At 38.8% G+C, this 144179-nt stretch overlaps 1 protein-coding gene across 1 annotated transcript; it reads left to right on the top strand.

Moving 5' to 3' along the window:
- The first annotated feature begins 26256 nt into the window (after positions 1-26256).
- Positions 26257-122426, top strand: c1ql4a (complement component 1, q subcomponent-like 4). Its single transcript, XM_039749924.1, has 2 exons — positions 26257-27727; positions 122220-122426. Exons 1-2 carry the CDS (start codon positions 27179-27181, stop codon positions 122397-122399), a joined length of 729 nt encoding a protein of 242 aa, XP_039605858.1. The 5' UTR covers positions 26257-27178; the 3' UTR covers positions 122400-122426.
- The last annotated feature ends 21753 nt before the right edge of the window (positions 122427-144179 follow it).

The raw sequence follows: 144179 nt of genomic DNA, 5'->3' as shown, positions 1-144179 counted from the left end.
TTATGGAAGCCATAAGACATCTACATCTTCTACAACTCTGTAATGGCCAGTGTGATTTTGTATGCCATGATGTTCTGGGCTGTTAACATTGGCTCAAGAAAGACCAAAAAATCAACAACCTGATTAAAAGGGCAGGCTCAGTTTATAGGATGCACTTTGGACACCCTGGAATTCACAGCAAAAGAGAGAATGAAAACAAAACTGAGTGTCATTATGAACAATGCTATCTATCTATCTATCTATCTATCTATCTATCTATCTATCTATCTATCTATCTATCTATCTATCTATCTATCTATCTATCTATCTATCTCTCTGTTTGTGTTGAGGCTAACTGTAACTTTGCCTTCATGTCAGTTTTCACTGAACCGAACAGGCACAGTTTTTAACCTTCATTCTCATCTGGGTTCTACATGTTAGCATTGGCTTAATTTTTGATTTTAGGCAAAAGCTGAAGGTGTATAGTAATAATAATAATAATATTTTTTTGCATTTATATAGCGTTTTTCTCACTACTCAAAGCGTTCAGTAGACAGAATTTTGTTTATGCATGCGTGGTTTTTGGGTACAGAATTCTAATGATATGTTGAAAATCGAGATTGCTGAGTCTGCCTTTTCGACTCTCCATTCATACAGTAGTCTTGTCTTTCTCTGGCATGTCTGACTATAATTGGTTTCAGCTAAACAACTATGGCATGCTTATAACCAGTGTATGAATACCCCATGATAATCAGAGGTCCTGTAAGTGCATCGCTGTTGACTGAACACTAAAATCTTACTATGGACTATGAAATAAAATAGCTGTGGAGATTTGAAGGTTTTAAACAGATGAATTGCATTATGAACAGATACGCAGCCTACAAACAAAAGCAATTACCTTGCACTTTTGACAAGCGTCATGCAGAACAACCACTTCTCATGACATGAACTCACACACACACTTCAGCAGAATAGCAGAACAACAACATTTATTTCTAATGCACTTTTTCATACAAAGAGTGTAACTCAAATTGTTTTGCAAGATGTCCAAGGAAAAGTTGCAAGAAAAAACAAAACAAGCTTGATAAGAATAAGAAGGAATAAATGACATGCCAAAAATAATAGATGAGAATGAAACAATTTTCCTGCGGTGGGCTGGCGCCCTGCCCGGAGTTTGTTTCCTCCCTTACACCCTGTGTTGGCTAGGATTGGCTCCAGCAGACCCCCGTGACCCTGTAGTTAGGGTATAGCGGGTTGGATAATGGATGGATGGATGGAATCAATTTGCACTTACATAACACAGATATATAAATAATAAAAAATTGAGTTTATGTGTATAAATTAATTTTTCAGTTTCCAAAGATAAGCTGGGTTCAGTGGTCAATTAGCCAAAGAGGGGTGAGATAGTGGAGGAAAAAAATATCTAAATCTGTAGATGCTTCCAAGTTAAAAGACCACCCAGCTCCCAGTGGACTTTCTACGTAACATATATGTACTTAAGTCATTCCTTATTGTTTTGTTTAGATTTTATCTTTAAAGATTTGTTGCAGTGGGTGCCGTCGACGGTTGGAGTATCATGATTTCATTTAAGCATCATAGGCAGCTGTACAGTACTTTCATCAGGTACACCACCACAAAACAAAAATGTAAAAGAAAGTTCAAATGAATTATGATTGCAAATCCCAGAAGTACATGATTTTCTATGCATATAAAATTTTTTAGAAGTAGAACTAAAATGCAGCTACATTTAAGAACATTTTGAATCCTCCATTTGATTTTTTTTATAAGAAGATCAAAAAATTGCAACAAAAGTCCTAGGGTTACAACCAGTGTTTGTTCCCTGTCATGATTATTTTCTGTTTTATTGTTATTTTTGAGTTGTTTTTCGCATGTTGTTTTTATGACATTTTTAAAATATTGTTATGTTTATTATTTTATATTTATGTACCATGTATTGAAGCTTGAATGTATTCCCTGTGGTCTGTGGGTGTACTTTGGTACTTTGAGCCTATATAGTGAGGATAAGAAGGTGGTCCCAGTAGTGTCTCATTGGAGTTCATGGACTTGAGAGTTTTCTTGTAAGAACTGTATAGAGTTCTTTCTTTTTTCTATTTGATACACTTGCTTCTATTTTGTGGATTTAGGTATTGGATTGTGGATTTAGACTTTTTTTTACCTTGAATTGTCTTTTTAGGCAAATCCTTTTAGCTTATTTTTGCATTTTCTGTCTTTCATTTTTAAATATTTCTTGAACAAATTCTTCATTTATACATTTTCACATGGTCATGTCCTTTAAGCCAGAGGTGTTTTTTTTTTTTTTCTCTCCCTTGGTGGGCATTTTTGTATTTCTAGGGTGTTTAAAATTAGTTTTGAACTATTAAAAAAATGTTCTCCATTTTGAAGCCTGTCTGTTGAGTTGGGGTCTGGCTGCCTCAGGTAAGGCTTGTTTCTGATGCTAAGTAGTGAAGGTCTTCACCTGTCTCTTATGGTATTTTTGAGGGCTGAATCCTTTTCGCTAGTTAGTGTTGCTGCTACCTCAATAAAGAGGGTTTTGTTTTCTTAGAAGTGGAATTAGTCATCATGAAATGCCATTAAGTAAAATTTCTTTTCCATAATTAGAAATAAAGTCATTGCATGTCGTGAATGAATTTGTTGCTGCACCACCCTGCCACAAAACACTCAAGGCAGAAGCAAAGTGTTTTCAAGGGTAAAACAGTGGTAAATTAAAACTAAACACCTGAACAATGGCTATCTTCTGAAGTAGCAAGTGAGCAAAACTGCTCACAACTCAGTAATGAGAAGTGAGCGATTTATAACATCATTACCTATTTAAAACAACTATGGCATGCTGATGGCCAGTGTGTGAATATCCCATGATAATCAGTGGTCCTGTTAGTGCACAGCTGTTGACTGAACCATGAAATCTTACTATGTAATATGTAATACATTAGCTATGGAGAATGCTGTCACTTAGGAAATTAATGTTTTAAACACAGGAATTGCATCATGAACAGATATGTAGCCAGGTCAGGTTGTGGAGCAACACAAAGTCAAACCAGCGGTACTTAAGGATTCTTCAAAGAGACACTGAAGGAGTCTAGTCTTTGTGTCAGGTCACTGAATAGCATCCATGTCTATCCAACTATAGAGCAAAGCAGGCAATACCAGGACTCTAAAAAACTTGGACCTTCATCCTCCTGCGAAGATATGAGGAGTGCTGCACACTCCTTTCCAGCGACCTCATGACCCCCAGTGCTCTCCCAATCCATCTACTGACTTCATAGGAAGAGTTACCAGAGACATGAATGTCACTGCCGAGGTAAGTAAACCTCTCGACAAGGTTGACACTCTCTCTGCAGACAGACACACTGCTGATGGTTGTGCCCAAGAGGTCATTAAAGCTCTGGATCTTGTTTTTTATCCAGGATGCTCGCAAGCCCAGACACTCAGACTTTAACTCAGCAAAGATCACAGCATCATCAGCAAAGTCAAGACCAGTGAGTCTCTCTTCACCAACAGATGCCCCACAGTCACTGGACCCCACGACCTTGCCCAACACCCAGTCCATGGACGCATTGAATAAAGTAGGAGCAAAACACACCCCTGACGAACCCCAGAATCAACTGAGAAAAATGCAGAGGTTCTGACTCCACTCTGCACAGCATTCACAGTACCAGTGTATAAGCCATCCATAATATCCAGCAACTTTGAGTGGATCCCGCGAAGTCTCAGGAAGTCCTACAGGGCAACTTCATCAACTGAGTTGAACGCTTTATGAAAATCGACAAAGGCTACAAAGGCACTCTGCTGATATACCCATTTGTGCTTGGTGAGACCATCAGTGCCAGGATGCAGTCAACTGTAGACTTCTTAGGCACAAAACCAGATGGCTCCGGTTGCTAGTAAGTGAGCAAATGATCACGAATGCTATTGAGGATGGCCCTAGCAAGGACCTTGCACAGAGCAGTGCTATCCACCTGTAGTTGCTGCATTCCAGGTGATCACCCTGTAGTTTACAAAATTGTACATTTTAAAAAATGTATTTTTAGTGCCCACCCACAGTTTTGATTTTGCATTTTCCAGGAGGTGGTGGGTTAACATATTAATTAGGTCAGTCCTGGAACCCCATATTTTACACCTTGTGGCTCCAGGAAGCAGTTGGAGTATTGTATACAGAGATAGATAAAAAGAGGTGCTATAAATTGGTACTCCCTTGTACAACTGTTACGATGGACGATTCTCTACCATGACTATTAATAAACTGTGACCCGACTCTTTTTCATGTCCAGCTTTTGCAAAGAACATCAAAATATTATTGCAAACCTAATTAGTATGGGATGTGGTCATCAGAGGAAGGTGTGCTTGAATCAATCTACAGCACAGATCAAAATAATCAAAAGTTAATGACTTATGTGCCATCTTGCCTCAAATATAATGTAATTTTACAATTTCTTTAGTATTGTTATTAGTAATAATATTAAGTGGCGCATAAGCATTTTCTTTATTTACAACACTATTTGTCCATTATCCTTATTCCTCAAAGTTGAATTTTACAAGGCAAAGCACAAAGAAGAGGCCCCTCAGAAGATAAAATCCAATGCAACAAAAGACTTACTACAGAGTAAGTTAAAAAGTGCTTGGAAAATAAAACGAGATTGCGCTACATTATGACTGAGCCTCTGTCACTTTGCAGCCTGAGGCAAATGATCCTCAAATATCCTGCAATGCAAATGTATTTGAATTTAATACACCCCTTGACATAAGATGCTTTAATAAATGTATGTGGCATGGCATATTGAGGAGCAACATTAAATTCAGCCATAGACTTTCCACCTCAAGGTCTATTTTTTAATTGATGCTTGTGAATTTTTAAAAACGACTACGTTTATGGCCCGAGTTTATAGGCAGTATATTGGACAACACTCTGCTTTTGTGATATTGTAACATGAAATGGAGGTTTTGATTGGGTGTGCTACTGATACAAGCAGAGCAATTTGTTAACCAAATGAAAGAATGCTGCCACTTGGTCACTGATATATTCCCAGCTTTAGATGTTTCCCATGAACTGTTCCCCGAGGTTGTCTCCTCCTATGGCTCTGATGCAGTGGCAAAGGTTTTGATCTGGGGGGTGGGGGAGAGCTCATTAGTGGACCCCCATCAAAACAATCCAAGGCCTTTAAGCTTACGATGGTGAAAGTGAAGGTCTCATTTTAGAACCTTTGTAGATCAGTGAAGTTGCTTTCTTGAGTATTATGCTTGAACGACAATGTAAGTTAACATTGTCAGCATTGGTAAATTGTGACTGGCAACTGACTGTCATTTTCCTCACTTGCTGCACATTTATTTCTCTCAAGTTATTATAGTTTTCAACAGCATCCATTGCACTGTCTTTGTGTTTTTGTGCAGTCTTTTTCCTCATCAGATGATTCATCTTGCTCTCCCTTGTTACTTTGTTCTTCTTTGTACACATTGTCACTGCAGCTTTGACCCGGTGTAGTTGTCATTTGGCTTGATAAGTGTATGAGCAGAATCAAAGTTGAAATACAGGGAGCTCTGACACATATACAATACAAATAACAGGAAGGAAAACCTAAAGCATCATGCGGCGCAAAAAACAAAAAAAGTGTCTTTCTAGCAGCACCAATATGTGGATGGCTCTATTAAAAAAAAAACAGAACAACAGGTCTGAAATCAAATGTAGTTGGCCACCTCACCATCTTTCAAGAAGCCTCCCACCCGGGATCTGTTGTGTAGCAGCCATTCCCCTATCTTCAAAAAGCTGATCATTATGCAGCACTTTTCTGAAGCAGATCCTCCATGAGTGAGACGAGATGGACATCTGTGTTTCCTCACAGGCCATTTCACCTTCCATTTTCGATGAGCTAGACTCCATCCTTAATGCTGACCTCAACTGCTGCATTTGTTCCTCACAAGTCAGTCTTCACAGACCGGTTCTGTCTCAATCCACAGAAAATGTTTCATCTAAAAAGGGAAAGTTCTCCATTCCTGTTTTTTCTATTTCTAGATGTATCACCCTTGATTACTAAATCCTACTATGCAAATATCGGCTGAGCAGCATGCACATGTCCACATGTAATGTTACCACATTTAAAGAGAGACTAAAACTGCAAGCAAGGATGGAGGCACAAGACGCAAATCACTTTTACCAAAACCTTTCTGGAGGTGAGATGAGAAAACAGCTTTAGAATGAAAGTGAGGGTGAGCCAATGACTGCTGAGAAGTGCATGTAACTCTACAATGCAGGCTTCTAATTCTTAAATTGGTCTCTAACCTTGGAAACTGTAATCTAGTCTTTGAAAATGCATTTTCTTGCATTACTCAGGCAAGTGAAACATAATTATAAATTCATGGCAGATGAACACTGACCTACAGGAAAAAAGTGCCACTAAGGATTTATAGCTTTTTGTTGACACAAGGTCGTCACTGTCCATGCCAAGGGCGGACACAATTAAAAAGGCAAACAAAATATTAGATTATATTATTAAATGTATTTTATTTAAAACAACAAAACTTATGGTCAGACTCTGTAATAAGCTATTGACAAAGCATCTGGAGCTCTGTGTCCTGCATGTAGTCCAGAGTGGAGAAGAATGTGTAAGACTCTAAGCCGCTACTTCAAAATTCACAAAAATAACTGATGAAGTTGAACCAGCAAAATTCTTTCAGTTAAGTGGTTAACCACACTGGTGGAAATTAAATAAGATTTCAGTAACACTGAAGCGCTGAAACATTTTTTCATGCAAAGGACCATTGAGTAGTGTTGAGTGAAGTTCATAGCAAATGAAATTCGTAGGAAAATTTCTGAAAAAATATTTCCTTTACTGAAACCTTGACAGCCTTTAAAAAGTGTCTGGATGACATATTGGGCCCTTGCAGGTTACCTATTATCTAAACAAATGAGGCTAATGGACTAAATTGGATGAAGTCACTTGATAGTAATTGTCCTCAGATAAGCCCTTAATAATAGGATTTAGACATTACTGCAGTAACGGTGATGTTGACTTAAGAGATTCAATGATGTAAGTATATTCTGTTGATGTGAGTGTTGGTGTATCACACCTTAATTATATTTATCTCTTGAAAGAAAAAATATGAATAAGAACACTTTGTTAGACATCAGTGTCTAATAGAGCCTTGTAGTACAATATGCCTTGTTTTAGGGGTTATCACACAGAGAGGAGAACCTGTCTGCACTGATTATGAGAATTAAGGGATTTCTAGAGAGCAGATGACTTATGAATCTATGTGTCCAAAAGGTGAATGGAGAAATGGGAATTTAAAGGGATGTGGACTTATTTTAGGAGGTGTTCATAAGCTGAATAAAAACAAGAATGTTTGGCCAAGGTATAAAATGAAAAGGGGATTATTGATAAAAAAGGGTTAATTACAGCAAGGTATGACACTCAGAAGGATGACATACCAAAACCTGTGTTTCATGTCCTACCTAAAGAAGTATGGGTCAGAACTAACTGGTTATCCACTACAGGTCACACCTCCTTGCTCACCTTCTTCAATGGATGATTTTCCTTCTGACACATTTGGTTTTCCTTCAACCCACCAGAAGAGCCCTCGCCCAATTACTAGTTCCAAATTTCAAGCCCAAAGTCCATGTGGCACTTGAAGGACCGTTACAAGAGTAGACTCACAGTCACTTCTAAATAATCCGTGACAAGGTGTTCCTACCAGTTCTATTCACTGTAGACTTGCACTGGAGAAAGCCAAATTTGCTGGCCTCCAAAGTACCCTTTCAAGGTGGCAAGATATTGCCCTCTTGCTGCATGGGGAAATGCAAACAACTTTAATAAAACAATCTTTATTCATTTTTGTGTGTTAACTGAACCAAGACTCTGGCCTTTTTATAACTTCAATTTAACTTAATCCTGATACTCTGTATGTTCAATTTCCTCATAATTACTCATGGTGTGTGACGATGCAGGTTCTGGCTCCACACTCCCATTGCTATACAGGAGCACTTGAACCCAAAACCGTCGATAATGAAATCGAGTGAGCTAGTTAGTGAAGGCAAATAATTCGAGCAAGGGGTGGTGCAAAAAGTGCAACAGTGCTTTTATTTACAATCCAACAAAAGTGCTCAAATAAATAAATTGCAGCGCCAAAGTTCTTCATTAAATAAATAATCCAATAAAAATATGTGGAGGTAAAAACAATAAGAAAAAAACACTCCTATAAAATGAGGTAAAATGTTTCTAAGGAAACAGTCTTAAAACAAATGACAAACCCGGTGCCTTCGTTTAAAACTAGCGCCTCTCCTGCTTCACCCATCAGGGCCCCGCAACAAGGGAGACGCTCACTCTGCAGCTGACCCTCTTTACACCTGCTACTACCACTGCCAGTCGCCTTCCCGATCCTTGGCTCCGGTCGACTCCCCCCTGACAGTGACTTGGGAATTCCACTGTGGCCAAGGCTCTCACACAGGGAACACTACTTCCCAAGTCCCGACTCCCTCTACTGTCTGCGGAGAGTCCTGCACCTTCCCGGTCACTCCCACCCTGTAAAACAAACTTCTACGGGCGTGACCACAACCACTTCTCCCAGGTGTTGGCCAAACACCCAGACGGCCTTCAGCTGCCTGCTTCGCGTTTGCTCGCCTCCTTTCTGCTGCACCGATTTGCTTGCCTCTTTCTCCTCTATCTCCTTCCTGCTTCCAACCTCCATTTGCTTCTCTCTCCATCTCTGATCACCCCTCACAACCGTCTCGCGCTGCTTTTAAAATGACGAGGGCCACAGCAGCTGCCGCATTAGCCACGGGACAATCACGAATGTGGGCAGTTCCTCACATGTGCATGCTATGGCCCAACGACTCCTCGCTAAGCCGCAGCGAGAACGGTGATTATTTATTTAAAACAAATGGCCCCTGCTCAGTGAGCTGTGGACCCGCTATACCACATGGTGGCTCCAAAATCCGTACTGACCCCTACTCTCTTTTTCTGTTTCTTTTTCTGGTTTCTTTGTGGTGGTGGCCTGCGCCACCTCCACCTACTTAAAGCTTCATGATGCTCCAACAATGATGGATGGATTAAAAGGCAGAAGTCTACGTGACCATCATCATCAAGTCCTTCTGTGAGAACCCTAAATCCAAAGAGGACTGTTTCATTTACGTTAGGTAGAATGCCCAGAGGGGACTGGGCGGTCTCATGGTCTGGAATCCCTACAGATTTTATTTTTTCTCCAGCCGTCTGGAGTTTTTTTGTTTTTTCTGTCCCCTGGCCATTGGACCTTACTCTTATTCAATGTTAATTAATGTTGATTTATTTTGTTTTCTTATTGTGTCTTTTATTTTTCTATTCTTTATTATGTAAAGCACTTTGAGCTACTGTTTGTATGAAATGTGCTATATAAATAAATGTTGCTGTTGTTGTTGTCTAATGGCAGAGCACCCATGGCTTAAAAAGTGTGACTACCTCCACCTTCTCAGCAGGATCCCTCTACAAATTATTGTTTTGTGGTTTTTTGTGGATATTCCATTAGGTATTATTTGTTTAGAATGGCCCTATTCTTTTTCAAAGTAAACTGCAGCAGAAAGGCTCAGAAAGGGGATACTGATTTCATGCTGGGTAAACAAAGGCCAATCAGCACTCACAAGACACAGTTCTTACAAATGGTGGTCACAACAAAACCTTGTGGTTTAGTGGCTTCATTGAGGAAGTCTCTAAACATTCCAAAAGTGACATCAGAGTAGAGAGATGGCAGTATATTGTATATGTAAGACTACTATAGGAAATAAAGAGTAACCATTGGGAAGCTTTAACAAAGAAGAAACAGCTTTCATTCCAAGGTAAAAAGGACCTTTTGGCATTTTGTTGCTTAACTGATACATTTCCTAGGAGGGAAAATTCATGAAATTCTGCTTAAATCATGCCTGGTTCTGAACAGTCAGATTTATACTTGATGCTCAGAATGCTTACATGCATGCATCATGGTTGCCTTGCATTCCCGGTGCTTTTTGGAAGCATCCTTCGAGTACGTTGTCAGAAATGAAAGTAATGCGCATGCAAATTCCAGTACCCACAAAAATTTGGGTGGTGTGTGTTCAACTTTTGGTATGTAATGTCAGTATCATTTTTTTACTATCAATATGACTGAATGTTTCAAGGAAGAGCTGATAGAGCAGGTTAGGAATTTTTGTAATCTATACAATGTGACGACCCCTCTCCATAGTGACAAACATGCATGTCAGAACAACTGGCATCAAATCGCCAACCCTTTGAATGTGGATGTGGAAACGATGAAATACAAAATGGAATCAAATTTAAAATAGATATGTCCATGCAAAGTGGAAAATGCCAGTTAAAAGAAGTGTTTTGCTGCTGTTGCAGTCTTTCTTTGCACCTTCACAACAGCATCAGAATGCAAAGAAGTTTTATCAACATCTTTCTTCTCTGAACTTGCAACACAGGGAAACTGGATGTTGTTTTCTCACCATGATGATGTCTCGCACTACCCTCTGATGGAATCCTCCAGATTTATGTAATGTACACATACAGGTATAATAAGTACATAATAGGTACATTGCGCCTAGTATATCCGAGTCCTTACAGAACATAACATTTTATATCATACTGCCATACCCCATCTTAGGCATTAGCAGAAACTTGGGGGCATGAAGTATTGGGACTGAGAGTCAGTGGGACAATACAGGAGGCAAATACAGTTGACATAACAAATAAAAAGGTGTACTTATTGAAAATAAACATTCCATAAAGAAAATATCCAAAAAAGGCACACAAACACTGCAATAATGAATTAAAATGAAAAAAAAATAATAATAAAATTACATTAACAACATTGCGCATACTTTAAAATAATATCTTCCAAATGAAAAAAAACATAAATCCCCTTTTTAACAAGCGCCAAAGATTCAGCTCTTCAGTAAAAAGAATGCTTAGCTGCTTTCTCCCCTATTCAACAACTCGGGGGTAAAGCTAGTGTATCCAATAGGGGTCATTAGCTCCCTTGGAATGAGTTCTTTTGTAATTACGGCATGTTACATAACCTGAAACTATATAGATATGATATAAAAAGGTGATACCCCTCACTTAGTGATACGGCGGTAAGAAATCACATACAGTACAGTGCATCCAGAAAGTATTCACAGCGCATCACTTTTTCCACATTTTGTTATGTTACAGCCTTATTCCAAAATGGATTAAATTCATTTTTTTTCCTCAGAATTTTACACAAAACACCCCATAATAACAATGTGAAAAAAAGTTTACTTGAGGTTTTTGAAAATTTATAAAATAAACTGAGAAATCCATTTTGGAACAAGGCTGTAACATAACAAAATGTGGAAAAAGTGATGCGCTGTGAATACTTTCCAGATGCACTGTAGGAGAAATAATAGCTTTGTTTAATGATGGCTTATGCTGCATAACAGACGAAGGAAGCCAATGGCAAGAACCAGTTCTGGAGTGGGGCACCTGATGTATAGAGTCTGTCATTTTCGCCGCTGCAGTAGAAGGATTTTCAGGATCGGATGACATTATCTGCCATCCGTCCGTTGACTTCAAAGATGTGCCGGGCAATGTTCCAAGGCTTTATACTCTTTGTTCACGTGCAGGCCACCACTTAGTTGAATCATGCAATTCCAGACAAGGCAAAATAGGATACAGTTTCATGCTGACTTTGACAGACAAAAATAGTATACAACAGTTCTCAGTCTGACTGCCCGTTTCCCAGTTATGTCTATCTGTCTTGTCTTATAATGCTTGCCTAGCAGTTCTATATGGTGAACCCCTGTGCTAAATCTGGCTCTGTGTCAATTGTGCATGTGAAAAGAAAAAGGCAGATTTATAAGATATATTTGCATAGAATACAGTGACATGTTAAACTTATATTATTATTACAGCTGGCTAGTCCTGGTAAATCAGTAAATAAATAACAGTCTGTTCCCAGCCTATAAAACACTCTGCAGCTGCCTTCTTCTGTTCTGAACTGGTTGGTGAAAAGACCAACTTTTATTCTGGGTCAACCATCACTTGACCTGAGTGTAATATCTCTGCTGATTGCCGACACTCCAGAGCATTCCGCACCACGTCTTCCAGCGACTGTCATCTGCCACATGCCTATCTGCAGCACCACAACTTCCAAACACCATGGCCTCAACAGAAGGACACCAAGATGAAGCACAACGGGAAGCAGACACTCCTCCAGCAGAGGGGCCCCCCGAATAAGAACATGCACCACCCCAAACCCGTTAACACATGGCCACCCCATGCGTGCTCCCCAGAAAAAAAAAATGGGTACATAAAATCTGCCTTTTTTCTTTTATTATAAGGATGGTGCATGCAAAGAAAAAAATTTAAAAAAAAAACAAAGTGCTTTTAAATGACCACAGTGGGAGATGTTTCCTCAAACATACCTCTAACCAAGAAATCTTCTTATCCTTTATATGGGTGCTTGAATCACAGAAGTCTTTTAAACATTTATAAATGATCTTCAATACACCTTTATTCTTGTAACAACCAGATCCAGTATGTCAACTGAAGCTAAGGTAAATCTTTCAGATAGTGGTGTTGGAGACATATTACTACTGTGGTTCCCAGGCTTCTTTGGTTTGTGACTCCATTTTGAAATTGGAGCTTTTTCGCAACCCCTACTGATTGAAATGTTGACAGTCACTTTGTATTCAGTACGTTGTTTAATGGTAAGTTACAGTATTTTGTGATTGTTTTGAAGACTGATGTTCAGGATTTGGCAAGCCAACACTTGATGTGGACGGAGCACCTCGGTCAAGAAATCTCCTCATTCTGCTTACTTATTAAAAAGCTGGGTAACACTAAGAAATTTATGCACGAAAAAATAAGATAGCTCTTTTAATATTTGTGTGACACGTTTTTAACATTTTCAAGTTTATAAAGTATATTAAATTTCAAGTTAATAATGAAGTAATCGTAATTAAATTTCATTAAATATATATTTTAAATGTTTTTTTTTCTATTTTTAAATATTTTCTCATGACCCCATTAACATATCAGGTGACCCCACTTGGGGTTGCGACCCCAAGTTTGGGAAATGCTGTATGATAATAACAGGCACTTGATCTGATGAAGATCTGTCCTCAAGTATGTTTCACTTACATATATTCTCCCATTTTGAGAAAATGTGAGGTTGTCCATTAAATTGGGACCCCTTCATTACACTGACTGAGCATTATAACCTTTCTGTCATAGCACACATTATTTTCATTGTTTTACTGTTTGGCAGTGACTTGAATTTATTTTTATTTTTCCTGATTATTATTTTCATGACATGAGTTACAGGTCACCTTATCTCATCACCCTTTCCTACTTACTGACAGCAAAACAACGTAGTTCTTAGAGAAACAATACCCCATCCTTTTGAGCAGATTCATTTATTCACTTTTGTAATGACTTCCTTCTAAGAATGCTAAAGTGGTTGGCTTTTTCATGTTATCTTGATCATAATACATCTGAGAGGAATTTTGTCAAACAACAGTGGTGCAGTGGTCTTGACCGCTTTCCCACAGCTTCATGGTTCTTTTTCTGAGTGGAATTTTTGAACGGTCATCTTATATCAGTGTGGAATTTCACTAAGTACTCTGTTTTCCTCCCAAACCTAAAGGACAAGTGCATTAGCTGATCTGGTATCTCTACACTGGATAAGTGTGCCACGTGATGAACTGGCATTTGAGAAATACAATTATTGAAGCATATTCTATGAATACTGCTCTGAAACTTTGTTTTTGTTCCCATAGCCATTCATTGCTCTGTTATTCTTTGGGGGTTATGATTCTTTAAAGGCTTGATATTTTACTCTGAAGTTTATATGTGAATTAGTGCAACATTAATTTTCATAGTCTAGCAAAGGGAAAGATAATGTTTGAACATGTGAAACTTGAAACAAATCTAAAGATCCTATTAGTTTAACATTGAGTGTTTTGTAGCTCTTGCCTAGTCCCTCAAGACCGTCCAACAGAATCTTTATAGGTTTCATCACTGATTTGCTGTCATCTAAAGGTTGTATCGTCATTCTTGTTATTGTCGATTGATTTTCAAAGGCTTCACCTTTTGTCTCTTTGAAGAAACTGCCTATCGTTTCCAATACGATTCAAATTTTTATTCTGCATGTATCTCAATGGTCGTCAGATAGTTCTAGAGATACAAGTCACTGGTTTTCAGCTGTAAAATGTTTGTATGAACATCCAAAACTTTATAGGCCATGTTAATTGGCCTGGCATGCATCGGTGTAGGTGTGTAATGTGCCCTGATATGAACTGGCACACCATCCAGGGCTGGTTCATTCTTTGGAGCCAGTATTTGGAAAATAAATTAATGAATAAATGAATTAAGTTGTTATAGCTTTCCTTCCAATATCTTTAAACATTATTTCAGACAGATATGTTGTACATTTTTATTGACACTAGGGGGCTTCGCGCCTGCTCGCTTCGCTCGCCAACCCTTTCGGCCTGCGCTATGCGCCAGCCACTCGCGTATGTGGATTTCACTTTCACCAAACAACAAATCTTTTAATTCTCACAGATACACCTCTTCATTGGGAAGAAACACTACTTTTCCCTGATGGCATCATGAATTAGACAATCTACAAGTCTCTGACTTAAAGTTTAAATCCGAACAATATATTCAATCTCTTTTCGCTGCTGTTATTTTTCCGAGTAATAATTTCCATTTGTTTGCGCTAATGCGATCTTTACTATCATTTTTTTGAGACTTTCGAATTTTAGTAGTTTCATTATCTCTAACCTGCTCTGCATGTTTATTGCGCCCACATTTTTGAACCTCTTTATGACATTCTATTTTGTCATCTACTCTTTGTCTTTTATTTACGGCCTCGGCATGGTTAAATCTTTTGGCACAAAGTCTCATCTCGTGGGACGTGAGAGTATCTCTCTGAAAAAGTCACGTTTTGTCCCAGGCTAAAAAGTCTTGTCTCGTCCCAGAATTTTTTTATAATTATATTATAATAAAGAGATTTCTTTTCACCTTCTAGTATTTCTATTCATTTCTTATTTGAGACTCAGACTGAATGTGGTAGTCATATTTCAGATAAGTATCTTTGTTATCATATTTCATCTTTCAAGACAATTGGTGTACCTTGTTGCGTTGTGAATCAGAGCTCATTTGGAACAAACATGTTACAGAGAAAGAACTCGGCTTAGTCATTTAAACCAAAGGTGATTTGTCTAAACTCAGCTGGCTAAAGAGCTTGCTTTACACACTCTGTAGCGGATGAGGTTGAAAGTCACATTCTGAGAGCCCAATGAGGAATGGCTGTGAAGACAACCCAGTTACATTGGTACCACCATCTGGAATCTTCAGAGACATGCAGTTCAAGATCATCCTTGGTTGAGTTTCTGGAAGGACAGAGTGTAAAAGAGCTGAAGTGGAACCAGTCAGCTATTAAGAAAGGATACCCTCGCCCAGATTGCCCAGAGTTTTCCTTACCTTGACCAGATAAGATGGATGTTTCCTTCACTCTATTTGGAGAGAGGACAAGAATTCATTTCCCTGGACTATTTGAACAGGAGGATCATCTATACAAAGAAAATCCTGTTACACATGAGCAGAAAAAATTCACAATAATTAGGCACATTCTTTACAAAGATGACTTTGTTTTAGCAACATGTTTAGGGATTTAAGCTTCCTGTTTTAAATCTGCAAACTTATTCTTGAATACTAGGTGTACATACTTTACATGTGGTTAAATATTATCCTCCCAACATTTTGCAATTGGTGGATTTCAGGGTGTGTTTTGCCTATCTCCGTGACATACTTACTGCCCAACCTGACACTCAGGACCATCCTCTACCATGAAGAAAACCACCTGTGAGGTCCAAAAGTAAGTCTTTTGGACAATAGGAGACATAGGAGCTAGAAGACATACCAAGGTCATGAGCCAAAGTATGATTTAGACGTGTTTTTTTCATCCCTGGTCACAACCCACTTTTTTGCTGTGGGTTTCCATTGGCAGGTCGTAACTAGCCATTGCGGCCCCCCAACCCCGTTCAATAAAACAACTCACAGCATTCAGTGATATTTTCACTATTCTTCTACTGCACTTGTTTCACGAAGTGGAGAATTCCTCCCTAGTTTTTCTAATTGCACCTGTTTCACCAAGGGTCACACAACACACTCTTCTAATCATTTTACCAATAGGAAAACTCCTCTAAATGCACTTGTTTTATCCCCCTTCCCTCTCTTCAATTGCTGTTTGTGTGTCGCCAGTAAAATTTAAAATGTAGAACTCGGTCGCAATATAATAAAGGCTGAGAAACACAGAGTTGAACTAAAGTATAGTTTAATGTTGTAGTAGACTAGTATAATGTGCTTAATGCACTGCAGTATAGTTTGAGAATTAAGTAACACAATCAGGAACAAAGGTCAAAGTACAGAAAGGCAAAAAGCAGCAATGTCACTAACAAATTGGCAAAGCAAAACTCTTAAAAGTAATTTGCTTAACATGTTTATGAATTTAGTGTAATATCCTGCCAATATAGGTACCAATACAGGATGGGGTGCCGATATCAAAATTCCTGTACGACCATGGGTTTGGAGATTGGAAGCTCTACCCTGCTGGGGCCTGTGGCCACCGTCAGAGGGCACTTGGACTTGTTTGAAGCCCTCACTTGCAACACTTCCGCCACACCCGGAAGTGCTGCCAGAAGCTGGTCAACGAGCATCTGGAGCACTTCTGGGTGCCCTATTAAAAGGGGCCAGTCGCCAGCAGTCATCAACGAGAGACGGGAGGAAGAGGACAAAGTCTGTGTGGAGGACTGAAGATGGCAGCAAAGGGACTGTGATGGTGATTTATATACTGTGTTGTACTGTGTGGAGGAGATAGAAGCACTCCCCAGCTGTAAATAAAAGTGTGTGTTCTGTGCTAAACCTGTGTCCTGTCTGTCTGTGTCAGGGTTAGGGTGGCTGTACCCACCCGGGCATCACAATTGGCCTCCAGATGGGACTCCTGGCCATCTACTGGCAGAAGACTCCAAAATAATTACTGTGGCCCAACCTGACACAGCAGTGTGAGGCACAGAGTGCAGTGAGAGGCACATCCAGCAGCAGCACAGTGGATCGCAAAGCCATGAAGGCCCAAAGAAGCAACACTCCTCCTGATGAAGAACAAGAAGCTCCAAACATGTGGAAGTACAGCAAGCCAGGGTAATTACCCTTTGGTGTCCTTGGGAAGGTAATCCCTAGAACACAGTCTCACCTCCAGTCCTTCGGATAATGGGGCGTTTCAGCCGGGAAAGGGTTGCGGCCATCTGTCACAGGTTTTAAAAAGGACAGGCTAGGTAAGCTAGGAGTGGAGTCTAGAACTGCATTTCGTAGGTATGACTTTGCATGAAATAGTCTTTGAATGTTGTTTTGAAGACATTGGTTTACAGCTAATTTGATCACATGTAATCACACAGCACATTGTTCACTTCAGGTAGCATCTCCTGTTTGGTAGCCTTGGATTCCAATCCAGTGGAAAACACCCACAGATGATGAAAGGTAAAAATGCAAGAATGAGCATGTGGAGTTAATACCTTAGAAGTCACCACAGAAATCCAAGTAAAAAAAATATGCCAGATTGATAAGAAAAATTCTCTTATCCACAGAATATTGTATTTGAAATTACAATGCTCTTCAAATTATTGAATATTTCTGGGTGGAATTCGTCTCTCTATACATTGTGGTAAACATCAAGCTATCCAGGAAAAATCTATCAATTGACAGTTTGCTAGCTTTTCTGTTATAAATTTATCCGTGATAATGTGTTGGAAATATCTACAGTTCTGTACATTACGGGATTTTTCTCATATGCAAGTGGAAGCCATTCTGGACATTTAATCTCCATTATATGTTAGAATAAAATGGATAGTCTATATATGAAACATGCTGACATAATTTGCAGTCTTAGAGATGAGTCTGCCATGTAGAATGAGATCAGTAGACACTCAAAGTGAAGACAGAGGTATTCGGACCTTGTAGACAATAGGGGGCAGTTTTAAGCTATCCCTGAACCTATACTGAAGTCTAAGGAAGGCCAAGTGCTCATGTAGGAAGTAAAAATGTTAGATTTGAAGACAAAAAGAAAGTTATGAACCTTAAAGTAGACCTTATAAGAGGGATCTAGGAGTCATAGGAGTCACAGTGCACTTATCACTGTCTACATTCAGACAGTGAGTAGAAGCAATGAAGAAAGCTAATAGGATGTGAGGATATATTTCATGATGTAGTGGAGTACAAGTGAAGGAAAGCTATACTTAAGTTTTTATAACACTATTGTGGCCTTACCTGGAGTAATGTTCGCAGTTTTGGTCTCCATATCAGAAAAAGAAGCATATCAGTGCTAGAGAAGGCCAAGAAGACAAGGCTGATTCTGGGACTGGGACTCATCATCATCAAGCCCTTCCGTGAGAACCCTAAATCCAAAGAGGACTGTTTCATTTATGTTAGGTAGAATGCCCTGAGGGGACTGGGCGGTCTCATGGTCTGGAATCCCTACAGATTTTATTTTTTCTCCAGCCGTCTGGAGTTTTTTTTGTTTTTTCTGTCCCCCCTGGCCATTGAACCTTACTCTTATTCGATGTTAATTAATGTTGATTTATTTTGTTTTATAATTGTGTCTTTCATTTTTATATTCTTTAATATGTAAAGCACTTTGAGCTACTGTTTGTATGAAAATGTGCTATATAAATAAATGTTGTTGTTGTTGTTGACTGAAAAATAGGAGCTATTAGGAATGATTGAAAAAGTTGAACCTTTTCAGTTTAATCAAACATAAACTAAGAGGTGACATGATTAAAATTATGAAAGAATTTAGTACATTTGTTACTTTAAAATTAATTCTATAACAAGAACATGAGAACATGGCTGGAACTTGTTAAGGGCAGAATTCACACAAATGCTAAAGATTTCCTTCATGTAAAGAATCAAAGACATATGGAATAAATTACCGAGTAGTGTGATGGAGAATAGGAGTTTTTGTTCACGTAAAGAATCATAGAAATCTGTTTACTCTGTGATAAAACTCTACTGTCTGTGTCCGGTCCTTCAGAGCAATCTGACTGATCACTTTCGCTTTGGTTGCTCAGTCAAATATGATTAAGACATGAAGCACCAGTCAAGAGAAACTGACAAACATGAGAAAGGGTGGAAGGTTCAATTCATGATTGTGACTTTTTTATTTTTATAAAAAAGACGTTAAAATGGAGCAGTTCGACAACAACAAAGCGAATAATGTACCAAGCAACATTGGGTCGATAAAATACTGACAGGGGCAATCTCAGTTGTCTTCAAAGACAGGAAGTATAAAACAGACAAGAGGCAAGCAATACACCTCAAAATGACAAATTCTGAGAAGCAGGCTTTATGGGAATGCAACTGTGAGAGAGAACATCGGCCAAAACAGGTTGGGACACACAAGAATATAGGAATAAACATGTAGGACGACTGCAGACAGTACATGTAAGGTCAGAGATATCAAATGCTCTTAAATGTATTCTATTACCTGTTTTTGGTAGCTAGTATGAAATAAATTAGTACTGTGGTGAAGTGTGGGATGTTAGGGATCTTCAAATCTCGACTTGAGGTTATTTTGGATGGTCCAGGTGGACAAGAAAAGCAACCTTCTTGGGCTGAATAGCCTGTTCTCATCACAATTTTCCTAATGTTCTGAAATTATCCACCTGATTTTTGGAAGGATAAAGCGAGACGTAATTTTTCTAAGTTTGTGGGTCACATATCTGTTTTCTTCAGTAAAGGCTGAGCATTACAACCCAACAAGGAGCTACGAGGAGTCCGTCACTATTTGACCTTTTAAAGGTTGTCAGAATGATTGGAAAGATAAACACAACCAATTTTCTGCCAGGAATGTCTTGACTACAAGACTTTATGATGATCAGAATGTTATTTGGTGTTCCTGGCGTTTCTCACTGTTTCTCCCGTCATGCTAAGGGATACAACAAAGTTATTAAAAATATCCCTGTTACATCACTTGTCAACCATTTACGCAAGTCTTTCTGCCAGTTTGTCAGTCAACATAGATCTGGGTCAATTTCCCCATGTGACTTTAATACAGATGTAGCATTGTGCTCCCATATTGGGTTCATCTTGACCATTCTGCTGTCTTACACAGGAAATTCTAACAGAAGCTCATGGATCTATTTCAAAAAAAGATCAGAGGTCTTGCATTAGGTGGATATAAAAATTATGTTGGTTTTGAATAACTAAGAACATACAGGATGATAACATGACATAGAGTGACAAAATACAAAATAAACTGAGCCTTCCTGACCACAAGAACAATCCCCTATCTAACTGCTGGTGTTTTTTGACTGCTTTTCTCCAAAATGCCTCAAATAAATATCATCTTCCTTCCTTGCATGTTTCTACTGGTAGACCTCTTTTCACTCCACTTCTCTGCTATCCACAAAAGGCTATTTGCCTTAGTGACAATAGCTGCAAAAATTGACCTTACCTCTCACAGGAATCTTCAGATGCCCTTTGTTTTTCTCCATCTGGATATCTTCCATTTTTCAGGAACTCTAGGCAGCAAGGATCAGTAGGACATCTGGCACCTACATTGATAATTGCTCAATGTGTCCCTTCGTCTTGGTCCTTAGATGCAGTGGTGCTCTCCATTGTATGTCCACTCAGGTTTCTCTTTTCAAGTCAGTGTAAACTTTGCAGGGATGATTTGGGCTTATTACTGGGTTGTGCCTGTGGAGTGTGTCCTGGGGTTAGCATTGTTATTTTATTATAAGTAAAATTTTCCTTTTTATTTCTGTAAGAAGTTGGGTTTTTAATCTCTTTCAATAAAAATTTGTTTAACAAAACCCAAAAACTTCTACCTGCCAACTTAAACTTTTCCATCTGGCATCACACCAGTCAAATGTTTGCCCTGAGCTCTGTCCACCTCTAACTTTAGTAATGAACTGCCTTGACATACGTTCTTAAGCCCAAGTCCCACTTCTTACAGACACCTCCAGAATCAAGAATGATTCTGGGAACTCCTATGGCTATCTTCCTAGAACTCCACCTAGTGGCCCCTAGGAGTCCCTGCAGTCCTGAACCAGCCAATCAAAGAGGTAACCTGTTTACCAAAATTCTTAGCAGGTGCCGACATATAATACAACTGAGCTCTCTGCTGCCATCTACAGAACGTGGATGCTTCCATAAAATAACTACATGACCTCCACTGCCCGGTTCTTATTTCTGTTCCCCTGAAGTTATTATCTTTCAGGCATTCTGCATACATGTACTCTCTATCACTCCCTGGTGGTGAACCCCCTTTATCTTCCTGGCCCACTGCTTCCACTTTTGGTCCTCACTTGGCTCCCTAAGTTCATTTCATGCCTGCAGAATGCCTGTATTTTATGCTACTGCCTTTGTTACTGTTTTCACAGAACTCATTTTTTTTTCCTGTGTAAAATGTGATACATTGCACAAAAGGAATGAAGCTATCCATATTTAATTAGCCAGTGTTTAGTTAACATTTGCACCTTGGTGATTAAAAATTTAAATATATAAATGTGTGATTAAAATTGATTTGCGATGATGAACAGTGCCACAGGGAGACGGTTAAAAGGGGGGCTAGTGGGAGGAAATGGTAAAGGAGATGGACGGCATACATAATCACCGTCCAGACAGACTGAGCCCCGTTAGCTTGAGGAAAGGGGGTGGGGTGGAAGGGGGGGGGTCATAAGGTTACGGCATAAGAAAGATGAAGGATGAGAACAGGAAAACAACTAATCTGAATAGACTTTTGTCATTAATTAGAAACCAGAGACTGTGGTAATAGCTGTTCACAGTGGAAAAAAAGTGCTGCTCAACATTCCAGACACTTTTGATGTAGGTCTTGTGGCTGTGTCCAGTTCTGGCTTTAATGAATTAATGACTCGGTGTGATCGCCTTGTACCAAGCTCACTGTCACGCCCGTGTGACCGGCAGGCTGCTTGTTAGGCGCTGATTGAACTGGAGCTGCTCTGGGAGTCGGGCTTCACCAGTGCACTGAGCAGAGGATTTTAATTGGGAGCAGCTTGCAGCAGTTAACCCCCTCCGGCAGTCTAGAGAGAGGGAGAGAGAGAGAAGGATGGATAAGCAGCTGAGAAAGAGCAAGAAAGAGAAGAAAAGGGGTTTAAAAACACAAAAATGACAAATGCAACACATAACCAAGTCAGACAATCTACACAAGTGCAGTAAGAGGAGCCTAGAAAGGTCTCCTCATAGGGAGGCAGCAAATTATAAGGGTAAGTAACATATAAGAAGATGTATTTCGCTGTTGTTGTCTTTAACTGTTTGACAGCTAGATAGTCTAAAACCACTATCACATTATGCGACATCTAGTCATTGAGTATGTCAGACTTGCTGACTTCAGTTGTTGACCTCATTGCCAGACACAAGTGAAAATTTTGGACCTGTCAAATTTACCAACTGCATGCTGACCTTCCCCTTTTTTGACACCCAGTAATGTTCTACCTAATGGAGCCTGTGCTGTAAAAAGGGCTAACAGGTGTGGAGAGTTCAGTCACAATATCTGCCCTTTTCCTTCTTTTTTCCACTCTGCTGCGATATGTAAAACATGAGACATCAGAAGGACAAAATTCTCTTCTGTTGGTGAGGTCCAAAACTCTCTCTTTCCTTATTCCTCATTGCTGCATTACATCCTGCATTACATTTTACATCCGGACAAGCATTCATTATTTGTTATTTCTCATATCCTTATGACTAAAGACAAAATCAAACCATTTTAGCGAGTTGTTGGGCATGTTTGATTATGTGACTGGAGCAGGAGCAGAACACTGACTGCCTCCAACTTGCTAATGAGTAGCTACAACTTAAAAATGAGTGCAAAAGTCATTTAACATGACATGGCCTTAATGGGACACCTCTAATGCTACCATACAAGCTAATCCAAACCCAAACATATTAAATTAATGTGCAAAAAAATGGAAGAATGGAATAACTGAGCATCAGAAAAGTAAACAGACAAAAATCTAGCTGCACAGATTTTCAATCTTGTCTGTCATGTGGGGTGTCTTGTCTTGTTCACCTGCCCTCCATCCAGAACTACACCAAAGTAATCATATCCTGAAAATCTCTATCCACAGTACCATTCGGCCAGATGAGCCCTTGCCATAACTCGCCTGATGTTTGTAAGCTCAACAGATGATTTCATCTTGGTTCACTGATGTAGACTTGCTAGAAATCCTGGGGTCAGCTCACCATAGCTTCCAATGTAAACCCCATGTTTCTGTTTTACCTAATAACAGTAACACAGCAAAGGTGCTATATAATAGATAGATAGATAGATAGATAGATAGATAGATAGATAGATAGATAGATAGATAGATAGATAGATAGATAGATAGATAGATAGATAGATAGATAGATAGGTCGTATTCCTTTTTATTTGTTCTTTATCTTCAGTTATTTAGCTTTCTCCTTTCTCTTTTTTATCTTGACACCAAATAATACATTAAAATATCAAATCAACTAAATGAGCTACCCATCTAAGGTTAAAATCTAAGTACTAAACATAGACCTCAGTGTTAACATTTGAACCATCTGTTGGTATGTATTTTGCAATGCATGTGGTATTAAAATACAATGCATTACTACAAGTATTGGGGCAGCATAGTGGCACAGTGCTGCTGCCTTGCAGTAAGGAGACCAGACTCCACTCTGTGGAGTTTGCATGTTCTCCCCATGTCTGCATGGGTTTCTTCCCACAGTCCAAAGACATTCAGGTTAGGAAAATTGTCGATCCTAAATTGGCCCTAGTCTGTGCTTCATGTGTGGATGTGTGTGTGTGTGTTCACCCTGTGGTACACTAGCACCATGTCCAGGGTTTGCTCCCTGCCTTGCACCCTATGCTTGATGGGAAAGGCTCCAGTAGACCCCCACAACCCCGTTCAGGAGAAAGCAGGTTAGAGAATGACTTGACTACAAGTATTTTAAATGCACAATCTGTTGTAATGACAAATGCAAAGCATTTTATTACTAGAATTGTTTTGTGATATGCCATCAGTTGGAATGACAGAGACAAAGCAACCGGATGCACACACAGGCCCTTGTATTTTTATTAAGGCGGATAAGCTGATTTCTGTTCGTCCAGGATTTACTCTCTGTTGGATGTGTTCAGCGTTAATATTTGCAGTCCAGTGTGTCTGTTTGGTTGCTATGTCTCTGTTATGACATTTGGTGCAGAATTTGTAATGTTTGTGAGGTGCCCTCCGTTGAAAAACAAAGACTTAGCACCTGTATGAACACACAGACAGACACTTACTGTATATTTTATTAAGGTAGATATGAAATTTTTAAGTTTTTTTGTCTCTCTTCTTTCATGGAATTAGTATACAACAAATATCAGCCAGTTTGAATCCCATAAACACCAGAAGTGACTCAACTCCGTTGGACCCTTGAGCAAGGCTCTTCCAGGTCCTTCAACTCACAGGATTGGCACTCCAGCAAAAAAAAAACTCATAATTTTTCCAGTTTAGTGCTAAGGTATCATCTGTTTCACAGCTGCACTCGGGTCCCAGTCCAAGTGGTTCATTTTATGGTGGGTGCAGCAATGCGCTGTATCAGCATATGCTCCCAAATATCAGTCAATATAATTAACAATTATTGCATGCAGAATGTCCCTCCATCTGTGCTCTGTAATTCCCTGTTAGAAATCATGGGGATACTGAGATGAGTACAGCAGTAATTTACAAGACACGGAGAACATGCCGGGTACACATAGTAGGCCCCCATATCCACATTCAAATTAGCAACAACTCTCCTATTCCACCAGGATTAGGAATTACTAAGTAATTCTTCTTCTGATTATATAATGAATTATTATGCTTTATTTACATGTATTTATTTAACTAATGTTCTTATCCAGCGTTGCTTACAAAACATAAATGTGCTGTATTATTATTATTATTATTTTTTTTTTTTTACAAAACTTTGAGGTAACAAATAAATAGTAAAAGATTATACAAAAATCCTTTAAATTCCATCTCATGCATATTAGCAGCACATGGGAGGGTCAAACCATCAATGTCTCCTTCCACCCCTTCACCCCCCCGCCTCCATCTCACACACACTCGCATTCTACACCTGCAGCCCGTAGTCAGCAAGGAGCTCTGAGTGGAAGAGACGGTCAAACAGCGCCCAGCAATCAGCTGATGGAGCGAGAGAGAGACAGAGAAGGATCTAAGGGACAGGACAGTCATTTAGATTCCTGCTGGGCAATTTCATAAAAGCTCTTCATTTTTTTAATTAACCAAATGGGCCTGCATTGAGTCAAGAACTTCAGTAAAAAGAAATAAACAATCTGATTATCTGAATTTTCCTCTGATTGATTTCTTTTACAAAACTCTTCGTCTTCAAAAAAAATTGCAAGTGCAGGTTGTTGCTGAAGAAGAACGGAAAAGGATTTACTTTCAAAGCTGAATGAATTGAAAACATTTTTAACAAGATTCATGGATTGATAGATACAGCAGTTACCTCCAGAAGGCTTTTGGGGTTAAACACAAGGCACTTTAGTTTGTCTGACCTTCCACTCAGATAGCAGGCCGACTGCAAGGAAGCGTCTAAGGTGGGGGAAGCATCTGCTGCTCCCAAGATTGATTTATTGATGAACAGAATTGGCTGAAGAGAAGTGACCTCAGAATACAAAGGAGAAAAGTTAAAGGAGAGAAGAAAAGTGGGGACGGGGGAGAAAGTGGCACATGGCTCTTTTCTAATTTCCAGGAGATGGTACTTTTTGTTGCAGTTTTGGAGGCTGTGTAAGACAGAAAGAAACAAAGAAAGGAAGGAGATCTAACAGCACTGAATTAACTGAAGTTGGATGGCTCACCACTTGCTTGTAAAGGTGCGGTCTTGGTGACTTGCCTGATGGATGGGCTCCCTGTGGTTTATGAGCTAAACTGATCGTCTAGAGGGCACAGAAGCACACTATTTACTGTGTCACTGTGGTGCGAGTGAATTGTCAGTTAAATCATCTGCCCTTTAACTCTCTAGCTACTCTTTGTTTTGTGCTGTGATTCTTTCGCCATTCTGTCTGTCCTGTTCTGTTCTCAAGTTTTATTCCGGCTTTTTTGCAACAAGTGAGATTCATTAAGCTGCTTACCTATTTACTTCTTAGCTACATACGGAGCAATCTCAGCACTGTAAGTCTAAGTGAGAGAGAGAGAGAGAGAGAGAGAGGGAGGGAGGGAGCTAGTGAAAGAGAGAGAGGGAGAGAGAGAGAGAGAGGACAAGAGACAAGACATTCCAGAAACTGAATTTTTATGGTCAGAAATCAAGTGAAAGCCAGAAGGGAAAGAGGGGATCTTTCTGGATTTCTTGCTCACTGCTGAAAAATATAAAAATGAAAAAGGATGGAATATAATTGAAACTGAAATAACAAGAGTGGCCAATTAATACAAAAAAAACTATACCTGCATTATAAACTGAGGCTTCACGGTGAAGATTTAAAAAAGGAGAAAAGGTGGCTAGGAAAGGAGAGATCTGCCTTTCTTGATTACCCTGGAGACTTGAGATGTGAGAAAGGAGAAGCTCCCTGCATTTTCAAAGTCAAGGTTTAAAAAAAAAGGATTGGGACAAAATCTTTGAAGAAATAAACATTTGTCCAAGAAGACGTGAGAGGTTACCAAGGTGGGGAAAATTTTAACATGACGCAAATGTATTTATTTTGACTTCAGAAACTTAAAAATGAAAAGAATTTAATGAGATGGTTAAAACTATGCTGTGCTAAACTAATAGTAACAAGTGAAGAAACATTTTTGATTACGTTCTGTGCCGTCATTATAAAAAGAGCGGAGGTACAAGGGAGTTGTCAGGAGTGAACTTTTCCTCCATTCTCTTTCTCAGTGGCTGTGAAGTTGATTGTAGTAAAGCAGCTGGTACACCAGTCAGAACGAAAGGAATCCAGGCTTCTATTTCAACAGGTTGTCCTTCTGGGTTTTCTCAGGTCAAAGACACACCCATCTGCTTCAGCTGGCTTTTCTTACCGAGAGACCCTTCCGCTTCTTCATTCCTCTCCTGAGTCTTTTTGACTCCCATTTCTTCCCCCAACGGCACAGTACACAGCCACCACCATTACGACCAAAAACACAGACGACTTCCTCACGCTGGCCTCGTCTAGGCTCAGCAGGAGAAAGCGGGTAATCGGTGCAGCCATTGGTGTCGCCATGATTCTCATCTTACTAATTGCCATCCCACTGCTGGTGCACAGCTCAAAGGCTACCTCTGGTACACACTACGAAATGCTGGGCAGTTGCCGCATGGTCTGTGACCCTTACACGACACATGGATCTGCAGAAGCCAGTCAGGAGCTGGCAGCCGTTTCCCCACCACCTTTCTTGACAGAGACCGGCAAGGAGCACTCACGCAAGGGAAAGACTGGGTTTAGAGGTCCTCCCGGTCCACCTGGACCCCGTGGACCTCCTGGAGAGCCTGGAAAGCCTGGACCTCCAGGTCCCCCAGGACCAGGACCTGGAGGATATGTTCCGTCCTTCTACAGCCCTAGAATTGCATTTTACGCAGGACTCCGTAAACCCCATGAAGGCAGTGAAGTGCTCAAGTTTGACGATGTGGTCACCAATGTGGGAAACTACTATGAACCCACAACTGGAAAATTCACATGTCCTTTGCCTGGCATCTATTACTTCACCTATCATGTTCTGATGAGAGGGGGCGATGGCACCAGCATGTGGGCAGATCTGAAGAAAAATGGTCAGGTGAGGGTTGTCGGAACTGGTGGGTGCTAGAAATTGGTGTGATTGCATTTGAGTGTAGGTGTGCATGCTGGTGAGTCTGCTTGTGAGTTGTTGGTGGTAATCCTTAACATGTTACATGTGTGTGTTTCAGAGATGTGCCATTGGATCACACTTGGGCATATGTGTGTGCATACATAAGTGTAAAAGCTCCTTAGCACTTAATTCAGTCAAAATCAGTAAACACCATAATTGACGCTTGCTGGAAGGCCACAGAGGTTGTATCTGACATTCGGAGGCTAAACAAAATCTCAAAATGTGCCTCATTTTAATTTCTTGGATATTTGCTTTCAACTGGCTGCCTGTCCAATGTTGTTACAGATTTGTCTTGATATTTTGAGATTATTGATTGCACCACTAAATTCTAAACGAATTGTACAAAATGCATCTCTGATGGCAGACACTGGTGTAAATTAGAAAGTGTGAATTATTAAGTGCCATTCACTCCTGTGTCTGCTCATCACTGATGATACTTTTCTTTGTACAGATATAATAACAATCAGTTGTGCTGAATGAAATTGAAACAGGGTGGCATAATGTTAAGCTCTATCACCTCATGGATTCTGCACTCTGTGCTTGAATCCTGCACTTGGAGGTCGACTGTGTGCAGTTTGCACGTTTGCCCCATTTCTGTGTGAGGTTTTCCTCCAGATATGCATATCAAGTTATTTAGCATTTTTTAAAGTGTCCCTATATGGGTGTATCCGTGAGTGAGTCCTGTGATGTTAGGACATTCTGTTCAGGGTTCATTCCTGGCTTATGCTAAATTCTCCCTTCCGTGACACTGATTTAAACTGGTTTCATAATATTAATGCTAGGAATTGATTTTTACCTGGCTGAAATTGACCATCATAAAAAGATTTCTTTGTTCTTAAAGTCAATACAAATGTAAACTGAAATGTAAACCTCACTCTGCCGGATCTTACAATGATCAGAAGGAGGATTATTTATGTGAGAGGTTCAACCACAAGCACAAAGAGATGGCTGAAAATCAGATTCCCTGTAAAACAGCAGGTAAGAGATTAAGAGACTTTAGACTGCCGTCCAATTAAACGTGAATATGACTCTTCAAAGCACATGTGGAATATTATCATGTTACTTAGTGAGAGCGAGTGACCATCTTTACTGACCACAAAAAACATTTTCAGTTCAGTCAATCATTTAACGCTTTGGTTGTATTTAAATTCATTCACCTGTTTGCTGGTTTACCAGTGATTTTGTGGGTTACCAGAGGTTGGCTGTTTACCCCTCAAATAGGGAGCAGATGTTCTTTACATCTAGATGCCTTTCCTGCTGCCTTTAGTCACCTTTAATGACAAGTGACCCTTTTTCCGAGCCCAGGTGAAGCAGTAGCCTCTATTACATGAAACCGCCAAAGTGGCATTTAGAATGTGCAAAAAGGAATAAAAGTGAGCATTGGAGCAGGACACAGAGGGCACACAGGCAGGGCAAAGGTGAAGATGAATTATTTCAAACAATTGCTTTAACTTATACAGCAAGTTTTTGGAAAAGTAACGTGACTGGCTTCGGAAAAATGAATTTTTCTCAGAGGTTTGAGGCTTATGCAGGTCAAGCAACAGAATGGGTATGTGATTCTTGATTTAAAATGGACAGAGTAATGGAAGAGCCAGTAGATGGATTATAATATTAGTGATGTCCAGTTCAGTGTCATGGAGGCAGGTGCCTATTCAAAGTCCAGCTCTAGATGGGTTCTGACCTTACCTTTTCTTTCTTTGTACTTATTATGTGTGTGTTTTTTTAAATATTATTGCCGTTCCTGAATTGGTTTTCATAGCTACATCGTTACATGAAAATGTGCTATATAAAAACATGTAGTTGTTGTTGTTCCACCATTCACTCACACACAACCATACCCACACTGGAACAATAAACATAAGGCAAAAGATTTTGGACAAATGTAACAGTTTGAAACCTACTTAATTCTATTTAGGACTTTGAGGAACGACACCCAATACCAGCAGCCTTCAGAAGTAGGCAAGAGCCATTTCTGAATAGGGTACAATGATTAACATACCCAGACTTGCACAGGACCAATGGGGAGTCACCAGTACACGTAACCTGCACATCTATGGGGATGTGGGAGGAAGATTGGAGTAACCCACACAGACAAGGGGAAAGCAAACAAACACCGAAGAATAGAACCCAAGTCTTACGAGCTGAGAGGCAGCTCACTAACCACTACGCCACTGTGTTGCTCATGATGTTTGTTACCTATCAAGAATCACGTAGTCTAAGGTTTTTGGAAGTTATTATATTCACTCAGGACTGTAGCAGCAGACCAGTATCAACCCTTGTTTGGGAAGATGCTTTGAAGACTGGTTTTGGAGAAGCACTACCTAGTTCACCACAGCAAGAGTCCTCAGTAATCCTCAGATGTGGGGGTCATTCCTTGCAGTAACTTTATGACCAGTGATAGCATTTCTAAGTTTCTTAAATCAAGCACATTGTACCTGAATTCTGACATGATGACCCCAGACATGCGTTCTTGCCAGGAAAGTGAAATATTATTTTTAGTCTTTGGAAGGATGGAGAGAATACATTTCATTAACAATACAAGGAAGACAGAGTGACACTTGGGGGTAGGGCACATTCTAGAAATTGACAAAGCCAATTTCACTTAATCTGTGGTTTATGTACAGTACAAAGTCGGGCTATGCCAGCAGAGGTGACCACTTTCTGAGATGATGCATCACTCATTGAGTGCAGTAATAAGAATTATTAGCATCCTTAAGAATGAATTACATGTGATTTTAGCCTTTATTAGGTACCTCCGCTTCTATTTTTATATTTACACATTCTAGTAATTCACTTTTCATGCTCTTGTTGTTTTACTTTCTTGTATACAAAGTATAGGGAAAGTATTGTAATCATCCAAAAATTCAACCTTGAGATTTTGATGAATCTCTGCGTTTTAGACCTCCCTGAGTCTGATTTACTTTCTCACTGGGAAAGTATTGTAATCAAAAATTAGATTTTGTGATTTTGATGAATCTTGACATTTTAGACCTACCTGAGTCCAAAAATACCATTTTTGGAATTATACCTGTGTGTCTGTGTGTAAACACAATAAATTTAGTACGCTCTCAGTTAGGTCAACCAAATTTTGCATACAAGTATTAGGTACAAAACGTAGATTTCTATCAACTATTTCCACTAACCGGAAGTGGTACTTATTTGTTCAGGAGTCCGATTTATTGAACTTTACTTTATAAAAGTTGTTCAATATATTACTCATTTGATTTGATTTGTTATTGACGATTCTTTAATGTACATAATATAAAAATATAATCATTGTCTTCTGGTTTACTCCTCAAATATCCATCCCCAAATCTGAGTATATGAGAAAGTCCAGTTAATATTTTGTGCATGGTTTTGATTACATTTCAGCAAAAAAAAAAAAGGTAGAATTAAGAAACCTCAGGTAGATTGCTGTTTCTTAGCAGTTACATTTGACACAAGCTTTAAAGCATAAGCATTTGCTAATACGTTATATTTGCTCATAAATTATATTTAGTAGATCTTCTTTCTCTCCCATGTGCTACATTTCTAACTGATGTTGCATTAAGTCAGTGACCAAATGGGTTAAAATGCCCATTCACTGTCTGAATCCATCCATCCAGGCATAACACGTAATAATAATAATCATGGACGTGGGAGCTTGGCTCATTTCCCATCAGCATCAGGTGTAAAGCAGGAACCAACCAAGCACAGCAGGGCTAGACCATCACATGACACACACTCCCCCAGTTGTGTGTGAATTAATTAATTACAGTAACTTCATAAACACTCATTTTGTGTGGGACAAAACCTAAAGTGCTTCAGGTTTGCAGGGAGCCTACAGTGACGGTACTGAAAGTGAAGCAGGGGCCAGTCATGGACACCAATTGACATTAACATGTTAATCATTGGGCAAACTCCACAAAGACAGAGTGTTGGAGCAAGAATCTAGTCTTCCGAGATTTTAATACAGCAATGAGAAACACTATTATAAAATTAGAGGGAAAAAATGGCCCTGATTTAGAGTAAACTAAAATTTATGAGCAGGAGAGTGGCTCATGTGGCTAGTGTTCATGAGTAAACGTTTTTGTGGCTGCTCAGTTCCTAAAGCTTTGAATGCCTGCCAAGTCAATCTGGGCTTCACCTACTGTATTATTAAAAGGAATTAAATAAAAGTAAATTGAAGTGAATTAAATATGCTGCATTAAACCGATTAGAATAAATTGAAGTAAATTAAATAGAACTCATTTTCAAGTAAGTGGAGCACAGTCATCGTATACAAATTTCTTTATGTGCCAGCACAAAACAAGAAGAACACAACACATGCAGCAGAAAAGGATCATCAATTAAGGGTGAAACTGTGAAGTGGAGCGTCACCCACTTGAGAGGACAAAGAGCCCTGACAACTTTGCCAACCTCCGGCTTCTATCCATGAGAATACGACAAACACCAACAGCTCGCTCGTACTCTCACATGTGGATGACTGGTGACCTTTACGTTGCAAATATTTTCCATGTAACACTAGAGGCCCTGTCTCCTCTGATATGAGCAGATATTCTAAATGGCACAGATACCGTCGTGCTGATTATGACAAAAATGAGGATATTATTTTCCATATTTCATAGAGCATTTTTGTAATATGCTCTAGCATAAGAAAAGAAGAGAAACTGAAAAAAGGCAGTGTTCACATGTTGGGGGTAATAGCAGACCAGGGTAATATGGTGAACCAGCTGCAGAACAAGAGCCAAAGGCTTTGTGATGGAGGCAAACATTACATTCTGTTTTATAGGGATATGAAATGTACTGTATATGATAGGATAGATAGATATGAAAGGCAATATATAACAGATAGATAGATAGATAGATAGATAGATAGATAGATAGATAGATAGATAGATATGAAAGGCACTATATAACAGATAGATAGATAGATAGATAGATATGAAAGGCACTATATAAGAGATAGATAGATAGATAGATAAGGCACTATATTATAGATAGATAGATAGATAGATAGATAGATAGATAGATAGATAGATAGATAGATAGATAGATGTAATGGGTGAACTAACATCCCTTTCCCCAGTTGGAACAAAGATATAATGGATGAATGGAAGGAGACTTCCTATTAAGAACAGTAGTTCCCCCAATATGATAGTTGGCAGTGCTCCTTTGGCATGGCTCTGGTTTGCTGGGCTGCATGGTTGCCCAGGTACTACTAGGGAGTGCTGCCTGGAGAGGACTCCCTTGATTTATAATGGTTCTGCTTGGCCTGGAAATGCTTTCTGGGTGCAATGCTCTGGAGGCACTTCACCTCAGCCTGGGGAGGAACACAAAGCTCTCCTGGGAGGAGTGGAACAAAAAAAAAAAACAAACAAAAGGGATTGTATATTTTTGTGTATTAGAAGAAGCCTGTGGATTTTTCCTAGAAATGCACGGTTATTTGAATCTGAGAAAGAGTCTGTGTGGTTGTGACTGGGGTTTAGGGCTTTGAGATGCCGCTTATAGGCCACAACAGATAGATTGGGAGATATGAAAGTTTCTGCATTTTATTAATAAATAAATAGGTTGATTGATTGATTGATTGATTATTTCTATGCTCCTTGTCCTGTGACTCTTATTATACAGCAAATTCCATTTTTCTTCATTACATTCTCTGCAGACTGTGATTTCACAATCAGTAATATGTAGCATGCCAGCTGCTTCATTCATTCTAAATAGATCCTGAAGATGCTAAATAGCCTGGGTTAAGGATGGTGAGGAGGGGTCCGTATGGGGGAGGTGGGGGTAGTGCTTGCATACTATTTGCAGTTTGGCTTAGCCGGGCAGAGCAGCACTGATGAAAAAGCAGGTGCTTCATATTATTCCCAGGTGGTTTTACATGAGCATGCCGTCAGAGGCCCTGGTGCGATTAGTGTAGCATCCTCCTGGGAGATCATATTTGATAGCAAACAGTGTGGTATTTTGACTTTTTGATGCCATGGTTACGAAGCTTGCTTACATTTAGGATTTTGAATCTGAGGTCAGAAGACAGTGGCATTGATGCGCTGCCTGGTAGAATCTTTAATAATTAAGCTTTATTACATTTTTGTTTTCTTAGATGAGGTCTTGGCTTTGGTCAGGAAAGTGGAACCCTTTATCCAGTATTGTAAAGTTTTATTTTTTTAAGGTAAAATTATGTTTCTTAACCTCAAAAATGTGTTCAATTTTTAATTTCCATTTTCATTGAATGTTTGCACGCATTAGTTTACTGAGTGAACATCTTTACTCTCCTGTCTGGGAAATTTCTTATCTAATTTGTACAATGTAAACAGTTGGTTAAATGCCCTCTATGTGAGGCTCTGTTTACAACAAAGGTGATAAGCTTTATGAAGTACTTTAAGATTAATGCAATACAAAACTAAAAACCAGGTACTGGTCACATTTCAAGTATGAAGTTAAGTCAATAATTTTCCACATTTTGTGATGATTTTGTTTGGGGTTGGCTGTAGTATCTATCTATCTATCTATCTATCTATCTATCTATCTATCTATCTATCTATCTATCTATCTATCTATCTATCTATCTATAACTTTCTTCCCAGGCTTGTGGAAATGTGGTGTGTCTGTGGTCACAATGGTAAAGTTCCCACCTTGATCAGTCATTTGTCTCATTGTTTTCTAGAAATAAACATGACCGCTCCTTTCTTTATTACCACCAAAGTACAGCTGTGAATAGTAACCCACTTTCTATGGGCTGAAGATGTACCAGGCACCATAATCCTCATCAGTTCATAAGAATCATGATATGGACTTGCTTATTGCTGTCGGTGGTGGCAGTGGTGGACAGGGATGGGCATCCTGTTCCTTCTTCATTTGTCCAACCATTTTTGAATTTCTCAATTAATTTATAAAACTCCGCTATAGTAAAACAGTCTCTCCATATTGTGTAGAAAGCCTTTGATGGATGGTTTCAGACCATCATAAAAAGCAAATCACTGCTTGCTGTCTGTCTTTGGTGCAAACAGAGAATGAAATGGCCTGTTTTACCCCTAGTCAACTGTGACAACCACCACACCATGTTGCCACATGTGCACAGGAAAAGCTGTACAGCCAACTCAATCAAAATTATCACAAAAGTGCAGGTAACAACTGATTTACACTCGTACTTATAACAATAGTATTTAGTCAGTACTTGCCTGAAGTCACCACAATGTGGTGCAAGGATTAGCATTCCTGCCTCAAAGACCCCGTGTCCTAAACTCTAATCCCATGCCTGGTTGTTTTACATTTTTCCTGGGTTTGTGGAATTTATTTTGGTTTTTTTATCTCCAGGTACTCTGGTTTAATTTAATTTTTGTTTAATTCTACCTCCATGATCCTGAATGAGATTAAGCAGGGTTGAGAACTTCACAAGGCTTGCTGATATGTTACAATCTACTGATTGTTTGCCTAGCTGCATGCACAATCCATCCATCTCCTAATTGTGCTTAATCTAATTTCTAGTTGACGGGAACCAAAGCTTTCCACAGTAGTAATGGGTACAAGGTAGGAACTAACCCAGGATGATGTCCAACATGGGGAGCTGCTCATCCAGTTCAGATAACCATATAGCTTGACCAACATGTCTTTGCAATGGTCGAGGGAACTGGGACACCCTGATAATATTCATACATGCCCTGGGTGAATGGGACAACATCTGAGTCAATCCAGGCAGCAGCAGCACTAACTGCTGTGCCACCAAGCACACAATATGTAACTGAAGTGCACTTCCCCATACTGTTACTACAGATACACAGTAACAGTTAAAAAGTCATATAAAACAAGTTTAGTCACTCAGGCAGGTACCTAGAAGTAACTACTCAGAGATAAAGAAGGGTGTAAGAAAAGAAGATGGACTATTATGGACATTTCTTTATAAACTGTGTAAAAGGTTTGCTTGTTTGCTATTAAAAAGAAATTGTGATAGTGCTAACACAGAAGGTGTTATGTGGAGCAACTGAATTGAAATAATTATGTGTGAAGGCACTATATGACTTCAGTGTTTTCTTCTCTTTCTGTCTTGCTCCATTTCTATTTCCTTGCACCTTCCTTTCCTTCCTCCTGTCCACTTCACTTGTGTGTACTTTCTTACTTCCACTTACATTTAGCACATCCATTTTAGTCCCAGAATTTCTCCTTCCATTTATTTTTGGTTCCTCAATTCAGACAAGTCAGTTTTCCATTTATTATACTCTATTGACTTTTGTTTTTATCAGTTTCTCCATTTTCCCCTTGCCTTTCACTTCTTCATTCCTTTCCTGGCTTTAAGCGTTGCTGCTGTCACCGAATCTCCTACTTTTGTTCCAGTTTCTGGAGATCAATCACTTTTCCCAGTTCTCTGTTGACAGGGTGCTAGCATGTCTCTCTGCCCTGGCTTTCCATATTCAGCACTTATCAAGTTTCTTTTTTTGCTCTTATATCACATCTTCTTTATTTTTTTAGTATAATACTGATGGGAACTGATGAAATAAACAAAGCTTACCAGTGCTTTCTATGCTCCTTCAAACATTCATCTGTGGTGTGGAATTCAACCGGTGCAATGAACAATTTTCCCAATTGGGTAGTATAAACATTTCTTAAGTTGCTGTGTGGCGTTTGCTTTCTGTAATAAATCTTTGTTTAATATAGTGCCTTTCATATTAGGGTCTGAGTCTGCAGGTGTTTGTAAGTTTATAAGAACAGACAAGGCCTTCAAAATGAGCTCTTTTCTTGAAAAGATTTCTTATTTCTCTTTTCCATAGTACACTTCAGTAGGGTTTAAAACAGGGGGCTTTAAATTCATCTCCTGTCAGGTGTCACGTCAGTCCCAGTCTGAAATGAAAGGCTCTCCCACTGCTTGCTCCACCAGTCCTCTCATTTTCCCGTTTCAACATGTTATAATATTTAAGAGTGTTTCCTTTCTATGGACTCTCATCAAAACGTGTGTTCATTTTATGAATACTCCAACATGGTGTGCTATGCTAAGTGTTCTGGGGCTCTTTGATGGCCCTTTTAATTCTAAAAATGCAGTCAGGTCATGAAGAGCAGATACAGGAGCCCATGATGAGATATCAGATATGACAATGAGGGTCAAGAATGTTCAGCTTTTTTGGACCCAATTTTAGGCTCTCCTACTCCTGTTCTCAGTGTTGTTTGGTGGTTTAGCTCACTTATGCCAGGAAGCAGTCTTCATCAGGATGTCACATCATACACATCTACTATCTAGCTGTTGAAAACTGGCTTCAGTGTAAGGGGGCTCAGAACTTAAATCCCAGCCGGAGTATTGTCTGTATTCACTCCTTGTTCACATTAGAATTCCAGTTTCCTCCCACATCCAAAGACTAAGAAAACTGGTAACTCCATATTAGGGAGATGGTCTTACAATGGACAAACACTTTGTTTAGTGCTCACTCCAGCCTTGTTAGCCGATGATGGCAGGATAGTCTTTATCTGTCCACTGGCCTCTGCTAATGTAAGTGGGTTATGGAAGATGTGGCGACTTGTTAATTATTATGTAATGACATTGGTGTGTCAAAAAGAGAACCAACTAAGATACTCAAGATGTCACATCATGAGTTTAGAACATCTTTGAATTCATAGATGCATCTCAAAATGAAACCCCCAACTGTTTAAGCTCTCCATTCACCCATTCCGTAATCTATATATGAGGGTGAGTCAAATGAAAACCTTAAAATTGTGATAGAAATTCTAAACACCATACCATTGTCATGTAAGTAAGCAAGATCATTTGGAGTGTCCATCAAGAGGATGCACAGTGCAGACGAGCTGAATGATGTCAGAGTAGCAGTATGAAGATGGCAGCCCCTCTGGAAATCTGCACCAAAGATGAGCAGCGTTGTGTCATCTGCTTTTTGAGCAGTGAAGGAGAGAAACATATATCGAATTTCATCTGCGAATGACGGTTGGTAACGGCGATGCATGTCAGCCACTCCAGGAAATGTATGAATCAAGTAGCAAGTTCTGAAACGGCATGCGTTTTGTGACAGACTATCCTCAACTGGGTTAAACACACTAAACAGTGACACCAGAGTCAAATGCAGAAGTTGAACACATCGTGTCAGAAAATCGTCAAGTGACAGTAAACGAAATAGCCAAAACCTCTGGATATTAGGTATGGTTCAGCACTCCACATCATCCACGATGTGCTCCACTTCTACAAAGTGTCGCCAATGTGGGCATAACAGTAGCTATCTCCAGAGCTGAAACAACTTTGTCCCCAGTGATTATGGCATCTTTGGAACTCTCGAAAAGGTGATGGGTAGAGTGAATTTCGAATCAGATGAAGAGATACAACAGATGGGGCACAAGTGGCTTCTCATGCTACCAAAAGACATTTTTCTGGAGGAATCTATAGACTTTGTAAGTCCTGGAATGCCATGGAGATTACATATAAAACTTATACTGTTTACACCTTTGCTGCAATAAACTATAAAAAAATATTTAAGGTTTTCTTCTGACTCACCCTTGTATATCAAATTCCTAGGTCTGTTGGTCTGTCACACAAATACTCACACCTTGATCTCAGTCTTAATCAAAAGCTTATGATCTGATATGTTCTAAAAATTTAAGGTGTTGGGTAATTTGCTGGTGGGTGGTAAAGTTTATTGTAATTGAAGCAAATTCTCTGCCAGCCCATCTATTGATAATCCCCTAGGACATGGGACATACGTGTTCAGAATTCATAATCAAGTCTATATTGTTAAATTTGTAAACAATGAGTTGAGGAATTACTGTTGTTTATATCTAGCTTTATGCAGCATTTTGCTTGTAGTGCTTCCTCAGTACATATAGATGAGCACTGGTTACACTGAGCTAAATAAAGTAAATTATCTTAATTCTTACTTAATCAAGTAAATGGAGGTTTCAGTTCCCCATCAGATAGCCTCATTCAGACATGACCAACCTCATGAATAATGTTATAATTTCAAAATTAGGCTTACTGTGTTTATTATGTGGAGAGCCTGCCATTTAGTTTATTAAATTAGTGCAGAATTAGTTTATTGCACACTCGACAAGCTAAGAGTAGGAGTGCCACAATTTTCATTTATGTATTCTCCAACTGTGTTTACTCCAATACAGGGTCAAGGACTCTTGAATTGAAATAGGCTAAATATTACAATTCAGTCTGCGTTATGGTGGCCTCATGTCCCTGGTGTCTTCCAGCTCTAAACAAAATAAGCTACAGACGTAAGTGAGTGACAGCACTCCTTTATTACATGAAGATATAGCTCAAAAGTAATGGTGTGAAGTCTGCTACAAAAGGGTCCATAGCGATAGCTTACAATAAAACGAAGAAGACACATAAATCAGTTTCTGGTTGCTGGTTTAATCCTTGCCTTTGATTCACATGTGACCCTGAGCAAATGCTTTAACTGCAAAATGTGTGTGCAAACAATTAGCTGTAAAAAGTACATTGGGAAATTGTTTTATTTTTTACAATATCCTTGGTTTGATTTTATAAGTTCTTTTATATTGAACACTATAAATAAGTGTATTGTGAATGCATCATAAACAAAATTACACACACAATGAAACTAAAATAAAACTCACAAATAGATTATTTTATATAGTGCCTTTTGTTCTGATGAATTCAGCTAGAGCAATATTAGAACGTGTTACGGATTGCGTCAGCCAGAATCTACGTCTGCAGACCACTTTAGTGACCCTAATCGCGCTGTTAACTGCCTTATGTGAAATGTAGATTATCATCAAAGCTAATTAAGGGCTGAGTGCACTCAAGAAGCCATCACTGGCCTTTAAACAGCAGTTAAGTATAAAAGGCAGCAGCTGAAAACATGCAAAGGAGCCACCAACAGGAGGCCACCTCAGCTTTATTTCAGACTTATCTGTGAAGATTTTGCATGTTCAGGTTGGTCAATAGGTGACTCTAATTTGTCCCATTTTTGAATGACTGAATGTGGGAGTGTGGTGGACTGGCAGCCTGTCCAGGATTTATTTTCACATTCTCTCTGTTGTCAGCATAGCCTGCCGCCCTCCTTTGATCACTGGAGTAAGAAAGTTAGGTGTGGATAATTCACACTGTAAAGCAGAGTATAAAATTAATTTAGTTCAGTTTTTCAATTCCATTTATTTTTGTATAGTACTCTTCATTAATTATACCCTAAGAGCAACTGCACAAGTTTCCAGTTATAAAGTGAAAACAAAAACAACATACAGTACATAAACCATACATCATCTCTGTGTAAGAACACATAAATTAGTTGGAAAACAGTCAGTTGAACAAATTTGATTAACATAAAATTAATCATCGAGAGGAGTCAGATGAGGTGGCTCAGGCATCTGATCAGGATGCCTCCTGGACGTCTCCCTGGTGAGGTGTTCTGGGCACGCCCAACCGGGAGGAGGCCCCGGGGAAGACCCAGGACACGCTGGAGGGACTATGTCTCCCGGCTGGCCTGGGAACGCCTTGGAATTCTCCCGGAAGAGCTGGAAGAAGTGGCCAGGGAGAGGGAAGTCTGGGCGTCTCTGCTCAAGCTGCTGCCCCCGCGACCCGACCCCGGATAAGCGGAAGAGGATGGATGGATGGATAAAATTATTGCAATATATTGTAAATTCGGACAAATATATACTGTACACTCACTGGCTGCTTTATTAGGTGCACCTTGCTAGTACCGGGTTGGACCCCCTTTTCTCTTCAGAACTACCTTAATTCTTCATGGCATTGATTCAATAAGGTGCTGGAAACATTCCTCAGAGATTCTGGTCCATATTGACAAGATAGCATCATACAGTTGCTTCATATTTGTTGGTTGCACATCCATTATGCAAATATCCCTTTCTACCACATCCCAAAGGTCCTTTATTGGATTGAGATATGGTTACTGTAGGGTCATTTGAGTACAGTGAACTTATTATCATGTTCAAGAAACCAGTTTGAGATGATTTGAGTTTTTTGAAATGGTGCGTTATCCTGCTGGAAGTAGATCAGAATCAGAAGATGGGTACACTACGGTCATAAAAGGATGGACAGCAACAATACTCAGGTAGACTGTGGCATTTAAAAAATGCTCAGTTGGTACTAAGGGGCCTAAAGTATCGTCACGTCAAGTCAAGTTGGGGAGCATGCACTGGTACAGTGCGTTGCCACACCCACTACATGGCGAAACAACTCGGGATCCCGGTTGGCAACCCCCCAGGCAGAGACGCAGTCCAGTCCTACCCTCTGGAAATGACCCTCCATTTGCTGCAGCCAGGTGTTACGTGGGCAACCCCTTGGCCTGGTCCAGCCATTTGGGTCCCCAACAATGAGAATCTTATGAGCCGGATCACCCTCAGGGAAAATTGCCACATGGCCGTCATGACGTAACTGACGCTCCCTCACAATGCAGGTAATGTGCCTCATTTGGGATGCCCAAAGTATGCCCAGAAAATATCCCATACACCATTACACCGCCACCACTAGCCTGAACCATTGATACATGGAAGGGTGGATGCATGCATTTATGCTTTTGACATCCAAATGTTACAGTAGAAATTGAGACTCATCAGACCAGGCAATGTTTTCCAAACTTCTACTGTCCAATTTTGGTGAGCCTGTGCAAATTGTAGCCTCGGTTGCATGTTCTTTGCTGACAGGAGTGGAACCAAGTGTGGTCTCCTGCTGCTGTAGCCCATCTGCTTCAAGGTTTGACGTGTTGTGCGTTCACAGATGCTCTTCTACATACCTTAGCTACAGTTTTTTGAGTTGCTGTTTCTTTCTGTCAGATCAAACCAGTCTGGCCATTCTTTTCTGACCTCTGGCACCAACATGTCATCTTCACAATGTCTTTATGCCTAAATGCATTGAGTTGCTGGCATGTGGTTAACTGATTAGATATTTGCTCTAACAAGCAGTTGAACAGGTGTACCTAATAAAGTGGCCAATAAGTATATATATAATACTGCTAGCATGAATAATTGTTTTATATTTTTTATTTTTTTTTATAGTTAATATATTTAATTCCAATTTTAAAGTGGCATGTTTGCCATTACTCTATAAAAATTTCAATATTTATTTTGCTTGAAAGACAAACTAATGTGGATTTAGAAACTACTCAGACCCCTTCTCTTTTGTACACTTTATTGTGTTGGTAGATTTAATTGTAAACTGATACATTGACCATCAATCTACACTGCAATAACCCAAAATGACAAAGTGAAAGAATGTTTCAAGAAAGATTTGCTAATTTATTAAAAATCATAAAATGAAATCTCTCATTCAAATAAGTATTCATACCTTTAATTTGGTACTTTGTAGAAGCCCTTTTGGAAGTAATTACCGCTTTGAGTCCTACAAGCTTTACTCACCTGGATTTGGACAGCTTATCCCATCCTTCCTTGCTGTTCCCCTCATGCTCCTTTAGATTAGATGGAAAGTGGTGTCTGTAAACTGCCATCTTCAAGTCTCTCCACAGATGTCTTAAGTCTGGGCTTTTGCTCGACCATCCCAGGATAATCAGAGACTTGTCCCAAAGCCACCCCTGTGTATGCTTCAGGTCATTGTCGTATTGAAAGGTGAACTGTCACCCCAGTCTGAGGTCACATGCACTCTGGAGCAGGTTTTCTTCAAGGACCTTACTGTTTTTGGGTGCATTTATCTTTCTCTCATTTCTGACCAGTCTCTGCCATGGTGAAGCACCACCATACTTCACTGTAGTGATGGTATTAGACAACTGATGAGCAGTGCCTGGCCTTTGTTAGACATACTGTAGTGCTAGGAGGTCTGCCTAAAGGGTTCAACTTTTGTCTAATCATACTTTGGCTTAGAGTCTTTTGCCATTTAGCAAATTTCAAGCATGCTGTAAAATTATATGTCTTTTACTCAAGAGTAGCTTCCGTCTCACCACTCTACTATAAACGCCTGACTGATGAAGTGCTGCTGAGATGGTTGTCTTTATGGCAGGTTCCCACATCTCAATAGAGGGCTTTCAAATTTCTGTCAGGGTTCTTAATTATCTCCCAGAACAAGGCCCTTATTCTCTGGCTACTCAGTTTGGCCAAATGACCAACTCCAGGAAGAGTCCTGGTGGTTCCAATCTTCTTCCATCTCACAATCATTGAGACCACTGTGGGACAAATTTAAACAAGTGCCATTACTTAGTCAACAAGTCAGAGAGTAGAGCTTTACTTACCTAGTGTTATTAGTGAATGACGTTAGACGAGTCATCTTAAAAACTGTTTTTCTAGACCCAATAACAAGTGCTTAGTTACACTTTACTGTATACGGAGTACCACTCCATGTGGTTATCCCATCCTTATTTGATTTTATTCATAACAGCAGCCATACCACCTGTTCTTCTGAACAGGTCATCCACCTGAAGCTAAGCATGTTCAGCCCCAGCCAATACTTGGATGGGAGACCATCTAGGAAAAGGTTGGGTTGCTACTGGAAGAGATGTTGGTGAAGCCAGCAGGGAAGACTTACTGTGTGGTCTGTGTGTCAACCCCAGTTCCAGTACAGTGACAGGGATACTGTGTTATAAATATTGTGTTGTCTTTCAGATGACATGTGAAATGGAGGATCTGACTCTCTTTGGTCATTAAAGATCCCTGAGGATCTTTCAGAAAGAGTGATGTTTACATAGATGTCCTGGCTAAATTGCCCATTTTGGCCTTATTCATTCTGGCCCCCTGTCTCTAACTGGCTGTCTTACTTACCCCCTCAACGCCTAATAGCTAATGAGTAGTGAGACTACTGGTTCAATAATGACTGCCGTTGCATCATCCAGGTGGGCGCTACACACTGGAGGTGGCTGAAGTGGTTCCCGTCTGTCTATAGTAGGTGAGGAAAGTGCAAACTACACAGACATGGAATGACAGGTTTGAGCTCAGGAATGTGGATCTGTGTGGTGTTTGTGCTACTATTGTGCCACCATGCCACCAGCACTGTATGTAATCAATATACATATAAAATGCAAATGTTTGCCTGTCTGTCATGTGATTACTCACAAACTAAGTGATCTAGACTCATGATCTTGGACTTAATCAAAAACTTACGACCTGTTGTGCTCTGACAGTTCAAACAAACTTAGGTACCAGCAACATGGTTGGCACTTTAATGGCGGGTAGCAAAATCTATTATAGATAAAGCAAGGTCCCCACAAGCCCATCTATTGAAACCCCCCAGGATACAGAATGCACATGTTCAGAATTTTTAATCAAGAAGAAGTTTGTATGTTTGTCAACAATGGGTGCAGAGTTTACTTATATCCAGCCTTTTGGAGCAATTTATTTTCTGACCTTAGGTCCAAGTGTTTCACTAGTACATATAGAAAGGCACTGGTTATGCTGAGACAAATAAAATAAACTTTTTAATCAGATAACAAAGTATACTACTGATCAGGTCATCATCATCTAAAAGAAGCTGTATATTCCTTATCATTTTTCAGATGTAAATCTGTGTTTTACTAGCTGGAAACCTTCTTGATGATCAGAAGCTCCAAGCCCAGTTGACACACACCTCCATGCACGTATACAGTACATATTCACTAATGGCCTGGATAACAGTAATTGATGGGATTTCAAACTTAGTTTAGCCCGACTGCTGGAACAAATGAGCTTATTCTGGTTTCATTTTTTTGGCCAAGCATGCAGTTTTACTTTGCTTAAGTCTTATTTTAGGGTGCTTTTCTACCCCTCCTTTTTGAAACGGATGAACTTAATTAGATTTATTAACTCTGTATAAATGTCATCAGCCCATTGCCTTCACTTCTTTTCACAATTTTTCATTTAAAGTCCACAGCTCAGCTATTATCTGAAGAAGACATTACCTCTATCCATCCATTTCTTTACTGTGACTTATTTGGATGGTGGCAAGCTGGAACCTATCCTGAAAGTCAAAGGCAGGAAGCAGAGTATGATACTTGGTAACACCAAGCCAGTTCTGATTCTCTAGTCAAGCTAACAGCAGACTCTGAATGGAGGGATTTATCATAATTTGTATACTTCTCAACAATGACCAATCCATTCTAAGCTTGTAGATTAATGTACAGCTGTGTATTCAATGTCCTATGCTTCACAGCTGCAGTTTTAGGAGCATTAGGGTAACTGACTTATAGCTCAGTGTTATAGCTCCACAATTTCTACATTGCAGTTCTCTGTCATTTTCTCTGAAGAAGCAAAAAGATGGTGAGCCGAAGAAATTGTGACAGGAGATTTACCCTGTGAGAAATTGTTACATATGCCACAAATATTAGCATCTGTCAGGCATTTGACAGCAGATCTTATGAATGTTGCCAGCCATGCTAGTAACTGTTGCTTCACATTACGCTTTACAACCACTTCACTCCTATATAAATGTAATCTGATTATGCAGCAAGGTTATTTCAATGAGGCCCGGGATTGCCATGGCAATGCAACAGGAGCAGGTGCGGCCTGATACATCGTCTCTTGGATTTATGAAGACCCTTTTAGTTTGGTTTTATCTTTAGATTCTTTCTTTAGAAAGTTCTTTATTAGCCCCGACAGTCATAGAAAAATACATATATACATTAAAAATAGGCAAAACATGCTCATTTCCTGATTTTGTTATAACTTAACAGTATTTATTATCATAAACACCAAAGACAAAAAAACCTAGCCACTTATCCATTCCTGGATCCTCTCATTTACTTTCCATCCACTTTTCTAAGTGGGGGTCCCAATGGTTGATCCAAACAGACTTGGCCACCATATCCCTAGCAAAAGTCAGCAGGTATTCCCAGAGGATTCTTGGCCCTGCAAAGCCAGCTGAGATATATAACTCTTCCTTTGTGTTTCCGGTCTGTCCCTGGATCTTCTTGCAGTTAGACATTTCCAGTGTACTTCCTATAAAAGGCACCCAAAGGCATCTCTACTGCATGTCCAAGCCTCTGCTGAGGTTCTAATTCAAAGACCTATCACATTGTTCTTTGCCTTATTATGGAAAGCAAAACTAGCAAATCTATGAAAAAATCTTACTTACAATCTTACATTGGAAAGGTAAAAATGTAGAATTGTCAATCATGAGCACCATCCAAGTACAATGTGTAGAAAATAATTTGTCGTTCTATTGAACTATTGAACAAAAAAAACCCCAAGGTTCTTGAACTTCTCTTCTCCGGGCAGTTGATCAAACTTGACCACCCATTTACAGATGAGAACCATGACCAGGACCTCAAAATTGGATATGTTAACTAGCTGTGTGCTGCAACAAAGAAATAACAGTCTGAAAAGGTTGAACGACAACATTGTCCACAAACAACAGAGATGAGACCCTTTAATTTCCCAAATGGATGCTTTTTAAACTTTGAAAACACTTGAAAATCATAAACCGGACAAGAAACAAAACATACTCTTAGCAGAATCCCATGATAAAATTAAATGGCCTCAATTTCACACCTATTCTAGTGGTTTTGGATTAAAAGAATGAATCAAACATAGCCAAAAATACCAATAAATGAAAGGGTCTACTAACATGCTCATTCAAGCACACACATTTACAATGGAAAATTTTTAAAAAAATGTAAATCACCACTAAGGCTAAAATGTACATATTCAGGGTGTGGGAGGAAAATTGGAGTTGTTGGTGGAAAAAATTTAGAAAATTACAATGCAAAAAATAGTTACTTATTTTTTTACCATCTCTGAAAGCAAGTCATTTTCTATTAGTTGTTGTAGTATTGTCAGGTGTATTGCATAAGGTGAAATGTTTATGTTGCTTTGTGAACATACAAATAATTTAGGTTAAGTGAGAAAGAGAAATAGCAAATGAAAGAATTCATCTTAACCTAGCAAACATGGACCTTCTTGTTATCCCAGATAGTCTGACTCTTCAGCACCCCATCTTGGTTCACCTTAGCTCAATATCACTAACACCAGCCCAAGCTTTAAGCAACATTGGGGTGGTGATCGAGGACCATCTGCCCTTTGCTGACTATGTTACAATGGTCTCTCGTTCTTGATGCTTCACTTTATACAACATCCTGTCACAAGAATAAACAGGAGCCATAAAAAGGTTTGGGGCAGCCACCCATACATTGTTTCCTGGCTGCAAAATTGGTTTCATTAGAGTACAAGTTTGAGTCCAAAACAGAACTAATCTGCTGGCACAAAGATGGGGGCTTTAAAGGAGAGTGGAGGAAGTGACATCATCATTGGGGCCAGGACTGCAATTGACATCATTAGTAGGACCGCAATGGGAATGGCATCATTGAGGCCCGATACCAGAAGTGACGTCATCAGTACATCCAGAACCGGAAGTGGCGTCATTGAGCCTGAAACCAGAAGTGACGTCATCGGGGCCAGGTGGTATTTCCAGTAACTGGTCTGCAGAGAAGTGAGAGAAAGAGTTAATGTGCTCCGGCACCCTCTGGTCTGGCATGGAATTACTCTCATTCAGGCCCTTTACCCACCTCCCATGCACACGTATGTGACAATCCAGAAGATCAGACTGTATCTGACAGAGAATACTACAGAACTCCTGGTCCAGGATTTTGTTCATGTCTGGACTGCTGCACCTCTCTGCTGACAGTAGTACCAGCATGCAGCAGGTGATTCAAAATGCAAGAAGCTGAGGTTCTATTCCAGAGTTAGAGAGATTCTATGAGAGTTCCCTTTGTTATACACTACTGGTCAAAAGTTTTAGAACACCTCAGTTTTTACGGAAATACATGCAATTTAATGTCTTTATGCTTCATGAAACAAAGGCATAGAACAAATAAACAATTACAAATAAAAAAATAAGTTATGGAATCTTTAGGTTCCATATATACTCACGTATAAGTCGGGTATTGAAACCTGAAAAATCGATCGTAAAATCAGATCCAGACTTATGCACCCGTTCAAACATACAACACTTACATTTTTTTTTTACATCTTTTTGATTCCTCCAATCTCCAATCAAATTTTATTGCAGCAGCGCAGTTTCCAATTTCTTTCACCACTTCAATGACTTTTAATTTAAAACCAGCTTCATATCTTCTGATCGAACACTCTATCGTAGATGAGGGATGCTCTTACAATAAAGATGTATGAGGGTTTGATATACAAAAAACACAAAACAGTGCAAACATCACTTCGGGATAGTTCAGGTATTACCGTGTGATCACGTAGGCATAATGTATAGATAAAAAGGCAGTGTGCTCCGTGGTTACTCTCTTAGGTGGGCGTTAGCATATCGTAAATTATATGGTAAAATCAAGCCCCGACTTATAAGCAAGAGAACTCAAAAGTGAGTATATACGGTATACAAAATTTTATTCAAATTTTTGATTCATCAAAGTAGCCACCTTTTGCTGATATGACAGCCAAACTGTGGTAAGGCTTTTGATTCCGAATGCCAGTCACCAACTGTGCCTCTAGCAAAAGAACCCCAGACCATCACACCTCCTCCTTCATGTTTGTCAGTTGGTGTCACACACTGACGAAACATCCTTTCACCAACTCGACATTGTACAAATACCCTGTGTGATGAAGCGAACATTTAAATTTTTGATTCATCAGTCCATAAGACTTTCTTCCAGTCTGCAGTAGTCCATGTGATGTCTGTACAGAAGTGGATGTGGGGAGTTGTAGGAGAAAAACGGAAGGTTGTTGGTGTGGATGTTAAATAAAGAAAAGCTAGTTAAGCATTACACGTGTGTGAACTGCTATTTCTGATACAACTGTCCACAGCTGGTGTTTCAAGGCCCTATTTTGTGCTTTAAGGAATGGCTTTCTTACCCTTTCAAACCCGCAGCACAAAGTCTTCTCTTCACAGTAGAGGCTTGCTTTTATCAAACCTGCACTGTTAAACTGTACTTGTAGCTGTTATACTGTGAGGCGCCTGACATACAAGCTGGTGACCCCCAGAAACTTGTCTTCTTATTGTGCTTGTGACTTTAGGTCTGCCAGATCTCTTCCAATCAGACTTTCTTCCAGTTTCCAATTGCGTTTGAATTGTGTGCGACACCATTTCACTCATTGATATTTTGAATTTTTTTTGCAATTTCTCTCAATGAAAGGTCTGCACTTGTAAGGGTAATAATGCTCTACTTCTCACACAGTCTGCTCCAACTCTGCTTTAAGACAGACAGAGGGTTTTTAAGTACACCTGTGCAAATTATTTGCTTCAACTTGCAAGGCTTAATTTACTTTAATTGCTGCAGAACATCTGTAGGTTGTAACATATTAGTTGTTCCTTAAAGAAAGCCCATTTTGTAATATTCTGATATTTCCTTGTTACGGTTTTTGCCAAACTAAACTTTAAATTTAAACCTCTGCCAGTTTACTGCTTACCTTTTCACCAGTTTAGGTCATTTACGACATTTCAACTGATTAAATTTGATGAAAAACTGGAAACACTGAGGTGTTCTAAAACTTTTAACTGGTAGTGAATAAGACTTTTGATAGTGCATGTAATAATGAGTCACTTTACTGTACTACTGTGAAATACATTTCATTGGCAAAGGGAGTAAAGCTGAATTGATTAAATGTTTGCATGAAGTGTCTTTCATTTTAAACAATAAAAGGATGAATTAAAAATATATTGAATAATGGTCACAATGCCTTTCGTAGCAAGACTTATAATAACCTAATTAGTTCATATTAGAAAAAATATTTAAAGGTGAATGTATTCATTTATTTCATAAAGAGCATTTCACATCAATTATGGCTACAGAGCTCTTCATGTAACACCAGAATGTTCCAGATATCTAATATAGTGCCTCTCACAGTATTCAGAATAATCACCTGCTGTACACAGACAATAGACTGAAATCAAAACACACCAAATATATTCCGAAAGTTAGTTAAATGGCTGCCAGATTTCAGGAAGAAGATTGGTGGCTCACCCAGGATCTCTGTATATACTCTATCTTTTCTACTCAGTGGCTAAAATAGAAATACAGCAGGATATGTTCAGTTAACAGACCTATCACGCACGGCCACAGCTGCCTTTGCCTAATAATTGGGTCTCCCTGCTGAGGTTGGCACAGATTAAAGGTTTCTTTCTTTCTAAAGGGCAGGGGAAGATGTAACAGAAAAAGTTGACCTCAGTTTCCATGCAAGGGTGTAAGTTCATTTCAGAGGCCCTAAGGGAAGCAAAAATTTTAGGCCCTTCTGTTTATATTGCCACTCAAGTTTAGGACAATTGTGTCTGCAATCATTTCTGCCAACAGGGTGCTTCCCTTATTTTATGTCCCCGAGGACCCATTAATCCTGGGCGATCAGTAATCACAGAATTGAAATATTAGTAGCAGCTTAAATCTAGTGACATTACAGTCAAGGTTAGTGGTATAAATGGAAGTTACTCACTTTACCAGTATGGCATAAATAAACTTTACACTATATAGAGCCTTTCAGTTAAGCCATTAAAGAAATTTAGGTGGGGAACTAAAATGGTAGTTTTTGTTTCAATGGCATAAGTGATTTTCATGGGGTGACAGAGTGAACCAATGCTGTGATATGACTAAGCATCCTTAGGATATACTTTGTAAATATGTGTGGAATGACCTAAATCCAAACAATTAATGTCTGAGTGTCAAGCAGGCCGCCCCTTTTAATAACAGTTTTACAACAAAAGAAATAGTGTTCATTGACACAGACTTGAATAAGAACAAAAAAAATGTTCTAATAGTGTAGGTGATCATCCGGAGTAGAGCGTCATTCTCTGGTGGTTCTACAACAAAATGAGACAACCATTCTGGAAGTGTCTTGAATTTATAGCCCCCTGCCAGGAAGGGGCAGAGTCAGTTACCCTCAGTGGCCATGTTCTTGGCGCTGTGGGCAGAAAAAGAGATGACAGTGTTAGTGACCATGTCCCCTCATGTCTCGGGCTGGTAGTGCTCACCTCAGATAAGCCTGGAAGGTAACCCTCTGGTGCTCATGTATGACAATGTATATAATGTATAGTGAATATGCAAAATATTAAGCCCTTGGAAGTTTTTTTTGTAATTTTATAGTTTCACTACCTTGAATCACAGTGCATAAAGTACTCTGCAGTGGAATTGGTCAAGACCAAATTTGTTGGTGAGCACCTGGCAGTTGACCTTACTTGACCCACAAACACCACCTCCATAGCTAAGAAGGCACAGCAGGGTCGCCACTTCCTTCGACAGCTGAAGAAGGTGAATCTTCTGCACATATTCTCCTCACATTCTACAGGTACATCAATGACAGCATTCTGATGAGCCACATTACTGTCCTATTTGGGAACTGCAATATCTCTACAGAGGATAGTGCACACTTCAGAAGAGATCACTGGTACATCTCTGCTCTGCACTAAAGACATCTGCAAAGCCTACAGCATGATGAAGGATCACACCCACCCCTCCTACTGTCTCCTTGTCCTTCTTCCATCTAACTGAAACACATGTACCTTCTGACAACCTGTAGGTGAAATGCAATGTGCATATTTTCTCGTTGCCATTCTGTGACTGATGACGCACTTGGTCAACATTTGGCTTGCGCAGTCTCTCCACTCTGTGTTCACCGTATCACAGGTCTCTTGATGGACTCTCTCCTTAGTCTTCTTATAAAGCAATGAGTAATCTTCCAGTTTCATAGTTTGGTTAGTATCTAAAACTAAGATAAGACATTAATCAGAGCTCAGGAGATATGTGTACATGCACTCAAGCTGTGATTTAAAAGGCTGCCACAAATTCACCACTCTGCATGGTACAGCCTAAGGTGGGCTTCCATTACAGCTGCAGCCTTTCATTGCAGCAGATCTCAGAGTTAAGCACTTATTGTCACATGGGAACACAACTCCTGTCCAATGTACTTCTGCTTAGTTAATGTGTTTAGATTATTATAAAAGATCTGAGTTTTTCACAGATCACAGATATTCAAGCTTACAGCACAAGGCTAAGGGCTGTCAACCAGAATCGCCATCTCTTACTGATTGATTATTAACCTGCCACTAATTCAGCCATTGCAGAGAATGTGCACTAATTCTATTATACTAGCGAGGAGTTGGATCCTATCCCAGCAGCAGTGAGCACAAGGCACACATCAGCATTGGGCTGATTAACATCAGTTAATTGTAGGGTACACACCCAAACTAATGGATAGCTGACCAATTTTAAGAGTCCAACTGTCCTAACATGCTGGTCCTTAGGATGTGGGAGGAAAACCAAGCAGGTACAGGTGTAGGTGCAAACTCCACAGAGACAGGCACAAGAAATGAACTCTGGTCACTGGAGGGAGAAGGTAGCAGTTAGCAGGGGTAACAGGGGTGAAAATTACCTTGTAATTATTTCATTAACATTCACATGTAAATTGTCTATTCATTGAACTTTCTTAATTCTAAATTTGGATGACAATCCTTCACAGACCCCAATCTTCATGTCATGTCATTTTCTAACTTGCTTAATTCAGAGCCTATCCTACCTAGCTCAGGACTCATGGCAGGAATAAACCCTGGACAGGGCGCAGTTCTTTGCTGGGCGAACACAGACACGCCAAACACACACTGTTCAGTTTACACACACTTCCCATCTTTGGACTGTGAGAGGAAACTGGAGCTCCCAGTGGAAACCCAAGCAGACACAAACAGAACATGCAAACTCCATAGAGGGTGGAACTGGGATGTGAACCCTGATCTCCTTACTGTTAGGCAGAAGTGTTACCACTGTGCCACCGTGCCCCTCTGACTCCCAAAAAAGCAGAAAGTGAGAACAAGTCAGCAGATTTGAGGTTAGAAGTTACAGGACATCAATTATTCATTCCCCAGACTTTTTTAATGACTTATTCTTATTTGAAAACAAAAAAACACAACACATTCAATCAACCAAATAAAAATAACATAGCAAGTACCATAGTATGCTTCAAAAAGAGTCAACACAACTCAGCATTCACTCCCACCTGACTTCTTTTCTTTTACTTTTGAGTAGCTTGTTTTCTTTAACTTGTTTCTGCCTACTATTAATTCGGCTGGAGACTATGAATCACATCTGTAGTCTGTGCTGCCAGTTATAAAAATGGCAGGGCACAAAGGCAAAATTTGAAATGGACCAGGACATGACAAAAAGAAAGGAAAATGTTAAATAAAACAGTAGTCAAAGGCAGAAAGTAAAAAAAAAAAATTAAAATATCAAGCCTAAAATTGTAGTGACATGGAGTCTGGAATATAACAAAATGTGTGGAAGGCCATAAAGGCAGGGGAACAACCTCACCACCCTACCTGAGCAGACTAGCCCTAAATCCAACTAGTATCACAACTACTAGCTGTAGGCTTCTGGCCGAGCAGGCCCCAACCAAGGAAACCCGGCAAATACCTGTAAAAATCCCAAAATATAGCAAAAAGCCCCACAAGATGAGGATGACTGTAAACCCCCAGCTTGTAAAAAGAAGGGCAAATGAAAAATCTTCATCAATTCAAAAAATAGGAAAATACAAGAAAGATGCTCAAACAAGCAAAAAAAGGCACGAGGAGTTGGCTAAAAGACCAAATACGCAATCCAGAAACTGTAATCATTAAACAGAATCTGTTATGCTAGCTAGCATGGAATTAAAGAAATTGGAGATAATGGCATTAAACAAAAATATAAAGAAGGGGTCAAAACTGGGTGCTCAAACCACATGCGTGTCCAAGCCAAAACAATATGTAAAAACCAAGGCCAAAACTTTGAAGAAAATTTCAATAATCATGAGGATGTTTACAGTATAAGATTCAGCAAAGGATCATTTAGCAAAAGAGTTTTAAGATATGCAAGCTTGGATGAGGAAGTGGATCCTTGCATTCATTTTTACCTGTCACATCATAAACCACAAGTCATGATCTCCAAAGATATGCCCTAACAACAAGAGCCCAAAATAGCGGTGATTGTGAGATAACAAAATGGTGACTGAAACAGTCTAAAAGATTTGACAACAATTATAGTAAATTGGGACTTTTAAAACATGATCAGAATAATAATCTGTAATAATAAAAACAAAACAAAATGAGTGACAGATCTCAGAAAACAATGGAGAAAAGCACATGAAATATACAGTCCAAATCATAACAGAAGCAAAAAGACATCAGTACCAGAATAATTATAACAAAATAGCAATACTCACAAACTCCTTCACAAACTAAGTGATTTCCTATTCTTGAGTTTTCTCTGCTCTGGCTTAAACAGCCAAAGGGAGGGCTCTGGAAGGGTGACATCAGTTTGGTCCTACCTCTTATTGCTCCAACCTCAAAGAACAAAGAAAACAGTCAAACTTTACATAAGAACGTAAGACATCTGACAAGTGAGAGGAGACTATTTAGTCCATCAAGACCATTTGCTTAGCTTAATTGTCCCAATTACGTTCTCCCAATTTAAGAGACAGTACACTTTTAAAAAATTATAAAAAAAAGCACACATAAATCCTAACTCCTTAATAAGATTTGAATAGTTTAACGTACTATTCATTTTGATATCCAGAAACTTGGATGCTTCCATCTTAAACAGTGGCACCACGATGACTTCACACAACAAACATCCAGCATCAACTTGGCAGCAATGGACCTCTTTACTAAGAACAATAGAGCTGCTGGGAGAAAATTCAAAATGACTGTGCACACAACCAAATACAATGCATAAAATGATCATGTGTTGCCACAAAAGCAATGCTGATCGATACATTTAGAGACACAAATTAAAAAACATAAAAAACAAAAGTTGGCTCAAAGAAGTTAACAACTAACATTCACAACATAATGATTACCTATTGTGAATTTGCTGATAGGCTGGATACCAGATCAGCAGCCACGATGAAGAGAAAATGGTGCTCTACCTCTGACATATTTAGGCTAGGGCGTTCATTGCTAACCAGAATAAAAAAGGCAGCTGTCAATTACAGCAAGAAAAAGCATTTCAGTTGATCTGGGGTGGCATCCTGCTGTTCTTTCAGTACATATTTGGGGAAGGTGGGAAACCATTCACTCACCCTCAGCCTTCAAATGCAGCTTCTCAGAAACAAGTAGCAATCATTTTTTTAAATAAAGTCCTGCACCCGCTGTATGGCACAAAGTTCTTTAGGATGTGCATGTATGAATAATACAACTCCATGCACATTGTGTGCTTTGCAAAGCATTATTTAATGAAATGATTGGATTGTTATTCCTCTTTAACACACTCATCTATCAGTGCAGAATGATGCTTTGTATTTATTTGTTTATTAATGTATTGATTCATTCATCATCAGCATGCACAATGGTAACTTACTCTTTTATCCCATTGTGCATTAATTAGTTAAGTGAGTTCATTGCAGCCCTAACTCGGTCCCTAATCTGGACCCTAACCCTTTCACTGCTTAAACTAAAGGTGGCACATTAACTGACTTGTATTTTACATTCACTAGTGACTCTAAATTTACCCTCCGGTGGGTGTGTGTGTCCTAAATTGGGCTTCTGATAAAGTTTGTGTATCCCTGCAACCTGGTTATTGTTAAAGATGATTCTGAAAACATAAGATTCTGATTTAAGCACATTTAAGGAATCTTTAATCACACTGTGTGCAATTATTTTTACTTTTTCCCTTTTATTTTTTAAAGCCTTGTGATCTTTCATGATGCAAAGTTTTACAAATTGCCTACAACTGCCCACAAATTGGCAAGACTTTGCATTTTTTACAAGTAGTCGTCTTTATAACAGATGATAAAAGGCACACATTAAGACACAACCAGGAGGTGAAAAAGAAGAGAATATAAGTCTTAAATAGACTAAGGTCAAAACCAGAATAGCAGCCAGCCAAACAGTCCAATATGCAAACATCGCTGGTAAACCAGTAACAATTCTCAACTCTAAATAATGAAAATAATTATTTTACACATGCAAGTTTTGTGCTGATTATCCTGAAATTCGGACTCCAGCAGACCCACACCACTGGCTTTAATAGCACTGAAGCACTGAGGTAACACATTCTGCACACAGCAGTTATATGTGTCATGCTTTGTGAATACAGGCCACTCCTGTGTGTCCCAAACAAAGTGAGAAAGTACGGTTATGATGGAAAGGATAGAGGTAGCAAAGATATCCTTCCTAACATAACTGGAAAGTGCTGTCAAAGTAGAAAGGCCACTCATTTTAATTTTGTGTTTGACTGAGTTTTAAGTCCAATTGGAAGATTTTAAATGAAATAATAACAGAGTTGTACAAACATTTTCTTTTGCTGCATAGCTAGATGATTGTCAGATTTATAATAAGGGTTAATACATGAATGATCATTTTATCTTTAGCAAAAATCCAAATCACTGACTGCAATTGTTATTTGTTATTTAAAAACAAAACAAAATCAAAACCAGAATTTTCTTTCAGATTAGAACTTTTGTATTGCTTGAGCACTGCTCACTTGCTGTCATGAGGGGGTTTTGGGGTCCGTGTACTTTTTGGTATTTGAAGTTTCATTTTAGAAGCAAAAACGAAAAAACGAAAATGAAAGGAATTTTCAGATTTAGATTTTTGATTAAAAAATAAAATGAGAGAAAATAAGGTATTTTGTAATTCTTAGGTAACAAATAGCAGTCATGAACTTAAAAATACATATACTTTTCTGGATTTATTTGTGATTCAAATAATGAAAGTGTTATAGCTCAAAAACAACAAAACCAACGCATTTTCGTTGTCTGAAAACGGAGGAACTTCTTCTTCTGCGCGATTTTTGAAGACACGTGCGAACCTTCCAACGTATTCCTCACAAGACATCGATCAACAGCCTTGAAGTTACACTGCATGGCATCAGCAGAGGATGGACCGTTACGTTGTTTTTCAGAACAGTAAAAGAGTGACACTCCAGGACGAGGACACTGAGTTGCATCTTTCAGGTAAAAATACAAGCTTTGCAAACTTTGCTTCATTGATGTAACAGCTCATATATGAACATTATTGTTATTACTTACTGTGAAACAGCCAACATTTGGTGATTTCATTTACTAACACTAAGTCTGGTAATTTTTAGAGTGCTAGCACTTTGAATGGTTGCTCATTGACTTTTACCGGCTACTATAGCTAGTAAACGTTTCGAGTATTAACAGTGCGCAAAAGTGTAACACGTTAGTAGTAACATGTGTTACATTTGTCAATGAGGAACCATTCACACATTTACACACATTCAAAATGCTAGCACTATAAAAATTACCAGACTTACTGTAGTGTTAGTAAATGAAATCACCAAATGTTCGCTGTTTCACAGTAAGTAATAACAATAATGTTCATAAAAGAGCCGCTACATCAATGAAGCAAAGTTTGTATTTTACGGAAAGATGCGACTCGCTTTTTCTGCAGTCATGTCCTTGTCCCAGAGTGTCACTCTTTTACTGTTCTGAAAAACAACGTGATGGTCCATCCTCTGCTGATGCCAGTGTAACTTCAAGGCCGTCGGTCGATGTCTTGTGAGGAGGATGTTGGGAGGTTCGCACGTGTCGTCAAAAATCATGCAGAAGAAGAAGTATTTACGGTTTCAGACAACGAAAATGCGTCTGTTTTGTTGTTTTTGAGCGATTACACTTTCATTATTTGAATCACAAATAAATCAAGAAAAGTGTCTGTAATTTTAAGTTTATCACTGCTATTTGTTACCATAGAATTAAAAAATACCTCATTTTCCCTCATTTTATTCTTTAATCGTGAATCAAAATCTGAAAATTCCTTTCATTTTCATTTTTTCATTTTTGCTTCTAAAATGAAATTTCAAATACCAAAAAGTACACAGACCTTTTGGAAGTTGCTCACTTCATTTTTGCATTTATTTTGTACTTACACTTTAATTTTTAACAGGTTATTTTTTATTTTCATTATCTTTTGTTTAGGTTTTAACACAGGCTCTTCTATTTTGTGTTTTTTCAGACGTGGCTATATTGTTCCTAATGATAGAGATTTTCCATCACGTGGTTACCCTAAATCACAGCATGGGATGTTACTGTGCTGTCACTATATAAGATGGTGGCATTCTCTCTCCTGTGTGTACATTTTTTGAATTGTTCGAAATTACTACTAATTGAATTTACATTTCTCTTGTATTTTTTGAGTTTACTTGCTTGGTATTCTTTACTGACCTGTCTTTTGGTATATTTTTTGGAATACCATCTCATGTTTTTTGTGTAATTTTACCCTTTGTTTTGCCATTTGTACATTGTGGCATTAAACTCATGAGCCGTCCCCTTTAAAGGTTTTGCTTAATGTACAAGGTTATCTTATAAGTTAATAGGTTTATACAAATGTATATGTACTGTATATATAGGGTCCTGAGTACAGATTACAGTAAAATTCTAACTTTCATGTGCTATTCAACATGTAATATGGCACCAGAGAATATACAGTGATTTCAGATCGCAGATCTCTGTATACTTGTATACTTTGCCTTATGGATTACATTTGAAATGGATACATTTTCTATTTTTGACCATCAGTCAACATTAAATAACCCATAATGATAAAGTGAAAACATGTTTTCAGAAAGTTTTGCATATTTATTAAAAATCAAAACAGAATTCTTACATCCACACAAGTATTTGCTGTGGCACTCCAAACTGTGGTCAGGTGCATCCTGTTTGCTTTAATAATCCTTGAGGTGCATCTAGAACTTGATTGAAGTTCAACTTTGGCATAGTCAATTGGTTGGACATCATTTAGAAAGGAAAACGTGTGTATATAAGGTCTCACAATTCGCATTGCAGGTCAGCACAAAAACCCAGCCATGAAGTCCAAAGAACTCTCTGTATACCCCTGTAAGCAAATTGTGGTGAGGCATACTTCAGGGCAAAGGTATTCAATCATTGCAGAAGCTATGAGTGTTCCCAGGAGTACATTGTCCTTAATCATTGTGACATGGAAGAAGTTTGGAACTGCCAGGATTCTTTCTAGATTTGGTCAAACAGTGTAACCAGGCAAGAAGGGCCTTGATAAAGAAGGTGATGAAGAAAACAATGGTCACTCTAACAGACCTTCAGAAGTCCTCTGCTGAGATAGGAAAACCTGTTGGAACAGTGACCTTTTCAGCAGCACTCCATTGATCAGGCTTTTATCATAGTGTGACTAGTCAGAATTGACTCTTGGGTTAAAAGCACATTGCAATTTAAAGAACTCTAAGAGCAGAAGGAGAAAGATTCTCTGGTGTGATGAAACAAAAATTGAATGCTCTGGGCAGAATTTCAAGCACTGTGTCTGGTGAACTAAATGCACTGCTTATTACTTGCCCAATACCATCTGTACGGTGAAGCATTGTGGTAGCTCCAACATCTTGTTGGGGTGCTTCTCAACAGGAGGGACAGAGAGACTGGTCAGAATTGAGGAAAAGATGAATGTAGCCAAATACAGAGAATCCTTGAAGAAAACCTGCACTAGAGTGTATGTAACCTTGAACTAAGATGATGGATCACTTTCCAGCACAAGGCAAGCAGTCAAATTTTACAAAAGAACATAAGACATCTGACAAGTGAAACGAGACCATTTAGTCCAGCAAGCCTGTTTGCTTAGCTAATAGCTAAGCTAAGCTGTCCTAATTTAAGAGACAGTACACTATTAAAAATTATAAACAAAATCAATCTTAATCAAAAACTATTAAATAACAAACAGCAAAAACTGTTGCCAAAAAGCACACATGAATCCCAAGTCCTTAATAAGTTTAACATACTAATTGTTTTAATACACAGATACTTGGATGCTTCCATCACCACAATGACTTAATACAGCAAACATCCAGCATCAACTTCGCAGCAATGGAACTCTTTACTAAGAACAATAGAGCTGCTGGGAGAAAATTCAAACTGACAGTGCATATAACCCAAAGCATACAGCCAAGACAACACAGGAGTGGCTCTGGGACAAGTTTCTGACTGCCCTTGAGTGACCCAGCCAAACCCGATACTTAAACCCAACAGAACATCTGTTGAGACATGGATATGGTAGTTTGCAGATACATTCCTTCTATGTTAATGGAGCTTGGGCTACTCAGTATAGATTGATGGCACAAATAGAAAATGAATCTGTTTAAAATGAAATCTAAAACTCAATAAAGTGTGCAGAATGTAAGGGGATCTGACTAATTACTGAAGCCACTGTGAAAACCTAACCTCAAAACTTCTGTCTTCCTTACCTAAAGATTCTCAGAGCATGTTTGTCACAACAATATATATTTTTAGCACTGACATTCAAACTTCTTAAGGTAAGGTGTACAGTGGTAGCAAAATGAGGGTCAACTAAATGCATTCTTTACAGTGGGGCCTTTACCTGTTCTACAGTGCATCCGGAAAATATTCACAGCGCATCAATTTTTCCACATTTTGTTATGTTACAGCCTTATTCCAAAATTGATTAAATTCATTATTTTCCTCAGAATTCTACACACAACACCCCATAATGACAACGTGAAAAAAGTTTACTATTATTATTATTAAAAATAAAAAAATTGAGAAAGCACATGTACATAAGTATTTACAGCCTTTGCCATGAAGCACAAAATTTAACTCAGGTGCATCCTGTTTCCCCTGATCATCCTTGAGATGATTCTGCAGCTTAAAAAAATTTCTGCTGCTTTGAAGGTCCCAATGAGCACAGTGGCCTCCATCATCCGTAAGTGGAAGAAGTTTGAAAATAGCAAGACTCTTCCTAGAGCTGGCCGGCTATCTAAACTGAACGATCGGGGAAAAAGGGCCTTAGTCAGAGAGGTGACCAAGAACCAAATAGTCACTCTGTCAGAGCTCCAGAGGTCCTCGGTGGAGAGAGGAGAACCTTCCAGAAGGACAACCATCTCTGCAGCAATCCACCAATCAGGCCTGTATGGTAGAATGGCCAGACGAAAGCCACTCCTTAGTAAAAGGCACATGGCAGCCCCACTGGAGTTTGCCAAAAGACACCTGAAGGACTCTCAGGCCATGAGAAACAAAATTCTCTGGTCTGAAGAGACAAAGATTGAACTCTTTGGTGTGAATGCCAGGCGTCACGTTTGGAGGAAACCAGGCACCGCTCATCACCAGGTCAATACCATCCCTACAGTGAAGCATGGTGGTGGCATCATATTGTGGGGATGTTTTTCAGCGGCAGAAACTGTGAGACTAGACAGGATAAAGGGAAAGATGACTGTAGCAATGTACAGAGACATCCTGGATGAAAACCTGCTCCAGAGCGCTCTTGACCTCAGACTGGGGTGACGGTTCATCTTTCAGCAGGAAAACGACCCTAAGCACACAGCCAAGATATCAAAGGAGTGGCTTCAGGACATCTCTGTGAATGTCCTTGAGTGGCCCAGCCACAGTCCAGACTTGAGTCCGATTGAACATCTCTGGAGAGATCTTAAAATGGCTGTGCACCGACGCTTCTCATCCAACCTGATGGAGCTTGAGAGGTGCTGCAAAGAGGAATGGGCGAAACTGGCCAAGGATAGGTGTGCCAAGCTTGTGGCATCATATTCAAAATGACTTGAGGCTGTAATTGCTGCCAAAGATGCATCGACAAAGTATTGAGCTAAGGCTGTGAATACTTATGTACATGTGATTTCTCAGTATTTTTATTTTTAATAAATTTGCAAAAACCTCAAGTAAACTTTTTCACGTTGTCATTATGGGGTGTTGTGTGTAGAATTCTGAGGAAAAAAATTTATTTAATCCATTTTGAAATAAGGCTGTAACATAACAAAATGTGGAAAACGTGATGCGTTGTGAATACTTTCTTATGTAGCCATCATGACTGAAGAAAACAAAAACAGACTTGTTGACAGGTATAAACAGAATGAATGCTCACATTATTAGTTCATATACACTAATATTCAAATGTTACTTACCAAATATAAAAAGTATTTCATTGTGCCATGAACTGTTTTATCATGTTAGAAGATATTCAAGGTGCCCTGTAGATATTTTCCATCATCTTTGGTACTGATATGCAGATCATTGTTAGAACATTATGCATTGTAATGTGAAATCCTTAATCCTTCAGAAAAAGAATCGATATACAGTATGTCATGGCTGTTGTGATGCCACAAGTCACATGACCCATATATCACATGAACAGTAACCACCACTAGAGTGGCCTGTCACACAACTCCAGAAACACAAAACAGAAACTCCTATGGAAATAATTCACAAAATACACAATACAAGATACAATTTCAAAAGTGTCTTGAAAGAAGACAACTACTACTTACACAATGAAAAGAGGCAGCATGTCATGTTGGTGTTACTCCTGTATAGGAGCTGCTTTATTTAATTGATGTGAGCTTTGTTTTTCTTGATCATACTGAGGACTTTTCATTTCAGTGATATGGAAGCATCAAGATTTTAGCATCTTGTCAAGTCCAGTCAATACCAACACACATTTGGACAGCACAATGAATTTAATCGACTCTCAGTCTCTTACTAAGCTTTAAATTTTAAATGACTGTTTGTGTGAGCCCTGAGCTGAGCTGAAGGCAGTGGTGACTGGAAATCATTCCACACAGAAGCCTTCTAAACAAACAGGTTCTTAAAGCTCTTGAAAAGATGGCATGTCTTCCATTCTGGCACTGTGGACGTCTCTTCTGCTTTGAGGCCCCCGTTAAAGCAAAGTCGATATCACGGTAATGAAAAAAAAAATCTGTGGCTTCAGACACTTTGAAAGCTCTCCATCATTCTGATGGACTTTGAAAATTAATATATTGCATATTTATTATTTGAACTCTGTATAGATTTGTGTCACACTGTCAGCAATTTAATGAAATTCACTGCTGACTTTTTTTAATAAGTGAAAGTTAAGCAAAAAATACTTGACCAGTTATATGCACATCTCCATTTACAGTACATTAATCAAAAAATGGCTTATGAATATTTTTAATTTAAAACCAGTTGTGGCAAGTGGTGGAGTGGTTAACCCTGCACCCTCACAGCTCCAGGTGGGTTTGATTCTCAAGTCGGTTGCAGTCTACGCGCAGTCTACACATTCTCCCTGTGCTCATGTGTGTTTGATTTAGACCCCAAAGAGGTAATTCTGTCTTCAACTGATATGAGTGAGCATAAGTGTGTATGTGAATGTGCCCTGTGCCCACCTGGCACTCCATCTTGTCCAGTGTTGGCATAATATCATGCTCCAAGTGACCCTTTAACATAATTATCATCTTCTGAAAATGACATTAAAAAACAAAGCTTTCCAGTCTAAATGAAACAACAACTTTTAATGTAATATATATCTTCAATCTATGTGTCTATTTGCCTGTTTCCTAAACTCACACAATCCAGTATTCAGATTGCCATTCAGTCAGGGTACATTGTCACACTTGCTTTCACATCCAGTCATACTGGACCAGTTTAGAGTCACTAATAGCAAAACCTACTTAATCAGCGTCACAAAGAGCTGGAGCCTAGCAGCACTGGGCAGAAGGTAGGACCAGTCCTGGATGGCACATGTGGTACACTGATGCTCAGATTTGGCCAGTTTTGTCAGAAACCCATCTAACACTGACATCCTTGGGGATGTGGGAGAAAAAAAAAATTACCACCCAAAGGAAATCCTACCTGGACCCAGGGAGAACTCTCAAAGTGTACATGGAAAACACAATGTTGTGAGGTATTAAAACTCAAGATGCTCATTCTTTGAGGCAGCACTGTGCCATCTACGTAAGATCCAGATGAACTAATTCAGATATTAAAGGTCTCTAAGAAAGTCAAGCCTGCTAGAAGTACCATGTACAATAAAATTTTAAACAACAATGGCTTTTATTTACTTGTTTTGCTTATAGTTGTAGTCTGCCTATAATTGAAGAGTTTTCATTTAAGAAAGATAGAAGTTTCAAGGTAATTTACATTAGAACATTAGCACAATCTAGACGAGGACAGGTCATCCAGCCCATCAAAGCTCACCATTCCTAGCCACTTAATTCTTGTAAAATAACAATGAGTCTAGATTTCATATCCTACTGTCTATAACACTACTTGGTAACTTGTTCCATGTGTCTATGGCTCTCTTTGTGACAAAACATATCCTAATGTTTGTGCAAAATGTACCCTTAACAAGTTTCCAACTGTGTCTCTGATATAATAAGTTTGTTATAATATCAAGGTTGATGTCACTGTCTCTGTAAAACACTTTTATGGATTAATTCACATGAGCAGGCCAAGTTTGGCACACAGGGGCTAGTCTGCCTGCATTTAGAAAACCATTACTTTAGCAGTTTGAAGAATGAAGGGGACAACTGCGAGTGTAGGCATTGTGCTATTCTTGTATTTTTGGAGATAGGGTTGAGTGCTTTTCTTTCCTTGTTTGGAGACCAGAGAGAGCCTGCACATGGAGCAGACCAGTATAAAAAGGCTTGGACAACAGCCAAACCCTTCGAAGCTGACGGCCGGATGATGTTATCGTCATCTGTCCTGAAAATCCTTTCAGCGCAGCAACGGAAAATGGCAGACTGTATACATCAAGATCCCATCTTGTGTATTGTCTGCTATAGCTTCCTCCATTTGTAATGCCGCATGAATCATCATTAAAGAAAGCTAAGTGATTTGCTATTATGTGATTGTTACTGCCGTATCACTATGGGAGGGATATCGCCTTTTAATATCATGTATCTATATATTTCGGTTACTTAAAATGCCACAATTTAAAAGAACTTATTCCAATTAGGGAGCTTTTGCTTCTAAAGGAAACAGTCCCGAACATCTTGATGAACTCATCTTAAACTAACAGTCTCGATCCACTGGACTAATTCCCTTCATAATTTTAAACACAATCATGTTACCTTATTTTTGTATCACCTTTTGTTTAAACTGAAAAGGTTCAGCTCTTTTAAATATTTCCTCATAACTCATTCACTGTAGCCCTGGAATCAGCCGAGTCGCTCTTCTCTGGACTTTTTCTAGTGCTGCTATGTCCTTTTTGTAGCCTGGAGACCAAAACTGCACACAGTACTCAAGATGAGGCCCTTTACATAGAGATTGAGGAGCCATTTCAACCACCACCAATGTGCAGCACCCACATGCATGATGTGACAGAAGCCATTTCATGTTTGTACATTCATCGCACATTAGCTATTAGGTGGTGAAAGGGTGAGATAGTTAGCCAATTAGGGACAGGGGATGATTAGGGGGCCAGGCCAGAATGAATAGTCCATAGTGAACAATTTAGCCTGGACATCGGGCTGCACCCTACTCTTTACGAAGGACGCCCAAGTCAGCTTTATGACTACATAGAGTTAGGACCTCGATTTTACATAATCTGATGATGATGGTACACTGTACATTAATTCCTGAGTGAATCCAACCACAGACCACGGGGTAAGTGCCCCCTGTTTGCCTCTCCAACTTCTCTTCCACCAGCAACTCAAGCTTTTCCTAGATGGTCTCCCAACCAAGTACTTGCCGGATCCATCATATTTAGCTTCAGGTGGATAACCTGTTCTGAGGTTTATGGGATATTGCTGCTGTATGCTCTCTGTGGGGTTGCATGGAAATTGTGTGGCTACAAAGTTTGTTCCTACAATTTAAAGATATGTTGTCTAGTTAATGGAAAGATAATCTGGCCCAATATTAGGCATTCAGCTTGGATTAAAAACTGGGTCCCTGTTGTCTCACATGACATGACAATGAAATCACGTTTCTCGACTTCATATTTTATTGTTTGAAAGTCCCCATACATTACATTATCACAAGAACAGGAGCTCCTTTAAGAAATAGCAATGATAGCTTGGGGATGTAAAAGAAGAAGAAGAAAAAATCTCTAATTCAATTAATGAGAAGTGTTTGTTTTCAAGCAGAGATGGAACATCATTAATTTCAGCACTGCTTTTATTAATGCAATAAACATTTTACCACACATAAAGATTAATGTACTAATATCAGGAACGTCGATTCATTAAGATTTTCTAATAGATCTACACCGCTTTTAACAATCGTTAGGTCAGAACAGTGTAGCCCTTGCTGTTAATTTTAAATACCGTTATGACCGTAGCCCAAGTTCTTCAGATATGTTCAGCAATGGCCGATTTGATCAAAAGACAACGCCACGCAGACGACACATTTTCAAGATAAACCAACTCGTTGTAAAATGTGTGAGTTCAAGCTCAAATCCATCCTGTTCCTAAGGTTGCCCCCGAATACCAAACTTAAGGCAGATCACTGAAGTCGAGACTCTGAGTTTTTACATACCGGCAGGTCTTCTATCTGGTTAATCTGTAAATTTTTACAATATCACCGCTAACACGGGGATGCGCGGCAGAAATTGATTTCGACAAACAAGTTTTGTTTCGCTCAATTTAGCGGAGGTACAGTGAACTGTGTGTATGTCGGAGACTTCGCTCTCACAGAGTAACCTCGAAAGCTAAAGGCTAAGTGCTCGGGGCAGGAGTGATGGATTAAATCTCTCAACTCCCTCTCGAGGTCAGGGATGTCTTTCTCTTTTTTTACTCTCTGCTCGGTCTTGCTTCTTGGCTGCGGTTTGTTAGCTTAGGGAAGGCCTTATATGTTAAACGTAAAAAATTAGGTAGGTAAAAATTAACAGGAGATCAAACTGGTAAGATACTGGGGACTTGATGTATCTAAAAGGTCAGCTCCTGTTCGTCGCAGATTCTTCAAAACATCAAATTTTATGTGACAATTTTACACGAGGTAATAAAAAAAGCAGCGGTCTCCCAATTAGCTGGAAAATGAAAAAGTCGCGCAGTTATGTACTCTCGCCATGGTGTGCCAGAAATCTCATACATACTATAACAGGAAAGTAATCCTTTCACATCCTCTTTTAATTCGAGCCGTGTGGCTGTAAAAGACGGCCCTGCGCTTGTCAAAACCTGAAACGATCAGCGCGGCGTCACTACGGCCTTTCTGTCTGCTTTTCATATATGCCCCGTTGATTTCTTAATATATTGGATACCCACCCATCCATACATTCTTAAAATGCGCTTTATCCAAAGAGGGGTCACGATGCACTGCAACATCCTGCGCATAAATTAAACACGGACAACTCATTATTTACAGCCTGTCCACATCTTATAATCAAACTGCATTGTACTTAAACTTTTTGTCAGAAATATTTCATAAAATAATAGATTATCCAATGCTTGAACATATAGTCCTTGATTATTTCAGAAACAGTATATTGCGTCCGAATAACATCGATTTTTATGATAGCAAGCCGGCAGAGTGGTGTAGTGAGTGCGTTTTGTTGTTAGGTATCCTACTGAAAGAAAAGAAGAAGAAAAAAAAACACTTGGGCGGCCAGGTGGCGCTGTTGGTCGCACAGTTCGCGGTGTGCTTTCGACTATCTGTCAGGCTGGCGTTGAGGAGTTTTTCATGTTCTCCCCGTGCAAGGCTGGGTTTTACTCTGGCTTCTTTGGTGTAACCTCCATATGCCCAAAGGTGTGGTGTGTAACCTCCATATGCCCAAAGGTGTGGTGCGGTATGTTTCTACAAGGACACTGTCGCCCATTCTCGGTCTGTTCCCTACTCTTAAACACAATGGTTTCTAATTAGCACTTTACTGTGTCGTCTCGTTCTTCACAGAACCATTGGTTAATGCTTCTTTGCATATGAAATAGGTTCTTCGGGCTTTAAAAATATGCTAACAAAATAGAAATCTTTAATGTGTAGCAGGCACATAGCCCATGAACTTAACCCGTGTTACTGTTTGCAACAAGAGTCCTATTTAAAATCAGGACCCCACTGGTATTTCTCAGTTCGTAGCTATTTATAGAGCCTGTTACAGATCTTAATTAATAAAGGTTCGTTCCGCAATCTTTTTGTGGATGGTTCCCCCACTACATGATTGCCACCATTTTAAGAGTGTACATTGGGTCCGTGCCTCCGCTGTGGAGAAGGTTATTATATTATTATTGTATATAAAAGTGGTTTATTTATGTATAAAGTGGATAAAAGTGTTCAAGGTTTTTCTGTTAGCGATAATGCAAAGCCAACGAAATCTTATGGTATGCGATATGTGTCTTAATAAACGGGCATGCCCTCTCTTTATACATTATATTGTTTTATCTGTGGGTAAGAAATCATATAGCTTCTTTTACTCTGTGTGTATTTTATGCGAAATGAGAGCTAATACATTTTTTTGAAACGAAAGAAAACATTCTTGCTTGTTGGTTTGTCGTTTACACCAAGTGCTAATGCAACTTTCCAGTTAATTACACCAGAAATCACTTGAAGGTGATTCAAATGTACAGCAAACGAACGACAAATCTTGAAATTATTCACAACGCAAATTTACGTATCATTAGGTGGTTTAGTTTATTGATTACTTACTTTGCAGTGGGAATGTCTATACGCTTAGCAATGCAGTTAAAGCTAAATTTAACGTTATTATCGGAATAATCTGGTTTGATTTCAGCCTCCATTTATTCAGCAGCACATACGCAAAATTTATCTGTAGAATGACGCAGTCACCTGCGTTACTAAGTGATATTCTTTGGTCTTTTTGGAGATTTAGGATCAGACCTTCACGACAATAACACGCTACTTCTTAACATATTGCATAACGTTAACATCTTCCTATACCAACACATTCGCAGTATCCATTCCGTGAATCAGGATCCGATTAATTCTTGACCATTGCAGTGGTTTTAACCGGTAGTGATAGCTAGAAGATGGGCAATTTTGAGAAAGGCTTTCGTTATATACTGTGCATATATACTTTAACCTGATTTAATGCACGATGGATCGGGGATGAAGACGTACGCCGTCGGCATTGGTCGGAAGATAAGGAATAGCTCTGGACCTGAGACCAAACCATATGGCACAGTCGCGCAGAAACGAACATATTCACATTTGAATAAGCTGGGTCAACCAATTAGACTATCATATACGTCTTTAACGGTGCAGAAATAAAACTGGCAATAACCGGGTCAGAATGCAAATTCAGTTTGTTGGAACTGTCAGGTTATATATGTATAGGTTTCATCAGGTGTCCATAAAAGCGCAACACACACGGCACATGGCGAGGGAACCTCTTAATCCTCTACAGTCTGAACTATGAGAAAAAGCGGGGTATTCAGAGAAAAGAGTCAAGAGGAAAACCTGCGAAATTCATAAGCACTGTATTACTGCTAATCACTACGCCACTGCACAGTCACACATCTTTTACACTCTTTAAACTGTTTAAGCGCGATATGAACTAACGTTTCTGTGACATTGATATAGCAAACGAGTTACGTAGCTTGAGTTTAATGAAATGTTAGTGAAAGTGCCTGGTTACATGGTCGTATGCCCAATTGGTGAGTTTGTTAGGTATTTTATACTATTGTTAAACTGCACAATGTGTTTTAAATTCCACTTTTAAAATATCGCTCCAAAATGAGTTTTTGAAAAAAAAATCACTGTGTGGTATGTTATTATTTCATTTAATTTAGCCCTGGGACTGCTTACTCTGTGAGTTGAGATGTTTGTTTTCCTAATAATCCGTCATCATTTAGAAGCCAAGGAAAAATGTAATTAAACCTGTTTAGTTATAGTTTAGCCGTCATGAAACAATGAGAAGTTTTTAATATGTTAAGTTTATAGTCACATATTAAACACTGATTACTATTTTCTGAATACTACGCAAGCGAATGCCATTTTAAAATAATGTCAATGCATCATAATCACTGCTTAACACACATTGGCTTTAGTAGCGTTTTCATTGGACTGCAAAGAGTATACTGTATTTATATTTTCTCGAAGACAGTGAAGCGGTGTGATCAAACGGTTAAATTCTCAAGCAGTTCTTTCCCATTTACGCTATTTTATGCCTGGAATCGTTCTCTTATATTAGCTTAAAATTAAGGTTCTAAAATGGCACTTTACATGCTAGGCTTTGTAGTTCCTCATAGAACCATTGGTTGATAAATATCCGTTTCATTCTAAAAGGTTCTTTGGCTCGTTGGGCTCTGATAAAATTGCGAATATGTGGAAAAATTAGAAATCTTACATGTATAAAGGCTAGTAGGATACTGACAGATAAAAGATAAACAAACTTGAATTTAGCCCGTGCTATTGTATTTTGCCTTTTTATAAATCTTCTATTATCTATTCGTGGTCATTAATAAAGCCTCATAACGATCTAAATAAATAAAAGATTTTTCTAGAACCTACATGTGGATGGTGGTGTCGCTCTGAAGAACTGCTCTGGCACCGTTAGTGTTGCCTGCCAATAAGGAGCCAGCACCTCCAGAACAGAAGGGAGTTAGGAATTGGTACATTTATTATTATGTTAATTCATAAAAAAAAATGTACAGAATACTTTAACAGACGTTATAAAGAAGTATGTGAGCTGGCCTATATTATAGTCTGATGCGTCCAGTTAGTAAATGTGCCGGAATAGGCTTCAGCTCCCCGCGACAACCAAGTTGGATTATGTGGGACTAGATAATGTGAAAAATGAATCTTTATAACATAACATAACATCTCAACCCCACCTAAGAAGTCAATACAGCACAGCATTGTAATATATTTCTAGGTATCTTTCTCATGTTTCAAAGCAAACAAATAAAATTAGAGCTGCTCTTCAGCGCACCTTCGTTTTATGCATTGTAACTTTTAAATGTAATAAGAGAATGCAAAATTCGACATTAAATTTTCATAACACATAGTAGGTATACCAGTGTATTCATTTTCGTGACCTGCCAGCTTGATGTTGGTCAGGTTTCTCCAAAGCCTTACATCAGTAACGTGAACTTGGGAGGCTCTCGCTAGTTTTCTCAAAATAACTAACGCACGCGGTCTAGCCTGAAATCGGAGTGTCTTCTTATGCACCTTCTGAACACACGAGCAGTTTAATCCACGCGACTTGGGTTTTCCACGCGGGTGGGTTTTACTCCACGTCTTGTAAGACATTTAATTGTTCAACAACAGGTATTGAAAATATATTAACATAGTAAGAAAGAAATACTATAAATATACTGTTTGAAAAAAAGTGTGTGTGTGTGGATGGTGGGGTGTACTTCGACCTTCTGGTAAAAGGCACAAAAGATGGCAGAACTTCGTAGACCCCTAAATCCTCGTTATTCCAACATGCCTTTGACGCGTGATTTATTTTTTAACATATTATTATGCACTATAAATGAGTACTTCCTCAGTAAGATGACCAAGTTACTAGTGTGTTCAGTGTCCTCTCAGAATATAAAGTAATATTTTATAGGTAAATGCTTAATTTGAATAATTAATGAGGTTATTATAAAGCTGTAAGTTTAATATGGGCTGGTCTGTAGAGATGCGCACCTATATTTACATTTGCAGTAGCGATTTCTGTATCGTGATTGGCTGTGTAAGGCACGTGGGGTAATTTCGGAGACCATAAAAAGAGATGGTGATAAGTTGGGGAAGCCGGTCGCTGGGTGTCTGTGTGTTCTTTGGGCGTGGGGGGTTTGGGAGTGTGCGGGGAATTCTTGGGGGTGGGGGAGTGGTTGGTCAGTTAATTGTTTGTGTGAGTGCGATAATAAATTGCTGAGGTGACGTCCTGCTCGCATGTTTTCTGTGCCTCTAAACCATGAATCCCGCTTTTTCAATAGTATATAACATGGCTCGCAGACAATGACATAAGGTTTTGTTTTTGCTGGTTTCCAAATGCCGTATGATTTGTCTTATTGACGACACACGTATGAGAATTAAGCCCCCCATCGGCGGGTCTGAAATCTGTGTTGTTAGGAATGGATTTCCTTCTCTGAGTGTGCAAGTCATCTTGACAACAAGCTCGTTATAAGAAATTTTGTGGCAACATGGCCAGGAGCAACACAAGATGTATCAGAGCTTGGTATCAGTTGAGTGGTACCCTACAGTTCTTTCCGAAAATATGTGTCGACACTGCTATAGTTTGGTCTTTATGATGCTTTTTTTGCATTATTTGTATGTTTATTTTTGGTGTCGTTGAGGTTTGCATTTAGTAGCTGGGTTGAAATCAAATGTTCACTGTACTTCATTAGTTATCAATGTTCCTACATGAATATCTTTAATATTTTGTAATTTAATTTACATTGATTTAAGTCAGGTACCTGTATTAAACTGCTACTTTCATTAAAACTTTAGACGGCCAGGACTCTTAAAGGGAAGTTTTGGGAGGAAGAGGGTCTTCGTTTCCTCGGTGTGGGGTTCTCGCTTCTTCCAGAATGTTCTCGCATGCGAACGATAGAGGTTTTGAGAAACTGGTCAAGAAGACCACAAGAGAAGCTTTCACTGTTTTCTATTGAGAAACCGACCCTTTATCTTTAAATGTGTATGTGCTGATTTGTCATTGAACAGTTTGTGTCAGTGGTGTCCTTTCCGAGGCATACGGCCAGTGTACAGGTACTTCTCAGAAGCAATTGGGAGCAGATCTGTGTTTATTTACAGCTTCCCAAAACTGTTCAGAATTCCCTTTTTCATGATTTCTATTAAAGACATCTTCTGCAATGTAAAGGAGCCATACGTTTAAAAATAAAGGTTCCAAAGCGATTCTTCACGGGGAACCAAAGTGGAACCAATTTTAATTCCCAACAGGACGATCTCACGTTATTGAAAGAACCTTTAGATGTGTAACAGACTCCTTAAATAGCCAGAAGATAACACAATTGTGAAATACCTATGGCTTCATAATTTTAAAAGATCTCTTGCTGGATACAACAACACAGGCTAAGTTCAGCTTTTCTTGATCTGTTCATATCCTATAGTCTAGTATACATTAAAGATTTCTGTTTTGTCCACATAGCAGGAACCCTTTCAAAGCCCAAAAAATCCAACTCTTTATGCAAAGAACCCTCAACAGAATGAAATAGCTCTTTGTCAAGGTATTGTTCGTACAAGAAATTACACAACCAAAGAGCCATTCCAGACAGTTATTTTCAAGAGTGTAGGCTCACACTTTTTGTATTTGTTACTTTACATTATTTAGGAGCAACTTCCATTTATATGCAATAGTGGAGTGTTACATGAAAATAGCATAACTAATTATTTTTTATATATAATTTATTTTAATAACAATAAAACTGGCTTTATAAGGTCAAGCATAAGGTTTATACATTAAGTTTATATTGTTCTAATGGAACAATATTGAAGCCTGAAAGGCTGGATTGTCTCATTCATTTAGAGATATGAAGAAACATAGCATTAAAATAAACAATATAAATCTCGGATTTATTGGAAGAAAATGTTAAGAAAGTACCCTATATACAATATGCCCAATTTCGCGTAATCCAATTAAAAGTATACAGGGGCCAGCCGATTTTAGAAAGGTGCCAGCCAATCGACGGATACACATACAGAGGAATTTAGAATTGCGAATGCACCAAATGCAGGCCTCTGGAGATTATGTGCGAGAAAATTACCCACAATGCCGCTAAAGTCGGAATTTAAGATTTTGGCCTAGTGAGGAAGCAGCGCTACCCCATATAAAATGGTTGACAACCCCCCATATAATAACCTGACGTGCATGTGATCATGTTATCAGGGTTTAAGTACGATGCAATCCCAACCCAGTGGATAATATAATTCGACAGACAGACACGCCTGCTTATTTAGTGTTGATGGACCATTGCTGCGTATATCCAGATGGTGATGAATAAATCAGCATCTAGCAATACTCGATTGAAGGTTCTTTAAATGGTCATCGTAAACTAACTAAACGTATTGAATAGGCTAATAATCAGATGCTGGCATAAAAGAGAATACATTGATTTAGAATAATAATCATTAATTTGACACTTAGATCTAATGTTAATGTTCTACATAAGATAATAGGAGATTGAGATTAATAAATAACAACCAATTCATTACTTTTCAATCTGTTTATAACCCGACACCGCCGCGGTACAAGATTGCTATCCTGCGCAATGCCTCCATAAGCGGGCGCGCGAACGCGCACGCGCAAATCATTCTCTTACACTTTAAGAGCAGAACATTAACCGACTAAGTGCATCTTATGAATGTGAGATGAAGTCAAGCACTCGGAGAATATCCAGAGGAGTCCGGAGAAGAACTAACAAGTTGATCAGGTTAGTCTCCCGACACTCAGCAGTCACCACTGCTACCTACTTCACTGTAACCTTTAACTGGATTCGTTACCAACTGCGATTGCATATTCAATATTCATTGTTAGGTACCTTAAAGTAGGAAAACACTGTTTCAGAGATTTCGACTTTTAAGCATTGTTTTGCGTATTTTTAATATATCTAACTGAAAGTAGATTAAACAATTTAATTCAACTTAAAATCTCATTTCGCTAGCTAAAAAGAAGAAGACAGAAAGAAAACGTAGTATTCTGCTCTTTATGATTTACTAAACGGAATCTGTCCTAAGGGAAAACGGAGCAAAAAGGTAAGAAAATGGCCAGCCACACTAAATGTGTCATTCGGCAGAGGCTGAGTATCGATGTTAAATTGCTTTCCTTGCCGTATACATTAAAAAGGGCACACAGTCACTAAAACACTATCTGGTAAAATCCTTTCAGCATTGTGTATGATGTACTCGCAAACATTCCCATAAAACAACATCTCATCCGAAGGGAATTGGCGGCATTCGGAGACACTGTAATTGTAAAGAGAAGCAAAGCTTCTTCTTTGTGATATGAGTTTCTGAAAGACTGATCAGACCATCTATAACATATATCGTTCTCAAAATTTCTTAATCGGTGCAGATATAAAATGGGCCTTAACTAGGAAACAACCCTGGAAGTGACGCTATTGTCTGTCGAGGAACTTAAACCTCCTTATTCGTGTTAAAAGGAAAAAAAACAGTTGGGAGATAACAAAGGATAAAAAAAAATGGAGATTAGGAAGTTATAATGACTTAGACCCACATACTAACAAGAGACAGAAATACATGGAATTCCGAAATTGCCCTTAATCCCTTAATTTAATGGTTTAAATTTTGTCCCGGTCTGATTAAAATATGACTTTAGACGTAACATTGCCTCACACCACACATACCTGAAGCCAGTTATCTGCATAACCTTTGAGTTCCAGTGGAAGTTATGCATCGTAGCACTGCCTGTAGAAACCCTTCAGATGGCAACATCTCAGATCTGTCAGCGCCATGGAGAAATGCTCTCCTCGTCGGACTGAGCTCATCTAGTTTTTTGAATAAATAAATAAATAAATAAACACAATCTCAAGCTTTATTTGAACCTTTTTATATCCAAGGTTAGGGCATGACAAAGCTGTCCCTGCAGAGTCGAACGCAAAGCAGAAAAAGAAATGTGGACTGAGGATCGGTGCATAGCGGGGCACATTAGCTCACATACCCAACTTTAACGCCTTATGAGGACCATTAATCCGTTAACAGCGTGTTTATGTGGAAGACAACCCGAAGAAAGAGAAATAAATCGAAACATAGGCCTACAAACATCGCAAATGGGGGTGAAAGTGAAACTCTTCAACTTATTAATTAGCCAGGTCTGTGGGGTCATAGACTGAAATCTTTATTTCCTATTGTACTATGCTTGTATTATATTAACTTGCTCTTTTTTATAATACGTGCTATTTAGGTCCTCTTCATAGTTTTTTTTTTTTAATTTATAATGCCCTGCATGCGTTCGCTGCAGGTTTTAGTCGTAAGAGAAGTTAGTAAAGCTTCTCCTTTATACATTTATATATAATAGGCATTTGTTTTATATATATATATATATATATATATATATATATATATATATATATATATATATATATATATATATATATATATATATATATTTTCTTATAAAACTCTCAAACCCGTGAGACTAGTACTATGGTTATCCCTACATTATTTTAGACAAATTCAATAACCAAAGTCCTAATAGTTTTGTAGTACGTGAAGCCTCTTCCTTAATAAGATTTATTTTAAGTTATTTTCATCAGGCGCTCATTCATTTCGGGGACCGTATAATGTGTAGCGTGATTTAATCTAAGGACAAAACAGCACACTGTGGCCGAGGTCGAATAATAAAGGTCTCTGGTTCATGACTTTCTCATTTTTTAAAGAGAAAAAAGAAAGCTCCTCTGACTGATATCCAATTTGTGTCGCTGCCACAGCACAAACACATCCTAAAAGATGGTGCACCGTTTTCGCGCTCCCGTTAACCTCTTTACTCCCATAGGCGAGCTTAAACGATGCTTTTCAATCCGCTTTGCAGAAGCGACGCCGTATATCATGCGCAATGGATCCTGTCAGCTTTATTACCGACGGAGCGCTTCTCCGTAATAAAAAGGTTGAGATGTCTCCCAGCCCGTAAGTCTCTCCGCTTGAGCGACCATGGCAGTCTATAACCGTCTCTCACAACAGTCACCCCCCCAATCCACCCCCGACCCCCCGAAACACAAGCACACGCGTCGTAACATCGTGCACCTCCTTGTGTTTGGAAACGTGATCAGCAGACTTAGAGATGGGGGCGCACAATAACCGCAACTTTATTGAACCTCACACAACTTTTTAACTTATGACCGATGTCCCTTCCATCCATTCTTCGATCTCTTCTTTTCTTTATCAAATCTGAACTCATTATTAAAACGAAACTTCAAGTGCATCATGTTAGGTTTCTTTTGTACAAGAGTGGACAGGATATGCCAGTTAGAAAATGGATGGATGGAACGGAATTTAAAGGACGCTGCATAACAGGCGCAGTTCAAGTTTTCTTGATGTTATTTTTTTCTAGGTAATTTACCATACTTTAAAGATGTCTGTTTTGACAACATTGCAGGAACTCTTTCAAAGCCCAAAAATCCAACTTCATTTGCAAAATAACCCTTAACAGCCAGGGTTCAAGGAACCATACAACCCAGTAAAGCGCCATTCGGAACCGTTATTTCTAAGAGTGTAAGATTTCAGGAAAGGCATCACGGTGGTGTATTAGTAGCGCTGCTGCCTCGCAGTTAAGAGACCTGGGTTCGCTTCCCGGGTCTTCCCTGCGTGGAGTTCGCATGTTCTCCCCGTGTCTGCGTGGGTTCCCTCCGGGTGCTCCGGTTTCCTCCCACAGTCCAAAGACATGCAGGTTAGGTGCATTGGCGATTCTAAATTGTGTGTGTGTGCGTGCCCAGCCCGGGGTTTGTTTCTTGCCTTGTGCCCTGTGTTGGCTGGGACTGGCTCCGGCAGACCCCCGTGACCCTGTAGTTAGGATAAAGCAGGTTGGATAATGGATGGATATTATTTAGGAACACTTCCTTTGTCTGTCTATTTTGTTAACATATGAAAACGCTATTAACGCCCAAAGTACTATTTTCATATCAGTAAAATAAATGTTTCAAGTAAACAAATAAATGAATAAATAAACGTAACAAGTTGCAACTCATTTTGTTTTATATGTCAACATCTGCTAATATATAGATCAAACATACTTTAATGAATAGTAATGGGTTCACTTTTCCTTTACATTTGGTGGTATTTTCAATTACTGTGTGCTTAATAATTAGCCGTATAAAAGTTGTAAAGTTGTCCACACAATGAAAAAAGTCGGACGTGAGCGTCAGTAGGTTTGGCGCCCAAGGAATCAAGTTATCCGAACTATTCCATAACATTTCTGCAATTATTTACCGCTGTAACGCTATTTCTGATCATAAAATAGGTCATTACGATAGCAATTGACGAGAAGAATTCATAATTAATTGCAGAATTACGGTATGGTTCATCTTTATCTTGCACGATTTGGCTCAAAAACTAATCAGCACATCATCTCATAGTAGGCTTAAGTTTCGAGTTTGGTATTTTTCCGTCCAGCCGTTTTATCTCGACCATCCTCGAAACTGTGACAGACAGACACACACTTAGACAAACACACGTCCATCATCATGATGTGTCGATGTTTACGGTATCAGGGGACCCTAAAACGTCGAGATCCGTCAAAAATTGGAGATCGAAATTTTTCTTTCGTTCCTCCCGCATAGGTGGGAAGGGCACTAAGCAAAAAAAAAAAAAAAGTTCCAAATTACTTTTTTAACAGCATGTAAAGGTATTTTAAGCATCATTCATCAGTCCACTTTCTAATCCCACGTATCCTGAGCAGGGGTACGGGATAGCTATAGTCTGTCACAGAAAGTAATGGGCACAGGCAGAGGGTGAACACACTCAGCTCATTGCCAACGCCAACTCAGCAAACATACATCTCTTTGAACTGTGGGAGGAAACCCAAACATACACGGTTGAACAAGAAATGTCACTCAGGAGACGCACCCTGCATTCTTAAAAATAACGGTGTCAAAGAGGTTCTTCAGAGCAATGCTATAGGTGAACTATTATTGGTTTTCAAAAGACCCATCCACATGAAGGTTGCAGAAAGAAGATTATATTTATTTAGATCACTTACAGATCACCATAAATAGATGGTATAACAAATTTACTGCGGTGGGCTGGCGCCCTGTCCAGGGTCCCTGTAGTTAGGATATAGTGGGTTGGATAATGGATGGATGTATAACAAATTTATGAAGAACCAGTGGGTCGTGATTTTGAGAAGGACTCCTGCTTCATACAGTCTTATAGGGTACGTCCATGTTTTCTTTCGAGGTAGCCTACCATATCCAGCCATCATCCAACCCGCTATATCCTAACTACAGGGTCACGGGGGTCTGCTGGAGCCAATCTCAGCCAACACAGGGCGCAAGGCAAGAAACAAACCTCGGGCAGGGCGCCAGCCCACCACTGGGCATGCACACACACGGGACAATTCAGAATCACCAATGCACCTAACCTGCATGTCTTTGGACTGTGGGAGGAAACCCGCGCAGAAATAGGGAGAACATTCAAACTCCACGCAGGGAGGACCCGGGACGCGAACCCGGGTCACCTAACTGCGAAGATTTCATTTTTTCTACATAAAGTTTATCAAAGCACAACGAACCAAGTTCATGTGCGAACAGCCCATCCCAGAATGAATTGGTGCTTGATCAAACAATAGTTCTACGAGGAATCACTCAACCCAAAGAACCATAAAGTGCCATTAAAGAACCATTTTTTAGAGGTGTGGTCTCTTTATTGAGAGGCGGCAGTGCGACTACAGCGCTACAATGCACACCTTTAAGTATCATGTACTTAATAGGAATATATGATGTTAACCTGACAACATTTCACACACTGGAGTTGTCCCAGGTAGTTTTTCATATTACTTGCTAACATTTTCAGCATTAGCATCAGCATAAAAACATTATCGATTAAATCACGAGCAAAAGCCTGTAAACAAAAACCGCTTGTAAGTAAAGTAATGAATACTGTTTCTACAGTACAGGCGGTGCCGTTCAGCAGGCAGGTATCATGGACAGCGCAGACGCTTTAAGTGGCCGGAAAATGAAGAAGTCTCCTTTCAGATGAGGGCGGAGAGAAAACACGTCATCCAATCAACTTGAGTAAGATGCAGTGAATTAATGTAATAGGCTTATAGTGTTCAAATGACTTAAGCTAAAGTAGTTACGGTTATTACTGCGTCAGCACAACGTTTGCAATTAATACATTTTAACAAAATCGTTACAGTTGATTTTTTTACTATGCGCATATTTAGGTATTGACTAAAAGTACCCTGAATTATTTTTAGAATAAGAAGTGGACTAGATATGCCGGTTAGAAAATGGATGGGCAGATGAGGGAGATATGCTACAGAAATTTTCAGCTACGGTTCTTGCACAGCATGCACGAGTGTGCCTCTCTTACCTTTCGCGTGGAAAATCCCAAATGAGAGTTCACGAAACACTTTTAAAAAACAAAGGGGCCAGAGCTGTTCTTCATTGTGACAACATAGCGGAACCATTTTTGGGTCCTAAAACCTCTACATGAATGCTCCAGAATTAACCCTTATTTATTTAGGCCAGTAACAGGTTCCATAACTGGGAAGGAATAGACAGAATCAGACTTGAGAAATGTAAGTGGATCCCTAATTTAGAATTATTGTTGCAAACTCAGTTCAGATTTTCTTTTGATCTGTTAGTGTCCTGCTTACAAATAAAGGTGTCAAACTGGTTCTTCAGGCATATGCCACGGGGGAGCCATTTTAGCGTCCCAAAAGAACCACTCACATGAAGATTCCACCAAGAACCTTTATTTATGAAGATTTGGCATGCAGTCGCCATAATGAATGGATGATAACAAATTTGTAAAAAGCCAGTGGGTTCCTGGTATTAAAACGACTCTTGCCGCTTGAGCATAGTAAAGGCGCTATATAAATAAAATGTATTTTTATTATTAGTGTTGTTATTATGCAATAACACATACGTTTGTAGCCCATACATTAAAAGTTTATGTTTGTCTACATATAGGAATCATTGCAGTTAAAGCCAAACCCATCTCAGTTTTAAATGGATCCTTGGTTTTAAATGGAAAATGCCATTAAGAAACTTTTATTTTTAAGATTTTAGGTAACAGAAGCGATTCTAGGAACTCTGGGGACCCTCGTCAAAAAAGTCAATGGGGCCCCCCAACTCGCCCTCTCCCGAAACACAACATGGAAAAATAACATTATTTTAGCACGATATCTAATTTAATTAAATCAATAGGAAGAATTTAATAAGCACAAATCTTTTATTTTGATTTTATGAAAAACCGATTATATAAATAACAACGCAATGAATACATTTATACAGAATATAGAAAACATGAATAAAAATAAAGCACATTTTAAAAATCTACATAAGTAAAAAAAAGAAAAGAAAATGTAAAATGAATGTTAAATGCACATGGTATATATTAATAATTTCTGTTTGGTCCACATATTACGAACCTTTTCAAAGCCCAAAGTACCAAATATGTAAAGGACCCTTCCCAAGCAACGGTTCTACGAGGGACCAAACAACCCATTATTTATTAGTTTTAACAGTGGAGGACGTTGATAATAATTTACTACTTTTGTAAAAAGGAACGAGAAAGGTCCTTTGAAGTGTGGCGTATAGTTGATGTAGTTCGGTTGTACACGTTCAAGTTTTTAAAAAACCGGAGTGCCTTTCTACTTATCGAAGACCACACCATTACTTCACCGGGGTGCCCCAAAAGATGCCGTGCAGGGCTGGTGTGCTCTACAGAGGCGGCTGCTGTCCACAACAGCGTGCAGGAGAGCCGCACGTCGAATCTGATTTCTCCTCAAGTCAACTGACGCAGAGGGGGAAGCCCTCGATCCCCCGGTCTACTCCCACGAGTGGTTCTTTACACCCTGAGATTCAACTCACCTGGAAGTCAAGGCTCGGCTACGATATAACTTCAAGGAAGAAACTGAAACTGCAACATTCATGCTCGCCTGTAAAGCGAATTGTATTGGAAAGACGCTATAAAAACAAGCGACCCAATGAAATGTCTTTAAAGTGTCGTTTTAATTTGTGGCACAATTCGCATTGACGAACTGGCACTGAACGCGCGATTGACTAGCTGTCAACACTGCAAGCTGGTCGGCGCAACGAAAACAGACAAAGGGCGCCTGTCTCCCGACACCATCCTCACGTTATGCTGCTTTTATAAGTAATAAAAATAAAGATAAAGAAACGTTTATCAATATAAAACGATATTCTCACTGTGCTAGTGATGACAGGGTTAGTTCTGTAAGCGCCAAACGAAAAGATTACAACGTTGGTGTCTTGTAAAGGGATCTGCTCTTCCTGGTCATTATCACAAATCTTCAGTTGAAAAGGACGGGTGCATTTCGATTTCGTTAAGTCCATCTCATTACTGTATTCCGTTTCGTATTGGAATCTGAGGTGCAGTTTGTAAGGGGACGATGATTCAATTCCCGTGAATGAGGCCTGGAATTATAAGCTTACCCGCATAATTAGTAATGATGGTGGAAGTTACTGCTGTCCTAGGAGAGAAAGTGCAATTTAATCTTCGTGTCAGTGCAAACATATTACGTCAGAAGTCGCATTTAGGGAACCCAGGCTGATGTTAACCAATTCTTTTAAAGGGTAAAACACGGACTATTAATTTTATCAGTGAGGACGCACAAATAAAACTATAATTTGATTCACATCTCATGAGAACAGTGGTTCATGTAAGCAGAAAGACAATAATGAGGCTTTCAGGTATGAGTTTACCAGAGGCCCCTATGGTAAAATGCTGTTCATTCAAGATTTCAATTCAGCATTCAACACCATCATCTCTCAGAAGCTCATATAGGGAAGGATAGTCTGCTTCATTACAACACTGGACTTCCTGACAGAGAGATCTTGGAAACACCACCTCCAGAACCATCATGCTTGTTGGGCTATGTACTCAGCCCACTTCTGTTCACGCTGCTCATCCATGACTGTATGGCTGTAAAACACACAGTATACTGGTATTTTTCAAACTATTGAGTAGAATGAGCAAAAGGTTGCAGAAACAGACATTTATATAATGACATTGATTCCAGACTGAGAAAATAATTGAAAAAAATAAGTAAATAACAGATTACATGGCTGTACAGGTATACTTTTAATACATGTTTTATGCCTTTAAGATAAAATTAGCAAAGCATCAATGCAATATCAACAAAAAATAAATAAATAACAGCAGGAGCAAAACTATGGGATAAAATAAATCAATAGCTAGAGGACAATAACAGTTTGATTATTCATTAACTGTGGTGGCAAGTGGCTTTGTCCTTCATTCTCTTACCTTGATTTTTCTTTCCTATAATAATCCTCCCACCATGAGATGATAACCTTCTATGACTGTAAATATCAACATGTTGTTTCTCTTGTCAATAATACATGTCTTCTTTTCATTTCAGGGCCTAAGTCCCATTATTGGGATTTGGCCTACAGGCATTTCCCCAATAATACAATCCACCAATCCTTCCCAAATCACATGACTCTCTCCAGTTTTACTATTGTCCTGGTCATTCCACTGAGGATGCCTTATCATCTGCTTTTTGTCTTGCCCTGTTCCATATGGAAAGAAGAGACAACTGTGGTAAAATGTGATTTATAGATGTCAGTTCATCATTCAACACCATCATCTTTCAGAAGCTCATAGGGAAGCATAGTCTCCTAGGCTGCAACACTGGACTTCCTGACAGAGAGACCTCAGGCAGTCCATGTCGGAAACACAACCTCCAGCACCATCATGCATACTCAGCCCACTTCTCTTCAATCTACTCACCTATGACTTTATGGCTAGCTCTACCACCATCACTAAGTTTGCTTAACACACAATGGTGGGTCTCAACAGGAATGAAGAATAGGTAGATCATAGATTGCAGATACGATGATTGGTGGACTGGTGTCATCTGTCTCTCTCCAGTCTTAACATTGTTACATTGATTACCCATGGTTATCATATTCTTCTAGGATTTGAGGCACTCAGGGACACCACAGAGAGTGTTTTAACCAGCTGCATCACCGTCTGGTTTTTGAACTGCAGTGTCTCTGACTACAAGATCCTACAATGCATAGCACACACAGCAGAAAAGATCATTGGAGCCACATCCTCCCTCCATTAAAGACACCTTAATCAAGCGTTGTATCTGTAAAGTCTAAAGCACTATGGAGGAATGCCTTGACCCTTCCTAGAATCTCTTTGTTCCACTTCCCTCTGGTAGAACGTACCATAGGATACAAATCAGTTTTGGCAGGTTCTGCCACAACTTCTTACCCTTGGCTGTCTGGACTCTGAACCCTGTTTTGCCCCCTGTCCTCAGATCTGATCATAGTAATTTATTTGTAGGCGTACATTTGTTACTATTGTTACTTTTATTATTAGATTCAATTAGATTACATAACGTTTATTAATCCCATGAGAAAATTCAGACTTGTTTTTATTTATTTATTTCAATTTAATACTATTATCTTATTACTTATTACCTTTTATTTATCTATGATCTATTATACTATACTGTAGTATAGTACAGTATAGTTCTTTACCTGTCTTGCACTTGTCCTGCATTTATGTATTTGTTACACTGGGTCTGGGCAATGTTATTTCGTACCACTGTGTGCTGCAATACTGTGTATGGATGGTTTGACAATAAAAAGCCACCTGACTTTACTCAACTAAATCGGATAGTCAGATGCCAGGGTTGTGTTCAAGAGGTTAAACGTATGTTAGTACTTTGTAACATAAGGTACAAGGCAGGGACAAAACAGGGATGTATCACTGGACACAGTCATACAAATATGGTGATACTGGGCCAAATTAAAAATGGCAATTAACCAAACACATCTTTAGGATGTGAGCAGAAAATAGGAATAGCCATGCAAGCATAAGCAGAATGTGAAAACTCCATGCATGTGGTAAATAGCTAGGATATGAACCCAGTCTCATGGAGACACAGCAGCAATATGCTGCCCCAATAAAAAAAATCTTCAAATAAAATTTTATTTAAGGAAAGATAAATGTTAAATCCATGCTAAGAACAGCTAAATGAACTCTTGGACGTGTCTGTATGGTCCCACTGAGGCCATATTGGATCTTGTTAGGATTAATTTAAATCTAAAAGACTTCATTAGACAATGATATTTTGCTGTGAATATTTGCTTTAATATTTAATCCTTTTTGCTTCAACACATTCTGGCCAGTCATCACAGTTAGTGCTGCCGCCACTTGGGTCCAACATCCTACAATCTTAAAAATACTGGTTCTTTAATGGCACTTTACTGGGCTGTGTGGTTCCTTGTAATACCTTTGCTTGACAAGGAAGCTTTTCATTCTGGGAATTGTTCTTTGTATATAAAGTTGGTTCTTTGGATTTTGAAAAGGATTCTTAGGTGGACAAAACAGAAATCTGTAATGTATAGTGGGTTACCTAGTAAGATACAAACAGATCAAGAAATCCCAAACTGAGTCTGATTGTGACAAGAATCCTTTCAAATCAGGAAAGCATTGTTTTTCACAAATATGTTATAATCTATTCATGGTGGTTTATGGAAGGTGTTACAGATCTAAATAAATAAAGGTTCCTTCTGAAGAGTATTCATGTGGACTGTTTGGCATGAAGAACCACTTGGCTCCTTTATTTTTAGAAGTGTAAGTTTGAATGGTCTGTCCATTGATTGTCTATGCAGTGTCTCCTCTGACTACTCCAGTTAGGTTAATTGGTGATTCTAAATTGACCCAATATGACTGTGTGATTGAGTTGGTGATAAACTGGCATCCTGTCCGGAGTTGGTTGCTGCCTTGTGCCCAATGCCACTACCTTCGCTCCCCAACCCTTATATTTTAAGCAACTTTATCAGCAGTTTTTTCACATAAGTTTTAGTTGACCTCTGTGATGTTGGAATTATTTGTATCACCTCAGAAGTCAAAATATTAATCCTCTGAGAATTCAACATTTATGTGGTTCTCTTTATTCCTAATTAAATAAGATAACACAAATTAAGCAGAGCCCGCTGACCTTTTAACACAAATTATTTACTAAAATTCAAATAAATTATGAAGGCCTGTTTTAATTCAATGTGCTGTTTCTTGAAAATATTTAAAACATTAAAATAACAGTTAAATAACAACTGTAATTTTGGTAGCCTACTCATTTCCTTTAGAGTGCATGCAGTGAAACTGTCATCAAAATGCATTTATAAGGCATCAGAAGTTGACACTGTGAACAGCAATAAGAAGCTGTAAATAACTAGACCTGCTTCCATGTATCCCTTCCCAAGAGCACCTCAAACTGCTTTCTGTCCTGGTAAATTGAGCAGAGGCCACCACTAACATATAGAAGTAACTCAATGACAAAATGGCAATGGGCTGGATTTACAGCCTTTTCACTGCATGCACAGTACTCAACCCTTCTTTTGACACTGAAGGGTCACAGGGGGATCCTATTCTCCCCTTTATACTCTTTATTATACAGACCTTAACTTAATGCCTCAAATCCAACACTCTTAGCACACTCTTGGAATTAAATTGGCTGTAGTTCAACACTTCCTCCTTTATTTCATAACCTCTAACCATAGGTAAATTAGATGCAGAAGGGAGAACAAGTTGCACATTTATTCATGCATTAGAAATAATATGCAAAAAATATAATTAAACACAATACAAATTTTGGCACAATAATAGTAGTTCATGTTAATCATCTCATATTTTTGGATTACCGGATGGCTGTCGGTCTTGGCCATCTGTGCCACCACTACCTGATCAAAGCACCGTGCAGTCCTTACATTGATGGGATGGGACTGAAGGCCAGAGGTCAACATGACCATCATCGTCTAATTCTTCCACGTGAAGAATGCAAACCATGAGGACTGATTTAGATCATTGATGTTAGGTAGAATGTCCAGTAGGGGCTGGCCGGTCTCATGGCCATGGAACCCCTGCAGATTTTGTTTTTTTCTCCAGCCCTCTGCATTTTTATTTTGTTTTTTTTTCGGTCCTCCCTGGCCATCGAACCTTACTTTATTCTTTGTTAACTACTATTTCCTAACTTTATTTTTATATTTTTTCTTTTTTCATCTTGTAAAGCACTTTGAACTACATCATTTGTATGAAATCATGCTATATAAATAAATGTTGTTGTTGTTATCTTAGCCTCTGCTCCAGCTTAGTCTGGCATGACCCTTGATCCAGCATGCTGTCTGCATAGGGTAGCAGAAATGGCGTCTCCTTTCTTGGAAAATGGCAGAGACATGTTGCCTTTCTGTCAGCCCTTAATTAGTCTCAAGGAGCCAGACGTGATTGTCAAATGAAAATACACGTCTCGGGATGACCCGTTAAAAAGTGTGTAGTGAATAGTGAAATCCTGCACTGCAAAGGCTAAACCCACTGGGCTTTCTCTGAAAACACCCACTCTTCGATTTCTTCAGTCAGTCAGGGAGAGAGTAAAAGATACTGAACAATAAACTTGACACTGAGAGAAAATAAAAAGCTAAAATTGCTGTTATACATTTAAGAACTAAGCAGCACAAGATAACTGAAACTTAATAATTCATTTGCACTTTGTATGAGTGCTGCGAAGGTGGAGACAGAAAGACTCACACATGCCGACCACCACAGCTACTGGGCTCCACACATTTCAGAAGTACCTGTGTCCGCTATGCTATCATTCGATCATTTTAAGTATCGCCTCACTATATGAAATAATAACAGCAAACAGAGTTTAGATAAGCATTATGGTCTTCCTCAATAGTGGTTATTTGTCATGGTATGTTTGCATTTCCAATTAGACAGCAATGTTAACTTATTTTAGTTATTCGTTTAAACATACAGTTTGAAGGTGGATGTTGTGCAGCCTCCTTGGTGCATCTACTGGTGTCATTAGGCAGATTTGTTGATTTGGGTGTTTTAAGTACTGAAATCTGCATCTTCTATGGCTCTTCATTATCTGCTTGCTTAAGACCGGCCATTTTAAAGAAGTATGACACACCATTTACATCTGATGCATATTTTGTAGGTCACATTTTTAATGAATACTGCTGCCAATTTTTTCAAGCTTACGTCAATTCCTACATTGTCATCGTAACACCAAACAACAGAGAACACACACGGCACCTGCAACTATGCAACACACATTTATATGTCTAATTGGGTTTTTTATGAGACTTTTCAACTGTAGATGTTTCATCATAATTAGAAGCTTGCTATCTGTTGGACCAAGTTAATGAGAGCACTTCTGATCTTTGCAGTTCAAAATCACTGCCCCTACATTGAGTGCCATCTTCATGAGGCAATGGACTGATTTAGAAATGTGATGCTCAGTGAACTGCCTAATTGTTCCCACCCAGTTTTAAGCAAAATTCATATATGGATGTCTCCAGATCTATTATACTTCTGGCTTCAGTGAGACTAGCCCTCTCCTTTAGTCCTTGATACATCTCGGTCAGGCAGATTTGACTCACATTCCTGTCCACTTGTGGCTTGTTCATGTCCTTTGATCTCAGCCTGTATTCCCCCAGGTTAACTGGCCAGTAAGTTATAGCTAGATCAATACAAACTCTTCAATCTCCCAGTCTAGCACTTCTTATCTGATTTAATAGGGTCATAAATGTGCAGATGAACAACTGGTTTTACAGCTTTCTTCCTTTTAAACAAGATATTATTAAACATTAACTTTCCTGCCTGTTTAAACATTTTAATATATGATATTATTAGACATTGATAAAAAAATGCATTATTAACCTGTATTCTCTCCATTATACCCTCAAAATGTGTCTAGGGTGGTATTGTGTGAGTCAGTACGGATGTATGTATATGATTGAGCCGTGCAGTGGACTATTGCCCTATTTAGCATTTGTTCCTGCCTTGTACTTGATGTTGCCTGAATGGGTGCCACCCCTCCACCCTGAATTAGCCAATGTATGGAGAAGTGTGGGTATATAATGACTGACATTGCATTCATGTTTGATTCCTGGTTTGTGCCCATTACTGCTTGAATAGTCTCTGCTTCTTAGAGAAAAAAACTGAAAATAATGTGTTCAAAAATATATTAGTTGATGAAAATGTGGAGGAGGAGGTTGGGAGAATGCACTGATACAGCGCCTTGCTGCACCTATCACATGACGGTGGTTTACACGATATATTTATTAGAATAACCTTGAAAGACAATAGAAAAGCATTAAAATCTTAAAAAAAGTTTTTTTTTTCTTTCATATGAATTCTGCAGTGGGCTGGTGCCCTGCCCGGGGATTTGTTCCTGCCTTGTGCCCTGTGTTGGCTGGGATTGGCTCCAGCAGACTCCCGTGACCTTGTGTTAGGATATAGCGGGTTGGAAAATGACTGACTGACTGACTCATATGAATTTTTTTAGGCAAACACAGGAGATATCTGTTGACTTTTATTCTTGAGGTCCCTTGCTTTGTCTTCATCATTGTGGTCCTTTCCCTTCTCTACAACATATCAATGATATTCTTTCTCAGCTGCAATTGTCCTTCTGTCTTTCATTCTCTCTGACTTTTCTCCATGGTTTTCAATACCAGTACCAATTACTACTTTTAAAAGTAATAGCTAAAAGCTTGGCTACTCTATTTAGAGATTAATTTAAAAAGAAATCATGGACACTTGACTATTGAGAAAAATTCTTCCTACATGTTGTCATCTTTTCATTCTACATGTCTTGTGTTTCTCATTTAGGATCTTCTGTTGTAAAATCTCAGAGCCAAACTCCCAGTGATTTCAAATTGGTTTCTTGGAACTTAATATAGGTGTGTGAGTTTTCTCAACAATGAATGGACATCTTGCCAGTGTTTCTTTGACCAGAATGGGCTCATTCCTTTATGACCTTATATTGTACTAATTACATAGGAAAATTGATGGCGACATGGAGTTTCATCACACAAGGCCGGATTAAGGATGTTGAAGCTCAAAGGCCCAACACTTCACTAGACACACACATATAGGCCAACAATATGAAAATCCAAATGTCAGTAACCTGTGGTGGGCTGGCGCCCTGCCCGGAGTTTGTTCCTGCCTTGCGTCCTGTGCTGGCTGGGATTGGCTCCAGCAGACCCCCGTGACCCTGTGTTAGGATATAGCGGGTTGGCCAAAGAATGACTGACAAATGTCAGTAATAAATCAAGCAGACAAAATGATCCTAAACTTTATATTGGGCCTACTTCAATTCCTTTTTTTGTTCATTAGTGTATTTCAATAAATGTAACAGATTATCCGGTGAGTGAAACATCTCATCTACAGGAAATCAACCTTTCTTCTGATAGCGCAGTTAGTAAACATCAATAAAACATTTTTCAAAAGACTATGGGGCAACAGATGACAGATAGCTGAACGTCTTGGGTTTACAAGCTGCACCAAATAAAATAAAAGACCATTTGTCCAGGTTTGGCATTGTGTTGTGTCTCTTAATTCCTGCAGTGGCTTCTTTGTCCTCCGCATGTTTGTTCATTCCTATGGCAGTGTTTTTGAACTGCTGCTAGAACTGCTGATATTAGCTTTTTTCCGCCTGACTATCTGTAAGGGCACTCTCATTAGTCTCAACTGGCATACTGTGGTTATGGCTTGTTTAAGGCACTTACTCAAATCATTATTGTGGTTAATTTCTTTTTTTAAATATCAGATATGGCAAATGCCCAGGCCCCGGGATATGAACTCAAGTTGCCCTGATGGTATATCTAGGCCATGACCATACCACAGACTACTCCCATAGAAATGCAATCACATCGAAGAAGTGTAGTCTTTTTGGAGGCTGTATGTCAAAGCTATTTTTTAAAGTGACATAAATATGCAAATTTTACAGCTAATGCTACTTTTTTTTACAGCAGTATGATATTAATGGAGTATCAAATGCTGATCTATTATTCCCTAAAAAAAAATATCTTTCCTCGCTCTCTTTCAGACCCAGAGCAGTTTGGGTAAGCAACATGATTGCTACCAATCAAGGCAGTAAATTTAAAGATTACTGTAATGCAATCAAGCCATTTTGACACTTAAACATGTTGCGGTTGCTCATTGTTATATCATTACTACAAAATATAAATAATTGTAATATGTGACACTTTTATGCTTTGAATTAAAGCATAAGAAAACCATGCCACCATTTAATTCACAAAGATTACAGATTATGTAAGAGGGATTTTGATTTAAATGTGTTCCTATGACAGATTTAAATTAGGCATTCTTTTTACAAGTCAGAAGTGCAAGAATGTATTAATAGCTGTTCTAGTGTTATAATGAGTCCATACGTCAAAAGGGGGTGAACTTCGCCATTAATATGTTCTGTAATTTATCAGTGCAAAGGCAGGTCTAAATTCCATGGATTGCTCATCATGTTACACTGAAGAAAATGGATCAATGTTTTTTAAATTGTGCTTACGATAAAAAGTGAGGTTCTGAATATCAATTTGCTTACGTTACAGCTCGGTGATAATATATGTTTTTCTCCAAAATAATGTTCCCCTTTAATTAAGGTGAGTGTTCCTCCCTTTGTGTATGTCTGCGGCTGCACTGCTGCTTTAATGCTTTGTGTGCTGCCAATGATAGTGTGCCACCTTGTGGAATGATTCCAACTGTATGGCAAACTAATATTCTTCACCCACTGGTGCCATCTTGCATAACATAGTTATGTGCCACGTAAGGTCAAATCCTTTAGAGCTGGTGGCGTTTTCACTTGTCTTATTCTCTGTGTGATAACAGTTTAAATCTTTTTGAAACTGGAAGCAGGTATGAAAAGAGGTGGCTTTTGATCTTTCTGCTTTCTACATTTCCATTTACTTGAACAGTTTATAATGTGTAACTCTTTTCAACCAGACAGGCTGTTTGTCGATCATTTCTCCTCCAAGACCTGAACCAATGATTTCATAATTCCTAGACCTCCTGTTACCAAACCAAACCAGGAAAGTAGCAAGTAGTGTTATTAATTTAGGAAGCTATTACCAACTTTCCTCATTACGCACCTCTCTTCACAGGCTCTTACTTTAACTCTGTTGCAGTTGAAATATACTGAAATTAAACAAATGCATTGTTTACTTTGAAATCAATCTAGTTGTATGCCTTTAAAAGGAAGAAATATTCAGATCAAGAATAATTTACCTTTGTGAAAGGTGCCAATGGAAAAAGCAAAGGATGAAATGAAGTAAGTCTGATTTAAGGGGGGTACGGTTGCTGTTGTTTCAGTCCACACAGTCATAAAGCAAATTTAGAATGCAGAGCAGAACATCAACTCTCCTCTGTGATGGCATCCAATTTATGAAGTGACTGGCAATTTTTTCATTCATCAATATGAATATAACGTGACCGTGAGATCAAATCCCACAATAAGTCGTGAACTGGTGTATGCAGGCTCCTCTTGTTGAAAGGGAATATTGAAACTTGATTTGTGCAGTTTTAGCAACAAACTGAATGAATAAATTAGTGCAAGCACCACTTTAAAAAATACTTTAAATTTGGCCTTCTTACTCCCGCTGCCATAATTGTTTAGATGTTTTCAGAAAATTAAATTGACCCAAGTGGATAGGTTGAGTTAGGTAGTGGAGATTTGTTTAATGATAAGAATCTGTTATAGTAGTGTGCAAAAATCTTACATTTGTCTCTGATGTTTATTTTTTATCTCCTGCATTAGTGTGTCCGTACAAAAGATCATACTTCAGAGTTTCATGCATTCATAAAGGTTACACATTTCTTAATTTAATGAATTGCAAACTTTTATTTAAGAAAGTAACACATTAAGCAACAGACCACATTTCAAATAAAAATGTGTTTGTAGATCTCTAGCCCAGTGCAGAATTGCTCAAAAATAACAAAGAGGTGCTGATCATTAATGACATCATGACCAACTGAAACGCAAAAGGGTGTAGAAGAATCAAATGGGGTCAGTAAAACCAAATTAAAAACTGAGGTTGAAGCAGTGACAGTTTAAACTTCAAATCATAGTCCATAATAGACAATAATAATAATTAATTAATTACATTTATATTGTGCCTTTCTCACTATTCAAAGACAGAGGGGAGACCACTTCAGGCCACCACCTGATACAACAGCAGCCATTATTAGGACAGCACACTCATCACACATTAGCCATGTAAGCAACCCCAGGTAGTGTCTTTGGTTCTTTATTTCTTTATTTTATTTCTTTATTTTGCCTTATACAATTTCTTGTATTAGGAATTTGTTAGTTTTCACATAGCCCTTGGGGTCAGAGCGCAGGGTCAGCCATTGTATAGCGCCTCTGGAGCAATTGCAGGTTAAGGGCCTTGCTCAAGGGCCCAGCAGAGTAGGATCTCTTTTGGTAGTGACGGGTATTCGAATCTGGCAACCTTTGGGATACCAGCGCAGATCCTTAGCCTCAGAGCCACCACTCCGCCCTTTGAGCGGCAACCCAAGCTTTTCCTAGATGTTTGCCTACTTTTTCTGGGGGCCTATGATGCCGTTAAGATGGCCTTGCATTTGGTTGAGATTTGTAAACAGTATGGTCTGGGATTTCATTTCATTTCTATGGAGATGATACACGGATGTATGTGCAGAATAAGTCTACTACCTCTGATCTCCCACCAAACTTTCTGATTAAGTGCATTGGTGACATATGGTACTTTCCCACTGCAGGAACTTTGTTTTCATGAACTAATGAGTTCCTGTACAGTGTAGGCCCTGAGCCATTTGTGATCCCTGGCTACTTTCATTTGTGGCCTTCTGTAACTTTAATGCAAAATATGTGATGTGTAAAAAAGAGTGATGTGATGTGAAGTGAGGTGCGTATAAGAGTTCATAAGATTTTTACGCTAATATACCTTATAAAGCTCATCTTTGCAGTGATCATACTGTATCTATATTTCTACCAAGTTATAATGTCACACTCCTAGTTTGATGCAATTTACGATCATCCACTGTTGAATAAGTTGTTGACCGCACACTAAATGCAAGTTACTGTGTCATTGAGCTTCTAGTACTGTAGTAGAACGCCTTCTAACTCTTTTTATTAGACAATTATTAATCTTTTTAAACAAGCTTTGGTGTGCTTATTGTATTTTATCATACGTTTGAGTGTCTTATTTCTTCATTGAATTTGTAATGTTTTTGTTTTAACATAGTTATGTACAGTGTTCCTGAGTGTCATGAAAAGCACTTATGAATAAGACGCATTATTATTAGTATTATTGCTATTACCACTGTATTTTACAACTTTATTTTTACAGTCATTGCTATTGTGACATTTTGTGTTAGAAAGTATGGTGAAATAGATAGTTACCAGCTCTGTGACTGCTTCAATAAGAACCAGTAAAGACCTTCTTGGGTCAAGAAGGAAAATTTAACATAAAATAAAAATGTAATAAACATCATAGGCCAACTTTAATATTATAAAACAGCATTACAGCAGAATTCATATCACTATAAAAGGCAAAAATGGGGTTATCATGCCATCAGTATTAAATAGTGTAATATTTGTCATAAACAGCACTGTCTCATATCACCTTAGAATTCTGTTATGGCATTAAAATATGTCAAGTAATGAAGCAAAACATTTAAAAGCCTGGTTCATTCCATTCAGAGACAGGCATCACTGAGCCACCCTGGGTTAAAAATTAACTCATGAAATATTTTAAATTTGTACAATCTATAGTCATTGCTGAAAACTATAATCCGTTTATTAGTCAATGTCTATTTTACACAGTGCCTTTTAAAGTGATCTCCATTCTGAAGCAACTGCAAAAATGCTGCAATTCAATTGACAGATTTAGTGTGAGAAATCAAGCAAATTCATGAAACAGAAGAACTGTGCATTGAAGCTTTCATTTGCTCTTTCTTAAATTATAGCTTCATACTGTTCAACACATGCCAGGAGCAATCTCAAGGTAGGATAGGGTGGCCTGGTGGAGCAGAGGTTAGTGTTGCTACCTCACAGATCCAAGGTTATTTTGTTTAACTTGCACCTTCTCTCCAGACTGGTGTAGATTTTCCTCAAACATTAGCTAACATATGCAGGTTAATTTAAGTGGCAACTCTAAATTTGCCCTGTAATAGACTGGCACCCTGTTCAGGATTTGTTTCTGCTTTCCATTCATTGCTGCTGTGATAGACTTTAGCGCCCCATGTTTCTAAATTGGGTTAAATAGATTTGAGAACAGTATGTTAATGTAAAATTGATTATCTCTTCTACTATCTATCAATGCCATTTTTTTTGCTTATTTATATTTGCTACATTGATTTGATTGTACTGATCAATTCTGTAGTCTATTGTAATCTTCTTTGTTCTATGATAGAGTGTGATATTAATGACTTTATATTAATAAGGATCAATTGAATTGCTTGCTAGATTCACTTGATTCTTCTCATTATTAATAAGATGTGTGGCCGAGTGCAGGAATGTCAGGCTCTCCAAAGAAAATTTTAGGTGACAAACAAGTTGTCTCATTTAATAAACAGAAAGTCCAAATAAAAAGAAAATGCTAATTATCACCCTTATCCTCGGTCTTCCAAAAACAAATTATAAGGTTCGGCTCTAACTGTGGATTAGGAACATTTTTCTCGGGATCTCCATCCGGCTGGGTGCTCTTGCGAAAATGATGCCTTCTTCCAGGCAGCTTGGGTTCTTATGGTCCAAGAACCAACCTCACTGGGCAGTTTCTTGGTACTACATGGAGAGAAGGAGAAGACATATAGCTATAGCACACCCTCTCATCCTGGCGGGTTATTACATAACTCGGCAGAGCCAGTAAGGAGATCTTCCAATGTGCATGCATGTCAAATGTTTAGTAAACTACTTGGAACAATTAACTAATGACAGCAATGCATATTTGTATTTTCTTTAATACACTTACCTGTTGAGGCCTGAAGAAATGACCCATGTACTCCAACAAGCAGTTTAGTCAGTGATTGAAATGAAACCCACATTGGCCGCATTAAATTGACACCTCGCCTTTGACAGCATCAGCATGTAATTTGTGTATAATGCAGTACTTTGCTGTGTGCTGTACAAAATGACCTGACAGAAACCTGTGACTGCCACTGAAGGTACACTTTAAGTAGTTAGTCATGCTGGATGAACAAAGTAATTTTTGAAACAAAACAAATGGTCCACTTTCTTTCAGTGGGTCATCTTGTTCATAGATCTTATTTACCCAGAGCCATTTTATCATATCAGTCTCTGAGTTTGGCAATAATTGTGATTTCTGTATTCACAACGTGTAATGTTGATTGCTTATGATTTTGTAAACTGCTTCTTGTCAATTATGAAAGGCACTATATAGAACTTGATAGATGGAAATTTTATCAGTCCTGCTGGAGCATTGTAATAAGGCATTATAACATCCCCTCAGAAACTTGCACACTTAACCAGAATAAATTGCAGTTCGTGTTTAGAATTCAGATTGGGCCTGGATATTGTGGACCGAGTTAGAGAGCAACATTAATTTGAAAAAGAAAGCAGCAAGCATTTTAATATCTTTCTGTCCCTTGTGCTCATTAAGAATTCCCTAGCGACCAGCAAGCCTCTGGTCAATAGAACGTAGTTTGTCAATACCATGTAAATTGGCTGCTGTTACTTCTCACAGGTCAATATAATGTAAATCAGGCATTTTCCCCAATCAACAGGTCAATTTAGTTCACACATATTAGACAGTGTAGCCCTCAACAGGTTCTCTTGTTTTCCTCCACTTGCTGCATGGCCGGAAGACATAAGTCCAGAACAGCATTTTGCTGCAGGATGCACAGCAGAAGCTGGTCTTCTTATTCTAGTAATTTCCGCAAGACTGACCTTTGTGGTTGTACTTGTAAAATGTCCTGTCTTACTTTTTTTATGTTAATTCAGTGCTGATAGATAGATAGATTATGTTAATTCAGTGCTGATAGATAGATAGATAGATAGATAGATTATATATATTGGGACGCCTGACCATTACACCAAACAGAGAAGTGTGATTCATCACACCATAGAACACGTTTCAACTGCTCCACAGTCCAGTGGCGGTGTGCTTTACACCACTGTATTCGGCATTGGACTTGGTGATATGAGGCTTACATGTGACTGTTCAGTCATTGAAACCCAGTCCATGAAGCTCCTGCCGCACAGTTAATACCATTAGAAGTTTGGAGCTGTTCAGCTATGGCATCTGCAGAGCATTGACGACTTTATCATTATGCACTTTAGCAGTCGTTGACCCTGCTCTTTGACTTTATGTGGTCTTCCGTTTCATGACTAAGTTGCTGTTGTTCCTAAACATTTCCACTTTCCAATAATACCACTTACAGTTGAACATGGAATATCCAGCAGGGATGAAATTTCACAAACCATCTTATAACAAAGGTGGCATCCTTTCACAGTACCACGCTTGAAGTCACTTCAGAATGACCCATTTTGTTTCACAAATGTTTGCAAATGGAGACTGCATGGCTAGGTGCCTGTTTTTATACATCTGTGGCAACAGGTCTGATGGAAAAACCTGAATTCAATAATGAGGTGTTTTTGTCCATATAGTGTAGAGAGACAGATAACTGTCTGAAAAGACTGGAAACAACAGTTGAATGGTTTTGGGGTTACAATGGCTATTCATATTTAATTGCAATACTACAATCTGTGGCAAAAACAATAAAGCTCTTGCTCTGGTCACACCATTGCGCCAGCTTCAGTTGCAGGTCGAAACTGGTGAATTGTAATGAGTTTTGGAAGCTGTGAATCCAACAGGCTGGAAAACATATAAAACTGGCTTCACTGAGCTCTTCCAGGTCATTATCTTTATGACCATGGGAAAAAAACATTACGAACCAGTGAATTGTGCTGTAACCATTCAATCCTTCCTTGGTGTTGCCTTTAAATCAGTCACCATTAAGAATGCGTTATTCTCCAGCATGTGACATAGCCTCCTTACAATTTTGGCCATAAGGTTGTGGACTCAGGAAAGGCCTTCCTATAGGTCTGCAAGTCTAAGAACAACCTGGTGGCATGAGCATGGCTATCTTATAACTCACCATCCACTGTAGGTGAAAGTGATTCTTTATCAATGTCAATTTCTTGAACCGTAAATAATATTTTATTATGGAGTTATTGCCCATTTTATTCCCAGGGCTTTACTTTGCTGCAGCATACTTCATCCCATAATCCAGTACTTTCTGACTCTAGCATAAAATGGAGTGTACTTCTCTGAATGATCTGTCTCAACACTACTCCCAGTTCTGTCTTTGAGCCATCAGTTTGTAGATTAAATTGAGAAGAAAAGGCTTTCACTGACTTTTTTTCTCTGGCCCGGACCATTTATTAATGGTCACTACTTTGGACAGTTGTGGCTTTAACTACCATGATGTACCACACAACCCAGTTTAAGACTGTCACTGCATGGTGTAAATGCACCTTGCAACTACCAGAATGGATACATTTATCGTGGTAAAAGTTTATCCAATAAACTTTGGAAGGTTTCTGAGGCCCTTTGTAGCCCAAAAGGGCAACATTACACTGCTAGTGTCTGCTAATGGAGTTAAATGCACTTTTTCTTTAGCAGCATCTTTTACATATTTACATATACCCCTTTATTATATCAGTGATGGTTAGGAAATGTGCCTGACCCAGACTCTTAATAAGTTCATCTGCCCCGGGCATTGAGTAGCCCACAAACACAGAACTTGGTTGAGCTTCATGAAATCATTACAGAAGCACCAGAAGCCAATAGGTTTGGGCATTAGGATGATGTGGCTGTACCACAGACTTATGCTCTCCTCAATAATTTGTAGCTTGAGTATTTTCTGTATTTCTAGTTCTATTTCAGTGCATTTTGGCCTCAGAAAATAATAGGGGGCATTCACCCATCACTCTACCAGGACTAATATGAGGTATCATACAAGATGAAGTGAGATAGACCTCAGTGAGTTTCCATGGTATTTACCATAGCCTAATCTAGAAGAGTAGAGAATTTGATGACATGTTTAAATGTCTCTGAAATGAATGGAGTCTCTTTACCAGTTAAAATTTCTTGAGGGATTCCTATCTGCAGAAAAAAACAGCAACTTCAGGGAAATGATCTTAGAATTAGCAACCTGAAGGCAAATTTCTTTGGAATCACAAGGATGCATTTGCAGTCATGAGCTGATAGCTCAAACAGTTCTACAATATCCATCACGTTCCTTTTAAAGGGCACATCAATTAACGGCAAAACCAGTACAGGAGCAAGCTGACACCTGGGAATCTGATTTAACCGACACTTTAGGCAAGACACGCAGTATTGTTTCACCTCCACATCCACACCAGGTCAGTAAAATTGGAGCTTAATTCTTTAAAAGTCTTGTTCACCCCCAAATGCTCCACTCCATATTGTGGGCCTAGAGCAAATAGCATATCTTACCATAATATGTACTGTGTGTGGTATAAGCAGTTGTTTGTGAACCTCACCCTGATTAGTAATAGGTCAATTTAAAGCATGTAGTTCTTTTCAATAGCAAAATGACTGTTTACAGAGACAATTGCATTTCTAGTGTGCTTTTGGGACTAATTATTACATTCTTCAATTTAAATAAAGTGACAAACTTCAATGCTCTTTAAACAGGTCAGGGAACAACAAGTATGCTGTTGACTATCAATGAAATCTAATCTGGTGATGTAAACTCATGCTGCCCTGTCTCTGGAAGACAGTCTGCATGAGTGTCAGCTCACACTACTTGAGTGTTAGATTTTTTCTTTCAGAGTTTGCAAACTTTATATTTGACCCACTTCAGTTTGCAGGATTTGCTTTTTAGCAGGGTTGACAGAGTGACGGGATCATGCCTTGCTTTTAATATAAAGGCAGTCTCTTCTCAGATTTCCTTATATCTAGGATCTGGGTGAAACATTACTCCAAGACACCAGGCCTGGCCCCCAAAAATGACCATTACCAGTTTTCTGAAATAGCATCTGGGGACGGAGAATGGTGACCTAGCCAGATTCTCCACACTAATGCACCTGGGTGTGTCCAAGATTTGTTGTGATTCTCAAGCATAGACCTTTGTTCATTGTCATGATTCAATATCCAGTAAGACAGCTGCTGCGTGCCTGGTCTTCTTCTGGTCAGCCATTCAGTGTTCTTAGACTCTTCTGTTTGTCAGTTGTGGTCAAATAACTCAGTGAGTTCTTCCATGGTCTTCCATGAATGTTGCTGCACCAATCTATATAGATACTCAGGGAGACCTTATAGTAAGTGGTTCACTTCCATGTGTACAATATTCTCCCCAGTGTTTTTACAAGCTTTAGTCATCTGGTCACTCAATCTTAGAGAAAGAACATTTTGGTTCTGATAGGTTTGGCTTACTCGTATTTCCACTTGGAACACCTGTGGGCCAGTATGTTAAGTCTGACACCAAAGCAGGTTCAGCAGAGCCCTTATGGATTATTGCCATTGTGACTGAGATAACCTGTGATGTAACTCCCAAATTCTTCTTCAGAGTTACTTTTAAATTAGCCCTTGTAAGGATTGCATTAATTCTCCTGCACAGCATGATAGATAGATAGATAGATAGATAGATAGATAGATAGATACCACTTCATTGATTCCCAAAAAAATGTATGTGATCCAGCAGCAACATTAGAATATTAAACAATGCCTCAATAGAAGAGCCAGAGGCATCATAGCACACAGGTGACATCAATAGAAATTGATCCAATAAGAACTCAACTGGTGATTTGACAATCTCAGTGCCACATTGTGAGTCAGCAGTGGGATGTCATCTTGTCACCTCGTAGTTTAAAGTCCAATTCCTTAGTCAATCGACCCCTTTGCCTTCCTCTATGGTTTCAAGAGCTGTTTATTTTGCTCAGGCATATGGGAGTTCAGAGGCATCATTTGAATTTCAGCATTCTTCACCGCTACTTGAGATAATTAGTTTTTGTGCATTAATTAAATAATGACGGTTGGCCGGTTTTCACTTCATTATGTAAACAGCTAAGTCTGTGTAAATACTTACATTTATAAATACTCAAAAAGTGAAAACAAATTCCTGCTAAGGAAAAATTACTTTCCATGTTTTATTAGTAATCTGAATAAAATGCATGAGCAAATGTTTAAAAAAATTAATTTGTAAATTGAATGTGACCACTCTCCATGCACACATTAATTTGTTATAATTGTGAGCACTTCAAATTCGTGTTCATGTTAGTGATCAGTTTATATTTCTGTAGTGTGCATAACCTCAACGTAGCTAAGCTAGAAAAATAATGTGAAATGACAGTAGTGCCTTTATAATAATAGAAACTGTCTCATCAAGAAATGATAATCCCTAAATGAACCAAAAAAAGTCTAAATGTGTATTTATTTAAACCACTAATTGTAATCCAGAGCTACCAGGTGCTGGAGACTTAAAGCAGAACGTAGACAGGGTTCCACTCCATCACAGGAGGCCTAAACAGGGACAGTTTAGAGTATGAAATCAGCATACCTTGCTCATCTTTGAAATGAAGAGGAAGACTGATTCTTCTTCCACACTCCCCACAGAAAGTGATTGGGCTGAGATTTGAACTGAACTGAGGGGTAACAGTGTAAATGACAGCGCCATCCTGACTCTTTAAAGTCAAGAGTCAATTTTATTATAAAAATTATGGATATTTATTGAGTACTGCTCCAGAAACCCTTAACCGTGAAATGGTTTGTTACCTCTTGGTTGACCTTTCTTCCTAGTTTGCTTTTACATAATGTACATCATTATTGCCGGACTTACAGAACATGTGTAATAGCTGTCTTTTTTTTCCTTATCCTATGTTCTTACAAAATAAAAAAAAGCAGTAAAGTGCATACTGGTGAATAATTCCAAGTTGTTGTCAAAAACTCCACATGGTGCTTTGTGTAGTCAGCTTCACTTGTGTCCCACCATTTGCTTTTTGTCATTCTGACCTCAGTGATGAATACAAAGCAGCACCTTGATTTCACATTGTGACATAAACTGAAGCTACCAATGATCACATGCATGCAAGACATGTCTATTATCATATCACAAAATCTATTTGGAAATGCTTTTTGAACATTTTCAGTAGCTCAACGCACATTGCCTGGAGGTAAACATAGCATATTGACATAAATTTCCAAACTTTGTCAAAAGATGCTGATGACTTACAAGCTCTGAAGTACAGTTTGTAGATATAATCCAATATGATCAATATCCACCATGCTATTCAACTTTTCCGATATGTGAACAATATGATAATATCACTCTTGTGAGTCATTACTGCTCAATGTTCTCCTCCTACATTCTTCAAAGTACTGCTTTTGCTTTTACATTATGACAGATTGTCAAACTGTCCCAACAGTCACGGGGCACACAGGCATAAAAATGCCATGAGAGAAGTAAAGGGATTGTTAGGGAAGGTTTTATTGGGAAACATTTCAACAGAGTTGCAATGGGAGACTAATAAATGGTCATTGGTGCCCTTTTCTTTATAACAGAGATCACATATTCCAGGTGTAGCTCTGGACTACTGCCCTATTAAGCTTAATGCATTGTTAAAATATGGCAGTGGAACCAATGGCCACAATAGCTAATAGAAATGGCTAACCTTAGACTGAGAGATAAATTACCACTCCCCCCAACCCACTCTAGAGAGTGTGGAACAGGGATATTGGCCCATGCCAACTGCAATTTGTCAAATAGTTGTCACACATCCACAGGTTGTTGATCACTCAGTTGACACCACCACATTAACTTGAAACCACTGTTAAATTCCTGAAATTGTCAGTCATTTTCTAAAACACTTTGTTCAAAACAGGGACACAGAGGGGTGTTGGAGCCAATCCCAACTATTATAGGGCAAAAGGCAGGAACAAACCTTTGACAGGGTGCCAGTCCATTGCACACACACCCCAAGTATACACTGGGTCCAATTTAGTATCGCCAATCCACTAGTATGTCTTTGGACTATGGGAGGAATTTGGAGCACCCATCGGAAACCCATGCACACATGGGGAGAACATGCAAACTCCATGCAGGGAGGACCTGAGACACAAACCCTGGTCTCCCTACTGCAAGTAGCACTACCACTACACCACCATGCTGCCTTTCCTGAAATCATTCTGGGAATTTTTGTAGCCATATGGGTTGGTTCATTGAGATGGGTACAGTGTGGGCATGGGCAGGCGGTGAATTCTAATTCGAACAATGTTCATATGTCCTATGACATTGAAATATTGTTCAATTTTGCTTTGATCGATCCATTTTTGCAACATCCTGGACGAACAAATGATTAATTGAATTCATCTTACCTGGCTATGTTTATCCAGACCTTCAGCATGTTCTGGCCAAATTGATGCAGCAAAATTACAGTTTCAAGTGTGGACCAGGACATAAAAATGAAGTGCAAGTAAAAAAAAAAAGTCAGAAAATCTTTAACCAAACCAAAAATTTAACCAAATTATAATTCCCAAAGCATTAACCAAAATCATAACCAGAATGCACAGAAGCCTTAAGATACTAAACGCCTTTTGGGTCAAATTACGTAAACTCTCTAATGTTTTGCTTACAATCTAGAAACTTGGATTCGGGAGATAATGCAACACCAATTCCAATACCAGTGTATACAGATGAGAAAAACAGCAACATTTAATTTCACATGCAGTTTTGCACAACTGATACTAATATTTGTTTAATGTCTAATTTCGTAAAAGGCCAAACTCTGATAAGAGTTTTTGAATTGGAAAACAATGAACGTTACACTTTACAGACTCATTTACACTTTCATATTTAGCAGTGTTTTTTGCTCTGCTGCATAATGCAGGTACTCCACAGCACACCAGTCATGTCAATTCTGTTTAATCCCTCTCCTTCATATCTTCACAGTTTTAAAAACGTGATATGCTGCATAATTTCCACTTGAAGACACATCAAAATGCACAGTTGTGCACATTATTGTGCCTTTTCCACTGAGTACACAAAATGTCTCCCACATTATCCAGCAACTGCCTTTTCCTTTTTCTTAGTTCCTGCAGATAAGGGTGACGACATCCATATGGAACTTTCTGCATCCTTTCTGTCATCAATACATCTTTAGGATTGTCATCATAACTAAGCTGAAACTCACACTGGGGTACCGCGGGGATGTGTACCGAGCCCTCTCCTTTACTCTCTTTTCACTCTCTTTTCACAAACTACTGCAAACCCACCCATGACATCATAATAAAGTCTGTTGCTGAGGAGCCGGAAGAATGTATAACTCCCACAACAGTGGCTGGTTAGCTTCTACAGGTGTACCATAGAGTCTGTCATCACGTACTGCATTGCAACATGGAACTCTAGCTGTACCTCTGAGAAAAAGAAGACCTTCCAGCGTATCATCAAAATAGTTACCATCACTGGAAGATATCTTCACTACCTGCTGCAGCAGAAAAGCAAAGAACATTTGTAAAGATCCAACTAACACCGGCTATAGGATTTTTACTCCTCTGTTCTGTGGCAGGCACTTCAGAGCCCTGCATGCCCACACTACCAGGCTGAAGAACAGCTTTTACTCCAATGCAATCAGCGTATTAAAAATGCACAGCGATCACTGCCTCTTCCTATAACAGAAACCACCACAGATTGAGCTGAACTTCTTCATCGACCACACATAGTCACACACTTAAACATGACCCATGTGGAACTTGTGACCATTACATTAACTGTAATCTTTACAGCGACTTTGTTTGTTTGCGACTTCATTCGTTGTTTATCTATTTATGCTTACATGATTACCTTTAGTTTCACTCTGTATATATTTGGAACTGTTAATAGTGACTTTGCTTCTCATAGTTTAATGTTTACTTAGTTTATTATCTACTCTTGTATAACTTAGTCTACGGCGTCTATAGGTTTGCTCCAAATGATACTTCATTGTATTGTACAATGACAATAAAGGTATCTTGCATCTAAATGTCTACATGTGACAGAAAAGAAGTCTGTTGATGTTTTGTTTTTTTACTTAGCACAGAACATTATTTCAACACTAAATGCCAGGCAGATGCATGCAGAAGTTGGGGAGGATGAAAGCCACTATGTAAATCAAGTGGACTGTATAGTAAACTGGTGTAATAAAAACTTTCTCACTCTGAATGTAAGAAAGACCAAATAAATGATATTTGATTTTAAAAGGCAGAAATCTATATGTTCACCCATTGTTGTTTTGGGGGAAGAGGTAGAAATAGTGAATGAATATAAATACTTAGATAGCAAACTTAATTGGAATGCAAATACAAAAAAGTATTCTCTTAATGTAATCAGCGTTTATTTCTTCTCCGTAAACTCAAACTGTTTAAAGTAGACAGGGACCTCATGTTGTCCTTTTATCGCAGTATGATTTAGTCTGTTATCACTTTCAGTTTCATTGCCTGATTTAGTGGTCTAACAAACCAAATTTTAAAAAAAGCCCCAGCAGAGGTAGATGATCTGGCAAGTGTGTGTCAGAGGACAATGCTAAAGAAACTAGAAATAATCTCAACTGACGACAGACATCCATTACATGTAGAGCTTAACTTCAGTAAATCAGGAAGGAAAGTTGCTTTGAAAACCCACTCAAATAGCTCCAGAAATTCCTTTCTTCGTAGTGCCATATGACTTTTTAATAAGGAATATCAGAGAAAATGATTAAGGTTTGATATGTATCCTGTAACACTTTTTGTGTAAATATGCAATAACTGCCTTATCTAAACCTGTCTTGTCTTTATTTGTTTTGTTTCATTTCTTTCTGTCTTGTTATTAGATGCAACTGAGAGGACAAATTTCATGTTTTCTTGTGTAAACATGACTAAATTAAGCAACTTTGAATCTTGAATTTATGCAGGAAATGCTTTCAGACTAAACACCTTTATTCCTGACTCAATGGCATATATTTGGATGGCTGCAAAACACCATGTATATTGCATTGTGAGTCCAATTTCATACAAACCGCTTCATTCACCACTACCAGCCCACCGCTGACATCCCAACACAATAGCAATGAGAGCCCTTAACATAAACAATTCACAAAATGACATCACAGGAAAACAACAAAAATAAATAGAAATAGAAAAGCTGTGCTAAAACCATTTATAGCAAAAAAAGGTCAACCCAGAATAGCAACAATACTATTCCAAAACCAAAAAGTGTATAATATATTGTTATAGTGTTTTGTGTTAGCTGGCATGATTGAATCTGGGGGTCGATTGTGGTGTCAGCTGTCGTACCCCATCTGTAACAAGGAGTGTGTCGAATTAGGCCTTCTCACATAAGATTCAAGTCATTCAGTGGTATGCTTACAATGGGCAAAACACATGCATTTTTCACTAAAACATTATGAATGTGGAGAAAAGCCAAGCAAAATTACACCTTTTATTGGCTAACTAAAAAGATTGCAATATGCAAGCTTTCGAAGGTGTCATTTTGCTTGGCTTTTCTCTACATTTACTAAAACATTGTTAAATAAATATGAAAACCCAGAGCAGTACATAAGTAGGAGATGCGCTCACACAGGACTTAGCTTTTGAACCAAAGACCCACCTCTTCCCCTCATTCATCAGTCAAGAGTTTTGTCTTTAATTGAAAAGCTCCTTTCTTTATGAATATGTTTCCTCTGCATACTCTGTTCTGATTTCCAGAAGTATTTATTTAACAATATTTTAGCAAAAATGCAAGTCTTTTTACACATTATGAGCATACAACTGGGTTATTGACTTGTGGATTATGTGACAATGTGACAATAATGGGAAATTTTAAAGAGATTTTTTATATAGTTTTCGGTGGCCCAGCATTGGTCTCCATGGATGTCCATTCTATCAGAAACCTTGCAATCTCTATAAAAATACAACATTCACTTTTTTTTTCTCATCCATCACTACAAACTGCATGAGTTAAGTAACATATAAAAATATCTTTGAGTGGAGTATTCCTTTTAGGTCCCAACCAGAGATCTCTTCTGGAGAAAGTCCTCCAACCATTTCTAGGGGCAGGAATGCCCTCTGGAATCCTGAGAGTCATCCTCCTAGGACTCTCCATACTGGCTTCCCTTTCAGTTCTGATCCCTAGAACATCCTTAAAGGACTAATGAATCCCCATTTAGACTGGCCACCCCAAACATGGCTGGTGACATATTATAATGAGAGGACTGCCAGCCATTGGTCAGGGGAATTTTGTAAATTTATCTCATGCTTCCCTTTAACTAAATCCTAGTCTTAAATCCTTAGATGAACTATGGAATAACCCAGCATGCACTTTATTGTATTTTAATCCTCTCCCTTTTCCTTCTCTTTTACCTGCATTGCCAATCCCTATCTGGCACTCCTTCACAAAATACACATTAGCATATATGTAACAGTTCTTGGGCACTTTAAAATTGAAAGAACAAACCAATCTTTACTTATCTGGTTTTGTTTCCCTTTTACTCTGTGCATATGAGAGCCTCCCATCAATATAAATTAAATCACGTTTCAGGTTAAGGCAATCAAGCTGTGGTCACAGGGGCCCTGATTTCAGCTGCTTGTACAAATGGTTTATAAATGGGACAACAGGGATCCATAAAAATGGAGAATATTACACAGGCTGTTTTCCTCTTCTCTTATCCAAACAAAATACATGTAGCCACCACCTCCATCTTGTGCAGAGCAGCCAAACTGTCCCATTCCTAGAATGAGCTCAAACCCCCTTTTAGTGACTGAAGATTTTCTAACTGATGATGAGTAACATGTGCCAGCATCTTCTAAATGTCAACGCACCCTGGCCTTCCTGCCTCCCAGTTTGTTCAGCTAACACACTGTGAAATCCACTGAGGGAGTGATTTATTGCTGATTAGTGGATCCTCTGCCAGTTCAGCCGCCAGCACTGTGCAGTCCTGTGTGAAATGCCAGCCACGGAGAAAATAAGTCATAAACGACTCACTGTAATTAACATTTAAAAAATTGTAATTTGGCTGTAATGCTTAATCAGCCATGTCAGTTTACGTGCAGGGAGTGATTCATGAGGGACTCTCCAAGAAACAGCCACCATGCAAGTGTAGTTGGGAAGACAGGGGAGTACAACTGTTGAAGCAAGCAAAGGTGAGAAGGCAAAAGGCAGCCTGGCTGCTCTCTAGGAACACAGCTTAAGGGCCAAGTTGGAAGTTCCCTTACTGTTTGCACTTAGTGAGTCTCTGCAGTGGAACGGGTCTGCTTTCCATGGAAGGGTCATCAAAATGCAGTTACAGAATGTGCAGGAAGCAAATGCATACCACTGGAGTCTCAAGTCAGGGTGAGAATTAAAGGAAATCCACGTCCTTCATCTGGCAGCTTGGTCTGCAGTTTTGTTTAACTTTTTTTTTGGGTTATATAGTGACTCTTGAAGCAAAACGTAACATAAATTAATTTGCAAATAATACAGAACTCATTTAATACAATTTAGAGTAGCTCTGAGCACATAGCAGCATAGGGGCTAGCACTAGACTGGGTGCCAGTCCATCACAGGCCCACTCACAAACACCCGCACTCACAACTAGGAGCAGCCGGTTAACCTAACCTGTACGTCTTTCAAGAGGACGTCTGAAGTTTCAGTAGGAAATCCCACAAAGACATGGGGACAATGTGCGAACTTCAGAACCTGGATGCTGGATCCATCTTACATTGACTTTAAACACCGCACAACTGTTCCACCCATTTTACCAAGCAATCCTTTTAATTAAGCAGTCATTAAAGGGGTGCCCATGTGTTTAATGTAAAGAATATATGGAGTCCCTGACAGAGCCCAGTCGAGCTTAATAACCTCATGGCCCTTTAGTTTTATGCTGATATTTATAAAACTGCTTACAGTATGAACTGAAACGTGGCAGCATTCAGAACATCAGAACAATTGTGGAGGAAATAGGCCATCCAGCCCAAAAGGCACAGATTGTCCAAAATAACATCAAATTGACATCTGAAGGTAACTAAAGTCTCACTCTGCACTGCACTACTTAGTAAATTATTTCCTGTGCCTTCCTAACATTTGTGTGAAATCTGCCCCTTATATAAGCTTCTAACCATGTGCCACGTTCTTGTTGAAGAACAGTAACAGCTGGAATCCACTGCAGTAATGCCCTTCATAATTTTAAACACTTCAATCATGTTACCTCATAATCTCTGTTTGCTTAAACCTAAAAGGCTCAACTCTTTCAATCTCTCTTCATAGCTCACATTTCTCAGTCTGGGAATCAGCCTGGTCCTCAAGTGAAGGTGTACTGTAGCCACTTTATTTTTAAATATGGGACATAATCAGAGCAAGAAACATCAGAAGCACTCGATAAAGCAATCAGTTTTATGTTAGACATTCTACAATAAGAAGGGGTCCTTTCAAAGAGACCCTCCCTACTTAGACTGAGGATGATGAAGAGCCCATACTATAAATGGTGAATGTTTCATGCAAAAACATAAAGAATACCCAATGAAATAAGTAAGCCAGTAACCTCTTTGAGCCTAGTTCAGCATGTTTGGATCCATGACAACAAGGTGGGGGTCTCATCCTTTAGCTCACCTCAGCTTTAAACACAGAATCAATTTCTGTCTCTGACTGCTCCACTAAAGTTGCATTCTCTATCAGTAATCCTGCATCAATTATCTGGTGGGAATCGGTAAAGTTTCAATAAAGTGAAATTCAAAGAAAACTTTGGCAGAAAATGTGTCATATTGCCAGATATCCTGACAAATTCGTTCCAGTCTTTTATTGTTTTGTTTTAGGTCACTTGCCACTTTTGTGTTTGTTGTGAATGTCAAATTAGTTTGTGAGGCATGATGAGGGACAGCACAGACATGAGGTTCCAGACTTCTGACTATCATGCGCTAAAACTTGAAACATTTATTGTTGAAAGCAAATGGCAGCCGGTGGCCTTTCTCATCAACCACATTTGAAAATAACTGCCATATGTCTGAATTTCCTTCTGGTATTTTAGTAGACTTAAAAATTGCCATTTAAAGAGCCTTTTCATGGCTAGAGTCACTGTTTCCGGCGCCCTCTTTATACAGTTTCATGCTATTTAGATATGACATCCAAAAAAACAGCAGTGATGGATATTCAATTCATTTAATTGTTTTACAAATTACCCATTTAAAATAATTAAATTCATTTGATAAATTTTGAATGAAAAAGTATATTCGAATGATTCATGCATTATTACATACAGTATATTAAACTAGCTGAAATACCCGGTGTTGCCTGGGAGGAAAATAAAGTTGTTTTTTTTAATTGTTTGAGAAAAATATAATTAAAAAAAACACAACGTTAAAAAATAAGAATAAATTAACAAACAATGAAGACTCACTAATGTGCTTGTCTTACGGTCTTGTATCTATATTATCATCTAGTTGACGCTCGGAACCGGCCAAAAGCAACAGGGGCGTGGTTCTGCTGAAACATAAAGAATGCTGCCAGTCACCTACAGTTCGTCCTCTGGTGGTCGTTCCAAGTGTCAACTGGATGATAACATGCATACAAGACCGCAAGATCAGCCCCCACCCTACCCAGAAGGGGGTGGGTTAGGGTTGATTTCACCCTACAGTATTTTTAGTCGACCAATGAGAAACATGGGTATCAAGTGTCATGAAAATTGCTCCAGTCATTCGGAAGTGATGCTGGAACATACATACATACACATATTGACATTGATGATATTGATATATATACTGTATTAAACATGCTAATTCATATTGTAAAACATTGTCCTGGTTAAAAGCATAATGCCAGTCATGAAAATGCATAATTAAAATAAGACAATACATTCACAAATCAAATGGACAAGAGTTGTGTGACTCATTCTCAGGTAATGATTCAGTTTGAAGTTGAAGGAATCAGTGAATGTTATATGTCTCATGGACAACAATAAAATTTATTTCTATAGCACATTTTTATTCACAGGATACAGCTCAAATTGTTTTAAAATATGTCAATAAATAGTTAGAAGAAAAATAAAAATAAATTAAAGGTGGATAAAACTAAGAATCAATAAATGACATTCCAAGAACAGCAGAGAATTAAAATAAATTAATTTGCACTTACATAACTCAGATATACAAGTACAGTATAGGAGAGTCCTTGTATATAGATTCATTTGACTTCTGTAATAATAAGTCAGACGCTACAATCAAATGCCCAGGGAGGACGGAAAAAATAAAAACAGAGGATGAGATGCAGAAGAAAAAAGGCCAAGAAACTGCCCAGCCCCCAATGGACATTCTACCTGACTTACTATAAATGTTCTTTACTAGTTTTTATTGTGTTTTAAGATTCTTCTTAGAAGAATCAGTTTAGCAGGTCTTGTTAACAGGTCCTCTGATACAGAAAGGCTGTTAAATCCCCACATTGAGGTTGTGTTTAGGGCCAGGGTGGATAATAATGTCTTGGCCAACATCAAACTAGCATGTCTCTCATGGCCCCTGAGACCACTGCACTTCTGCATTCTGCTCAGCAATGAAGGCCCAGCACTTTAAAATACCTTTTGTGCTTCCAGTCCTCTCATCCCAAGGCAACACAGGAACTGTGTGCTGCCTTCTACTGACTGATTATTCTTCATTGTATTTTGCACATTTCAGCAGATTCCAAGATAGTCCAGATTTTTACTAAGTTGTAGTTAAACCAGCAATAAGGCTGTAATTTATTGCCATTCATATCTTACAACAGGTAAACAGCACAGCTCACACTCCATGGTCAGACCTACCAGTCTAGTTTGCACAGTTCCAACTAAACATGTGACATCCATTCCAAGTAGTTGTTGTGTAAAGTGTCATCAGTGTAATAGATGAACTGTGAATAGCCAGCTCTTAAAGCATGTCTCTGCGTTACAGAAGTGTTACAAAAGAATCCTAAGTTTTAGAAATGCCCTTTGCTTACATCTTATACTGATTTTAATACTTTTTAAATATTCTTACTAACCCCTAAAATACCTTTATACATTTATATAAGTTCAAGACAAATGCAGTATGTACTGTAAATATAATATTGCAAAAGTTTACATATCTTTGCATAACTATTGTGACAGATAGGGCAGTTTCGCTCCCTTGAACCCTTGTCCAAGACTCCAGACAGCAGGTAAAAGTCCAAATGTTGACTTTATTTCTACGGCACAGTGCACAAAGCACCCTCTCCTCCACAATACTCATAAACAAACCAATGCAATACTCAATAATAACTCTCCACCACTCCCAGACGCATTGCCCTCCTACCACCCAGCTCAGCTCGCCGTCTGGGAGCTCCCACAATCCTTTTATAGTCCCTGACCCAGAAGTGTTCCAATCCCCAGTCCATGTGATCTTCTATCACTTCCGGGTCAGATGAAAAGTCCTTTTCTTCACCCCGAACGTACGTCATTTCTGCCGTCGCTCTGCCTATGACGCACTTCCGGGTTATAGGGCACATATGACTCTTTGCTCCTCCCTGCAGCTCCCTCTTGCAGCCCCTGGGGTATCCAGCAGGGCTGTGGATGAAAACTCCATTGTCCATAATTCCCTGCTGGTCTTTGGGGCACCTCCATACTGCAGGGAAGGCACCATCTGGCAGCCTAAAGGTATTGGCTGGGATGACAAGCCGGCCATAGACCACACTATTTATAACCTTATTATTTACTAGCAGAATACCCGCGCTTCGCAGCGGAGAAGTAGTGTTTTAAAGAAGGTACGAAAAAGAAAAGGAAAAATTTTAAAAATAACGTAACATGATTGTTAATGTAATTGTTTTGTCATTGATATGAGTGTTGTTCTCATATCTATCTATCTATCTATCTATCTATCTATCTATCTATCTATCTATCTATCTATCTATCTATCTATCTATCTATCTATCTATCTATCTATCTATATATATATATATATATATATATATATATATATATATATATATATATATAAATATATATATATATATATATATATATATATGTATATAGCAAAATACCCGCTTGGCAGCGGAGAAGTAGTGTGTTAAAGAAGGAAAGAGAAAGAAAAGGAAACATTTTGAAAATAACGTAACATGATTGTCAATGTAATTGTTTTGTCACTGTTATGAGTGTCGCTGTGATATATATATATATATAGCAAAATACCCGCGCTTCGCAGCGATGTCATGTGTTAAAGAAGTTATGAAAAAGAAAAGGAAACATTTTAAAAATAATGTAACATGATTGTCAAAGTAATTGTTTTGTGTATTTGGTGGCAGCGTAGCTGCATCAGAAAATGTACCACGACGTCTGACACGCCTCCTTTTTACTGTTTTCTCACAGCTTGGATTGCTGATATCATATAAATATACACACACACATACACACATACATACATATATATAATATACATATATATACACATACATATCTTCATATCTACATATCTATATACATATCTACACACACAAATTATATATATGTGTGTGTATGTATGTATGTATGTATGTGTGTGTGTGTGTGTGTGTGTGTGTGTGTGTGTGTATATATATGAGTCTATAAGTTATTAAACAGTAAAACATTAACGTTTTAAGAAGTACAGGTACATTGAGCACTACTGGAGTGGTTGCGGGTAAACTACATTTTAAAGACTGTGTAACACAACAGGTAAGTAACTAACAGCAGCTAAAATGTATATGGATCATCTCTCGGTAGTAGATCCCTTTTGAAAGGCGCTACACGACGGCTGTGGTATAGAAATTACATTTTCTATGTGAACGTTCAAATTTGTGCCTCTGGTAATGTGCCTTACCGGCATTTAAAGAAAATTAGTTTTGTGTCCTCTGCAGTGTTAAGAGAGAAAGGCTTTGGTTTGGGATAAAAGGAAAAAAGGTGTAAAGAAAGGAAAGTTGCCTTTTTCTTTTATATAGTATAGAGAGATGTGTTCGCTGACGTTATGATCGCCTTTTAGGTACAGTCGCGTTGGGTCTTGTGTAGACTGGTGAGACGTCCCGCCATTAATCGGCTGTGATGGCACTGTGAGTCCTCCACTCGTATGCGTGTGTTCATAATCCGAGCTGAGGACCTGATAATCGATACGTGCAAAAGAAAGTGTGAATCGCCTTAATATTATTTTGCCGTGGTGTAGAAAAGGGGTCCCGTGTTTGCACTTGTCTGGGCTATAGCTCAGGGGGCGGATGAAAAAAATTAAAAGTGCTCACTTTGACTTAAGGCAGAAGCGCAGTCAGCGTCTCAAAGGCCGGCACAGCTATGCACGCGCTGGCTGCTCAACTTTTGCTGGGCAGGAGACCCCTTTTGTACATACGTTCATGATATCAAAAGTCTCAGCGCTCTTTGGAGGTAATTCATATATTATATATATAGCAAAATACCCGCCTGCAGCGGAGAAGTAGTGTGTTAAAGAAGTAATGAAAAAGAAAAGGAAACATTTTAATAATAACGTAACATGATTGACATTGTCATGAGTGTTGCTATCATATATATTCCTGCCTAAATAAGTCACCCTCGCTTCGCTCTTACTTTTTTACCGTTCATTTAATCATGGCTAGTGGCGGAAAAATTATAAAATGGAAGGAGGATGGCTTTACCAAAACAATTATTGATGGCGAATCGATTATTCATAAAGCTTGAATTGGTGATCTGTTTTTCTGTGTTAACCTCATATTTTTTCATACTTCTTCTCAAACTAAGGTGGTGCGAGGGTAAAATGAATCGGGATGCGCTGATCAATGTAATCGTGTACCAGGAAATCATGCATTGACAAAAGCTCCCTTTGCTTGTAATGCAAAGTGTGATTAAATGCATTATTTTTCAACGTTATGGAGCACATGCATCGAAGCTTCTCAGCTGTGCTTGTGCTAAGAAAAGGAAAGATTTTAAAAATAGCGTAACACGATTGTCAATGTGACCTTTTGTAAGTAGTGCCTGGAGGATTCAGTGTGTTGAAACTCTAGAGACAGCGTGTGTATTAACTTGAGGTAAATGGGAGGGAGATGATGACGTGACTCCCCACCCGCTTAACTGTCAATCCCCACAAACACAGTCTCTCGGAATTTGCATAAGCACACCCCTTCACCTACAATTTTAACTTAGTTATAAAGTGATCAAAACTCTCGTTTATATCCTGCGTCCTCTCATTAAACTTGTATCCCGCATTACCTGTGGGCATGTGAAACGCCAGCGGTAGCCTGTCTATGAACTTAATTTAAAGTTTAGGTTTACACCTTGCTTTCTTTCCGAGGTAGCAGCACTCATGAATATGGTAGTATATGCCACTCGCTTGCTTCTTATTGTTTCGCTGCCTTCTCAATTATATAATGCATGTTTTCTTAAGCGCTTTTTGTAGGTCTTCCTGGTTTTCTACGTACTGCGTTGACAGTCAGTTCACGTGATTACGTGGGAGGCGTGATGATGTCACACGAAACTCCGCCCCCTACGTCTTTGCAGCTCTACTCCATTACAGTTAATGGAGAAAAATACCTTCCAGTTATGACCATTAGGCGTAGAATTTCGAAATGAAACCTGTCCAACTTTTGTAAGTAAGCTGTAAGGAATGAGCCTGCCAAATTTCAGCCTTCTACCTACACGGGAAGTTGGAGAATTAGTGATGAGTGAGTGAGTGAGTGAGTGAGTGAATGAGTGAGTGAGTGAGTGAGGGCTTTGCCTTTTATTAGTATAGATTACATGGAAAACTACAGGAGAGTAGAATAAACTGAGTACTTCTGTATAAAGCCTTCCGTTGTGTGCTCTGTCTGTTAACCGATGGCTAACCTGTGACTTACTGTAAGTTGAATACCAGCCTGAGATACAAGACCACCCCTGAAATTTAAATTTGTCCATCTCAGGCCAAGGGAATCAATATTTTTATTTCTAAATAATAATATCCTTCACAGTTTAGTAACAGGGAAACTATAATAGTGCACCAAGAAATGAGTCCGGAGAGAAATGAGCAGCATCAAATGCGCACAGGAAAAATGCATACAGTACAAAATGCACATAGTTAGTAAATCCCATGGAAACGTACAACTTTTTATAAAACGTATATAAATGAAATCGATACGGTAAAACAAAACATATTACACAAACAAAACATATTGTGAGTGTTATGTTGGGTGGACTGGTGTCCTGACCAGTGTGATGAAATAAAGTCCACAAAACAATTATAAAGTGTTGGGGAATTGCCCCGTATATTGCTAGGATGCAATAAATGGTCAAAAGTGATTAGAAAATCAGACATTCGACATTCATGGGTTTGAGAAGCTCGTTTTTATACAGTAGAAAATGGCTACAGGAAATGATTTGGCAGGAAGTTAAATGTAACCAGAAGTGTCGTCATTCGGACTGGACGGAAGTGCCATCCTCAGCGAGGGACCGGAAGTGCCATCATTCGGACTGGACAGAAGTGACGTCATCGGTGAGAAGATACTGTTGTGGAGCCATTTTCAATAGTGAGAATTGTTGATGGTGCGTGAAGATTATTATTTTTCTTACTTGGTTATAGAAAGGCAGAGAGAGAGGCATCAGTACCACAATTCAACCCCCCGTCTGATAATAAATCGCTCACCTCTGGACCTGTTGATTGCCTCCTAAGCGCACGTGTTTGACACCAGACTGGAGGCAGGTTCCATGACAGGAAGGGAGGCCTACTTAGAAGGACAGAAAATGGCTGCTCCTGAAACTTATGTCTTTCCTCTGTACAATCGATGGCAGCATCCCACTGGTGGTACCCCTTTATGAATATCAATGGGTCAGGGTGGAGAATTGCTGTCTCATAGAATAGTCCTGTTGGAGATCTTCATTTCCACCAGGGGGAGCAGCAGGGTATCATTATACGCTCTTTGAAGGGCTTCTGCCTGACCTGGAAGTGCTTCCAGTATGCAATACCAACACCAAACATAAAAAGTGCACAGTTTCCTGCATTAGTAGTCAAAGTGGATGTGACTCTTTGGGAAGTTTGGAAGGAGATAAGAGAACATATTGTGTTATACTGTTGCAGAAAACATGGATTTGATTGCAGCTTTTCACCTCTTTGCTTTGAACAGATGAAAGTTTGGCTTCTTTTGCACTCAATCATGCCACCACCAAGACCTCTATCTCTGTTGCAAAACCCAGCTTTAAAAATAAACTGTCAAACCTGTCTAATTCAATGCATAGTTGTGTGAGACCAGGGTCACCAATCAGGATGAACTGCACGTCATTTTGGGCAGTGGGTTTGCTTATTGCACATATTTCACCTACAAGTCCACACACAAAGACATCACCTTTATAAGCCAATAATACACCAATAAAACATCAAATATCCTGTTTCCTTTTGCATGCACAGTTACTTTGTAACTGGGTCTGTTTTATATTTAAACGTTTTCCACTTATTTTTAGCATAGCATTATGGTTTTTATTTCTCAAATTTCATCCCACCAGAAGAATTTAATCTGGTGCAGATCAGTTAGCTTATTGCCCCACTCCTATTTGAACACCTCTAGCTCTGATGGGAAACTATTCACAGGTTCGTCAATGGCATGGGGTATGTCTCTACAAGGTGGAAAACTTAAATCTAATAATGTTTAAAAGTGCACAGAAACATTTTCATCATATTTGCATCTGTAAGTGTCTATTAAGTTAAATTCCTCTACTTTTCTTCACAGGGACTGCCTGAGATTTAAAGAGCACACATTTGTCGCTACACATACTTTTTCCTGCGCACATTTGTCACCAAATGCTTTAGTCAGGACGCTTTTCTGCCACTCATCTTTGTTGGTAAACTATGAAAAGTTCATAGCATGTCTATTGATAAGTCTTTGGTGACCATCTGTTTGTGGCCTCTCTTCTTTTGGTTAGTCCTAGTTTTTAGGGTTAGGTTCCTTTCTCCTTCAATGTCGTAAAACTGTAAACCAAACCTGAAAAGGAGAACACATAGAAAAGGACAGACAAGAAAATCAGAATAAAATGGCAAATCATGTTGCAAAGGTTATTTCTTTAATCCCAACATGGATAACAAAATTCACATTGTTCCAGTATAAAACAAGTTGCGTTAATGATGTCAAACATCACGCCGTGCAAAAGCATTCTTCCAAAAACGGAATCTAATGTCTTGACAACCAATCAACAAAAATAGAGTCGCGCATCCAACAACAAAATAGTTATGCTATAAATAAAGGTACACTCACACCAGCAGAAGCCTTGACAAAGTCCTTTAGACACATGTGCATGATATTAGTTACGATCACTGTAGTTTAATAAGTTAGGATTAGGGTTCAAACATCTTGTTTAAGTTACTTGAACTTATTTTACTTGATAATCATTAAACAAAGAGTTTTGTTAAACTAAATTACTGTTTGTTGACAGAGCACAATTCAAATGTGAAGACTGCATTCTCTAACATTTCATAATAATGTCTTTTCAATTCACTTAACCCCCTCACAAACTTTTCTTTTAAGAAATTTTCATTTCACATTTTAAGTTGGCAAATCACCTCTCTTTATATAACCAACTTTTTAAAGTCACAAGTATTAAATATTGTTACCAAGCCATTAACCACACTAGATGTTCCATTATTATACTACATAGCCTCATAATGTCACATGGAGAAGAAAAGCATGTTCTGGTAACAAAGTAACAATGACAAAAAAGCTCAAAGCCACTTTCATAAGCACATTAATCTTTGCCACTGTTATGTAGAGTCTTTATGCTTCCCTGACAATATGTAAATGCAGAAAGATCCCTAAAACTCTTTGCAGTATTTTCACAATACTTAAATTGCAAAATGTAAATTCGCTAAATATATGCGAATAAGGCATTTTTTGCAAACAAAAATAGATCAAAAGCTAGAAAAAGAATTTATGTAAAATATCCCAAAATAGGTGTTTTTAATTTTAATAGTATTAATTTTAATAATACTGTGGTAGGTTGGCACCCTGCCTGGGATTTGTTTCCTCCCTTGCGCCTTATGTTGGCTGGGATTGGCTCTAGCAGACCCCCGTGACCTTGTAGTTAGGATATAGCGGATTGGATAATGGATGGATGGATGGATTTTAATAATATCTCTCTATCATAAAAAAAACTTGCAACGATACAAGACTTTTTTCCTCTGACAAGACGTGATCTTTTGAAAAGAGACAGAAAGACACTTTCACGTCCCGCGAGACTGTCAAGTCACGTCATACTTACAACCTTTGGAAGCAAGTCCCATAATACACATGCAGAGCAGGGAAGAGATAACGGAAGTAGGAAAATTTGAAAGTCCCACAAAAATGAGAGTAAACATTGCATTAGTGCAAACAAACGGAAAATATTACTCAGTGAAATAATGGAACAGCAAAAAGAGATCGAATAGTGTTTGAGGATGTCTGGTGGAGAAGAGAGACAAGGCAGTGAGACAAAAGGACAGCTGCTGTGCAGGCTTTTAAGCATTCGAAGTGCCGCACGAAATGCAGATCACGCGGCATGGCAGCGGCAACAAGCCGGCAGCTGATCAAGCAAAGAGGAGGTAAAAAAAAATGTATTTGTTTTCTATTGTATCACTGTTTAAGATGGGTTTCGGAGGAGCGGCCGCGTCTCCTTGGGGTGTGTTCAGCCCCCCTTTTCACAACGATTTGTAGTGCTGGCATTGGGGAAAGGGGTTGGTGAGTGAAGTGAGCAGAGTGCAAAGCCCCCTTTAAATGTTTAAAATATGCTTCTCTTTAGAATGCAGCTTCATGTGGCAGATGATACATACAGCATATTACACATACAGTATATATACCATAATTTGGAAGAAATAATTGATTTGAAAAATGCAAACCTATTCTTTAAAGCAGTGCTTTATGGGTTGCAATCCTGTTTGTGGTTAGTTGTCACATTATTGCATAGTAAAATAAGCCAAGATTGTTCAAGTGTGAATTCTGTATCTGGTGATACCCCACCTGCTATTTACTAAACTTTTTATTTTGGCAGAATGAGTAAGAATACCGTTTACACAACAAATTTGAGCTCTTGTTTCTGTGTCATGAAAATATAATAAGTATTCTCCAACTCATATTTCAGAACCTAATAGATACAGTGGTGTGAAAAACTATTTGCCCCCTTCCTGATTTCTTATTCTTTTGCATGTTTGTCACACAAAATGTTTCTGATCATCAAACACATTTAACCATTAGTCAACACAAACACAAAATGCAGTTTTTAAATGATGGTTTTTATTATTTAGGGAGAAAAAAAATCCAAACCTACATGGCCCTGTGTGAAAAAGTAATTGCCCCCTTGTTAAAAAAATAACCTAACTGTGGTGTATCACACCTGAGTTCAATTTCCGTAGCCACCCCCAGGCCTGATTACTGCCACACCTGTTTCAATCAAGAAATCACTTAAATAGGAGCTGCCTGACACAGAGAAGTAGACCAAAAGCACCTCAAAAGCTAGACATCATGCCAAGATCCAAAGAAATTCAGGAACAAATGAGAACAGAAGTAATTGAGATCTATCAGTCTGGTAAAGGTTATAAAGCCATTTCTAAAGCTTTGGGACTCCAGCGAACCACAGTGAGAGCCATTATCCACAAATGGCAAAAACATGGAACAGTGGTGAACCTTCCCAGGAGTGGCCGGCCGACCAAAATTACCCCAAGAGCGCAGAGACGACTCATCAGAGAGGTCACAAAAGACCCCAGGACAACGTCTAAAGAACTGCAGGCCTCACTTGCCTCAATTAAGGTCAGTGTTCACGACTCCACCATAAGAAAGAGACTGGGCAAAACGGCCTGCATGGCAGATTTCCAAGACACAAACCACTGTTAAGCAAAAGAACATTAGGGCTCGTCTCAATTTTGCTAAGAAACATCTCAATGATTGCCAAGACTTTTGGGAGAATACCTTGTGGACTGATGAGACAAAAGTTGAACTTTTGGAAGGCAAATGTCCCGTTACATCTGGCGTAAAAGGAACACAGCATTTCAGAAAAAGAACATCATACCAACAGTAAAATATGGTGGTGGTAGTGTGATGGTCTGGGGTTGTTTTGCTGCTTCAGGACCTGGAAGGCTTGCTGTGATAGATGGAACCATGAATTCTACTGTCTACCGAAAAATCCTGAAGGAGAATGTCCGGCCATCTGTTCGTCAACTCAAGCTGAAGCGATCTTGGGTGCTGCAACAGGACAATGACCCAAAACACACCAGCAAATCCACCTCTGAATGGCTGAAGAAAAACAAAATGAAGACTTTGGAGTGGCCTAGTCAAAGTCCTGACCTGAATCCAATTGAGATGCTATGGCATGACCTTAAAAAGGTGGTTCATGCTAGAAAACCCTCAAATAAAGCTGAATTTCAACAATTCTGTAAAGATGAGTGGGACAAAATTTCTCCAGAGAGCTGTAAAAGACTCATTGCAAGTTATCGCAAACACTTGATTGCAGTTATTGCTGCTAAGGGTGGCCCAACCAGTTATTAGGTTCAGGGGGCAATTACTTTTTCACACAGGGCCATGTAGGTTTGGATTTTTTCTCCTAAATAATAAAAACCATCATTTAAAAACTGCATTTTGTGTTTACTTGTGTTATATTTGACTAATGGTTAAATGTGTTTGATGATCAGAAACATTTTGTGTGACAAACATGCAAAAGAATAAGAAATCAGGAAGGGGGCAAATAGTTTTTCACACCACTGTAGATATATTGGAGCACATTTGAAAAAAATGTTTTTTGGGGCAAGGTAAATACACTGATTCGATTAACTCATTTTTGAATTGCTTAATTCCTTAACTGGTGCCATGAGTCATGTGAGTAACTTAAGGCACCAATGAAATTCATCAATACTTTTCAATAGGAGATTTGTTTCATTATAAAAACTTGTATAGCATAGTGTATTTAAGATGCATCAATGAAAATTGAATTATTCTGCCTAACTGACCTGAGATTGGACTCCTTCAGTACTATGTCTCTTTGGAGAATCCTTGGGTACATTGGTTTAACTTTGTGTCGAATGAGCGGCTGACTACGGAGTCCCAAATGAGGCACATTACCTGCATTGTGAGGGAGTGTCAGTTATGGCACTACGACCATGTGGTATGATTCCCCGAAGGTGATCTGGTTCATTATTGAGGACCTGAGTGGCTGGACCAGGCTAAGCAGATGCCCATGTAACACCCAGCTGCAGCAGATAGGTGGTCATTTCCGGCAGGTGGGATTGAACCGCATGTCTGACTGGTTCACTGTGAGCTGTGGGGACTGTGAGTTGCTTCATGCAAGCATATACAGGGTCATTGCAGTAAGCGCTTTTCACATTATGTACAAAAGGGAGAGCAATGGGGATTTTTCTCAACAAATATAAACACCCTTATTGAACTGTGATAGAGATCTAAGGTTATGTCTGCACCGCTATGCACTGTTGATAGTTGTTGGTTGTGAAGGTTTGTGAGTTTCATAAACATAACATTTTTGAAACAATTATCCAGTGGAGAGTTTAAATTTTGAAGTCTCAAGGTAAAATGGTTGGCTGTTTCAGGCCATAATGAAGAGCAGGTTGTGAACACTGCCAACAAATGAAAGCGTCTGAATGTGCAGAAAATGCAATTATGAGGTTGTTTTTAGTGTAATCTAGATGCCTGAGCACGTATTTGTTCTCTCTATTCTCACAGAGCGATGTCTCCAGCTTTCATAATTCCTGTCCTCTTGAATTCAATGTTTGATGCTAAATGTGTCAATTTTTTTTCTTCAAACAACAGAATAAGTGACCTGGGATCTATTGTCCAGTCAGAAGTTGTCAATTGGAATTGTAAACGATGAAAATGTACCAAATATACCGGTTAAACTGACCTTTCTGAAGTCATATTTGAAACAGTAAACAAATCTGCATTTGAAGTCACACAAAATGTTTCTCTGTTTTAGGATAAATGAGTTTGCAAATTCACAAATACTTTTTGAAATTTAAAAATTTAAAACTTTATATAGCTCAATGAAAATTAAACATCCCAACAAGTTTATTTGAAGAATAAGTTTGCCAAATTTGAAAAAAATCAGTCCACTGGGAGGCGAGTTGTTTTATGCAAACTGACAGACAGTAGGTGCTTATGATATACAGTAATACCTAAAAAAGAGCTATACTGTCATCAAAAGGCCTTTTCCCTTTTGTTTTTATTCACTAAAGAACTAGAGGAAACTTTAGGAAAAGATCAAAACATTACAAAAGATAAGGTGTGGCAATCTGAAATTCTACAGTGTAAAATTAAAGCAACAATAAAATTAATACAGGTAAGTTAGCTAACCTTCCCAATTTTGTAATGCACCACTAACTAACAGATTGAAAAGGTAAAAGTATAAAGCACATGCATTCAGATTTAAAAAAAAATAATGAATACCTCCCTGCTTTACTTTTCATTAACATGTGTATCCTACTTGTTTTCCTGCAATGATGTGACAATGAAGTGGCAAATGAATCAGTGGTCTTATGCAGCTCATCAACAAAGCAGGAATACTTTCTGAAGTGTAGTGACAATTGTCTTACTGAAGCACTTTGTCATCATGATTACTATGAAAGGCAGAGATTCATTTTGTTCTTTGCTTTCTTTTTGGCAGGTGCGGGCCAGTGCTATCGCTCAAGATGCTGATCAGAACTACGACTATGCTAGTAACAGTGTTATCCTCCATTTAGATGTTGGGGATGAAGTCTGTGTCCAGCTGGATGGAGGCAAAGTTCATGGTGGTAGCAACAACAAGTACAGCACCTTCTCTGGCTTCCTCATCTACCCAGACTGAGGATGAACTCAGTTGGATACTACAGGACAATATATGGACAGAGGGGGTGGGGTGGGGAAGAGGAGATGTGGGGAAGGGGAAAAGGGAATTTATTGATTTCAGCCTTAATCGGCCCTATCAGAGATGAAAAAGAAAATCAAGCTGTTAAGGGTCTCATCTAAGTATGCTCACAAAACCTTACATTTCATCATTCTTGGGTTTTCTGAGTTACTGCATTTGGGGAGGAGGACAATCATAGTTTGAACTTTGAGGAAAAGTGCAGTAAGCAAGAAATTGTCAAACTCAGTTCAATGAGAGGAATGAGAGGCAGTGTCCAGTACGAAAAGGTGTAGAGAGCATGTGACATGGCTTCTCATTCATACTGCTGACCCTTAAGGTGAACAGTAAGAGAGAAGTTCAGCGAGGCCCTCTCCTAAAGGGATAAGAACGCTGAACAAGATGAGGCGCTATACATCCTAGTTTTAGACTGCTGTATAAAGTAATTTCCCAATGCAAAATACCAGATCTACACATTTTGCACCATTACCAGCACAGAACTTCCATGTTGAGAACTATCATTATAATTCATTTTGTGTATTACTCTGGCACTGCTGTTTCATTTATAAAATGTTCATCTATTCATAGGCTGTGATTCTGGTGCTAACTTGTTAGGAAGGCACTGAAAGTTTGTTTGTTGGTTAAGCTTGGTCCTGGATATTCAAGCAGGCTGAATCAGTGTGTCCTTTTTCTTTTTCTAAATAGATACAAAGTAGCTAAATCAAATATATAGTAATATACAGTATATAGTCATTTACCCCATGAATAGATTCCTGCCTTGTCCTTTGTGCTGCTGGGACAGGATCTGGGCCGCTGCAACCTTGATTTGGATTAAGCAGGCTTGACAATGTTACCTTATTAAAGAGCTCACACTGGAGCTGTTTAGACTTGCTGATTGAGTACAACTTTCCATCATATATTTTTTATGTGTATAGTATTTATAAATTGTGTTAAACCTAGAATTACATTTTGTAATTACAACTTTAACATGTTGGCATGCTTATTTTTTATGTTTATAGTATTACCCTTTGGCCTTTTTTATGTTGCACCCTGCAACATACTAGTGCCCCATCCAAAGCAGCACCTCACTACAACCCTATATTATTAATACATTTGGGAAATGAGTGAATGAATAGTTATACAGTATTTATAAATACATCTTAATTAGAAAACATTTCCAAACTTGTTTAATCCAGCTCACAAATGTAGATGGCAGAATCTATGCCAACAGGACTGGGAACAAGGCAGGAAGCAGCCCTGGGCAGGGTGCTTGGCCATTATAAGATCCAGTCACGCACACCCAGACCTACACTCACAGGACCAATTTGGAATCAGCCATCAGCCTAACCTGCATGTCTATGACTATGTTGGAGTGACCAGGAGAAAACCCTTGCAGCCAAAGGAAAAACACACAAAACTGCACAAAGACATCGCTGGCTTCAAATGCAGGGCACTGGATCTGTAAAATAGCAGGACTCCTGTGCTGTCTGAAACATTTTCAAGCTTGTTTAATCCAGCTCACAAGTAGATGGCAGAATCTATGCCAGACAGGACTGTGCACAAGGCGGGAGACAGCGCTGGGCAGGGTGCTTGGCCAAAGATTATAAGAGTACTGGTCACGTAAAACAACACCAAGGTTGTGGATTTGATGATAGGCAGATCCTTGGCAATGTCATTGCTCTGAGTTACTGCACAGTTTGGTTTAAGAGAAACTATGGGTTAATGAATAGAAGGTCTTATTTTAATGCATTTTGAGAAAGATGACCAAAAAAGAAGGGTAGACGAGAGTTAATGGGTTAATGGCTTTTTTCCTGAGGTATAGATAACTGCCATCGTAACAGTGGTAACTGAGGCCATGATGACAGATTTTGATTTTAAGTGGAGAATGTAAAGAATAATAATGAAGGGGCCAAAAACAGATGCTTGCAAGAATGCCTTTGTGTCTAAATTAATCCCCAGTACCAGATATACATTGTTATTTATCTGTAAGTTCTGACTTAAACTAGGAGATATACTTATGTACATGGGTGACAAGGAGTGGAATCAAAATAGAGGGTTTTAAATGATGAAGCAGAGGTGGTAGAATATATTCACTACCGCATGCTGAATTATTTGGATTATACATGAACATAGGTATTAGGGGTTTAATAGATCATAGTTATTTAATCCACTATTTAGATATGACATAACAATTAAGCTGACTTCAAACAAGTGAATGCTTTTATCAACAATTATTCTGCCCCTGGTATTTCATAGCTTGCAAAGCTCGACAGAGAGCTAAACAAATTGACAAACGAAAAAGGCAAGAGCTGAAGCAAAATGAACATACTTTACTTGAATGTCTTACAGGCTACTCACAGACAATGCTTTCTGAAGGTTCCGTAAAGACAGTTGGAATGAAACTACACCACATTAGTTAAGGCTTATACCTTTAAAGGCTCAGTATGAGAGAGTGGATTGTAATTGAACTGCTAAGTACAAAATGTAAGGGCATCATTAAGGATAACTCAAAGATCGCATCAATAGGGATGACTCAAGATTGAATCATTACAGAAGTGGTTGCAAAGCTTAGATAACTTCAGTACAATGTACTGTATATCCTGACTGTCGTATGAGGCTTTCATTCGTTAAGAGTCATACTGTGAAATTTTACACATTTTTATAAAGTTAAGTAAATTGTTGAGGTCAACTATTGGAAACTGACTATTAATGTTGCAATTCCCTATAACATAGACTTATATTAACATAAATCCCACTACAAAACAAACTGACATATCTTTGTGATTATTATTAATCACACATATGGTACACTCTGGGCTCCCTGTGTGTGGAGTGCAGTGTTAGCCTACCTTTGCGTGTTACGCCATAATGTGGATTTGAGAGAATACACTGAAAACAATTCAATTTGTCCCCAACAAAACTATTTGTTAAAAATAAAAATATTCTTTTATGTATAATAAAATGCCAAAAGGCAGTCGGAGCCACCAGTTACATGTAAAGGTGCTTTAGCATCACACATTTCCTGTTAGATTTAGGACTTTGTTGGAGGGCTGAAAAGGCCAGGTTAGGAGAGCACACAGCACTGGAGATAACAAGGGAGCTTTAACATGGATACAGATGTAGCTGCAAGCCGCCAAACAACTGCTGTCAACGGCAGGAATTCTGTTTGATCTCCAGTCACAAATGTACACAGTTGGATGGTTCTTGACAAGAACAAGGTTTCCAAGGTCACTTTAGTGTAAGGAATGTATCAGCATCCTCTCCCCACCTCCTGTGATGTATGTTGGCTTAATGAAGATCTTATTATGTCTGTCTGTGGTCACATTTAGTCAATTAAACACTGAATAAAATCTGGTGATTATTAACTTCAAACTATATTGAGTTTAATGGATATTCACCTTTCAGAAATGTAGGAATTCTCAACCAAACCTCCTTTGTATGGAGTGTGTTCAATCTCATCTTTGAACTTTGCAGGAATCAGTTGTGAGCTCTCAGATCAAACATGTCAGTTTTTTTTAAACCACATTCAAAGCTATATCATTTCTCATCAATATTAATCTCTGTTTTACTTAGTTAATTGAGTTTGTTGGTACTAATCTTCACATTAAATGGAGTGTGGGATATTAACACTCCATGATGTGTACAGTTTGTTGATCCTAAAGTCCACACTGTATGGAATTTGGTAGGTCACTGCTCTCCATAGTGTTTAGAGTATGTTGGACTCCAACTACACATTATAAGGAAATTTAGGACCTCATTTGGCTATGATGCGTATGATACGTTGAGTTTGTCGAACCTCAAGCTAAGATTATATAAATCTCAGCTTGTCATGATGTATGGACATTATTAGATCTCACCTACCCATGATGTGTATAGTTTGTTGATCCCCACATTAAGTTTGCTGAATTGCAGATGTCTACGATGTGAGCAGTTTGTCAGAGTTTGTTTCCATATTACAAGAAATGTGGAGGATTTATGCTTTTGTGTTGTGTAGAGTTTGCTAAATTTCAGCCCTACACGATGTGGAATGATGTCCATCTTAGCACTTCATGGTTAGTAATGTGCTGAATCTCATCTCTATACTGCATGCAATATGTTGAATCACAGCTCACCAATGGGTGGAGTTTAATGGGTGTCTCGGTTTTCCAAGGTGTAGGATTTATTAAATGCTCATGGATTTTCATGGATGTCAGCTGTAAGTTATATGCTGTAGAGAATTTCTTCAGCCTCACCTCCCACAATTTATGTAGTTTGTTCTATCACTCTCTACACTGCATGAAGTTTGCTGAAACTAAACTCTGCACTGTATGGTGTGTGTTGGTTGCCATCTCAGCACAGTGTGGAGAGAGTTTTACTGATCTCTAAGTGTATTTTCTGTATGTATTGCTTTTTGATTTTAGTTCTACAGTTTGTTGGCTGTATAGTGTGAACCACCAGCTGTCTCCACAGGAGAGTAAACTGCTTTAAGCTTGAAAGGTGCGGTTATTTTTGAGATAGTTCCAAACTTCCTGTCCTAATCATGCAACTCCTCACTTTCCTGGAATGTGAAAGGTTGTACTGGCAATGTTACAACTGTTAATTAGGTTTCTGTCCTGAACACTAGGCATTCATGTAGCTACAGTTATACAAAAGTAATAACAGACTCTCTTGACCGTTACCTATGATACACACACCACAGCAGCACCCATAAAATCGGAACTAAGCTACAGCCAACTAACTTACTAACCAATGCAGCATCTTGAGCACACTAAGGCCCTGTCTTCTGTAAGAATAACTGAGTTACCTGTCCGGGCACAGAATAACAAAATTTAGGAATCTCAGATACCTTGAAATTATACCTAATAAACAGAAGCCTGTTGTCCAGCACTGGCCATTCTACACTATAATTAATCCTTAGCAAACGGATACTGTATGTCCTTCCTCCCTGTGCAGACTAGAAAAGGTTGTGCAGAGTGTATGAATACATCATGGCTTTCATCCAGGCTGAGGATATTCTTGTATCCATAAACAGATGTAAGACAAATGCTGAAATCTTATCACTCATCCCATGGTATTACAGTGTTATCATGTAGTAAATAAACATCGATATGTCATTCTGGCACGATGTGCAAGATCCTGTATCATACCTATGTCTATGATAATACAGTAAGATTTATTAAACACAGTCTAGATGGATGTGTCTGATTTGTCCTCCTGCTACCCATGCAAATGTGTGTGAGTGTGTGAAAATTAATAAATCAGTATCAATAATAAATGCCATTTATTAAATATACCTATCAATGAATGATTATTATTACACTGCCTTTTCTAGGAATTTCAAATGTTTACTATTATGAATATTGACTTGATTAGGATGGGTTATGCCTGATAATTAAGCCAAACATTAATCAGTATCTTCCTTCTCTTTGATTTCTTCTTGTTGTTTCTCATTATATTCTAACAACTCTTTATGCTAATCATGCCTATGTTTCTACATTCTGCCCTGAGATTTATTCTTTTTTTTCAGTGTCCTTATAAGGAAGTTAAGTCATGAATAGAAGTACAGCCAAAAGCAAGGAACGTCCATGTGGTGTAATAATTTATTTGACCATCTACGTGACCTCATTGTCCAGCACCAAAGAAAACCAACAGATTTCTGGGAGTAATCCCTTTGTGTTATCGTAAATAAGATGAAATGGTGAGCAGAGCTCATTTGAAAGTCATAAATTGAAGCTGACTGAAAGAGTCATGACAATGATGGATCTGCTATCATCGAGTTTTGTTAGTCCTAGAATTGCATCCAGGTGGCTGGACGGACATTCACCTTCAAGCAATCAGCTATAAAGCTAGTCTCTGACGTCGTAAAGCAAGGACTGAAGACATATAACTTCACATTATTTATTAACAACTTAAAATTACACTTAATTTAGGAAATTTAAAGGTGATTGATTTTTTCCTCCAAGCTCAGATGATTTTGCAAGTGTCATGAATAATGAAAGAAGACTTTTTTCTTTCAATGCGATTTTGCTTGCCTTGTCATGCAGTTCATGCTTCACGATGTTAGAGGCTAATTTTAAATCTGATTGGATGAAGGAAACTGACTGTCCTGGGACAAGAACTTTCATGTGATTCTTAGTAACAACAGAAATCGGAATAACATCAAATTCACCATATAAACCATTTCCATATTGCTTTCTTCAATGAATGGTAAACCAAGAAATATATAGGGATCACCTGTTTTTATTATTTATTTGGTGGACATCTCTAGCCAGGCAGTTTACAAAATCATAATAAATGAAAACACATATGGAGTAACATTAAACATAGTTTAAAAAAAAACTCCTCTATGAGATATTAAGACAGTTTAGCTATTAGCTAACCAAATCAGCATCATGGAGTGAGTGGTGGCTTGTCAAACATCTCATGTATTTCTGAGTTGAAAATAATCAATTGAAACGCATTGTAAACTGGGGTCTCACCCAGGGTTGGTCACTGCATTGCACCCAGTGCTTTCCAGATAATCTCATCATCCCTACAATCCAAAAAATTGGGTTAAGCAGCTCAGTACCTGGATGGAAGGGTGGACAAGTACAAAAGATGTAGGACTGCAATTAGGACAAAGACTAGATGACAGTGGTGCAAACTATAAAGGAAATACATGTATCCACAAACTGATAGCAGGTAGGTTTAGATGAAAACAGAAGATACAGAAAATCTGAAGCTAAAGAGGTTGTGACAATTCAGGAGAAACCTGAAAATCAATAGATTGGTCTCTCATTCAAAAAATGTGAAAAAATCCAACCAAGAAATGAGAAACAGCTAAATGATATGGAACAGTAAAATTCAGTGACAGACACTTTAAACTTCATATATGTTGCAGAATGTTTTGGATACCAACTGGTCCAAAAAACCTGTTTAACTTGACAAAAAAAGAACATAAATGAAAATTATGCAGTTCAATGTGCCACTTATCAAAAAGGTAGACCTCTCTCTGGAACGCCACAAGAACATTTCTGGCTTGGGTTATCACAGAAGCTGGGTCAATATAGAAATGAGACACCACTTTCCAGAAGCGTTCTCCTTTTATATTGTGTGGGGCTTCTTTAGCTTTGGTGCCCTCAAGATGCGGTTTCTGCAGGCTGTGAGGGGAAAAATGAGACCAGACTGTTAGTGGCAGCACCTCCTTTTGTTCCTGGTTGGTACTACTTACTTTAGCTGAACATGTAAGGAGATCCTGTGGCGCACATGCATGACAATATGCAAACATATCTTCTTATGGACAGGCACCCAGTTCAGAGATATTTCCTGGTAATCTGTCAGTGCCTGATGAATGGAAAGTGTATGTCCAATCCATAAGATGGGAGGCAAAAAGAATCCCAGTAAATGCAGTGGGTTTCAAAGGGTTTTAGATAGAGAACCACTTGTAGCCAACAAAACATTTCTCATACAGTTTCTAAACTTATTTACTACAAATGTTTATATGAAATAGTGAAACCCAAATTCATTGTAGCTGCTTGATTTGCTTTTCCAAGTCCTGCATTTCAGCCAGTGAACCCATCAATCTCCCACATGCTGTAACTGCAGGCAGACCAAGAGCAGTGTTGTAGCAGAAGTGGTGTGAATCACCAGCAAGGAAGTAACAAGGAATTAATAGGCTGACTTGGAAAGGAATAGGCTCTCTGGGCAGATATCAAGGTAGTTTTAAAAGAGAGTTAGACACTGGTAAGTGGCTAGAGAAATTACAAGTCTGAGAACGTGCAGTCTGAGAACAACAGAGAATGAGAGACCATACAGTAAGTACAAGTGAACACAAGTATTGTGTTCCTTTCAACTCCAACAAATAATAACTACAGGGACACCGGTTAATTCAACGTGCTCTTTTCTCAATTTCGGATATGAGATACCAACACTTCCTTTTTCCCACAAGGTAGAGCACACACCATTTCTTTATGTAAATTTGGTTATTAACATTCATAATTAGCAAAGGCAAGATACATAACAATGAGTAAAGCTAGAAACAGTGAAACAGAAAATGTCCACAGGAATTTCGAATGATGTGTCTGATGGTGGCTGCTTTAGACCTTACTCTGCATTATCCTAATAGCAGGGTAGACAATTTAGGAGATCAGATGTTGGGCCATAGTTTGATTGTTAAATAAGCCAATTAATACATGTGTACATACTTACAAACTGTGAAAAGAAATGAGGCAAAACATGGTAAAGAACAGGGGTCTCATGAAGATCCCCATTTAATAGTACAATGTTAAAATGAAATTAAGCAAAATAAAACAAAGCAAAATACTGAAATCAATCATTCCATGCAGTCTCCAAATGGTTGCTGCTGTAGGGTAGTGTGGCTCCAGCAGATGAGGATCTGATAAAGTCTTGCCATGTCAAGCGTCTCCTCTTTCACTGACACATCCTGAGTATACATCAAATCAAAGTGTTGAAAGTTGTACTTTGTAAAGTAGGAAATTGTACATCATGCTATGCCTACATTGTTAATTTTTCATACATTTCTGGACCAGAAGTAAAAGGATAAATGGTGGGCACTTCAAAACAAAGATTGAAATTCACGGTACTAAATAAAAGCCCTGACTCTAGTCTCGCAGGGTCAGACATGATTCTCAAATGGGAATAAATGTCTGGGGACATCCCGTTAAAAAGTGTACAGTTAATAGTGGCAAAATCCTCTTCTGCAAAGTCTACACCCATATGGCTTATTCCTAAATCACCCGTCCTCATTCCTCCAGTCCATTCATTTTGAACAGCCGTTGGGGTTTAAGGGAGAGTGCAAACGAAACTGAACAAAAGACTTGACACTGAGAGAAAATAAAAAGCTAAAATTGCTGTTATCCAATCAGGAGTTCAGTAGCACAAGGTAACTGAAGCTTAATAATTAATTTGCATGTTGTAATGAGTGCTGCGACAGTGGAGACAGACAGACAGACACAGACACACACGTACTTTGATTACCTCAGATATTTGGACTCCACATGTTTGAGAAGTGCCTCTGTGAACTATGATGTCTTTCTGTGATTTTAACTAGTGCATCACTGTATGACATGGCACTGTAAATAGAGTTTAGTTAAGCATTGTGATCTTTGGTTATACAACGTGTTAAAACACTGAAGCTATTTTGTCTTAGCATGTTTGCATTTCCAATTATACAGTAATGTTAAATTTCTTTATTTATTCATTTAAATGTGCAGTCAGAGGTGGATGTTATGAAGCCTCATATCTGTGTCTACTTGAGGTGATGGCAGATTTGTTGATTCCGATGTTTTGAGTACTGAATTCTGCATCTGCATTCTGGCTCTTCATTATCAGCTCTCTTAACGGCAGTCCTTTTGATGGAGTGTGACACACCATTTACTTCAAATGCATATTTGACTGGTCATATTTTCATGAATATAGATGCCAATTCTTTCCAGCTTATATTGACTCCTACACTATCATCATAACACTGCACAAGAGAGGGCACACACAGCACCTTTGATGACATATTATTCACATTTACCATTCGTCCATCGATGCCATCAAATGTCAATGTATAATCTGATGCTACAGAATGGTTTTCTCTTGAAACAGATGTTTATTTTTAAAACATGCAATGTGCTCTCTGCACACACAACACAGATTTACATGTCTATTAGAGGTTTTTTTGGAGACTTTTGAACTGTGGACAGTTCATCATAACCAGAAGCTTATGTCTGTCAGACCAGATTAACAAGAGCAACTATGATCTTTCCATTTCATTATCAGCAGCCCTATTTTGAGTGCGGAGTTGGATTGGTTTAGAAATGTGACACTCAGTGAGCCGTCTACTTGTTTCCACTCAGTTTGAAGCAAAATCCACTCATGGTTTTCTCCAGACATACCATATAAATTATATGTCTGGCTTCAGTGAGACTACTATGACTTCAACATCACTTTCATCTGAAAGAGAAGTGTGCAAGTAGAACTGTATTCAAGTGGAATTTTCATTATCCATATAAGAAGATTAGGTGTGTTTATGTGACCTATATTATGTGCATTTGACTACTATTATGAAGGGGCATACTGTAAATTAAACTTTCTAAATCCTTGGGATTTGTATCAAGGTTGAATTGCATTATTTCCATAAGATATACTTCCAGTCCATTTATTTTACCACAAAATAATGCTTTCTGTTTCTCTGGCATAATTGCAATGGAAGTTTCCCTGTTGTTTGCAATGAATGATCTCTGCCAGTGTGAGTTTACACCTTTATGGACAGCATTTCAGTGCAATGGAAACTAACCCAACAGATACCACCTGGCACTCTGAACACAGCTGACCCTTCACTGTGCCTGCCATACATACATCTCCCTTTTCCACTTTAGTAGTAACAATATGAATAATGAACATCAAGGAAACGAATTGGGCAAATGCCACCCTTAAAAACCAAGGTTCATTATGACTTTGACAACAGAAAACCATGAATAACTCAGAACTGCTTTCAGATCTTGAAAACCCCCAAATGTAACTGTACAAAACAAATTTCAGTCCTGTTTGAAAATTAAAGCTGTTACCATGTAAGACTTCCATACTGAACCGCTAACAAGTCTGGTATACCAAAGGCATGGAGCTCTGAAGTAAATGACATGCTCATAAATTATCTGGAAAGTTATCAATTCATTCTGTTAATAAGCAAAATATGAGTGAATGGGCATATGTTTGTGGGTTATTGCCCAGTTCAGGTTTGGTTTCTGCATTGCAACCTGTGTTGCCAGTCCCTGAAGCACTCACCTGAATTAAACCGAGACTTAATGAATGGATTAAAAAGAAAGCACCAAAAAAAACTGGACCTTCACTTTCTCCACCAAAGAAGTACATGGATCAATCAAAACATGTTCACTGGATCCAGAAACCCTGTAAGAACAGGCACAGCAAGATGGAGGAATATACTGGTAACATACGCATGTTTTTTTTTTTCAAGAAAACATACTAGAAGTTATTTAAACTGAAACACTGAGACACAAAGACTACTTTAATAATGCATGCAGATTTAGCACAAAAAAGCTAAATAATTTCTTATGTTAATGACCTGTACAACTTAAACGGTAAGTCCGGTATTTTTCAAGTTATGTCTTCACAGTCATGCTATATATACATTTGCAGTGTGAAGTTGTGTTCTAAACTTAAATGTCTTCTAAGAATTAAAAAAAAATAAACTTCTGTTCCTGGCATTTTATAATAGAGGCAATGGGATGTGGAGCATCACCAGAAAACAAAAAAAAAAAAAAAGAAGACCAGCAATGCTGGTGTTCCTCCTCAAAAACCTTTCAATCCGAGGGTGTAGTTTCCTCTTAAAAGAGCAAAACACAGTAAACTTTTCCAGCCACATGTCTGATGTAATTTTGACTTATGTGAGAACTCCTCTCAGCAAGGCCACTGCTATCACACAAGCAAATAGAAAATACATCTGTCATTATACAAAATAAGGAGCACATAAAATAAATGTTGGGGCACCAATCTGCCAGTTTGATTCCTCAGTCTAAAACAAAACAAATTCTTGATGGCATGTACTCTGGAAAATGATTGTGAGGAAAGCACAGCACTTAAGGCTTTGGCTCATAAACAAAGCAAAATAAAGCACTTCTTCACTTCAGGTCTCCAGGTTGCATGGAGCTCCATTTCTGTGGGTCACTCTGATGTTCCCAGATTGGCTCCTCTTCTGGCATGACTGAATCATCTGCAGCCCGGCAGGAAGGGGCGAGTCAAGTACCCTCAACAGGTGTCTTCTCTGGACTTTGGAGAAAGTCGGAGATGTCATAGTCAGTGATAGAGCTCCCCACTCACGCAGCCTCAGATGATACCCTGGCTAAAACGTGACAGAGTGATGTGAAGACTCTGTAACTGACTTATAAAAGTGTTTTGTTTTTTTCAAATAAAGCTCTTGGCTATGCTACTTGTAACATTTAATCCTGTTTGACAACTGAGATCCTCTAATGATGATCGTCTTACCCCACCACACAACTTTCAGTAAATGCCATTTCTTCCTAGTTCTGGAAGTGAGGTTCCATTTATCTGGAAAGTCAGATCTTTCCAACAGGTGTTGTTTTCTTCTCATTTTCCACCAGTCCCTCAGTTCCAGAAACAAACATTACATTTTCTCATACTATACAATAGAGCAGTGGTTCCAAAACTCGATCCTGAGGACCCACTGTGGCTGCAGGTTTTTATTCCAGCCATTAGTGATAATAATTGAGCTCATTTATTTAGATGGTCACTTTTCCTTTCTCTTATTTTGCCTTTAGAATACATTTACATTTAGAAAACATTTAGAAATGTTTGTACTTTTGTTTTAAACGCTTACCTCTATTTTGTTGTTGTCCTATTGTTTTATTATTTTTGTGCAGTTTGCACCCTTCATTGTATCCTAATAATGATAATTAAAACAAACAGAACTGACTGCCAGGTAAACAACTCTGAGTGATTTAAACCTGCAATAACTTTAGCTCCAGACCCACTAATTAGTAGATAATAAATTAAACAATCAGAACACCTGGAAAAGCAGAATGAAAAGCAGGCTGAAAATTGTTAAAAGATTAAAAAAAAAAAAAACCTATCCCCTTATTAGTGCTTAGCACATTTTAATAAAAATTTACCAAATTTAGTTTTGTTATTTCTCCATTGACTCCAAAACACAGAAATTGGGATATAACCGCTCACTTAATTGGGCTAGGAGTCCAATTAAAAAGTTTAGGCAGATTTCAAAATCCTATTTTAACATATAATGGCCTTAAATGGCCAAGGTCCAGCTTACTTTCTGAACTTATCGTTACTTAAAAACCAGAACACATATTAAGATCTCAAGATCTTGGGCCAGCTTATGATTCCAAGGATTAATAAAATAACAGTGGGAGGTCAAGCTTTCAGTTACAGGGCCGAATAAACTGTGGAATGGTCTGCCTACCTACTGCATGAGATGCCCCTTCAGTCTCAGCTTTCAAGTCCAGGTTGAAGACTCACTACTTCAGTTTAGCTTATCCTGACTAGAGCTGCTGATTAACTGTACAGACTGCAGCACTGTTGTTAGTCATTAGCACTAAAGCATAAGTAATCTATACTAATAAAAGGCAAAGCCCTCACTGACTGACTTACTAACTGAATCACTGACTGACTCACTGACTGACTCATCACTAATTCTCCAACTTCCCGTTTGGTTAGACAGCTGAAATTTGGCAGGCTCATTCCTTACATCTTACTTACAAAAGTTAGGCAGGTTTCATTTTGAAATTCTACGCGTAACGGTCATAACTGGAACCTACTTACGTACATACTGTATATCTGACCATAGCCTGCAGCTCGATGCGCCGTGTGAGGCGAGTTAGTCCTCATCATCATACCTCCCACGTAATTGAGTGCCTGCCCATATAAGGCCGTCTGTCAGCAGCTATCCAATAGACACGCTGCCGCGAAATATTCGTGGGTGAAGGACTGTGCTTATGCAAACGAAGATGAGATGGTCAGGGATAGACTAGTGTTTGGCACAAACTCAGCAAAAGTGCAAGAGAAACTTTTAAGTGCCGGGTCTTAGCTAACATTAAATAAAGCTGTGGACATCGCAAGATCGCACAACATAGCACAAGCACAGCTGAGAACCTTCAGTGCATGTACTCCGAGCTGGCTCACGTGAACTTTGTAAACCTGGGAAAGGTAAACCCGTGCATGCAGTATGTAAAATATTCGCAGGCATATCCACAACTTAATACGGGAATGCCTGTTAAACATCTTAGATTCACGAGTACCGATTTGGGTGGTGATCACTTGATGAATGAAACCTGTTCAAAAACGGATTACACAAAAACCAAAAGAATTATGACTTTGACAACAGAAAACGCATACAAGCATATCTTGATAAGTGCAGCTACTGTGGAAACAAAGCATGGTGTAAACCTAAAGTTTAAATTAAGACTTCATAGATAGGCTAACAAGTCTGGTATACCAAAGGCATGGAGCTCTGAAGTAAATGACATGCTCATAAATTATCTGGAAAGTTATCAATTCATTCTGTTAATAAGCAAAATATGAGTGAATGGGCATATGTTTGTGGGTTATTGCCCAGTTCAGGTTTGGTTTCTGCATTGCAACCTGTGTTGCCAGTCCCTGAAGCACTCACCTGAATTAAACCGAGACTTAATGAATGGATTAAAAAGAAAGCACCAAAAAAAACTGGACCTTCACTTTCTCCACCAAAGAAGTACATGGAATCAAAACATGTTCACTGGATCCAGAAACCCTGTAAGAACAGGCACAGCAAGATGGAGGAATATACTGGTAACATACGCATGTTTTTTTTTTCAAGAAAACATACTAGAAGTTATTTAAACTGAAACACTGAGACACAAAGACTACTTTAATAATGCATGCAGATTTAGCACAAAAAGCTGTTAATGACCTGTACAACTTAAACGGTAAGTCCGGTATTTTTCAAGTTATGTCTTCACAGTCATGCTATATATACATTTGCAGTGTGAAGTTGTGTTCTAAACTTAAATGTCTTCTAAGAATTAAAAAAAAATAAACTTCTGTTCCTGGCATTTTATAATAGAGGCAATGGGATGTGGAGCATCACCAGAAAACAAAAAAAAAAAAAAAGAAGACCAGCAATGCTGGTGTTCCTCCTCAAAAACCTTTCAATCCGAGGGTGTAGTTTCCTCTTAAAAGAGCAAAACACAGTAAACTTTTCCAGCCACATGTCTGATGTAATTTTGACTTATGTGAGAACTCCTCTCAGCAAGGCCACTGCTATCACACAAGCAAATAGAAAATACATCTGTCATTATACAAAATAAGGAGCACATAAAATAAATGTTGGGGCACCAATCTGCCAGTTTGATTCCTCAGTCTAAAACAAAACAAATTCTTGATGGCATGTACTCTGGAAAATGATTGTGAGGAAAGCACAGCACTTAAGGCTTTGGCTCATAAACAAAGCAAAATAAAGCACTTGTATCACAAGATACAAGTTTAATGAGAGGACGCAGGGTATAAACGAGACTTTTCATCACTTTGTAACGGAGTTAAAATTGCTGGTGAAGGACTGTGCTTATGCAAACGAAGATGAGATGGTCAGGGATAGAATAGTGTTTGGCACAAACTCAGCAAAAGTGCGAGAGAAACTTTTAAGTGCCGGGTCTGAGCTAAAATTAAATAAAGCAGTGGACATTGCGAGATTGCACGAGATAGCACAAGCACAGCTGAGAAGCTTTGATGCATGTACTCCGAGCGGCTCACGTGAACTGACTTTGCAGGACTGGAAAAGGACTGTGCATGCAGTGTGTGATGTCTCAGATAAAGAGCAAGACAAGCTGTTTATTGATGCAGTAAGAAAGGAACAACCCTCTGAATCTGAACAAGCCTTTGTACACATATCAATAGGAAAGCAAGGTGTAAAGCTTAAGTTTAAATTAAGTTCATAGACACACTACCGCTAAATATTTGCAGGCAAATCCACAACTTAATACCGGGAATGCCTGTCAAACATCTTAGATTCACGAGTACCGATTTGGGTAGTGAACACTTCGATGAATGAAACCTGTTATCTTTACAACAGTTGACAAACACGGAATATAACTAGAACATAACACATCCTCCAAATACGAACCTGATTGAAAGAAATAATGATAATCAAATCCTTGATAACAGCAACACTCATAACAGTGACAAAACAATTACATTGACAATCATGTTACGTTATTTTTAAAATGTTTCCTTTTCTTTTTCATAACTTCTTTAATACACTACTTCTCCACTGCGAAGCGCAGGTATTTTGCTAGTATATTTATAATTTGTTACTAAACTTCACCTATTCTGTTTCTCTTCTTGGTACTCAAATGTGGCAGTGGTGCCACTGCCTTACTGCCAAGTTGTTTGCTTGCCTAAGGAAAAGTCATCTCTTATGCAGGGGCACTCAAATCATTGAGCAGAGGGGTCCTTTCATCAGATTGGCTGGCCCAGCACTGACTCAGCTGTGGAATGGCCAATTGGGGGGAGGCAACTCGATGGACAAGGTCTCCAGAACACTGAACAAATCCGAATAATATTATGTGATATCATCTACTCTTGCATTTTGCTCTGTGCTTGTAATATTACTATTGTACTATTGCATTTTATTCAGGATTACTGTATTCTGTTCTGTGTATAGTATTGTATTTACCCCCTTTTTTGACATGCACTGCATGCTCAACTACCTGGAAGAGGGTTTCTCTCTGAATTGCCTTTCCCAAGGGTTCTTCCATTTTTTTTTTTTTGCCATACAAGGGTTTCTTATCATCTTAGAGAATCAAGGCTGGTGAGCTATCAGAAGACAGGGCCTGTTAAAGCCCATTGTGGCACTACTTGTGTGATCTTGGGCTATACAAAAATACATTGTACTGTATTATTGTATTTTATAACAGTTTGCTTTGCACTGTAAAGTACTTAGTCATGATCCACGGTGTTAATGCCATTCTATAAAATAAACGTTAATCAGTTTTCCATGGTCAAGTTTCCCTATGTGCAAGGTCAAGAGGATGGAAAATGTAAGAGAGCAAAGGAGTCTTTAGAAGTTCTGTGTTTGTAAGTGATGGATAAACTGCCCATCCCCTGAACATTCAGTTCAGTTCTGTTTGTCTTTATAAAGCACACTCCCACCTAAGAGCCAATGCACTTTATAAAAATTACAAATAAGTCAATAGATAGTATTTTTTGTATAAAGGGGGATTTAGATTTTGCAGAAGCTCAAGAAATGCAGAAATATTATAACAACAACCCCCTCACCCAAACACACAAAAAATTACAAAAAAGAAAAGAAAATTCTGACTTGGCTTAAGGTAAGAGAGTAGTCAAGGAGACCTAATGGTGTTTTTTGACCCCTATTTACTTAGACTGGAGACCAACACTGTACACAGTACTCAAGATGAGGCCTCACCAGTGCATTATAAAGGTTGAGCATAACCTCCTTGGACTCGTACTATATATCTTAACATTCTGTTAGCCTTCTTAATGGCTTCTGGACACTGTTGGGAAGTCGATAGCTTAGAGTCCACTATGACTCCTAAATCCTTCTCATAAGGTGTACTCTCAATTTTCCGACCGCCCATTGTGTATTCAAACCTAACATTTTTACTTCCTATGTGTAATAATTTACATTTACTGACATAAAATTTCATCTGCCACAAATCTGCCCGAGCCTGTATGCTATCCAAGTCCTTCTGTTAATGATATGACGGATTCAAAATTATCTGCTAGTCCACCTATCTTGGCAACATCTGCAAACTTAACCAGCTTGTTACTTATATTCCTATCTAAATCATTTATATATATTAAAAATAGCAGCGGCCCTAGCACTGACCCCTGTGGAACACCACTCTTAACATCGGCCAGTTCTGATGAGGTTCCTCGCACCATCACCCATTACTTCCTGTGTCTGAGCCAATTCTGCACCCACCTATAAACACTTCCCAACTCCCATTCTTTTAATTTGATGCCTAACTTCTCATGTGGCACCTTATTAAATGCTTTCTGAAAGTCCAGATAAATAATATCATAAGCTCCACTTTGATCGTATCCTTTTGTTGTCTCCTTTCCTCCAAACTTAATTTTCTCATCTCCTCCACCACCATCTGGTGCCTAAGAGATTTAATCATTTCCATCATCAGAGGCACTTAGTCCAGTTCATGGTCATAGAAGCAGGAGTCTAGTCCAGCAGCACTGGATACAAGTCTTGAACCAACCTTGTATGTGACACTAGTCCATCACAGAGCTTAAACATACATACCTGCTCTCAGCATGGCCAGCATGACTGTAGAGAGAGAATGCAAACTCCACATGAACAATAAGCAAGCAGGCATTCAAGTTAAGCAAGTAATTATTATAAAGCACAGCATCCACTTTAATCAACGGAAATGTGTCTGTGTGTTCGTTCATTTTCTATGTACCTATCAATGCAACATTTGTCATTCCATCAGAAAGCACATCAAAAACTTTAACACTGCTTTTACAAATCCCATACCAAAAGGTATATAACAGAGACATATAAAAAGTGGCACATAAAAAGTTAATATTATGCATTGTATTACTGCAAATGTTAATGATGCACCCACTGTTGGAATGACACATACAATGGATTCTATTACTACACCCAACACAAAATACATTCAAATTGATGGTGCCCTGCAAATGTTAACACTGAGGTCCTTGTTGATTGCTTAGATTTCAACCCATCTTAGATGGATAGCATGGCCAGTTTTTATAATATTTGCTTAAGCTATTTATATTTCATGATTATAGTGTTGTTCAACCCATTTAATGTGCTTATGGTCAGGTTGTGTCTTTGTACTCTTGTTTAGTTAACGCTAGTGTTGTTTTTGGAGTAAACATCTATTCTGATGTCTGCTCATAGTGGCACTGGTGTCTTGTTATGAACCATCTCTTCTATCTACTGCTTAATTGAAAACATGCTGTTCATTTAATTTAAATTCTTTTAACATTAATGTTTTATCAATAGCTTCCCAAAAACTAAACTTAATTAAGAATCAAATTCAATTTCCTTAAGAAATTCATTTTGACAAGTGCCAACCCACTGTAAGAGGCCAGACATCAACAATAAAGAGTTGGGACACCACTCTGATGACCAAAAAAGGCAAGTAAACCCACAATAAATGTGTAGAAGTCTTTTCAGGCACGAGGTCTCAAAGTGAACTGAGCTAAGATGGCAGATCTTCTGGCTTTGAGGACGTCCGGTAGGAAGAGGTGGGCCCAGGTGGACAGGCACCAGAACTGATGTCAGTGGTGGTAAAACAGTCAGTCTTGAGGTCTGCAGAGGAAAGAAGAGTAGAAGAGAAGAAGAATTAGTACACAGTGCCAACTCCCAGAGTGGCGGGGTATTCACGAGCCCTTCAGTGTCCCTTATGCATACTTGCATAACACTACCTTATACTGTATTTTGGTTTAGGCAACACTTCTGCAACAGAGAAACATACTGTGCTACTTTAAATATGAATTAGTTTACTGTTTCAAATTTAGCTTGAGAGTGGTCATTTCAGTCTGTATATTTCGTATACTGTATTTTCCTTTTTTTGACGTCCAACAGCCACTCCTGTCAGCAAACAGACCCTCCGTAGTCAGTTTCAGCTATTGCCTGTACAAACAGCAGTGCAATGGTATGAGCCAATCTCTGTGACATGTGACACACACCCCGCTGCAAAATATTTAGCAAACAAAAATTAGATTTTCATACATTTTCAAACTTGTTAAAAAACAAGAAAGTGACTAATTTACCACAATTACAATAAGTAAACAAACAAAAAAAACAAGGTTTCCGTCATTTAAATATCGTTAACAGTACTTGTGTACTTTTCATAATTTTGAAGTTTAAAATTGTTAATGTAAGTGAGAATTAGTTTATGATGTAAGTTTATAATATAAACAATTTATGATATTTAACTTAGGTATTATATAAATATGCAGCAGTACTGTTGTTTCCATTTGGAGACGAGTGTCATCCCAACTGACTGGAAATGGAAAGGTGATCACCTGGATTGGGGTAACTACAGGTGGATACCACTGCTCTTGGTGCCAGCTAAGGTCCTTGCTAGAGACGTCCTCAAGAGGATCCGTGATCAATTGCAGACCTACCAGCAATCAGAGCAGTTTGGTTTTACCACATCCTGCCACTGAGGGTAATCATGGATTGTAAACATGAATAACAACAGAGTTTCTTTGCAGCCTTTGTTGATTTTTGTAAAGTGTTTGACTCAGTTGATCAATCTGTATTGTGGAACATCCTGAGACTTCATGGGATCCCTCCAAAGCTACAGGATATCATGGCTAGGTTGTACACTGGTACTGTAAGTGCTGTGCAGAGTGGAGGCAGAATCTCTGCGTTTTTCCCATTTGATTCTGGGTTTTGTCATGGGTGTGTTCCTGCTCCTTCCCTGTTCAATTCCTGCATGGACTTGGTGCCGGGCAGGGTCATGGGGCCCAACAGCTGTGGGGCATCTGTTGGTGAAGAGAGATTCACTGATCTTGACTTTGCTGATGATGCTGTGATCTTTACTGAGTCAATGGAGGCTCTGATTGTGGCTCTTGAGAGACTGAGCATGGAGTCTGAGAGTCTGAGCTTGCGATTGTCCTGGATACAAACCAAGATCCAGGCAATAAATTACCTCTTGGGCACAGCCATCAGCAGTGTGTCTGTCTGCGGAGAGAGTGTCAACCTTGTTGAGAGGTTTACTTACCTCGGCAGTGACATTTATGTCTCTGGTGACTTTTCCTGTGAAGGCAGTAGATGGATTAGGAAAGCATGGGGTGTCATGAGGTCATTAGAAAGGGGTTTGTGGCACTCCTGATATCTTTGCAAAAGGACAAAGGTCCAAGTCTCTAGAGTCCTGGTGCTTCCTGTTTTGCTATATGGTTGTGAGACATTGATGTTATCCAGTGATCTAAGATGAGACTCATTCAGTATCCTTGGGTCTGCTGGTTTAACTTGTGTGTCAAATGAGTGGTTGCTCATGGAGTCCAAAATGTGGCACATTACCTGCACTGTGAGGGAGCGTCAGTTACGGCACTACAGCCATGTGGCACGATTCCCCAAAGGTCATTTGGCTCACAGGATTCTTACTGCTGAGGACCCGAGCGGCCATAACACCTTACTGTGTCAGATAGATGGTCATTTCCGGAGGGTAGAACTGGACCGTGTGTCGGCCTGGGGTATTGCCAAACAGGATCCTGAGCTGTTTCGTTGTGTGGTGGTTGTGGTAACACACTGTACCAGTGCATGCTCCCCAACCTGACCTGACTGTTGTGGCTCCAAAAATGACATTGTTTTTGTTGGTTCTTCCAACACCACAGCCCCTGCCTAAATGCAAACTCCGTCAATTATTAAAATCCAGTGTCTCATCAGTTCACTACACTTTCAAAAATATGCAACCACATCTTCACAATTGGGGTCCTCTGTTTCCAACTATTGGCATCATGGTTAGGTTTACAAAAATATTTTTATAATGCAATATTTAAGAGCCTGAGCAGGAGCCTATCTTTATTTCTTCAGTCTCCTATTCTTTTTCTTCGTAATTCTCTCTGTGCCTAATTCATCAACACATACCCCCAAAACCAATCTTTACTAGGCATGTCTGCTGTCATGGACTTCAGTTTTAAAACAGCCTGCAGTGTCCCAATAGCAACAGAGTTTATAATTAGAATCATGCGTACATATGAGCTTCATAGTCCAGGTGGAAAAAGTGAAGAGGAAATGATTCATTGAGGGAGGATCTTGCTGTCATTCAAGGTGCAATGGGTTAATCAACAGGAAAGAAGAAAGAAAGAAAGAAAGAAAGAAAGAAAGAAAGAAAGAAAGAAAGAAAGGAAAGTTTACCCATCAACGACACTCTTCCTTTCCTATCAGTCCCCAGTGCGTATGAGCTTTGTGTGTGTGTGTGTGTGTGTGTGTGTGTGTGTGTGTGTGCATACAATTGCATCCACAAGCAATTAATGACCAGATCAGTATTAACAGCCAGCCTCCTCCTGGACCAGTGATTGATTTGCTGTTATAGGAACAGCATGTTGCTGGTTGTGAAGCATCTTATTAAAAGAACCGGAGCTCCTTGACTGATGACAAACCACTCTGACTGGAATCTACCACCCAGACTCATAAAACCAGCCTGGAATAAGCCTATAGAATTATTCAGTAAAAAATCAATGTGTCAGTTTTGTTCTGATCAGCTCTGCAAGCCTTGTAGTTGGGGCTGCTCTAAG

Source organism: Polypterus senegalus, chromosome 3, assembly GCF_016835505.1.
Source record: "Polypterus senegalus isolate Bchr_013 chromosome 3, ASM1683550v1, whole genome shotgun sequence".
In the NCBI taxonomy this organism is placed as follows: Eukaryota; Metazoa; Chordata; class Cladistia; order Polypteriformes; family Polypteridae; genus Polypterus; species Polypterus senegalus.
Note: the sequence above shows the minus strand (reverse complement) of the source record. Positions and strands in the feature narration are given on the sequence as shown.

Coding starts and splice junctions, on each gene's coding strand:
- c1ql4a (XM_039749924.1), top strand. CDS start 27,179: ATGATTCTCATCTTACTAATTGCCATCCCACTGCTGGTGCACAGCTCA. Junction 27,728..122,219: donor ATCTGAAGAAAAATGGTCAG/GTGAGGGTTGTC, acceptor TCTTTTTGGCAG/GTGCGGGCCAGTGCTATCGC.